Below are 120648 nucleotides of genomic sequence, written 5' to 3'. Positions count from 1 at the left end.
GGTCATTATGGCCAAACAGTTAAATTTTTGTTTCATTAGACCAGAGGACATTTCTCCATAAAGTAAGATCTTTGTCCCCATGTGCACTTGCAAACTGTAGTCTGGCTTTTTTATGGCAGTTTTAGAGCAGTGGCTTCTTCCTTGCTGAGCAGCCTTTCAGGTTGTCGATATAGGACTCATTTTTACTGTGGATATAGATACTTGTTTACCTGTTTCCCCCAGCATCTTCACAAGGTCCTTTGCTGTTGTTCTGGGATTGATTTGCACTTTTCGCACCAAACTACGTTCATCTCTAGGAGACAGATTGCATCTCCTTCTTGAGCGGTATGATGGCTGCGTGGTCCCATGGTGTTTATACTTGCGTACTGTTGTTTGTACAGATGAACATGGTATCTTCAGGCGTTTAGAAATTGCTCCCAAGAATGAACCAGACTTGTGGAGGTCCACAATTTTTTTGAGGTTTTGGCTGATTTCTTTTGATTTTCCCATGATGTCAAGCAAAGAGGCAATGAGTTTGAATGTAGGCCTTAAAATACATCCACAGGTACACCTCTAATTCAGTACACCTCCTATCAGAAGCTAATTGGCTAATTGTCTAAAGGCTAGACATCATTTTCTGGAATTTTCCAAGATGCTTAAAGGCACAGTTCATTTAGTTTATGTAAACATTTGACCCACTGGAATTGTAATATAGTCAATTAAAAGTAAAACAATCTGTAAACAATTGTTGGAAAAATTACTCGTGTCATGCACAAAGTAGATGTCCTAAATGACTTACTATAAAGTCTTAAACTATAGTTTGCTAATATGAAATCTGTGGAGTTGTTAATAAATTAATTTTAATGACTTCAACATAAGTGTATGTAAACTTCTGACTTCAACTGTAAATATATAAAGCACAAAGCATACAAAAAAATAATACAGAATACACAATACAGAATGACAAATAATAAAAGTTGTGTAATTGAGTTGTGTAATTATTTAACATACAAGGTCTTCTGGGGGGGCCTGGGTAGTTCAGCGAGTATTGACGCTGACTACCATCCCTGGAGTTACGAGTTTGAATCCAGGTCGTGCTGAGTGACTCCAGCCAGGTGTCCTAAGCAGCCAAATTGGCCCAGTTGCTAGGGAGGGTAGAGTCACATGGGGTAACCTCCTCGTGGTCGCTATAATGTGTGGTTCTCGCTCTCGGTGGGGCATGTGGTGAGTTGTGCGTGGATGCCGCGGAGAATAGCGTGGGCCTCCACGTGCTACATCGCCGCGGTAACGCGCTTAACAAGCCATGTGATAAGATGCGTGGATTGACGGACTCGGACACGGAGGCAACTGAGATTCCTCCTCCACCACCCGGATTGAGGCGAGTCACTACGCCACCACGAGGACGAGCATTGGGAATTGGGCATTCCAAATTGGGGAGAAAAATAAATAAATAAAAAACATACAACATCTTCTAATATACAACATAACATACGATTAATTAATATACAAGGTCTTTAGCAACACCAATAGCAGCTGTCTAGTTATGGAATGTACATGATGCAGCATTATGAAATCTCGCTCCAAAATGAGTACATATAAAAAAATTAAAACCATAATGATCACTCTTTATCATAAGTGTTATGAGTGTTTGTGCACTTTATTGGTTGTTATTTTTATTTAGAAACATAAAAACGACAGAACTGTTGATGTCTTGAGGGTGAAATGCAAAAAAACAAAGATATAAACACTGCATTAAACAAAAGTATGGTTCTTTACAGTCTGGGTAACCACATTCATGTCTGCAGTATTTTCAAATGTCAAGTACAGTTGTGCTCAAAAGTTTGCATACCCTGGCAGAAATTGTGAAATTTTGGCATTGATTTTGAAAATATGACTGATCATGTCTTTTATTTAAGGATAGTGATCATATGAAGCGATTTATCATCACATAGTTGTTTGGCTCCTTTTTAAATCATAATGATAACAGAAATCACCCAAATGGCCCTGATCAAAAGTTTACTTACCCTTGAATATTTGGCCTTGTTACAGACACACAAGTTGACACACACAGGTTGAAATGGCAATTAAAGGTTAATTTCCCACACCTGTGGCTTTTTAAATTGCAGTTAGTGTCTGTGTATAAATAGTCAATGAGTTTGTTAGCTCTCACGTGGATGCACTGAGCAGGCTAGATACTGAGCTATGGGGAGCAGAAAAGAACTGTCAAAAAACCTGCGTAACAAGGTAATGAAACTTTATAAAAATGGAAAAGGATATAAAAAGATATCCAAAGCCGTGAAAATGCCAGTCAGTACTGTTCAATCACTTATTAAGAAGTGGAAAATTCAGGGATCTCTTGATACCAAGCCAAGGTCAGTTAGACCAAGAAAGATTTCAGCCACAACTGCCAGAAGAATTGTTCGGGATACAAAGAAAAACCCACAGGTAACCTCAGGAGAAATACAGGCTGCTCTGGAAAAAGACGGTGTGGTTGTTTTAAGGAGCACAATACTTGTTGACCCCTCTCCAAACATAGCGCTTATGTTTGTGACCATAAAGCTCTATTTTGGTCTTGTCACTCCAAATACAGTGTGCCAGAAGTTGTGAGGCATGTCAAGGTGTTGTCGGGTATGCTGTAACCGGGCTTTTTTGTGGAATTGGCTTCTTTCTGGCAACTTGACCACGCAGCTCTTTTTTGTTCAGGTGTTGTTGTATTGTGCTCCTTGAAACAACCACACCGTCTTTTTCCAGAGCAGCCTGTATTTCTCCTGAGGTTGCCTGTGGGCTTTTCTTTGTATCCCGAACAATTCTTCTGGCAGTTGTGGCTGAAATCTTTCTTGGTCTACCTGACCTTGGCTTGGTATCAAGAGATCCCTGAATTTTCCACTTCTTAATAAGTGATTGAACAGTACTGACTGGCATTTTCAAGGCTTTGGATATCTTTTTATATCCTTTTCCATCTTTATAAAGTGCCATTACCTTGTTACACAGGTCATTTGACAGTTCTTTTCTGCTCCCAATGGCTCAGTATCTAGACTGCTCAGTGCATCCACGTGAGAGCTAACAAACTCATTGACTATTTATACACAGACACTAATTGCAATTTAAAAAGCCACAGGTGTGGGAAATTAACCTTTAATTGCCATTTAAACCTGTGTGTGTCACCTTGTGTGTCTGTAACAAGGCCAAACATTCAAGGTTATGTAAACTTTTGATCAGAGCCATTTGGGTGATTTCTGTTATCATTATGATTTAAAAAGGAGCCAAACAACTATGTGATAATAAATGGCTTCATATGATCACTATCCTTAAATAAAAGACATGATCAGTCATATCTTCAAAATCAATGCCAAAATTTCACAATTTCTGCCAGGGTATGCAAACTTTTGAGCACAACTGTATATTGCAGCCAAAATGTGTGAGCTGTGTTCTGTAGCAAGCCAGTATTGCAATTTTAGTTGTCCTGTTGCCACAACAGTATCATATATACAGAACATTTTGTAGTTCATTGGATCAACCAAATGCCTCCTGTGTCACATTGTGTGAACCAAATGCCTCCTGTGTCATCAGGGATGGCATGAGGGTGAGTAAATGATGAGAGAATTTTCATTTTTGGGTGAACTATTCCTTTAATACTGCAGGCATTTGGTTCTGCTGCTGCTTTATGTTTAATCAAGTTATTTTTTATTTGTATAGCATTTTCACAATACACATTGTTTCAAAGATTTAGGTTTAGAGAAAATCGCACTGTGCTGTGTTGATAGTAGTCAGTGAAGTGTCTAGCTCATACAGGCTTTAGTTGGCATTCATTTATTGTCTATGTATTCTATTATGAGACTTCAGAGATGCAGGCAGTGTTCAGTGAAGTGTCCCTTGCTGTCTGGCTGGTATTTGACAGCGGTTCATTGTCTGTGAAGTCCATCCTAAGAAACAGAAGTGATGCAAGCAATGGCCATCAAAGTGCCCCTCACTGTCTGGTTGGCACAAGCTGCAGTTAGTAGTCATCGCTCAGTAACACATATGCAATGGGAGAGGGACATTGGGTTGGACTGATGCTGGAGATGACCGGTTCTGGTAACCTCAGGATCCCAAGGTAGAGAAAGGGAAGCAACTTAAATAATATTAGTGCAGATCAGGGATAGCCAACACTGTACCTGGAGAGCTAGATCCCTGAAATGTTTATATCCAACCCTAATCAAACACACCTGAACCTGAGTACTCTAAATTTTCAGGCAGGTGCTGGAGCTCAACTCCGTAAGAAGGTAGTTCTCCAGATGTAGGTAGATGTTATTCACATCATTGTAAAGGAGAGTTATGAAATATAAGAAGTGTTTTCGGTTCTGGCAGACCTGACTACTATAGTGTAATTATGGGTTGAGGGATAAATTAGGTGTATACCTGGATAAAGAGAAGTCTTTTCAGACCTGTAGCTCATTTAATTTGTTTTGAAATGGGATAAAATTGTTACAATGTTACATTTTCTTTTTGGTTCAGTTCGCTTTCACAAGGCATCATTTCAAAACGGACCAAAACTGTGTTAATAAAAGTCACATGTGAGCCAACTGCCCCCTCCTTGGTCAGAATGTTTGTGTACTGTTCCAGGATTTAACTCATACATAAATATACCGGTTACAATGATATACCTGCAAAAATTTGCCAATCATTACAAATTTTCAAGTATTGTTTATGTCAGCTTATGCAAAGCATCGCCGCATGGTACAGAATGTGTGTTCCAGTCAGAGGTTGCGCTGCAAATTAACATCATCCATCACTTGGAAGAATATGAGCTGTAAAATTTATGGCATGGTTATTTTATCCATCATTAGTTGCTTTTGTATTATGTCTGCATTGAAAAGTACCTATTCTCGCGGTCACAGAGCTCTCCCTCGCACGCACGCGCACACTCAGCAGAAAGAGTAAAGCCATGTAGTTATATAGTTAATAGTTTTTATCTGTTAAGAAGTTACTTATGGTATCCTACCAATGTTTTGCTGCCTGATATCCACAAGAGAGAAGCAATCATACTAAAATTACCTCAGGAATTTAAAACAACTCCTATTTTAAAAGTATAACTCATATAGTATATATATATATGTTCTCCAAAGATCCATCAGGTAAGTTCATGGTTTTTATAGGGATATTGTTTGGTTTGTTGGTCTGTTGGGTCAGACTGCATTCTCACCACAAGTGAACCACTCCAGAGTTTGTTTGCAATTGGACCGAGACCACCGATTGTTTTGATACTGATCCAATTGCGATTGCCGTGTTCATATATGCCTAAACAAACCAAACTAAGGGAGAAAACGCAGCAGGTTCTTTTCTAAGTGTTAAAAACGAGTCAGGTGTGAAAATGCCCTCAAAGTGTGAGTCAGAACAATGCTATTCCTGAGTTTGGGAGCCAAGTAGAGGGTTTTGTGACACCCAGGTTCTTAACCCTCTTATTGTCTTCATAAATTAGCCTCTTTGGTCCTCCTGGTCATTTTTGACCAGAAAGAACAAAGATGTTATATATTTTTTTAAATTGATCATAATGATACCATTTCTTCTTCCCTGAAGTAATAACAATAACATGATGCACTTCTTTTGAGATTTTGTACTACACTTCTTTAAGTTAAAACATGAAGAAAATATGAGAATGTGACATATATTGGAGGCAGATTGATGCCATCTGGTGAACAAAATATAAACAACATAACTTGAAAATCATGTTGTGACAATAATGGCCAATAGATGGCGGCAGTGTTCTATTCAGCCACCTACTGTGTAGTCTGATTGCTTGTTGTAACCTAATTTTATATTTTATCACAAGTTATGTATTTGGATATATATTTGACAAGTTACCATAAATTAATGCAATATGAGCCAACATGAACAAACAATGAATAATTGTATTTTTATAAATTAACATTAACCAAGATTAACAAATGCTGTATTGTTCGTTGTGTTTATGATACCTTAACAAACAGAACCTTATTGTAAAGAATAACAATAACCCTGTTAGTATTATACTTGCAGTTTCCATGACCTGTTGAATGGTGAAAAACTTGAAATAGTGAAGAATCTCTGACTTGTCACAGCACCTAAAATACACACTTTCCACATTAATGTACATTTTAACCTAACATCTTCATATTGGGAAATAAAAGTTTTTGGACATGTTATTTGTAGGGATGGGATGATATATCAAATTTTGGCTGCCACATGAGGTTAATATGATGTATGAATTAATATCTGTAAAGTGCTTATAAGGGTTGCATAAGGCATACAGCTGTAATTTACAGCTATCTTGCAAATTATAAATGATACAGCTGTGACACCATTAAAATAACGCATCATAATTCTGAATCATCTTGTGTTTGAGGATACTGATGCCTTACTGACAGCAAGATGTGTTTCATAGGTTTATTATTTTATGAAGATTTTATAACAGTATGAAGGTCTAAATACAAATTCCCATAGATTTGAGGCCCCACATGCCTTGATTTCAACCATTAACCCATTTCAAGAGATAAAACTCTATCCAGAGAAACACATTCACTCCAACCACAATACTTCAGTCTTTAACACCCCGTCTACACTGGACGAGCGTTGTATCAGAATTAAACAGAACCCATTACACTCAAAACAATATTTCAGCCTATTTTTAAGATTTATGCATTTCAATTTCAGAATTTCATAAGATTGAATTGAGTAATTGTTAACTCAATTAATTTAATAAAACTATTTTATTTTAATAAAGATTACGCAATTCAATTTGATGACATTGTGAAATAATCTTAGTTAATGTTCCTGCTGTGATTGATTTTTTGTGTGTGTCTGGTTTGTGTACAGCATTCTGCTGTAGAAAGTGAGCAAGCTTTTCTAATGATCGTGCCAAGGACACTGCAGAAGTCAAGATTTTTGTGAATAAGGACTTAAATTTTTATCTGTTTCTCACCTATCATATCGCTTCTGAAGACATGGATTTAACCACCGGAGTCTTATAGATTAGCTTTATGCTGCATTTGTGTGCTTTTTGGAGCTTGAAAGTGTTAGACCCCATTGACTTGCATTGTATGGATATATTCACATCATATTTCCATCAAAATATCTTTGTTTGTGTTCCGCAGAAGAAAGTCATACATGTGTAAGACCGCATAAGAGACAGCTGGCTCCCTCTGAAGAACTCTTTAAAAAAGTGTCAACTCATTTGTGATAGTTATTAGTTTATTGCTGTGTATGTGAACACGCTTGATATCAACGGGTTACTGTGAGGGTTCAGTTTAAGAGTATAGTCAATGTTATCTATAGTATAAAAATCATTGTGTCTATGAGACTAATATAATCTAGCTTCACTATACTGTAGCTTCAGTGTGTGTGTGTGTGTGTGTGTGTGTGTGTGTGTGTGTGTGTGTGTGTGAGAGAGAGAGAGAGAGAGAGAGAGAGAGAGACAGAATGATAGAGATCAAAAAGCTCAAACATATAAAGTTCTCTGCCATGACAAACTCAAACATCAACATACTCCAACAGGAGGAAATACAAACACTCAGAACACTGTACAAATAGTATAACATAAAAAAACAAAAACAACAACAACAACAAAAAAACATTCTTGCTGATTTATTACATTGTTATTTTTAAATGCATGCATACACTGTAAAAAGTGGAAATGAGCAGTTAAGGATCTACAGTGTATTTCTTCTTGATCTAAGCCTTCAAAATGACTCTTTGGTGTAACCCAATGCATTCATGTTAATTCAGTCTTGTTAAATAATATTATTGACTTGAATAAAACCACTTAAAGGTGCTGTAAGCGATTGTTTCATAGAAAGGTTTGCAAGATATACATAGTGTGCCAAGCAGCGGCCAACAGACTTACAGCTTCAGCTGGGTTTTCTCTCCCTCACTTTGAGGTCTGGCCCCTTTTATTTCCCCCATCTCTCACTGTGAACAAAGAATCAGCAATTACCAGCAATTCATCTCAGGTGAAAACCCTTCCTGCTTCTCTCCCCAGGCGAATGCTCGACCCCACCCTCGCCTCCACAGGTACTATTTTAGGAGACCACGTTTTACAGTGTAGTTAATCTGCATTATATCTTTTAAATATGCATTATATCTGTTATCCCCATGCTATTTTTCAGTGTGCTGTAAGAACAAACTGTGTTTGCACTGGAGGCTGTAGTGCTAATGCTGATCTGTGATGGTCTGAACTGATGTACTGATCAGAGCTGCTGAGAAGTGTGAAGGTCACAACCCAAATCTACAGATAATCACAGTAGCAGCACATCCTGTCACTGATCCTGCAGAAGCACACGCACATACACACACACACACGCACACAATTAAAGGATTAGTTCACCCAAATGAAAATTCGGTCATAATTTACTCACCCTTGTACCAAACCCATGTAACTTTCTTTCTTATACGGAACACGAAAGGAAAAATTTTAATGAGTAGTCCAGTCCGTCTTTTTAGCAGTTTCATGAGCACTTTATGAGAAGCTCATTCACAGGGGCACAGTGGGTTTTAATGAATAACAACACAATTACAGTTCTTGTATAAACATGTGAGTCACTGTAGACAAGATTCACAACGCTCATGAACATGCAATGGACGTCAAGTTTTTCACTGAAAAATTACTTCTCACCAAAACCCATTGAATGACTCCAGAAGACCTGGATTATGATGCATAAAGCATATGGACCCCTTTAAGAAAAGTTTTGGTCCTTTTTTTTTAAAGAACTCACAGCAAAGTGCTTCTTCGCTCAGAACCAAAGTAGTTCCAAACAGCTGAGCAACGACATACTGTTTGCGAACATTTAGACACCCACCACACCACCACTGTGGGAGGCATTTTAGAGGAGCATTTAAATATGAGGACGCTCAAGACTATATGTAAAACATTAACTAATATGATATTAATATGTGTTATCAATGACTTCATGCATCATCCTATGAGAAGAATTCACACAAGATCAGTGTTTTAACTACTTGATGATGATTTAAAGTAATATATATGCAGTAGATAATGTGTAAATTGTCTTGTTTACATTCTGAAAACATAGTGCTAATCTGTTAACACATTATACACGGCTATAATATGCACCAATTACACTCTGTCAATGTATTTTATGATGACACTGATACAACTGCAAAGATGGGTGTATAAAAGAGTGTTAATGGGTGGAATACAAACAAAAAAATGATGATGATTATAGGCATATCTTACTTTGGATGTTCCTCCTGACCAGAAGCATGTTTTAGAGTTAAAAATAAGAACTTAAATATTGATCTTTTTCACAGCAAAAGCAATCATGTCACTTTAGAAGACATTCATTTAACCACTGGAGTCGTACGGATGACGTTTATGCTGACTGTCTGTGATTTTTGGAGCTTCAAAAGAGAAATCTCCATTCACTTGCATTTTAAGGACCTACTGATCTGAGATATTTATCTATTTTTCTTCAGATGTGTTCTGGTGTAGAAAGAAAGTCATTCACACCTGGGAAATCATGAGGGTGAGTAAAAGAGAATTTTCAGTTTTGGGTGAACTATCCCTTTAACTGACTGAACAGGGATTAGTTGTCGCCTCAAAATAGGTGGACCTCCAGGTCACACCTACCAATGACGTGGACCAATGGCAGTTAGAAGGTGTTAAGCAGCCGGTAAGAAGTTTTCCTGAAAATTCGCCCAGGCGAGCTATAACAAACCACAGAAAAAGACTCAAAAACACCTTTTTGGCCAGATTTTGTTCCAAATGACATCAAACCCATTCATTCTTCAATTTCGTAGGAAGTGTGCAAGCACCTTAAAAGTGATGTAAGCCATTTTTTTATGGAATGTTATGCAGAAAGAGTTCCTACTCCCTGAAAGATATTAATGAAATGAGTGTCCTGAGATTTCTCACCAGTCTCTGTGACAGCTCTTTACTCTTTAAACAGCAAACAAAAATGTATCTAACGCTTTCTACCTGTCAGTCATTTTGCATGTTCTCATTCTGTTGTAGTTGAAGTGGATCATTGAGGCTTAATGCCAAATTCAGATTCTGAATAGTTGTCAGTTAAGGGTGCTTTTTGCTACTGTTAAGCTGCTTTTCTGCTCTGTGTTGGTCTCAACGGTATCTTTGATGTGCAGAGTTTTGGAAAGAGAGGGCATGGCTAAAGCAACAGCACAGTCTCGTGGAAGTTGGAATGGCTAAAATCGCTAAAAACAATCAAAACTGACAGTAGTACAAACTCACAGGGATCTGTAAGGATTTGAGCAAAAAAACACTACAGTTCAATATTCAGTACAGATCACTAGAAGAATATTCCCTCTATGAATCAGATACCGATGAAGCATAAACAAGTCTGATTCTGCATATTGTTGACAGCATGTGTGAATTTTTCAGAAATTCATTAATATGTGGAAAGTTAACTCATGAATGAATTAATGAATGTTACATTTAAATAGCACTTTTCTGACACTACACTCAAAGCACTTTACACAGTGAACAGGGGACTCTCCTCAACCACCACCAGTGTGCAGCATCCACCTGGATGATGTGACAGCAGCCATAGGGCACCATTATGCTCACCACACACCAGTTGTTGGTGGAGAGGAGAAAGTAGAGTGATACAGACAATTCATGGATGGGGATTGTTAGGAGGCCGTGATTGATAACAGCCAATGGCAGGAATTTGGGATTTTTAATGGCCACAGAGAATCAGGACCTCCATTTAACATTTCATCTGAGGGACAGTGCCTTTTAACAGTATAGTGTCCCCATCACTATACTGGGGCATTAGGACCCACACAGACTGCAGGGTGAGCATCCCCTGCTGGCCTCCCTAATGACTCTTCCAACAGTAATCTTAGTTTTCCCCAGAAGGTCTCCCATCCAGGTACTGACCAGCCTCAACCCTGCCTAGCTTCAGTAGGCAACCAGTCTAGAGCTACAGGGCAATATGTAGGAACACCAGCTGCCAACATGTTAGCAAGACACCTCCTGTTAACAGACACTTAACAATGTGGCATCATGGAGAAACTTCACATATTGTTCTGCGACAGGCATTGTAATGTTTTTTTCCAGTCAGTTCACATCTCCTTCTGATACTCAAAGCCAGTGTGCCTCTGGCTGGAAATGTAATTACTGTCTGTCTGTCTGCATGCATGTCTCACACCTGCTGCCTATAACAGCACAGACAGCCTTGAGCTGTGCAGATGAGCAGAAGAATCTCCACCTGACAACCAGAGCTGAACATAAACAAGACATGAGCCTGATTGCTCATCATCTGCAACTGAGAGCTGATGCTACAGCTCCTGTTACACTCATTAAAACATTACATAGATTCACATAACCTACACTTGAGAAAATGAAATGATAAAATAAGATGGTAAAGATCATTATGAAGGTTGTTGATAGATTACAGAGTAGAAGCTTTCCTGAGATCTATGCTGAAATACTTTACACACAAGAGAGACTTCCCTTGACTTCATTGCTCAATTCTCCCTGCACAACATAACAAATAGGAATCACCAGTTTCTAAAGATTAAAGTCCCAAATGTTTCAGAATACTTGGAGATATAGTCAGCTCTGTATGGGTGGCAAAAAGGAGGTGATTCAGTCACACAAAGTAACGGTGCTTTTCAGTCGGAAGGCTGCAGCTTAGATAGGCTGGATATCTCATCTGCCACGTCATCAAGCGCCATCGAAGGCCATCTCAGTTGTGAGGACCTTTGGATGACAGCCTCTTTCGCAGACTTCATTCGCCATATTTTGGAGGATGCATCAGATGCATCCTTTGTGACCTTCAATCACCCACAATCCCTTGCACATGTCCCAATTGCTATTTTTTATTTTTTTTTGCAAAAAATGAGTCATTCTGCGTGCTATTGCACGACTGTGCACTGTCCTGGTTTCTTCTACACAGAACTTGTAGAGAAGGGGTCTTCAACGGGGGTGGTATGGCCCCCCAGGGGGCGTTCAAAGGATGCCAGGGGGCACTGGGAGCAAATTAGTAGAGAGGAGGGTGTTAGGTTACAAATGGGGAGTGATTGTCAGTCATAATAATCAAATCTATCGTCAAGTTCCTCTTTGCATTAAAACGTTTATCTAGACTTGGAGTATATCAGTTGGTTCTCAATTATACGGTTTAGTACGCATTTGTACCACGGCTCATCTGATTTTGAAGTCTAGCGACGCATCTGAAGTATCTGGTTTAGTAGCGTCAAATACACAGGCGGAGGCACAACCTCGACTAATGCACCTGTTTGGCTCTGTAGGTGGATACGGCTCAATGGACAGAGCAGCACGAGCGCAAAGCTCTTAAACCTCGAGCTCTTAAACTCGCAGCTTTGCGAGAATCAGTGAGAAGCAATTGAATTTACTATAGTAGCACTAACTGTACTTTACACGGAAATAGACTGATAATAAATATTATCATATCACTACTTCAGCTCTAATAAATTTGTCATTGGCTACATTAGGGGAGTGAGAGAATATAATTATTTTTGTTACAACTAATAAATATTTATATTTTGTATTTATTGTTTTTACATGTGTTTAGAGTAGGTCTACTGTTTATGATTACAAAAATCCCATAGTTTGTTTTATAGAAATCATGTTACATCTAACCATGGTAGTGAAGAAGATCCATGCTTCCATGTGTTTACTATGGTCTTGTTACAAATACCACTGTTAAAACTATATAAAAAAAATTGAATACATTAAAAGATTCAAAAAGGCAAATGTAAAATATATGAACAATTGCACTTTTATTATTAGTTTCTGTCTTTGCATTTTCATTTTATAGGCCCCAGATATAGCACTCCATCTGCTTGAATTCAAGAAATGCAAGGTATGGTCTCACATTCATGACACATAAGCCTGCTGAATTTATTAACAAAACTTTCAAATTATGCAATGCATTGAGCAAATTAAGCAAATAACACAAATATTGAGTTTTGTGTTTTATGTTTTTTTTTTAATCTTTTATTATTTGGTACAACAAAGTCTTGGCTTTCATCAGAAAAAAAAGGTTGAGAACCACTGTTGTAGAGGATCAGCACAATTGACCCTTCACTAAGCCCCACCTTAAAAGCGCTTCAGACCAATCCTGTCTTAGCAACTGTTGCCCTGCCGCCATTACTCTGACATGCGTTTGCTATTTTCCAATGACAGCCTATGAAAGTAATGAGTGTTTTAGTACTTTTAAGCGGGATTTTATCAAAATAATCCAAAAATTTTTAAACACGTTGTTTCTGGGTCATTTGTAATATTGACACGAGTTACCCTGAGAGGATACAAGCAGTGTTTTTCATTCTTTTTAAAAATAATCTTTAAATAAATCTGAAGAAGGGCATGTTATTAATTAAACTGTGTCAGCTCTCATTCCCAAATGAACAGTGCCGTTCTTACCCCATTTGGCACCCTAGGCGAGACACTACTGTTTGATATTTTTAAGTGCTTTCATGTAATGTAAGAGTTTTGATAAAATTTTTGTTTGAAAATGTCTTTACCTGCAGTAGACACTCATTCACAGGCTGTACTCGCACTCTCACGTGACCTTTTTCATCACTGGCAAACGATTGAATGCAGCTTCAGGATTTCTTTCAATTAATTGTAAGTAAATATCCACTTCATTCAGCATTGTTTTTGTTCTCTGTCTTCTAAAGCATCCCTTTACTGTTTTACTGCACGGCAAAGAGCTTCAAACGATTCAGCCCGCACATCAGACAAATTCATTGAGAAGAACTGACTCAAAAGACTGATTAATTCACGCATCGGGCATCGCTCTGATTTACGAGCCCTGTATGCTTTGGCCGGGTTCACAATGGCATACTATCTATACTTCTCTCACTGTTTTTGCCAAACATAGGTATATCAGAAACAGTAAGAGTAGTATGGTAGTAAGGCATTTAGTAAATGGTCTATGTTCCATGCGGGGGCGCCACAACACGTTATCGGAACGCACAGAGCGCATTTTGTCCGACACAGGACACATGCTAAAATTGGCTCAGTAGATCAGCGGCCCTGAAGCGATGCTGCCCTAGACACTTGCCTATGTCGCCTAATGGGTTGACCGGCCCTACATATAACATCTGCAATGACACCTATATTTGCTCCAAGGTAAATTAAAGCGAATAACTGAACGTTAATGTCTTGATTCAAGTCACAGTAAAAGCGATTGTTAATAAACAGTTCATAGCATCAAAATGAGTGTGTTATGAGATGTTATAAACAGCTCTATTCACTAACACAAGTGACTGTAATAATCGTTTCCCTTGATTCTGATTCACAGTCTCCACAGTTTTTAATCAAATTACTGTGTAATGTAACAATTATTTTACCAAAAAACTTCAGATAAATATGCATTACAATGTCACTCTTCATACCAGCCCGCGTAAAAATATTATCCATTCCGTTTATGAGAATATTTGCCAAAAACCGCGTCATTCACAGCAATCTTCCATTCATTCCAATGGAGAGTTCTGCAGAGTTGTCAGAGCGAGCAACCGTAACCAAGGGGGACGGATCTTAGCGAAGGGTCAATTTCCACATCTGTCATCTTCGATGCCGCTTGTTCTATCTTCAAAGTTTTTGTGACGTATGGAACCCTTTATGACGTAGCCATGCACTCTTACTAGACCATCTCATTCTAGCGCTGAATGCTGAGGTGGAGCCTATAGCCTCAGAAGGACTGGTATAGGAAGGGTACTAAAGGCCCGGGTATACTTTGTGCGCTCCAGATCAGCTCGCGCCCGATCGACTGTGTTGCCTTTCAAAGTATACTCTTCTGATCGCGAGCGAATACAAACACATACAATGATGAAATTCACATACTGTACATGGAGCAATCAGTAACACAGACAACCGAAGTATACACAGGCCTTTAGACTAGCTCTGAGAAGGCTACCTAAATTTAGTGTATCAATTGGCAAGTTGCACAAAATGGCACCTGTGAGCTTTCACCACACGAGTGTGTGCATGTTTACGTCCGGTCGTATGAGCGCTCATTGAAACTGAGTAAGAACACATGGCGTGATTGCAGTGTAAGCAGGGCTTTATTGCTTTGAGAAGAAACTTCCAAGGAAGACTTGATTGAGACCAGCATGAGCGTGTTTACAAGTAAAGAAAGAAAGAACAGTGGTGTATCAATGACAGGAGATAACATTCACTTTACATTGTTGTGAGCCTCAACCAGCAGCAGCAAGCTGACCAATGGTATGTAGTAAATAGTGTTAAAATGATGGGTAACACTTTACAGTAATGTTCTGTACATCAACATGCAATAGCTAACGTGAAATAAAAACTAACAATACTTTTATAGCATTTATTAACCTTGATTAATGTTCATTTCTATCTATACATTAACATGGGGCATATGAATAAATGGTAATTAACAATGAACAATAGTACCCTTACATAAAATAACTGCAGTTTTAAATAAGTAACACTGCAGTTTCTATTACATGTAGTTAAATGCAGTGTTTTGGACATGAAAAAAACTGCAATATTGCTGTAATGATACAGTTTAGGCAAAGTACTACTAACTACTAACATAGTACTAACATAGTACAAATGCAGTAAAACAGCAATACAACTGAAGTGCAACTGCAAAATTACCAAAATGCAATATAATAAATACCACTGAAGTACAACTGCATTATTCAAAATCAGTTTTATTTTCAAACATTTGCAATACTGTACATACAAATCTGCAAAATATGAATGTCTACATACTACAAACAATATGAAGAGTGAATTTCTTCAACTGCAATGCAAGAATATTTCTGTGCAGCTTACCTTTATTCATTAAGGTAAAATTCCATTCACAAGCTGAGAGAACAGTGTTATAGCAATTAGATATTATTAATTAAATGTAATATAATCTTTTAATAAATATTTAAATTTATCCCAATTTCTTTCCCATTATTCAGAGAGATTTCACTTCTTGAAGGGCTTGTCCTCACTGTTCAACTTCGTTATTTTAACTGCCTTTATCTGAGATGTGGAAACATTGAATTTCTTTTGGATGTAGTCTGGAACAGAAAGAATTAGAGAAATGCTCATAAGTTTCAGTTACTACCCCCCCCCCCCCCCCCCCACCACAGGCATACAGTATGCTTAAGCTTTTGGTGGCATCACAGTACTAAGAAAAGTATTCACCCCCTTCCTATTTCCATACTTAAAATATTGGTCACAATTAATGCCTTTGAATATTTCAGAAATTAAAGGCATAGTTCACCCAAAAATGAAAATTCTCTCATCATTTACTCACCCTCATGCCATCCCAGATGTGTATGACTTTCTCTCTTCTGCAGAACACAAATGAACATTTTTAGAAGAATATTTCAGCTCTGTAGGTCCATACAATGCAAGTGAATGGTGACCACAACTCAGACGGTCCAAAAATGACATAAAGGAAACATAAAAGTAATTCATAAGACTCCAGTGGTTTAATCCATGACTTCTGAAGCAATCCACCCTATTTTTCAATGTGGAAGTAAGCAGGTGGCGGCATTTCTGGCAAGTGTGACAGAGTTCTGCTGTCATTGACCGCACTGTAAATAACTAGAAGGATGATAATACTAGAAATTAGTAATATAGGTTTATAAACTATCACACAACCACAGGATGTGGAGCGGAATAATAAAACTATGTGCACACCAAACCAATGTATTTATGAAAATAATGATTAATGATAATAACATGATGACATACTGTATGTTGCCAACCTGTAAAATAAAGCAGCATAATGTGGAGTTTTGTATCGCTAAAATATCTGGAAGTGGCTTATACCGGAACAGAGTATGTGAGCGGAGTGGAAGCGGAGCAAGGAGTGGAGTGTCGTTGTTTTCTTCCACTCCAAGAGTGCTCCACTTACACTCCATCACAAGCAAAACACATGCCACTAAATATCAGCAAGAATTCACGTGTTAAGTACAGAGTTAAACACCATTAAACTGACACGAGCCTGACGGGATCCGTCAAACCATCGGGTTTCAGGCTGTGTTTGCATCAGATTTTTAAGTATGAGGCGAGTCAGGAGCTGTTCACACATGTTTTGCGTGCATCTGTGCTGTTTTTCTATACTGTAAATGCGCTGGACAGTCATCTTTCATCTTTGTGCTGCACCTTGCTGTTTTTTTTCCTTCAGCGTCTCACGCAGGACCACTGCATGACACAACAGTGTCAAGTTAAAAAGAACTTAAGTATTTATAAACACATCTCGAGACACCTGTGTGCTGTTTCATTAATTCTGCTGCATTCTGAAGAAGTAGGCCTACATGTTGGAGAGCAGATTTCATGTGACTGTTACACCATTAAACAGGATTCCAGGTTGTTTTTCAAAGTTTCAGCGCTTGATAAATGATAAGACGGGACGGTGTCTTTCCCATTTTGCTCTGGTATGCATACTTACATACACTATTAAACCACAGCAGTGTAACTCCACGCACATGGCAATACTGGAGTTCGCTGCCTTGCGGACGTGAACCTCACTGGGCAGATACAGGCAGTGACCATTTGATAATTTTTGTTTGACTTTAATATGAGTGATTTTATCATTTGAAGATCCATGTATTGTGCTATATAGGCTGATTGCACTGTGCACTTTATTTGCTGCTATTATGAGTTGTCTTTGACAAATATCCATTGCAATAAATGTTCTTTATTACCATTTCCCAGTGACCCGACCCCTGTCTAAAAACCAAATAACCTCGCGGTTAACCTAATATTAAAAACGGTAACCAAGCACATCCCTATTTAAAACACACTGAAATAATTTTACAGTGGAGCGGTAATTAGGTGCAAATTTGCCATGGAGCGAACACGGAGCGGGGTTTCTTCTATCAGGGAGCGTGGAGCGAGCGAGGAGCGGGAAACAGACAGCCCGGAGTGGAGCTAGAGTGGAGCAACTATACAGTGCTTTGAGCACGGAGGGGAAATTGTTGCCACTCCACTCACATACTCTGATCTGTTCAGGGAGGAGAGCATCTGCCAATGATTCTCCACACACAATGTGCTGTTTTCACTTGCGATAATGCAGAGCTGACCCAAACAGACACAGGGAATGAAATTACAGCAAATTCATGTTGTCTAGGATTAGTACCAGCCTGAATTTCTCACTGATTATGCTGGATTCAGTCACTTTATGTCTTCCTCAAAGTTGTCAGAGTGTTCTTTTACCTTAATCAAGATCCTAATTAGACAACAAAGAAAAAAGTTGCATCAAATATTTACACGCTATTTAATTTGTGTGAAGACTTTGATTTCAGCAGACCTTGCTCACGTTTCAATGGCCGTTGTTGATACCGGAGGTAAGTTTACTGATACTAACGGTCGGCCCGCAATCTCTGTCTATTTGTACATGACTAACCTGCAGGATGGATACAAAATACGCATTGGTTGATTTCTTCACTGACAAAACCATTCATATATGTGAAGTATCAGAATTAAAGCACAAAGATATGTCAAAATTGAACCCGAAAGCCATTCACAAGTGGGACAAATGAGAAGAGGAGTATGTTCTCTGGAGGAAAAGTCCCTCAGGAGAGAAGGAGCATTGGCCTTGTCGAGTCATTCAATTAGGGGTGTTCAATTTCAAGTTTTTTGGAGTCGACTCCAATTCCCAACTCCAGACGTTTATTTTCAATCAAGATAGTTTCGAAATTCAGGGCCGTCACCAGGGGTGGCCATTAGTGGGCATATATATATATATATATATATATATATATATATATATATATATATATATATATATATATATATTACTTGTACCAACTGCAGATCTCTTAAATGTAATTTTGTAATGTGAAAAATAAAATGTCTGTTTGAATTCAACTATGTGTATTTTAACTCAAGATGTTAATGTCATGGTTTTCCATAATAGCATGATTAACTATTATTTCTATAACAATATAGCCTACTGAGGCATGAAAGCATTGCCATTTTTAGCTTAGTACTCAGTAAACACAGGGACTTAATTCAAAATTGCATACTGCCATCCTACTCTTCGCCTGCTATTTCTGCCATATCTTTAAATGGATTAGTATGGTAGTATGCGATTCCTAATTCAATCTTTGAAATATAATTTGCCTACATTTAATACAACTTCCCACATTTACTACAACTTACTGCAATATTTAAGCTATAATTGCTTTTTAGTCTGATGTTCCACATCTGGGACTGACTAGTTATTGTCTTGAGAGTAACCAGCAATATTACTCTCAAATCTAATTTGTTCATTTTGCAAAACGTGTGTGAGATGTATAAACTCCCTTAAACTATGTGCTTTTTCTTACTGCACTGTTACTACATTATTCTGCAGTAAAACTTCAATACCTTACCAGACTCTGCTGTTTACTTGTTCATAGAACTGTAACTGCAAGATATATGTTGCACAATACAGCATAAATGCAGTACAATGTGATAAAAATGCAGTATATATGCAGTTCAGTGTATCAACACTAAACTGCAGTTCTATTGCATTCATACTTCATTATAATGTAAATCTACAGTAATATTTCACTGTACTGTAGTGATACTGCAATTGTACTTTATTGTAATGCAGATATTTTTTGTAAGGGTATATTTAAATGAAACATTAACCTAGATTAATGTTCTAAAATAGTTATCATTGTAAGTTCATTATACCAAATGCATTAACCAGTGTTTAAGAATGGAACCTTATTGTTACCAAAAAGCTGCATGTGTAATCAGACGTGAGATGCAAACAGAAATCACAACTTTATAAATGTGTTGGTAGTTGTCCAACAGTTGTATATCCAACTTCAAATTGTATATCTTAACAAATCTGATCCAAGCCTAGCATTTATTTATTTATTTATTTTTATTTTTCCCCTTTTTCTCCCAATTTGGAATGCCCACTTCCCAATGCGCTCTAAGTCCTCATGGTGGCGTAGTGATTCGCTTCAGTCCGGGTGGCAGAGGACGAATCCCAGTTTCCTTCGCATCTGAGATCGTCAACCTGCGCATCTATCTTATCACGTGGCTTGTTGAGCGCTTTGCCACAGAGACATAGCGCATGTAGAGGCTTCACGCCATCCACTGTGGCAACAATGCCCAACTCACCACACACCCCACCGAGAACGGACCACATTATAGCGATCACGAGGAGGTTACTCCATGTGACTCTACCCTCCCTAGCAACCGGGCCAATTTGGGAGACCTGGCTGGAGTCACTCAGCATGCCCTGGGATTCAAACTAGCGAACTCCAGGGGTGGTAGCCAGGGTCTTTACCACTGAGCTACCCTCCCAAGCCTAGCATTATTAATTCATGTTCACAGAAACTTAGATGGGCTATTGTTGTTTCTGATGTTTATTATAGTTTCTGACCTTCATATTCATCGATGTAACTGCATACATGATGTAATGTGCTGACATGTTGTTTATGGTCTTATTCTAACTGATAAGAGGAATATGTGTTATGCAATATGTGTTGTAATGTCTTGCATTGATAGCTGTTCCTGAATGTTTTGTATATGTCTGTGTGCACGGGGGAGACTGTGGGCAGACAGTAAAGTGTGTTTCTTTAAACACTTACAGAGTGAACGGCATAGCTGTGGCCGACAACAGCCTTAAATAAGCACACTGTTTATGAGATAGGCCTTGTGTATCTTTATTGCGACGCTACAATACATTTTAAATCTCTTTTCTGTAAACACCTTATATAAAATGCAATTTTTGCAATTTTTTCTGGACCGGCGGCCGCCAAAACCGGAAGTGGTTATGCCCACACTTTGTACACCAGAAATCAAATATGGCGTCTTATGCAACTAGTAAATTCTTTCTAATTGTTTGATTAATCTTTCCACACACACTCACACACAAAACGTGATTTGTGATTCAGTGATTCATTTCAAACGTCATTCAAATGTGTTGGTAGTTTTTAGGATGGGTTATGTAAATAAGTGTATAAAATAATAAAGAAGATTTGTTTGGAGTTTAATTTGATTCAATCGATCACGAGTTCGGTTCAGAGTGATTCAGTCCAGGCGATTCAAAGCCACACACACACACACACACACGCCGCTGAGGCGCAGCGTTCGCGCTACTCCACTAATCCGGATATTCCTGTCATCATTTTCAGCTGCAAAAGAGAATCTTTCGGTGTCGGTTTGCAGGTGTCTGTGGATGTGACGGTAGAATGGGCGAATCCCGCTGGATTTGACTGGAACTGTGGAAATGGATCCCACATTCTCACAAGGAGACAAAGGTACGAGTGACAAAATCCTGAAATATAATTCCCGTATCGATCATGTGCGCATTTCATTGACATTTCTTCTGTTCAGTCGGTGTGTGTCGTCTCACTTGTTGAGTGATCATGAGGAGATGCCGCAGTGACAGACAGCGCTCATGTGATGGATTATTATCAATCAATAATCCTCATATTCCCTCAGAATAATGCAGCTGCTGATGGAGATGAGACCGAAGACAGATGAGACTGTTTTACACTATCGGAATGCAGTAAAAGGGTGTCGGCTCATACACAAACACAATTAAGTTCATGTCACACATGAACATTGTGCTTTATTAATCAGTCTGGATTTATATTCTATATTCTCATTCAGCTGAACAAGTGATCTCTGTTCATTCGATCTGTTCATGTTTTATCTGTAAAATGTCCTTATCTGTAACACATCACACACACACACACACACACACACACAGCCTATATATATATATATATATATATATATATATATATATATATATATATATATATATAACAGCAGATATTGGTTACACGTTAAAATTCAGGGTGATGGACATTTGATCGATTTGTTTTATTTATTTCATGCACGTTTGAGGTCGATCTTTAGCGTTAATGTGTCTGAACATGTCCATTATAAAACATGCTGCAGTAACTTTCACGAACTGCAGAGCATCTCATCAGGTCATCCTCATATCCCTAAATTGTGTATATGAACCAGTGTATTTAAAAAGTATATACACAAGAAGAAAAAAAGAAATATATATATATATATATATATATATATATATATATATATATATATAATATATATAAACCCAAAATATTTAGAAATATAACATGCTGAAAATGTTTTAGCATTTAACAGGTAAGTTTGATGTAATTTAATTAACCTATCATGAGGTGGTGTGTATATACAGTAGGTGATGATATTTTAGGCATCATATTAAAGTGTTGCCTGTACACTTGCACCACCATAGTCACCTTTGACGACTTTGACGACCGCACACACACTCAGAAGGTGTCCATGATGGATGACTTCAGGTGTTAAAGGAATATTCCGGGTTCAATACAAATTAAGTTCAATCAACAGCATTTGTGGAATAATATTGATTACAACAAAAATTTATTTCGACTTGTCCCTCCTTAAAAAAAAAAAAACAAATCAAGGTGACACTTACAAATGAAAGTGAATGTGGCCAAGTTTTGGAGGGTTTAAAGGCAGAAATGTGAAGCTTTTAATTTGATAAAAGCACTTGCATAAAGTGTTCTGTTGAAACGTATTATGTGAGCTGTAAAGTCATTTAAATCGTCATTTTTAAGGTCATTTTAGGGTTTGTTGACATTACATCATCATGCAACCAACCAAGTTGTAAAATTGGCTATAACTTTACACAGATGCAGTTAGTAAATGATTTTATCACACAAATCATGTTAACACATATATTGTTTATGTCTTTTGGCTATAATTATGAAACGGTGAGTATTTTAACGTTTAAGGATTGAACCCACTGACTTGCACAGAACGGGGGCAGCAGGGGTGTCCAGAAAAAGGGGAGAAATAATTAAGATAGTTAAATACAACAAAATTAAAATTTCGTCATAATCTCACAATAACAGTAATTATGTGTTAATATGAGATTTCTTTGTAAATCACGGGCGTATTTAAACAAAATGAAGTGTAGGTGCCTTTAAGAGCATGTGCTACAGCAGATGGGGGGCAGATTCCAATCACAAGTGATCCTCCATATGCCCTATACTCACTCTGAAGTGCAGAGCCCTTGAAGTGGGTACTCTGAAGAAAATACGGCATTACTGTATGAATGTACCCTTTGCTAACAGTCTTGTGGAATGGCCCTCTGAGAAAAGATTCATTTTCTCACTTTTGTTTATTACGAGCTTTCGAGTGGCATCCCCTCCCACAGCAGTGCCCTTCAAGAAAGCAAAAAATGCAGTTTTGAATTCGCCCTTGAACACTGAAGTGCCGTAACCTCAGACAAGTAACAGGTCAGATAAGAAGTCCACTCCATGATCTCACTGGAAGTCGGCATGCTGTTTCTGAAAGTTCCGGAACCCTAGGATCGGCAACAGTATGCCGACTCACTGACATGCCCTATCTCCCATCGGACATATTTGGAATGGCTCATCAACAATTACTTTCCCTCGTGGCACGACTGGTTGTGCATGGGAGACCACCGCTCAATCCCCATTCAAACGAGGAATTAATCACGTTTGTATAAACAATCACAAGCGTGATAAGGAAGTTACATTTTTATCCCTAACATTGCATTTTGCCTCTACTAATGTTTAGGGTTAGATTTGGGTTTTGGTTGAGGGGTAGATTAAATAAATAAGTGTTTCTCTTCACTGTTTTACACCCTGTTCAGCTGAAAACAACTGGCTTCTGGCGACCTCTCCTGGATATAAATGGATGTCACACTTGGTTATACTCTATGCTCCGAGACACTTACCGCTTTAGCCTCAGTGTTTTCAAATTCGGCCAACGTATACCGATTTCGGCTAAAGAAAAATTGGCACACACTTGCCGATTTTTATGTGAGATCAGGCTGTATCGTGTTGAAAGTTCATCAATATAGAAAGAATAATATTCGATTGCTACTGCATTTCCGACATCACGTACCACAAGTGTTGACAGATTAATCTATTATAATGGGAGTGATCATGCCGCTTTCAGTGATATAAGTTAAATTCGTCTTTTATAGAATATTAACATAAATTGAAGGAGCTGTCCAAAGGTTTAGCCAAAGCCAGTTTGGTTTTGTTGAAACTAATAAGCCATTAGACTAATCACTTTCAGAATAATACCAGTAGGCTTCCACAGTACCGCAGCTCCATTTACACATATTACGCAGTCTGCGTAAGGCATCAAATTCCTTGGGGGGCACCATCATACCCTAAGGGAGCACCAGAAACTCCACCGGCTGCCCTTACTCACATGCTATACGTTATTAAAGATCGCAGTTGCATTTGCGGAACACAGTCTTTCTCATCGCGCCTTTGCACCATGCACCACGTTACCAGGGTAATGCCATGGTACTGAACGATTGATCATGTTCATCTTTCATGATACTGACATTGTATGCCAAGGTACTTTAAAAAATACCATGGTTTTACTATGACACATGTCAAAAACTTTGGGTTATAACAGACCATGTCTAAAAACAAATAATTATACAAGTGTATTACCATGGTGCTTTTTGTGAGACATATCAGAATAGGCAATTTTTTGTGATAAAGGAAAATGGAATTTAACAATGAAAAAAATTATGTACAGTATATATATATATATATATATATATATATATATATATATATATATATATATATATGCAAGAAAATGGTTAAATACTCAAAAAGCAAAGAAATTAGTTTAGTATTTATTATTACAACTCTATCATTACAAAAAAAATAATAATAATAAAAAAAAAAAATATCTTTCTTTTTTATCTTTCCGCCCCTGTCCATGGTAAGGTCTGTGCACGTCACTGATTGAACCCATTGACTTCCATTGTAAGTGTCTCACTCTAACCTCTATTTTTGCTTTTTTTTTTTTTTTTTTTTTTTTTTAAGAAAAGGAGGGACGAGTCTAAATAAATATTTTGGTAATCAACATTACACTTAGCAGTAGTTTGTTTATTGTGTTATGTTTACTTGTCTGTCTAAATGTACTCGGATTTGACTCACGGAAGGTCTAATAACGATTGGAATTACTATCCATCAAAGAATTATGTTTGGATTATGTAGCTAACAAACCAAACTCCGCTACCACCGGAGATATCAGTACCATCGTTCAGCGGGACACGCATTCCCCCAGCGGGGCAGTCCAGGCCACACCAAGAGAGGATACAGAAGTGGGGCAAGAGAGCCAGTATGTGAGCTAAGCTTAAAGCTAATCCTCACAGACCCGCAGTGCCGAGTCTCTTCCATGCAAATTCCTGGTCAGTATCTAACAAGATGGATGAAATAAGACTGAGGATTTCAACGCAGAACGCACAGCTGTGTGATGATTTTTACAGAGACTTGGCTGGATGAAAGCATCCCAGATGGTACTATAGCTTTAGCAGGCCACTCTGTTTACCAAGGAGACAGAACATCAGACTCCGGGAAAACAAAGGTGGGGGAATTTGCATTTACATTAATAACAACTGGTGTACAGATTCAGTAGTAATTGGGAAACACTGCTCTCAGGATGTTGAGGTTTTAATGCTAAAATGCAGACCGTTCTTCCTGCCAAGGGAATTTACTTATGTTATTATTACTGCTGCATATGTGCCCCCACAAGCTAAGACCAAGCTAGCTCTGGAGAAGCTGCATGATGTCATAAATCAGCAATTAACTGCATACCCTGACAGCATTATCATAGCTGCTGGGGACTTCAACCATGCAAACCTGAGGACAGTTTTACCTGATTTCTGTCATAATGTGAATTTTGCTACAAGATGGGAAAACATCTTGGATCAAGTATATACCAAATGCTTACAAAGTTTCACCATCTCCAAATCTTGGACTGACAGACCATATATCACTGTTTCTTATACCAACCTACAAACCATTGATCAGCAGAGCTAAGCCAGATATAAGGACAAGTATGGAATGAGGGAAGCATTTCAGCTTTACAAGACTGCTTTGAAAATACAAAATGGGAAATTTTTGCACAAAGAGTGGACATAGAAGAATAGGCCTCGTCAGTTCTGGCATATATAAACTTTTGTACCGTATAGTGACAACAAAAAAGACAGTAAAAGCATTCTCCAATCAGAAACCTTAGTTTAACAACGAGGTCAGAACCCTCCTCAAGGCCCGGTTGCCCTTGCCCGTATAGTTATGAAGTCAAGTCATTTTTATTTGTATAGCGTTTTTCACAAAACACATAGTTTCAAAACAGCTTTACAGAAAATCATGCATTAACAGAAAATGAAACTGTAATATCTATAAAGTCTTAGAGTCATTATTGTGTAATTGTAAATTTTATATAAAAATAAATAATTAAATATTAATTGTATTTAGAACCCCAGTGAGCAAGCCGAAGGCGACTGTGGCAAAGAACACAAAACTCCATAAGATGTCGGTTAATGGAGAAAAAACCTTTCAAAAACAAAGATTTTGTATGAACTGTAAGATTAATGACTAATGCCTTTGAAGTCCATTCTGCATTATCTGCAGAAGTTCACATAGATGCATTGTCCTTTGTTAGTTGGCTGGTGAAGGCTTTTGTTGGCAATTAATTGATAGACTGTGTATTCCATTTCAGGAGTGTAGTCCATCATTAGACCATGTGATGCAGGCAGAGATCAGTGAGGTGCATTGCAGTTCAACCGGCCGGTCATTTCAATTAGGTCTATCCTAAGTCCAAGGTTCAGGCAGTGGCATATGAAGTATCCCATGTCTTATGGTTGGAGTTGGCATTAGTTCATCCTCTGAAGTCCAGTGTAAATGGACTGAAGTGATGTCTGGCTGGCACTGCCTGCATTTAGTCATCATCACTCACAGACACGTAGCAGTGGAGTCCGACACCAAGCAGAAACGGAGCTGGATCTGGCCGGTTCTGGTAAAATTGGGATAGGAATACCAAGGTTGCAACAGGGATACAAATAGAATAATATTAGTGTAGATGCCATTACATTTTTTGAGGAGTCATAGATCATGATAAATGTTTCTAGTTCCGGCAGACCTAATTAGAACAGCCTAATTATGAGTTGATGGATAAATTAGGTGTATGCCTGGCTAAATAGATGAGTCTTTAGTCTAGACTTAAACTGAGTGAGTGTGTCTGCATCTCAAACAGTATTAGGGAGACTATTCCATAGTTTAGGAGCCAAATAGGAAAAGGATCTACCTCCTTTTGTGGATTTTTATATTCTAGGAACTATTAACAGGCCAGATTTTTGCAGTCTTAATGAACGTGGTGGAATATAGCATGGTAGAAGGTCACTTAAGTATTGCAAGCCTAGACCATTCAAAGCTTTGTATGTTGTTAACAAAATTTTTAAATTAATACAAAATTTAAAAGATAGCCAATGTAACAACAAAAAAATGGGGCTAATATGATCATATTTCTTGGTTCTAGACAGCACTATGGCTGCTGCATTTTGAACCAATTGAAGTTTATTTGTTGAACTTGCTGGACATCCTCCCGGTAATGCATTACAATAATCTAGTCTTGAGGTCATGAACGCAGTAATTAGTTTTTCGGCATCAGAAACAGAGAGCATGTGTCGTAACTTAGCAATATTTCTGAAGTGCAAGAATGCTGTTCTACAAACATTGGAAATTTGATTTTCAAAGTATAGATTGGTATCAAATATAACACCTAAGTTCTTTGATTTCATTGATACAATGCTAATTTGGAGAATTGTGAAATTTCGTCGAGTTTCTAAGAAATATAAAGTGGAAACTTATTCCACGATTCCTGATAATATCTCCCAGGGGAAGCATATACAAGAAGAAAAGCAGAGGCCCTAAAACTGATCCCTGTGGCACTCCTTACTTAACTCCTGACTGAATTTTTTTCATATATACTATTTCTCTGTAGAAATAAACATAGTTGGGAGGACACTACCTTTTCCAGTATTTCTGACATAAATGGGAGATTTGAAATCGGTCTATAATTAGCCAATTCTCCAGGATCAAGCCATTTTAAAGTTTCTTGGGACATTTCGTAAGGATAGCGAGGAGTTAATAATATTATGAAGAGGTTCTGAGATTACAGGGAATATCTCTTTTAAGAGCTTAGTTGATATTGGATCCAGGGTTCCAGACAAAAAAAAAAAAAAAAAAGACTTAGGAGCCATTGGCTCCTAAACTGAAACATTAAGGAGCCAAATAGCTGTTTTTATTCACCAAATCACAGAATTGCTCGATTTAGATTGCTGTTCAGTAACAAGATGGAAAGGGGGCCTGGGTAGCTCAGCAAGTAAAGACACTGACTACCACACCTGGAGTCGCAAGTTCGAATCCAGGGCGTGCTGAGTAACTCCATTTAGGCTTCCTAAGCAACCAGTTGGCCTGGTTGCTAGGATGAGTAGAGTCACGTTGGGTTAACCTCCTTGTGGTCGCTATAATGTGGTACTCGCTGTTGGTGGGGTGCGTGGCGAGTTGTGCGTGGATGCCGTGGAGAATAGCCTCCACGGTAACTCGCTCAACAAGCCATGTGATAAGATGCGCAGATTGACTGTCTCAGATGCGGAGGCAACTGATATTCATCCTCCGCCACCTGGATTGAGGCGAGTCACTATGCCACCACGAGGGCTTAGAGTGCCTTGGGAACTGGGCATTCCAAATTGGGGAGAAAAAAAAAAGAAAAAGGTAGAAAGCAGAAGAAAAGGAAGACAGCTCATAACCCATTAATCTGATGATTAATAAACAGTATATATAGTTGAGAAGATAAGTTTGCCATGGAGTCACGTGATGCCATGTGAGGGTCGGACGTGTAAATGACGAGCTCTGTGCAATTTGCTGGTTTTTGATTATTTTTGTGTCATAAACCGGTGAGATTCGACACATCCTACTACATATCTGTTCTTTGAAGTCAACATGGCAAAGAAGTCAAAATTCTCGGGCTCTGGAGATATTAAAAGACACTTACGTGCTCAAGCTGAAACCTCTGATGGGCCTGCGGACCAGGGACTCGGTTTGGATGGTGCGGCAGGAGAAATCCAGCGTCAGCTATCCAACATGTCTGTGATGCTGACGAAGGTGGTTGCCGACTTAGAGGATCTGACAGTAATACGTCGATCGATGACGGCGATGGAAACGAAATTCTCTGGGTTAGTTACAAGATTGTTGGACGTCGAGAGTCAACGGAGAGGGAATTATCAACGGAATTATAATCCGTTGGCGACCAAAGTTGATTTGGAACGCGTTTTTGAAAAAATGGAAGATCTTGAGAATAGGAGCCACCGTAATAACGTCTGAATTGTTGGAATTCCTGATCATGAAGAAGGCAGAGATATTCCTAGACGAGCTCTTCCCGAGTTTGCTTGACATAACAGGCCATAAGCTGGAAATCGAGCGAGCTCACAGGGTCCTGGCTCGCAGATCCGCTGAGGGAGACAGGCCCAGATCAATTCTGGCCAAATTTCTGAGATCATCCGATAAGGATCGCGAGGCAAGGAGCAAAGGAAAGCTTTCTTGGAAGAATCACAACATTTTCTTGTTCCCAGACTTTGCGAATTCAACAAGAAAGAAATGTGATTGATTCAAGGAATGCAAGAAATTCTTACATCAACGGAAGATCGCTTTTGCTCTGATGTTCCTGGCCAAATTGAGAATAGATACTAAGGATGGCCGCAAAGTATTTACTTGCCCACAACAAGTGATGTCCTTCATAAAGTCGGTGGGGTGAGTAAGCCATTTGGTGTTTCTCATATGGCCCCCGAGTGGATTGACTCAGCTGTCTGAGGAGGCTGGGCACCATTTTGTTTCTTTTTGTGTTGGTTCCGCCTAGCGGCTGGAGTATGTTTTGTTGAATAACACTCCTTCAAGAAATTTTGCATCGACGAAGGGTCGCTTTTACACTGAAGTTCCTGGCTAAATTGAGAATAGATACTAAGGATGGCTGCAAAATATTTCTATGCCCACAACTAGTGATGTCTTTCATAAAATCAATGGATGGATGAAGTCATGGTGTGTTTTTCACGTGTCTCAAGTGGGCTGTCTCACTGAACATACCTTTGGCCGTCCAGGGAAGCTGGGAGCCTTTATTGTTTCTTTTTGTTCTGGAATTTGTTTTGTGAAATAACACTCCTTCGGGTCAGTTGTGGATGAATCTGCTCGTTCTCTGTGCTTAAGCCTCCTATTGGCTGGAGTTTGTTTTATGGAGTATTTTTGCAGGAATGATTACATCATCTGCTGAACTCATGGAACAGCCAGCTCACTTATCATTCATTTGACTGTACGAGGAAACTGAACAGCTTTATTATAAATTTTTTTTTTTTTTTTTTTGTGCTGGTTCTGCTAGCAGATGGAATTTGTTTTATGGATGAACACACCTTTGAGACAGTTTTGTGAATGAATCTACACATTCTTTGTGCCTAATTTGCCTATTGGCTGGAGTTTGTTTTATAGTTTATTTTCTGTTATGTATTTCTGTCTTACAAAATTTATACAGAAACACTGGACTTGAGCAATCTGATGGCAAAGTTGTCACAGGGACTCTCGTAGGTTTACATGGACTCTTTGAGTTTAGAGGGATGGACGCAGGTTGGCGCTGTTGTGCACGGGGTTAATGTGCACGTTTTTATTTTTTCTGTTTTTTGTTTTTTTTTTTTTTGTTCTGGGGGAAGTCTGGGGTTTGTTTGTTGCACTAATTTTGGAATGTGGTCTTTATAATTTTAGTTTTGACACACAATCTATTTTTTCTAATGTTTCAAAATGTCAAATGTTAATATGAGTGGATTGTCTCTCTCCACATAGAATGTGAATGGGTTGGGGCACCCCATAAAAAGAAGGAAGGTTATTTCTTTTCTTAAACGTAAAGAAATATGATAAAGTGTTTCTTCAAGAAACGCATCTTTCCCCGCAGGAAGCTGAAAAATTTGGGAAGATATGGGGTGGACATGTTTTCTTTAGTGATGGCTCAAGTAAGAGCAGGGAAGTCATGACACTGATAAGCAAACATCTACAATTCAAATTTCTCAAACAGATTAAAGATAAATTAGGTCATTATTGTTGTAGCTGTTGTAGGCTAATATTTACTCACCTAACGCTGATGATCAGGGTTTTTTTATAGATCTTGAAGGGATGTTGCAAGCTGCTTGCACCCCTCATGATATAATATTGGGCGGAGACTTTAATCTTTTGATGGACTCAATCCTTGATCATAGTGAAGCAAAAGTGTGTAAGCCCCCTAGATCAACATTGATGCTTCACAGGATGTGTAATATCTTGGTCTTACAGATATTTGGAGACTTTTGAACCCATCTGGTAGGGACTATACATTTTTTTCAATCAGTCCATAAGATTTATTCTAGAATAGATTTTTTTTTTTTTTTTTATATATATCAAAGTCCCTCATTTCATCTGTTGTGGATTGCTCAATTGGATACATTTTAGTCTCAGATCATGCCCTGGTGAGTTTAGAGGTGTTGCCATAGACGGAGAAAAAGAAATCATAGTTGGCACTTTAATGTATCCCTTTTGCAAAATCCTGAATTCCAACAAATGTTAAAGGCTGAAATCAATGTGTGTTTAGAGACCAACTGGTCCTCAGTATCCTCTGTGGGCATGGCTTGGGAGGCACTTAAGGCGGTTCTTAGGGGCTGGATAATACAGTATGCCTCATTCACCAAAAAATCCAAAGCACGAGAACTCATGGAGTTGGAAGGAAATATTAAAAGTACCGAGGCAGAGCTGAAGCACCGAATGTCATCTGAAGGCCTCAGAGAATTGACCCAATTGAAATACAGATATAATACTATTTTGTTGCAGAAGGTGGAGTTTTGGCTATTCAGGGCAAGACAGTCATACATTGAGTCGGGGAACAAAGCAGGGAAGCTTTTGGCTAGATGTATAAAACAGAGAGTCTTTTTCTACCATTCCCTCAGTGAAATCTGCTGGTGGTAAGATATTTACCTCAGCCATTGATATTAATAGTGGTTTTAAAGAATTCTATCTTGATCAATATAGTTTCATGTCTTCGTCTACTGATGAAGATATTAGAAACTTTATGGAACCATTTGAACTTTGCCTCCACAGAATTATTCATTCCTTTTCTAAGTTCTCGGGATACAGAGTTAATTGGTCTAAATCCGAAGCTTTGGCTCTGACAGCATACAGCGTAATGGCTTTTCAGCTGGGTGCCTTCCAGTGGCCCAAACTGTGCATTAAGTATTTGGGCATTTTATTCCCAGTAAATTTGTCTGATTTAGTCAGAGTTAATTTTGATCCCTTAATAAAAAGGTTTGAGCGATGTGGGCAGGTGGGCTTCATTACATTTATCTATGATTGGGAAGGTTAATGTTATTTAAATGAATTGTATTCCAAAATTTAACTACCTGTTACAATCTCTCCCTGTAGATGTCCCCCTCTCTTATTTCAAGCAATTTGATAACATAGCGTGGTCCTTCATTTGGAATGGTAAGTGTCCCATGTTACATTTCATTAAGTTACATAGGCCGATTGACAAAGGTGGGTTAGGCCTACCCAAGATTATGTTTTATTATTATGCATTCAGTCTCAGACATTTGGCTCATTGGTCACTTCCAACTGAGAGAGCCCCTGCCTGGTTTTGTATTGAAAAGGAAGTTCTTGCCCCTATCTTGCCACTGCAAAGCCCTTCTATCAAACTAATTGGAGAAGTTATGTTACACCCCGTTATCTCGCATTTGCACTCGATATGGACAAAAGTGTCCAAAGTGTTTAATTCGGACATTTATTTAAACGTTGCCTCAAGCATGTGGCTGAACCCTAAACTATGTATTAATAAGTCCCCTTTCTGTTGGTCAGATTGGATTGTGAGGGGAGTTAATACACTCGGTGACCTATATGAGAGTGGAGTATTGAGATCTTTTGAAAACTTTATTAAACTTTTTTGGATTCCCAGATCTCAATTCTGTAGGTATTTACAGCTGTGCCACCTGCCCAGAAGGGTGAGGGTGAAGTGTGTGCATGGGGATATTCACAACTATCTGGTAGTGACCCTTGTTATCAAATTTCGGGGAACAAAACAGAGTGGAGGCCGGATAGTTCCCGCCTCACCCATCCGCTAATTCTGGGAACCAACTGGCCTGAATTTGGAAATGTGTTAAAGGAAATCTGTGCAGATGGGTCCTGCACGAGAACTGCGAGATGTGAAATGTGCGATGCTTTGGCAGGGGAAGCCGGGGCTGTCTCCATCAGCTCCACATCAGGGTGTCGTGAGGAGGGGAGAGGCTGTGGCCCCTCCCATCCTCAGGGGATTTCCCAAAGGGGATTTCCCACTAGAGCAGTCGAGAGATGAAACCCTCAGGCACGCCTTCGACCAAGTGAGTTATTGATGGTCAACAACTCCAGCCGAACATCTGGAGTATTGAGATCTTTTGATAATGTTATTCAACTTTTTTGGATTCCCAGATCTCAATTCTGTAGGTATTTACAGCTGTGCCACCTGCTCTGCACTATTTTTGGGAGTAGCACACACCCCCCTAAAGCGGCAGATACTCTGGGAGAGGTGATTTCTGCTTTTGAAAAAGGTCATGAGGCTTCAGTATATTACTCTCTGCTAATTCTGAGTCTAGGGGACGGAGCTTTAAATTCTCTCAAAAGATTATGGGAGGAAGATTTAAACTTGTTATTGGAGGAGGGAATTTTGGCTAGGATTCTAAAAAACGTCAAGTCTGCATCTAGATTTTACATATATTTTATTGGACTGTGGCAGTGGGGGCATGGTCGATCGTCCGTCTGGAGAGAGAGAAAGTGGTATGGGTGCATACACCTGAGCTAGATGATGGTTAACACCTGTTTCTAATTGCAGTGAGCTTGGGGAGAATGACATAAAAGAGACCACACCAGTGCCAGTGGGGAGAGAGAGTCTGGGTCCAGACATTGTGGAGTTATAATTACGTCTTTGAAGCTGAAAAGCTACTAGTTAGTGTGAAGCTGAAAAGCTACTAGTTTTTGTGAAACTGTAGGCGCTAGTGTGCTGTGAAATAAAAGTCTTACATTTGAGTTCAAGTCCCAAGTTTCCTGTGTCCTCCCCTCCCTGTGTGAAGTTTGTTACACTGGTGCCAAAACTCGGGATTGAGATCAGGCGTAGTGCCTGGGCCAGCCTGCTGGAGTTGCGGGGATCTGGGACACTTCCGGGATCAATGCCCCGCAATGGACCTGAGAACCGTGGTCCGGATCCCTGACACTCCACAGGCTGCCCCCGATCAGGCCGGAGCGTACAGGATACTGGTAAATGTCAAGGGGAGTACTCACCAAGCCTTGGTGGACACGGATTGTAACTTGACAGCTATCCACAAATGCTTGGTTCCACACGAGGTGTTGGGCACAGCCAGAAGGGTGAGGGTGAAGTGTGTGCATGGGGATATTCACAACTATCTGGTAGTGACCCTTGTTATCAAATTTCGGGGAACAAAACAGAGTGGAGGCCGGATAGTTCCCACCTCACCCATCCGCTAATTCTGGGAACCAATTGGCCTGAATTTGGAAATGTGTTAAAGGGAATCTGTGCTGATGTGTCCTGCACGAGAACTGTGAGATGTGAAATGTGCGATGCTTTGGCAGGGGAAGCCGGGGCCATCTCCATTAGCTCCACATCAGGGTGTCGTGAGGAGGGGAGAGGCTGCGGTCCCACCCATCCTCAGGGGATTTCCCGAAGGGGAGTTCCCACTAGAGCAGTCGAGAGATGAAACCCTCAGGCACGCCTTCGACCAAGTGAGTTATTGATGGTCAACAACTCCAGCCGAACATCGCGCTTTTATATCCGTATTTCACAATAAGAGAGCGGTTGTATCGAGTGATGCAGGATGCTCAAACAAAGGAAGATACAACCCAGCTATTAATACCACGGAGCCACCGGGAAATGGTGTTCCAGGTGGCTCATTATAATCCAAAGGCGGGACACTTGGAGAGAGTCTAATGGCTTGTTTCTATTGGCCAGGCATTCGCGGCGATGTCCGCAGATGGTGTGCGGCATGCCGTGAATGTCAGCTGGTGAATCCACCGGCCACACCAAGAGCGCCATTGCGCCCCTTCCGCTGATCGAGGTCCCCTTCGAAAGAATTGCCATGGACCTCGTCGGGCTATTAGAGCGGTCAGCATGTGGACATCACTTTGTATTAGTCCTGGTGCACTATGCAACGCGATATCCGGAAGCGTCCATCTGGAGAGAGAGAAAGCGGTAAGGGTGCATACACCTGAGCTAGATGATGGTTAACACCTGTTTCTAACTGCAGTGATCTTGGGGAGGGCGGCATAAAAGAGACCACGCCAGCACCAGTGGGGAGAGAGAGTCTGGGTCCAGACATTGTAGAGCTATAATTACGTCTGTGAAGCTGAAAAGCTACTAGTTATTGTGAAGCTGAAAAGCTACTAGTTATTGTGAAGCTGTAAGCGCTAATGTGCTGCGAAGTAAAAGTCTTACCCTTGAGTTCAAGTCCCAAGTTTCCTGTGTCCTCCTTCCCTCCCTGTGTGAAGTTCGTTACATGGACCCTTTCTAATTTGTATAGACTTGGTCTTAAAGACACACCCACCTGCTGGCGATGCCATTCATGTTTTTAGGGGGTGTCGTAAGATCCAAAAATTTTGGTTGAAGGTGTAAAGTTTTGTATGTGATGTGTTGAGCACTCAGATTTTGTTCTGCCCCAGACTCTGTATTTTGGGAGATGGGGAGGTCATAAATTTGGAGGATAAATACATAAAGAATTGGGTTTTGACCAGTGTGATGTAGGCAGGTTATTTTAAGGGGATGGAAGTCAGATGGAGCACCATCGTTCCAAGAGAGGTGTGCAGAGATGGCTGCTTTCGAGGAGGGGTCGAGCAGGAGGATGGGTGTTGGGAATTTTTTCAATAGGAAATGGGGCAACTATTTAGTGTTTTTGGGGTACTCTCGAGGAGGGGCGGTGGAGAGAGTAATGTAGTTTTTAATTATACTTGATTATTGTATTTTCTTCTTTGTTGTTTTAGTTTTGTATTTTGTGTGTGTGTGTGTGTGTGTGTCTATATTTTATTGACCACAGGGGTGTTCGTGGGTGGTCAGGGTGGGAGATAGGTAGGGGGAGGGGTTATAGTGGGGGTTTAATGTTAAAAGTGATTGATTCATTATATATATATATATGTTGTTTTTTTTCTTTGTGTTAACTTATGAATCAATACAAATTTTAATTACAAAGAGAAGATAAGTTTGCATCCCATTTTGTCTCATAAATGTTCACACCCCTTTTATAATTTATACAAATATAAGAGATAAAAGATTTTGTTATTTAGTACTGCTCTTCAGAATCTACATTACAGAAATGTACAGAAATTATAGTATGCATATATTAGTGTGTTGTCTTCTTGATATCAGTGAATGCTTGCACCTTGTGTAATAGTTGTGAACAAGTTCCTTAATTGTCCTAAATGTCAAAAGATTGATCACTCATATATATTGATTTACAGTATTGCCAGGGTTGGGAGGGTTACTTTTTAAATATATTCCACTACAGATTACAGAATACATGCTGTAAAATGTAATTTGTAATGTATTTCGTTAGATTGCTCAAATTCAGTAACATATTTTAAATACTTTGGATTACTTCTTCAGCACTGATAGATTTTTTTCACTTGTTTTGACTATAAAAACTCAGTAACACAAGCTTACCAGTACAGTGCAGTAACACAAAATACAAAATATGTTAAAAATACATTCTCTGAAAACTCTAAATATCTTACGCAGTGTTATTTCTAAAACAAGATCAATCAAATTGATCTTTTTACAGGAAAACAATAAAAAAATTATTATCGAGAATACGATTTTTGCCCTAATATCAAAGGTCTTACTAGAAAAAAAGAAATTATGATCCAGCGTGAATTTTCTTGATACAAAAATATGACTGTGCCTGGTAACGTGCATGTAAAATGGCTAGAAATAGCATTTTAACTTAGCATAAAGCTGACAATTTACACAAAGTTTATTTCTATTTCTTCTGCTCCAAACTTACTTCAAACGTACTTCTCTGTCTGCTCGTATGAATGTAACACATCATAAGAAAGTGTTTCACCGCTGTTCAAATGCTCTTTGGATCGCATCATTTATATGTATAAATGTTTTCCATCTGAAAGGACTAAATATTAAATGAAACAAATGACAATAAAATGCAAAGTAATCTCTTCAGTAATCAAAATACTTTTTGAATGTAACTGTATTACATATGGTACACCAATGTAATACACCAATGTATTACATTGGTGTCTTAAGACACCAATTATTTAAATTGTAACTGTAGCGGAATGCAGTTACTTATATTTTGTATTTTAAATACATAATCCCGTTACATGTATTCCGTTACTCCCCAACCCTGAGTATTGCCTCGGTCTTTCATTACTGTGACTAGATGGCCCAGACACAGTGACTATAAAAGTGCAAATTGAATGAAATCCCAGATGCAGTTTATTGTGCTACTCCAATCCCAATCAATAAAGAAAAAAAACTGGTATACAATGACTATGACAATGACTGGTATACGTGACTTTTAATTATAAAGAAGCCCGAAATACACATGGGACTCTTATTTTGAAATGTCTGCACTCTCAGTTGTGAGTTCACTGATGGCTGATTCGCTGAGAAAGTGAATCTGATTCAAACTGCTAACCTGAGCTCCTGAGTTCAAACCCTCAATTCCTTTCGGGTGATTCATGATAAAGACCCGGTTCAAATGAGTCAATTGTTCGACTCTCCCGCACTGGGTCTTTTGTTGCATGTGGTGCAGCGAGCTCTTCAGAAACAAAATGGGTGAAAAGTGGCGCGAGACACACTGGTTGTGCGCATTCTAAAAATGTATTCAATAACTCACAAGATGATATCTGACGAATCCGCTTATGAATGCGCACAACCCGACTGTTGCCAATGGCGACTAGATTTTATATTATTGTCGCAGTCAATTATTTTTGGTCGACCATTTCAGTCGCAGTCTGGAGCCCTGGGATCTAACACATATGTTCTGGCTTTTGATGTTTCGATAAGTTTTGTTAGCTCTTCATGACCTATGACAGCGAAGGATTGAAGCTGCTCGTGAGGAAAATTATGAGACACTGCATGAGTACTGTGACAGATGATTGCATAATTCCAATTTTACTGATTATTTAAATTTTATCAGTAAAGAAATGTATGAAGTCATTACTGTTGTGCTGCGATGGAATATCTGGTTCAGTTGAGGCGTTATTCCAAACCAATTTACCACAGTACTGAATAAACACCTAGGACTGTTGTGGTTATTTTCTTTTGAGTTTGCTCAAATATGCTGACCTGGCAGCTTTTAGTGCCTGTCTGTAGCTACAGACACTATCCTTCCATGCACTGCAAAATACCTCTAATTTTGTATCTTGTAATCTTGTACTCCATTTTCCGAGCTGCTCTCTTGAGAGTATGAGTGTGATTATTGTACCATGGTGCGGGGCTTTTTTCTTTAATTTTCTTTAATCGAAGGGGGGCGACACTATCAAGAGTGTTAGAGAAGACTGTATTTACATTTTCTGTTATCACATCAAGTTCTTCTAGAATTTACTGAGTATATGAGATAGATCTGGAAGATTATTAGTGAAGCTATCTTTAGTGGTTGAAAGAATAGTTCTACCTGAACAATAGCGTGGTGTAGATTGAGTAACATTAGCTGATCACAGCATACAAGAGACGAGGTAATGATCCGAGAGGTCATCGCTCTGCGGCAGAATTTCTATAGTATCAACATCAACTCCATATGACAGAATTAAATCTAGCGTATGATTATGGCGATGACTTGGTCCTGTTACATTTTGTCTGACTCCAAGAGAGTTGAGAATATCAATAAATACTAATCCCAATGTGTCATTTTCATTATCTATATGAATGTTGAAGTCACCAACAATTAAAGCTCTAACCACAGTAACTACTAGATCTGATCAAAAATTTGCAAATTCACCAAGGAAATCAGAATACAGCCCTGGTGATCTATATACTGTAGCAATTGTTTTTGTAAGTTCACACACCTCTGTAACATTATCTCTAGTGATCTCTGACTGGTGAAGCAGGACATCGTTAGTGCCAACATGAATAACAATTTTAGAAAATCTACATTTAGCATTAGCCAGTACTTGTAAATTTGATCTGATGTCAGACACCCTAGCCCCCGAAATGCATTTAACAATAGTGGCTGGAGTCTCTATTTCCTTGTTCCTTACAATAGAAACTCCTATAGCCAAGGCTCTTTCAACATGATTCTCAGTGGGTGTGTCACTGAGTGGGGAGAATCGATTGGAAACCCTATCAGGAACGGGAGGGTGGTGTCACTCAGCTTATGGAGTATGCAGCCGAGACGTCACAAAAACGCTCTGCTGCGGGGCTCTACAGCCGGAACCAAAGTGTGTGTGTTGCTTGCTGTTCTACCCGCATCCGAAACAGTATCTACAGTTGAAGTCAGAAGTTTACATACACCTTAGCCAAATACATTTAAACTCAGTTTTATGTATACTCAAGTCCTGACATTTTTTATTCATTTTTTCCCCCTTTTTCACCCAATTTGGAATGCCCAATTCCCAGTGCGCTTTTTAAGTCCTCGTGGTGGCGTAGTGATTCGCCTCAATCTTGGGTGTGGAGGATGAATCCCAGTTGCCTCCGCGTCTGAGACCATCAACCCACGCATCTTATCACATGGCTTGTTGAGCATGTTGCCACGGAGACATAGCGCGTGTGGAGGCTTCACGCTACCCACCGCGGCATCCGCGCTCAACTCACCACGCGCCCCACTGAGAATGAACCACATTATAGCGACCACGAGGAGGTTACCCCATGTGACTCTACCCACCCTAGCAACCAGGCCAATTTGGTTGCTTAGGAGACATGGCTGGAGTCACTCAGCACACCCTGGGATTCGAACTAGCGAACTCCAGGGGTGGTAGCCAGCGTCATTTACCACCGAGCTACCCAGGCCCCCCCCAAGTCCTAACATTTAATCATAGAAAACATTGTCTGTCTTAGGTCAGTTAGGATCACTACTTCATTTTAAGAATGTGAAATGTCAGGATAAAAGTAGAGAGAATGATTTATTTCAGCTTTTATTTCTTTCATCACATTCCCAGTGGGTAAGATGTTTACATACACTTTGTTGGTATATGGTAGCATTGTCTTTAAATTGTTTAACTTGGGTCAGACATTTTGGGTAGCCTTTCTAATTTCTTACATTTATTACATGTAAATCCCTCACTGCTGATGGAAGAAGCTATAGTGAACATGTGGCATGTAATGCAGGAAGCAATAACATGAGTGTATGCCATGACTTACCGCAATTGTTTGTTGATGATGGTTGTTCACGAGCAGCGAGGGACTGAGATCGATGTGAATCCCACACGCAATTTTTTGTTGTTATGGTTGTTCTTGATAAGCGGTGCTTTAAGATCAATGCAATAATCCATGTAACATAGAGGAGAAAACAGGTATGCACGATAAGTGCATGCAGTTTAATCGCGATAAAAACAGAAAGCAGATGCACGCGGAAAAATGCACGCAGTTAACCCTTTAAAGCCTGAGCTCAAAATTCTGAAAATTCCATTCTGTGCCAGAATATGATATTCATATCCATTTTCATATTACATTCATAGAACATCACATACCTGAACTGTATATGCCATATTGAAGAGAAGAACTAGGGCTTTCAAATTATATAATTATATTTATGATTATTTAAGGCTAATCATCCATTATCAATAAGATTTTACAATTTTTACAAAAATCTTCTCTGGCCACCATACTTCATCAGACAACTGCATTTTCAACCATTTTAATTACAAGCTAGAGGGAAACTTAGAGTGTATGAAATATACATAATTTTGTGGGCAATGTAGAATAGCAGAAAGATTAGGAATATAATCTATTGTTTAAAAGTTATGACCATTCTAGTGATTAGTGGGAAAAAGGAATAAAACAAACATTTAGAATGTTAAGATACATTTCACATGACCACTCCTTTAATACTCCTTTTGAGCACCTGTAATAATAAATTGAGATTGCATCTGAAATTGAAGGACACAAACACTGAAATATACATTTTATGTGTTCAATAAAACACACACTTTATTTAATTTGAACATTAGAATTACACACGAATTACACAGCAAAACATACAAAATCAAACTTTCGAACTATCTACAGTAAATACATTTTTAATAAAGAGTGCAGAAACAGAATATATATAAATTCATAAATACTCAACAACTGCAATACCTGTGGAGAGAAGAGAGGGAGAAAAGAGGGGAAGGGGAGGACAACACCAGTAAACACAGCCCAACCTAGGCCTCTTCGCAAAACTGGTCACACTCAGCTAAGTGCCAAGACTGAAAACAGTTCCTGTCGCGAACCAAGCAAAGTCTTTTGCCGTTACATTCCGGTGTGCAGCAAGCTACTTTAGTTTTATTTTCAGTCCTACTTTTCCGATAGCATAGCCAACGTCTCTTAGAGGACTCTTCAAATTTAGGGACATGAGCTGTGTGGAATGATGACGAAGGAGGGACTATAGGCTTTAGTGTATGCAAAGGGAAACTTGCGTGAATATCGATACCTCCCAGCTGACGAGCCAGGTTTTCTCTGAAATCTATCTGGGTTAAGTTCAGCAGTCTACTCTCATCCCCTGGTGCCACATGAATGTGTTGCCATTCCTTAAACAATATGAAACTATTGATGATGGCAATGTCTATGAAGTGGAAAAAAATGAGTCTTCCACCACTTCTGAGTTTTTTGTAGGACGCTGTAAGATTTTATCATTTGGTCTGACCTATCAACATCGCCCATGTTTTTGTTATAATTACTGATGACAGTGGGCTGGAGGGCTACTTCTTTTGTCCAGTCAGCATCATTTTTTACAAACCTAGTAATTTCATTTGAGCCATTCGCATTGTGGAAATTGGAGAGGCATATAACTCCACATGTGTCCTTCCACTGAATTACAAGTATATTCCCCTCAATCCTACACCAGCTCATATCCCCACGAGCTGTCTTGCGTTCCCATCTTTTGATGTCTTTAAATTCTTCAGGAAACAGTTTACGATTCACCCTGCATGTCCCATCATTTAAAACCCCACCGAGTAGGCTTGCCCTTCATGTATTGCAGAGCTGCTAAAAGAGCCTTGTAGCGGTCACGCGACATAAATCCCCTCACCCACAATCCCTGAAGTGACTTGGTTCCCCAATGCCGATGGGAATCAGGGAGAATTGAAAACCCCATGTAAATGAGCAACCCAAGAAATTTGTAAAATTAATTGGGGGTCATCTCCATCCAAGCTCCTTGGTAGCTGGAATATGATGGACAGTTTAGGATGAGCTCCCACCCCTGACGGTTTGTAAAGCTGCATATCTCAGCAACTACAGCCGGAGTAAAAAACAGCATAAAAAAGTCAATTTCTCGCAACATCATACTGGAGGATGACTGCACAGCCTGACACGCTATCGAAGTCAATACTGAATGGATGGCTAGGCTTAAATGGGAGAGGTTTTGGTCCCTGTGAATCGATGTCAGAGTACGAGGGATAAGAAACAGAGTCAGGGAAGTGTTTACGCTTTCTAGCTGACTTGGGACCTGTGCGAGAATGGCTAGCCATTCCCAGAATAATAAGAGTAACAGTGTTAGTGTTACTGTGAGTATCAGTCATGAGAAATGGAAACAAACAATACATACACATTCATATATACCCAGTTGATGGTCTTGGCTGGGGATCAGGTTCCATCTCATCCTCCATCTCCTTGTGGTCCGGGTCTTCCTGCAGTAGTTCCTGGTCCAGCAGATCTTCCTCCTGTGTGCTCATGCCCTCAAAAGCAGGGAGCCATAGTGTCTATCCATCTCTACAACAGAAAAAAAGTACACAATTGGTAGCCAGCAGTGTGTTCTTCACAAATTCATACACTAAATAGTCACCAAAGGCTTGCAGACTAACCAGAATGTCCAACTGCAGACAGCCCTCTCTCACTTTCCTTGTGAACAGGAAGCTACACACAATCTAAAATCATGTCTGTGTGATGGATTGGTAAGGCTATCTGCTAAATTATTTAAAGATATCTACCATTTTTTTTTATTACATGGGAAAATGAACAAGCTAGATAACTTATCTAACTAGCAGACCAGTTTCCAGGCAGGTCTGAACAGCATCAACAAAGAAAAAAAGGTCTGAACAGCATCTGCTCTTTGCCTTTACATTACTTCAGGCTGATTTTTCACAAGCGACAACATTGGCAAAAAAAGTTATTGATATTTAGTTAAAAATGTACATAGTATTGCTAGTTAATGTTTATTTAGCAAGTTTCACAGAAACTGCCAAAAAAACATTTATATAAAAAGAAGAGGCTCGCCGATGACGGTCATGTTTTTTTCCAGAAAAAAAAAACTAGCTAGCGCAAATAAATGCTTCGTAACTAAAAAAGTTTGACTATCTTCCACAAGCAACAAAATTGGACAAAAAAGTTATTGATATTTAGCTAAAAATATACATAGTAGTGCTAGCTAATGTTTATGTAGCAAGTTTCACAGAAATTTGCTTAAAAATAGAGGCTAGCTGCCTGTCCGATGAACGCTGACGGTCATGTCATTTTTTCCAGAAATAACTAGCGTTACTCCTACAAATAAATGCTTCGTTACTAAAAATGTTTTGACTTTCAATAGACAATATTGACAACACATGTTAAATAACTTGTCTTACTTCGAAAGGTCACCTCAGATTTCAATTTGAATCAGTAAATCCAACACTGGAGGTAATCTCCCGGGATGTCCTCTCTGGCTCCGCCCAGGCAAATGGAGGATGACGATGATGACGATACATTTATTATCCTCGCCCAGTAACCCCTTAACCAATCATATGTGCTTTTAGCATAAATTGTCATGAGTATCTGGCAGTTTTCAGAAATAAAATCGGTGATTGGACGCTGAAGATATTGAGACAGGAACCATGGGAATAATTGTTCCCAAATTTGAACGCTCCAGCTGGAAAGGGTTAAATCATGATAAGAGAATAATGCGGAAAAAACCCCAGATGCGCACTGAAAAACGACAGGTATTAAAGATTAAAAGCTGAAAACAGATAGATAAGCGATGCTAAAAAAGCTAGCAGGCTACAAACACAGACCTGAGCTAGGCGCCAACAGCAACAGGGAAGTGCTTTGAAAGACCGATACTAGCACGCAAAGCAGTCATCCCCACTGACTTTGACCAACATCAGTTTGCTTATCAAGCCAATAGGTCTACAGAAGACGTGGTGTCAACTGCTATGCACACAGCTCTGACTCACCTGGAACATCAGAACACATATGTAAGGATATTCTTTATAGATTTTAGCTCTGCCTTCAACACCATAATACTCAATAAACTGGTTGGAAAGCTCAGCAATCTCGGCTTGGTCTCATCACTCTGTGCTTGTATAATGGACTTTTTAACAAATAGACCCCAGAATGTTAAGATTGGAGATCAGATTTCCTCCACCTTACCTCTGAATACAGGAGTCCCACAAGGCTGCATCCTAGGTCCAGCCCTTTACTCCCTCTTCACATATGATTGCACACCCATCCAATCATCTAATGCCATAGTCAAATTTGCAGGCGACACCACCCTTGTGGGGTTAATAACAGACAAAGACGAGGCAGCCTATAGGGAGGAGGTGTGTCGACTGGCTGAGTGGTGTCTGGACAACAACTTGGCCCTCAATATCTCAAAAACCATAGAGATCATTGTGGACTTCAGGAAGACTAAGAAAGCAGAACGCTCTGCCCTCTACATACACGGAGAGGAGGTGGTAAGGGCAGAGAATATCAAGTTCCTGGGAGTTTACATTACATGCGATCTCACTTGGTCCGTGCACACATCCCATTTGGTGAAGCACAATAGAGACTGTTCATCTTACGGAAACTGAAAAAAGCACAACTACCTCAACAACTAGTCATCAACTTTTACCACTGTACTATGGAAAGTATACTCTCCTACTGTGCCACAGTGTGGTATGCCAGCTGCACGGCTGCTGACCAGAGAGATCTTCAGCATGTGGTGAATGTGGCGCAGCAGCTGATCGGATCTAAGCTCCCTAACCTGGGCGAGGTCAATGTTAACAGGCTGCAGAACAAAGCCAGAAGCATTCCCAGGGACCCAACTCACCCTGGACACTACCTGTTTGAGCTTCTACCGTCTGGAAGATGTTATAGGACACTACACGCACAAACAAACAGATTGAGGAATATTTTTTTTCCAAGAGCTATAGCCTACCTCAACTCAATTACATAAAGAAACTTTACATGTATACATGAGTGAAAGTATGTATGTGGGTGAATGTATATATGTGAGGGTATGTCTGTATAATGGATGTATGTGTGTATATACAGTATACACTACCGGTCAAACGTTTTGAAACACTTACTCATTCTTTATTTTATATATATATATATATATATATATATATATATATATATATATTTTACATTTTAGAATAATAGTAAAGTCATCAAAACTATGGAATAACATAAATGGAACAATGGGTTATGTTGTGACTAAATAAAATCCGAAATAAGTTAAAAACAGTGTTATATTTTAGCATCTTCAAAGTAGTCCCCCTTTGCCTAGAATTTGCAGACATGTACTCTTGACATTTTCTCAACTAACTTCTTGAGGTATCACCCTGGGATGCTTTGTAAACAGTATATGTATGTACATGAATATATATGTGTACATAGGTGCATGCGTATATATATATATATATATATATATATATATATATTGTGTATTTATTATACTTACATGTATTTATAGTGCTTGAACGGCACATTTTCTTTGAATATTTTGTTCTTTAACTACTGTTTGGATTGAGCCACACAAAATTTCATTGTACATGTTACAATGACAATAAAGGAATCTAATCTAATTATGTCACAAATGGTGTCGTTTGAGCTTCACTTGTATTGAACCTGGAATATTCCTTTAATGTCGGGCTGTCTGATGTACTGTAGAAAATCTTCTCTTATGCTGTTTATTGTTTGACCTTGGCCTTCAGCTTCAAAGCTTTGACTTCCAGAGACATATGAGGATCTGAAATTCCCATTGAGGGTTGATTTTAAATAGCATTCATGTTTGATTCATCACAGTCATGGTCCCATAGCAATTCATTTCACAAGAGATGATTGTTTACTTTTTGTTCCCCTCATTTTATTGCTTTTCAAATTGGCCACTTGAAAGAATGACAGTTCATTAACTGTCTCTTATCAGTGTTTTTTCTGGAATTCAGAAATATTGGAATTAGGCATAGCTGGAATCAGCTTTGAGTCCTTAATAAGGTTAATTAATGCAGTTATTAATAACGTCAGTGTCTCTGTCAGGAATTATTAACAGGAGAGTAGGATGCAAGTGCAGTAGGGCAGTTTTAATGAAGATTAGGCAACAGTACAATTCAGACGTCAGGCAAAATCCAATAGAGAAAACAGGCAGAAGGTCAGGTGATCGTCGAATAGAGGTAAACTGGTTTCAACCGGGAAATATGGAAGGATGGTGCAAGGTGAGAATGTGGAGGTAGGTCGAGTCTGTAGGTTACATTGTTGATTTGTTTCAGGATTTTATAGGGACCGATGTATCTGTGACAGAGTTTCTTACAGGCATGGGGTTGTCGAAGGTCACGGGTGGCCAACCACACTCGGTCTCCTAGCTGATATTGAGGGATCTGACTACGGTGCTGGTCAGCGAAAGACTTATTTACTTGGGTGACTTGTTCTAGGCTTTGATGAGTGGTCTCCCATACCTGTTCGCTATGTTGGAACCAATGATCCACTGCAGGAGAGTCAGATGGGTCATCGTTCCAGGGCAGTAGGTGAGGTTAGGGTCCTAGGACACATTGGAAAGGGGTGAGTTGTGTGGCTGAGTGGCGAAGGAATGGTTAGAACTTTGCCCAATCTCCTGGACTTGTGGAGAAAAAGGAATGGAGAAATTATCCAATCTGTTGGTTGGCACGTTCTACCTGGCCATTAGCTTGAGGATGATAACCGGAAATGAGACTTTATGGTGACCCCCATCCTCTTCATGAAGCTAGTCCAGACATGAGAGGTGAACTGTGGACCTCGATCACTGTCTTCAAGTATTCCGAAGTAGCAGAACACATGCTCGAAAAGGAGCTCTGCTGTCTCAAATGCAGATGGCAGGTTAGGGACTGTAATAATGCGAAGGGACTTTGAAAAACGGTCTATGACAACTAGGATCGTGGTTTTTTCCTTGAGATTCAGGTAGGACTGTGAGAATGTCAATGGATATATGAGACCAAGAATGTTGAGGTGCAGGCAATGGTAGGAGTTTACCTACAGGCAGGATTCTGGGAACTTTGGTTTGGGCACAAGTGGAGCAGGAAGAAACAACTTGGATGTCAGCTACCATATTGGGCCACCAATACTTTCCTCACAGTAGATGGTAAGTTTGCTGCACTCCTGGGTGGCCAGTGGCAATTGAGGTATGTGCCCATTGATGACCTTGACCCTCAGTCTTGGTGGAACAAAGAACTTATTGGATGGACATGAGGTAGGTATCTGATTACGGGGTACTCTAGATATTTCTTGATCCAACTCCCAATCGATGGTGCCCACTACACAGGAGGGAGGTAAGATAAATCCCTCACTTGTGGCTTGGGGTTCAGAGGCATGCATGCGAGACAAGGCATCCACCTTATCATTCTTGGAGCCTGGGTGATAGGACAGTGCAAACAGGAACCGTGCAAAGAAAAGACACCATCTAGCTTGATATGGGTTCATACGCTTGGCAGTTCAGAGGTATTCAAGGTTCTTGTGGTCAGTGTACAGAGAAAGGATGCTCAGCTCCTTCTAGCCAATGTTGTCACTCCTCTAGAGCTAGTTTCACAGTCAGTAGTTCTTGATTACCGATGTCATAGTCCCGTTGTGCTGAAGATAGTTTCCTGGAGAAGAAAGCAACTGGGTGAAGTTTGGGTTTGTCTCCGAATCGCTGAGAAAGCACAGCACCTACTCCATTTTCAGAAGCATCAGCTTCTACGATGAAGGGTTTAGATGGGTCAGGATACTTGAGGATGGGTGCGGTGGTGAATGCAGCTTTTGGTAGACTTAAAGCTTGATCAGCAGCAGGGTTCCAAGTTAAGCGCTTAGATTTCCCTTGAAGTAGAGACGTGAGGGGATTGGCGATGGAGCTAAAACCAGGAATGAAGCGTCGATAAAAATTAGCAAAGCCTAGGAATCTTTGAAGGTCTTTGACTGTTCAAGGAGTAGGCCGTTCGGTTACTGCCATGATCTTGGATGGATCCATGGAGATCCCACTGGGACTAATGACATAGCCCAAGAAGGACACAGTTTGTTTGTGGAATTTACATTTTTCTCCTTTGATGTAGAGTTGGTGCTTCAAGAGGCATTGAAGGACTTGGTGGACATGGTGAACGTGAGGCTCACGAGATGGTGAATATATAAAAATATCATCGATGTAGGCTATAACAAATTTTCCCAGCATGTCCCTTAGTAAATCATTGATGAGACACTGGAAGACAGAGGGGGCGTTAGCGATTCCATAAGGTATCACACAGTACTCATAGTGACCTGTGGTGGTGCTAAAAGCGGTCTTCCACTTGTCGCCTTGTCGAATGTAGACCAGGTTATTAGCACTGCGGAGATCTAGCTTGGTGAACCATTGGGCAGAACACAGTTCCTCTAAGGCAAAAGGTACTAGGGGCAGAGGATAATGGTATTTCACTGTGCATTGGTTGAGGCCCCTGTAGTCGATACATGGTCTGAGTCCACCTCCCTTCTTTTCCACAAAGAAGCCAGCGGAAACAGGAGACATGGATGGCCAAATATATCCCTGTTGGAGGGCTTCTCATATATATTCTTCCACGGCTCTCTGTTCAGACATTGCAAGAGGGTAAACTCGACCACGAGGGGAGTCATTCCAGGAAGAAGTTCTATGGCACAGTCATAGGAACGATACGGAGGTAGACCCGAGGCCTTAGTCTTGGAAAAAACCTCACACAGATCTTGATATTCGGCGGGGATTTGAAACATGGTGTGAGGCTCTGGACTTTCTATGGTCGTGGTTCCAATAGTGAACTTGGATAGTTGAAGGCAATGGACATGACAGTATGAGGACCAATGGGTGAGTTGTCGATCTGACCAAGAGAGCTGCGGATTATGTAGTTCCAACCAAGGATAACCCAGAATAACAAGATGGTTCGGAGAGGCGGTGACTAATAAGGAGATGTGTTCATAATGAAGAGTGCTGACCTGAAGCTTGAGGGGCTTAGTGCGAAGAGTTATGATGCCATCTCCATTCAATGGCCTGAATACTTATGGGTTGTAACAATGGCTCCATAGGTATGTTTAATTTCTCATGATCGATGAAGTTGTCCACAGCTCGATCATCACTGTTAACACAGAATTCCCTTCAGAGTATCGTAGAGTAACAAGTAACGTAAAATTTCTGTTGAAAGTAACATGGAAAAGACTGACCAGCTTTAAGCGGGCATTGGGAATGCTGTCCATGGTTTTGCCAGAGGAAGCGTGAAGAGCACACTTATCAATGAGATGATCTGGTTTACCACAGTAAAAACAGTGTTCCCTGCATCTTCTTTCTTTTTCTGCTTCATTTAGTCTTGCATGTCCGATTTGCATGTGTTCCATGGTTTCATTAGGAGGTTGCAGTGTCTTCTTGACAATAGGCAAATGACGATTTAAAAGCAGAAGATCAAGACGAATGGATAGATAAATGAGTGAGTCAGTGGAAAGTTTCTCCCCATTTCTCTGCCATCAAGTGAATGATCATACACACGTCTAAATAGTTCAGTGAAGTGCTAATACGAGAAAACAGATTCTCCTCCTCTTTCCCATACGGCAGATGCTCACAATAAGTCTTTTCGAGTGGGTAGATTCATAAAACGTGCAATCTTGTTAGGCTCGGACATTCCTTCTTGACTGGAGAAATACAAGGAGCATTGTAGTAAAAAGCCTTTGCACTGAGAAACATCACCTGAGAATTTTTCAGGCATGGGCATCAGTGGGTTAATAGCGATGGTCCGTGTGGGTGGAGCTAATGCAGAGATAGCTTGTGTGATGAGATCAACCTTGGCATTGAGATCAGTGAGGTATTGCTGTTGTTGTTCCATTAACTGTCCATGATGAGTGAAAGCTTGTTTCCACTCCATGTTGCCTGCTGCATCCATGAGAATCGGTGAAGTGTTCTGTCAAGGAATTATCAACAGGAGAGTAAGATGCAACTGAAGATTAGGCAAAAGTACAATTCAGACGTCAGGCAAAATCCAATAGAGAGTACAGGCAGAAGGTCAGGTGATCGTCGAACAGAGGTAAACAGGCTTGAGACGATCTCATAGTCAATAAACAGGCAAAGGATAATGTCAGAGAATCAGTCAGAATATAATAAGCTTGGTAACGTCAAACACAAGGGAAATGAGCGTATACTTCCCAGTGACTGAATGTGACAAAGTCTCTTATAAAGCGCGCGGTGATAGCTGTGGTGATGATTTGCAGGTGAGGCTGATCAGAACTCAGGTGATTGGGATCGAGGTGGTGCATGGGAATTTGAGTCCAGGGTGTTTGGTTGCTGCTGTGACTGCTGGGAAACTGAGTTCATCACAGTCTCAAATGTAACTTTCTTCATGTTAATATTAGGGCTGTCAATCGTTTAACATTTTTTATTGCACGATGTGCAGATTAATCAAATTAATCACAATTAATTGTATATATTAATATTTGCAGAAAAAGTTATTTAAAATAAATAAATAAATAATGATTAAATAATTATATATAACTTATTTACAATATAATATGTAATAAATATGATGATTCAGATAATTAAAATGCATTACATTATTGTGGTAGATGAGTAAAGCATTGATAAGACAAATCAAAAAGTGGCTTTAGAAGGCAATATATTGCCTAGTCCAAAGAAATCCATTTTGCAATTTAATTCTTCAATCTGATAGATAAGAGATACATTTATAGTTATGGCTTTTTTGAGTACACATGTGTCAGACAGATGCTTCTGGAGTGTCTCACTTTGGATGCGTCGCATCATAAACGCAGCAGGGTTTTATTCTAAAGTTTGAAACTTCAGAAAAAGTGAGAAAAACACGTGTCGAGAACCTTGCATTCGAAGTTGTGCTCTGTTCAGCTGTGTTTGAACACAAGAATGCACTTTCATCTGATGCTGACTGCTGGTCTATTGTCTGTGCAGCTGGAGTTAAACTTACTGCCTCCTGCTGACTGGGACTTATAAAAACATGAATGTGAACATGCCTTATTATAAAGATGAAAAAATTAAAAGTTTGTAAAATGATTAAATATACAGCAGCACAGTTCTATTGGATACAATCATACCATCGTATCTCTAGGTGGTGACATTGAGGACAAATGTGATGAAAATGAAGAGGAGAAGAAGCTAGCGTGTGCTAAGCCACAATAGGAGGAAGGTGCCATCCATTGTTCCTGGCAGGCTACTCTGCCTTACAGGCTCCATATGGTTAGGATTAGGGTGGGGGCGGGGTTAGGGCATTTGCTGCCTATCAGGAACAAAACGTGGTGTTCAGTGGGCGTGCTATGCGAATAGGCTAACCAGTTAGCTTGTGAGCTAAATGGAGAACACAGAAAAAAGTTTAATTTTTATTATTTATATCTTTGGTTTAATATTATATGTGAATTTAAAAGTTATCCTTTGTCATAGTTACATAGTTGAGACAACATGAATCATACAGAGTTTATGATTTTAATAGTCCTTTTAGCTGGGGACCTGGGTAGCTCAGCAAGTATTGACGCTGACTACCACCCCTGGATTCGTGAGTTTAAATCCAGGGCATGCTGAGTGACTCCAGCCAGGTCTCCTAAGCAACCAAATTGGCCCGGTTGCTAGGGAGTGTAGAGTCACATGGGGTAACATCCTCGTGGTCGCGTTTAGGGGTTCTCACTTTCAATGGGGCATGTGGTAAGTTGTGCATGGATCGCAGAGAGTAGCATGAGTCTCCACATGCTGTGAGTCTCCATAGTGTCATGCAGAGCGAGCCACGTGATAAGATGCGCGGACTGTCTCAGAAGCGGAGGCAACTGAGACTTGTACTACGCCACCCAGATTGAGGTGAGTAACCGCGCAACCACGAGGACCTACTAAGTATTGGGAATTGGGCATTCCAAATTGGGAGAAACGGGGATAAATATAATAAAAATACATTAAAAAAAACATAATTTTAGCCAAAAGAATTGGTTTGTAATCCAAGGAGGTGTTCCTTGTCGCAGAGAGATACACCTGCTTATTATTTCCATGGTTGTAACGACCTGGCCTAACAGTGTTTGGATCCATGTGCAGGAAGTTTATTAAAAGAGACACAAGCAAAGAATTCAAAACAGCAGGCAGATAAATCCAATAAACCAAATAGACAGTCCAACCAGGCAAACAAAACAAAGGGTAATCCAAAAAGCAGTAAATCCAGAAAAACAGGCAATGGTTATAACATGAATCAAGAAACAATGGCAATGGAAAACCGCTTGGTAAGGCAGAGAAAACTGGCAATACTTCACAACATGTTCAGTGACGCACATGGCTTATAAAGCTACAAACAGGAAGTGAGAATACAAACAAGAAGTGCCACTAAAACTCAGGTGATGGCTCCCTCTGGTGGAGGGATGAACTGTTCATGGGCTGAGGTATTACAATGGTACATTTTTTTAGATAATTAATTGCACTGAATTAAAGTGTTAAATTGACAGCCCTAGTTAATTTCAGATCTCTGGACAGACGACACAAACAGTAATATACTGCTCATCTCTGCTGTTACACACTACATCAGGAACCTGTTATACACAGCACTGAATTACTCTCTCTCTCTCTCTCTTTCTCTCTCTCTCTCTCTCTCTCTCTCTCTCTCTCTTTCAGCAGTATTTGCATTCATTTACCATTTCTGAAAAGAAAAGTTTATCCAACATGCATTCTTCTCTAAATCTGTTGAATATCACATATTTCTGCATGTGAGAAACAATGTATTAATATTTGTTATCCACAGTTTTCCTGAGCAACCACTGGGTGGCACCATGATGATTCTAATTGTCTGTTTTCTATTTCTGGTCTCAAGATGCAATGAAAAACTACCAAAACAATCCAGAGGAGAACAACAACCATTTAAGTGTTACTTGGTGTAAAAATTAATTTCAGGCTTGTGCCATTGTTGGCTGTCATAACAACTCTTCACACTCAGGTGAGGCATCATCTATAAAAACGGTCATCTGTACTATGTGAAGTATCAGCATTTTTTTTTTTTACTATTTTTACAAACATAATACCTTAAACAACATTACCCGCAAAGACTATACACCGATGTGAGTGAAAACCCTGGAGACCGGAAACTGAAAACAGCCGAATCGTGGAACACTTCCGCATTCAGGAAGAAGGTGGATACAAATTATTATTTAATTAAAGGAATATTTCGGGTTCAATACAAGTGAAGCTCAATCGACAGCATTTGTAGCATTATATTGATTACCACAAAAAATTATTTAGACTTGTCCCTCCTTTTTTTAAGGCTAAGTTCGCAATGGCATTTTACTTATCCTACTCTAACTGCTTCTGGCATACCTATCTATAGTAGAACTAGTAAGAGTAGTATGGTAGCATGCCATTTCAAACTCAGCCTTTAAAAAGCATAAAGTGAGGCATTTACAATGGAAGTGAATGGGGCCAATTTTTAGAGTGTTCAAAGACAGAAATGTGAAGCTTATTTTTATAAAAGCACTTACATTCGTTTTTCTATTAAAACTCATGTATTATTTGAGCTGTTTAAAGTTGCTTACTGTATGGTGTTAGGTCATCATAGCAACAAAATTATAAAATTGGCTATAACTTAGAACAGTTTAGTAAGTGATCACACTATACATATTACATCTTTTGAAACAGTGAATATTTGGACATTTACGGATTGGTCCATTGACTTCCATTGTAAGTGTCTCACTAGAACAGAGATGTTTGCTTTTTAAAGGAGTCATGACATGAGGAATCACATTTCCCTTGATCTTTTAACATATCAGAGGTCATTGTGCTATAAAAACATACTGTAAGTTTCAGAACTCAAAACTTCCCCCTTCACTGCAAAAAGGGCATTTGTTGAAACCAAGCTGCCAAAACGACTCTTTCTCTACTTCCTCCACATTTTGATGTCACTGTGGTAGACATTTGCATCTTACCTCCTCCAACAACACGTCAAAACCTTCTTTACCTTATTACTAACGTAGCCCCGCCCTGTAGCAGTGAGCAGTGAGATGTGGAGAGAGCAGGTCAGTCAAGAGCAGAAAGCCAATCAGAACAATGGGCATTTACTGTCAAGTCTTAAAGGAGAAACAGCACCAAAACAGAGCATACTAATATAATATAAGTGAACCTCAAGGAATATATTAAAATAATAAAAAGGCATGTCATGACCCCTTTAAAGAAAAAGACAGATAAGTCAAAATAAAGTTTTATAGTAATATACCTGAACCTTGAATATTCCTTTAATATTATATTTAAATATTTATTTATTGTCTGAACTGCAAATTGTTTATAAATGACTTTAACATTTATTAACAAGAATATTTTAATTATATTTTAACTTTAAGTTTAAATTAACTTATAACAAACATCACACAGACCAGTTAATATCTGTGACATCAATGTTACTTTGTGTAATAGAACTCCAGAAGCTGTTTTAAACGAGTACTGCCTGTGATTGCTGGGAGAAGTAGTTCCTATCTTACGCAACTGTTTGCTAAGATAATTTTTTTACCCTGAGCAATATTATACACATGCATTTTCATGGTGATTTAATAATAAAACCCCTAGTTTAATATAGGATCTATATTTTTATGTGAGGATTGATACTTTTTATCAGTGTTGGTAAGTTACAACAAGAAAGTAATCCACTACAAATTACAGGTTACTTGTTTAAAAATGTAATCTTGATTGCTTACTATAAAAGTTATTATTACATTACTAATTACTTTAAAGTTACTTTCTAAAACACTTTTCACAGAACATTTGTAGTTTTTCTTCGGAATGTATTGAAAATAATGTCTATATTTCCTCTTTATTCATTGTTGCACACAAGTCATACACTGGATATTCGATATTCACTGGTCTGTCGCTGCTGTTCTACTGGAGGTGTTGAGTGTGCGTGTCTCTGCACAGATGCGGTCTCTGTGGAGGATGCGGGGCCCGTGCGCGTGAGGATGCGCGAGCGTATGCTGTGGGACGAGCCGCTGCAGTTCTCCTGGCTGATGGAGGCCGAGTCATTCACCTCCTCCCTCCAGACGGGGGGTCCCGTGGCAGCTGGCATGACCCTCGAGCAGAAGACCACCTTTGCCTTTGTCATCTTCCTCTTTGTCTTCCTCTGTATGCTGATCGTGCGCTGCTTCCGCATCCTGCTGGACCCCTACCGCAGCATGCCCACCTCCACTTGGGCTGACGGCCTGGACGGCCTCGAGAAGGGCCAGTTTGACTACACACTGGCATAGATCACACACACAATACACACTCACACACAAACCTCTTATAACGGTGGGTCTCATTCGCTAATAAAAGCGAAGAAAAGTTCTCACTAAATTTGTGCTGAATTCACAACTTTGTTCTAACCCTTTTGCTGCTTTTAGTCCATATATATTAGCTTCAAGGACATCTGTAAGATAGTGTACTTCTAAACCAAATTAGTTTTTTAGAATCATGACGTCTCATTGAGGTTGATACCTTTGCAGGGCACATTGAAGGCAGCACAATCCATGCTGTAATTCCAAACAGAATTTCCAATAGGAATGACTTAAAAAGTGAGTTATCCCCCTTCAGCGTTCTGAAGCTCTCATAGTGGAGGGTGATTGTCTTCGAAGGGAATAGGGCATAGGAATGATCACTTCTGAATGGGACATGGGAGCTGGATGTGAGGTAACTTGCTGGAATTTATTCATATGTTTAATGCAGGCAGTATTTAGAGGTTTCTTGGGATGCACAGCATGAGTAAGTGTTCTTTATTCTTAAACTGTGATCTTTCATTGTCTAGTTCCTCATTCATCTGTATTGATGTGCACAGTTGACTTGTTGGCTGGTTATGTAGTAATATGAAAAAGTGGTCGGACTATATTGAGAATGCTTTTCAGTTTCTCCGTGTGAACACCGGCTCTGGCATAAGAAACAGCACGGATTGATGTGCACTGTAGGCCAGTAAAAGAGCTCTATCTTCTTCTAAAAATCTTCATTTGTGTTCTGCTGAAGAAAGACAGTCATACACATCTGGCATGACATCAGGGTAAGTAAATAAGCGAAAAAAAAGAGAACTATTCTTTTAACACACTCCATGAGAGTAATTCTTACGTATGTGTGGTTCTAAATTTGGTTTTAAATTTGATTTAAGTGTGAATTTATTGATGGTGTGAAAATGTTTGCACACGGGTTTTACGCACTGTTAGTGAATGAGACCCAGTGTAACACACAGTATAAAATCTTTTAGAACAAACAGTAACACACATGCAGCTCATACATATACAATAAACAGACTTTAGCAAAACAGTGTCATCTTTGTAATCGAGTACCAAACATCATCCTGAAGTCATGCACAAACACATGACACTGTGTAGAGTACAATTAAATATGACATATGATAATCGTGCATATGAGCAGCTTAACCACAAGCTTGTAGAGGTGAATAACATACATGTGTATTAACACACACACACACACACACACTGCCATCTACATATATGAGGCGTTGTGTCAATGAAATGGTGTGGAATGTTTTATGACAAGAATAGATGGAATGAAAGCTCTTTATTAGTATAGGAATGTGAGTGCATCTCTACAGGGTAGAACTCTTTTATATCTGTGCTGTTGATAACTGCCAAGTACAAATCTCTAAGAGAGTCTCTTTCTAAGACCGTTTATAAGCACTTCATAAACACTTGTTATGCTTCTGTCATAAAAGTATTAAATAGCCTTAAAACGTGCACTGTAATCGGCCACTGTCAGAGTTTACATGCTTCATGACTGCAGTGCTTCTGCTCACATGAGCCTTTTTAGAGCTCTTTAGATGATATGAAATCACAATTAGATCTATTAGATGAGCGTGTGATAATGCTGTCATTCAGCGTTCGGCTTTAAGTGCATCACACGCACACATTTATGTACATTTGTTGGTGTGTTCAGCCTTAGCATAAGAAACAATCTTATCTGTCTTTATATTAATGGGCTGTAGTTTTATAAGCCTTAACGTGTGAAGCAGCTGTCAGGGGAAGTGTAATCTTGAAGAAAATCCACTTTTAAAAGGTGATTATGACAATAATATGAATTCCTCTCATGTTCCCGCTGTGATTAATTTTAATTGTGCTTCATATTGATTGTGTATTTTTGTTGCACTAATGTATTTTACCAGCTGTGACTGTGAACGTGCCAATGAGAGCTGTAGAGTACTTAGTAAAGAACATTAGTTTGTATGTATCATGATAATGATCAACAATCACTCAAACTTTTATGATGATAGCTGCTCATTTTTATATGTTGTCTACACCGGATGTGTCGCAGCGGCTTGAGGCTGTCTACACTGAAAGCATCCAAGTGAACATTTAAAATGACGTGCAGAAAGCATGGACCAATCAGCTGTGAGCTCGAGAAGACTTCAGCAGTGGTTAAATGGGAAAATAACCTGTATCCTACTTTTTGGTATAAACGTTTAACCTATTATATAATTAGTGGTGCTTGCGAAGCACCAAACTTGTCCTGCACCGTTTGTTGTACAACCTTGAATGAGGTGTCAAATCAACCGGCTTATTGAGGAGAAGTGTGCTATGACTTTCCTTAGCAATCGGGTACAATGTACCCCTGGGGGGGCAAAAAACTGCCCTAAAAATCCCATTGACTTAACATTGGCAAGAAATTTGTTTGATCATATCTCCGGGTCAGAAAGTCATAGAGACTTCAGGGTTGGCTTATTTTACTCGGGCTCACAAGCAGTCTTTGAATATCACATTGGAAACTAGCAACCATTTACAGCAACCAAAACCCATAGACTTCCATTCCAAATTTAACAAATGGATATTTCTGGATCAAATTGTTGTAGAGACATTATTGTTGGCTTGTATGACTCAGACCAGCAAGCAGCCTTTTGAGTATCACCCTGGTAATTACCTAGCAACCAAATTGGGTCACCCTAGCAACCGAGGAGCAAAACACACATCTCTGCACCAGAATATCGTAGAGACTTCCGGGTTGGCTCATTTGACTCAGGCTAGAAAGAAGCTTTGTTAGTATCACCCTGGCAACTGCCTAGCAACCAGATGGGGTCACCCTAGCAACCACAAAACACAAATCTCTGCACCAGAACATCATAGAGACTTTCGGCTGACTCATTTGACTCAAGATAGAAAGCAGCCTTTTTATTATTACCCTGGCAACTGCCTAGAAACCAGATGGAACACCCTAGCAACCTAGAACAACACCAATATCTCTGCACCAAAATATCTTACTGACGTGTGGGTGGCCTCTTTCAAATTTGGGCACTTGGTGGGACATTGTGGTGATGAATCTTGCCATGGCAAGCACCGCTCACATTTTCTTCAGGAAATGAAGAAAATAGTAGTTATTATTGTAATGTTATTGTTAACTTTAAAACTACGTATACATGTGGTTAGAAACTTGATTTGTTTAAATTAGTAGACCACAGACAAAACATCATGAGCAGGCTTTGATGTAACAGTCACAAATTATTTAATATATAAAGAATATAATTCATGGTAAAGAAATTCACACATGATCTTTGGTAAATAAAGCCATTTTGTTAAAGATGGACAAGCCAAAATAGTGTCTGGAGCAGCTCAGCAGCGTGTCAGAAATAGAATGGGCATCGGTCTATTGTCGGCTCTATGCAATTTGCATGGTTAATGCACGGGCTTTCATGGGCTGAAGCCCAGGGGCCCAGAACTCCCAGGGGGCCCCTGTCATGGCATCTGCCACCCCATTCTCCTCCGTCGATGTTCACGGGAGAAACGCAACTAAATGCTTTCAGCGGGAGACGTTGTTGTAAACACGGAGACAGTGTGCAACCACGAAAGCCATCAGTGTAGCACAAGTTCATACAATATATATATATATATATATATATATATTTTTTTTTTTTTTTTTATTAAATTAATTTTGTTACACAATTAAATTTTATGGAGTATTATGGGTTCTGTTTGCTTCTGATGCAACGCTCGTCCGGTGTAGACAGGGTGTTAAAGACTGAAGTATTGTGGTTGGAGTGAATGTGTTTCTCTGGATAGAGTTTTATCTCTTGAAATGGGTTAATGGTTGGAATCAAAGCATGTGGGGCCTCAAATCTATGGGAATTTGTATTTAGACCTTCATACTGTTATAAAATCTTCATAAAATAATAAACCTATGAAACGCGTCTTGCTGACAGTAAGGCATCAGTATCCTCAAACACAAGATGATTCAGAATTATGACACGCCATTTTAATGGTGTCAAAACAGCATTTGTGTTTTAGAGAAATGAATAATAAAACATCTCCAAATCAGCACAAAATGTCATGCTTCTTCTATCTATGTCAGTCTATATGGTGTCAATATATTCTTTTCACCAATGCTGTTTATTAAAAATATATATAGGTAATTGACATTTCTCTCAGAAAGACTCATATCAATGAGAATTGATCACTAAGTAGTAATAGAATAATTTCCCTTGGTGCAAGCCCCGTCCCACAGTTCAGCGCTCAGATTTATCACTCGAACAGTCAGATCCTGCCAGAAAGCGATGGGGCAGGGGAGAGGAGCTTACCCCCTGGCAGGACGGGACCCAAACTGGTGGTGATAGGGTGGAGGGGGGTGAAAACAAACAGCGACATAACGAGAGATGAACAACAGCTGGAGCTTATGAAGCAGAGGCTGGATTTTGATTGGATGTGATACCTGAATTGATTGAAAGGCATTGAGCTTCTTGGAGTCTCCCTTCGAGAACTACCGCTTACACTTCCATGTCCTGCAGTGTGACATGTTAAAACTTTTTTTTTTTCCATTTAAACAAAGCACAACCATAATAAAGCATAGTCAAGCAGTGCAACAACAAAATCAGAATAAGCAAATGAACAATCAAAAGAAATTAAAAGGGGAAACAATGTGGGATATAACTCAGCAGCAATAATAAAATCAATTTATATACAATTATCCACAAAATGATTAAATGTCATTTAATGCATTGGGGTAGAAACAGATTTCAGCTGTAGCCAGAATAAGTAAAACCTTGAGTGATATGAATGACAGATTGGGTTCCAGAGTATTGTAAAATTGGTCTAGCTTTCCCTGTAGCATGATCCTTCAAAATTTTGTGCCACCCATTTATGGTTGGAGTCTTATCTCTGATCCACTGCATAAAGATATTTTTCCTAACTGCAAAATTAGGAATATTATAGTCTTTTTTCCCTTGAAGTGATTTAAGCTCTATTGGGAATACCTAAAATAGGCAGCTCCTTTGCTAAAATTTTATTTAATTTGATTAATTTCTTGAATTATCTTGGTCAAAATTATTTGCAATTTACGCTATGAGCAAAAGCAGTGGGTGAGAGTATCTATCTGTGTTTTACACTCAGATCACAGAGGTTGAAGAAGACTTATTGAAAGCATGTATACTTTTTGGAGAAATATGCATCCTTCGTATAATTGTAAACTGTATAGCATTTTTATAGCACTATAAAATAAACATATTGACAGTTTCCCTGGTGTATAATTTTTTTCTCTTGAAGATATGAGTCATTGATAAGCATGGTCTGTTACGTAATATAATTCCTAATTTGTAGAAATTGAAAAAATTGATATCTGCTTGTTTAGGGTGACAATACGTCCTTACCCCAAAAGGGACTATAAAAAAGTCAGAATCACCTTAAATGCCCGGGATTTGCTTGTTTTCATGTTGAAGTGCTCTCTGTAGTCAGTTTAATTCATTGTCCTCCAGTCGAACCCGTATCAGTTTCATTTTAACCAGCTTTGCTTTGCATGTCTCCCTCAATCTCAGCGCCTGCTGCGTGTGTGATTGAGGGAGAGAGAGCACACGCTCTTATTCAAGTGACCGTGAGAACAAGGCACTTTTTGATGAAAACATAAAGCAAGTAACTCTGAACAAACACTTCGATTATCACAATAAATAAATTTGAAAATGTCTGTTTGTATCTTACCACAGTTTCAGTGAACTTGTTTACATTCAGCTGATCTTTTCGCTGATGAAGTTTGTTAGTGGTGGATACTGTTTGATAAAGATATACATAACTTAAAAAAAAAAAATAATAATTACATGTGTAGGATATATGCGTTGTAGGGATGTACATGCAAGTTTCAGATATAAAATCTTTGATTGAATGACTAATGTTTACTCGCTGAAATGAGATGATTTCCTATTAAGTCAATATTGACATTGGAATGTTTGGGCATAGCAATATGGCAGTGCAGTGGCTTCACTGTTATGACATGAGCAATCCAGTTCTATATATATATATATATATATATATCAGTGGAATTGACTCTTTGCTAAGCCCCGCCTTAAAAGCGCTTCTGACAATCCTGTTTTAGCATTACTCTGACACGTGTTTGCTATTTTCCAATGACAGCCTATGGAATTAATGTGTGTTTGAGTATTTTAAAGCGGGATTTTATCCAAATAATCCAAAAAATTTAAAACACGTTGTTGCCGGGTCATTTTTAATAGTGACACGAGTTACCCAGAGAGGATGCACACAGTGTTTTTCTTTCTTTAAAATCATTTTTCAATACACCTGGAGAAGAACATCTTATGGATTAAAGTGTGTCTCCCAGATAAACATATAACATCTGCAATGACACCTACATTTGCTCCAAGGTAAATTAAAGCGAATAACTGAACGTTAATGTCTTGATTCAAGTCACAGTAAAAGTGATAGTTAATAAACAGTTCACAGCATCAAAATGAGTGTGTTATGAGACGTAATAAACAGCTCTGTTCACTAACGCGAATGTTAATAGATGTGTAATTGCTATTAAATTACGTTTTTCTCTTTTCAAGTGACTAATAATCGTTTGCCTTGATTCTGATTCACAGTCTGCACAGTTTTTAATCAAATTACTGTGTAATTTAACAATTCTTTTACCAAAACACTTCAGATAAATATGCATTACAATGTCACTCTTCATACCAGCCCACATAAAAATATTATCCATTCCGTTTATGGGAATATTTTGCCAAAAACCGCGTCATTCACGGCAATCTTCCATTCATTCAATGGAGAGTTCTGCAGAACTTGTGAGAATGAGCAACTGTAACCAAGAGGGGCGGAGCTTATTGAAGGGTCAATTACAAAAAATACTCCTGTTTATATCCTCCCTGTTGTAATTTTAAATGTTCATGTTTCTTGCAATAGAGCTGTATCAACATTTTAGTTTTTTGATGTAAGGTAGGCTTTTCTTTCTTTTTACACCTCTTTCACACTGGACTCGGAATCAGAGCGTAAGCAGCGCATATTTTTTTCGAGTAGCCCCAGATTGCAGTCTGGATGACGGGGCAGAGCAACACGTTGGGGCGGAGCAACATGTCGCCCCGCCCCTAAATACCAAAAACCAACACAAGGGGCAGTTCAAACTTAAAACAGTGGAACGATTTAGGAGGAGGGGGAACATGAGGACGTTGTCGTTGCGCGAGGTGAGAGAAACTGGTTGGTGTAAAGTAAATTAATATATTTTAAAAAATGAATGCGATGTACGAGAATCAAATGTAGCTTAATAGCTTAAGCATAGCTCAGTGTCATTCACAGCAAATATGAAGCACCATACTGTCTTATCAGAGACATAACGTAAGCAGCAGGAGGCATTTCCCAGCTAACAATTTTTGGTTCCCAGAATGCTCTGGGAACGTTAGGTTTTGGTTTCCAGAATGTTCCCAGAACATACATTTTTAAGGTTTGTTTTTGGTTAGGCAGGAAAATTTTCTTTACGGAAATTTACTGTTAACATTGCCCTAACATTCACTTAACATTCCATTAACGTTCTATCAACCTCAATTTTTATCATTTATTTTATATATTCATACATTCATGCATCATTAATCATAAATAAAACAATCAGTCTATATTAGTAAATAATTAGCCCATAATCCATGTTTTTGTTGAACCATTGTTTAATTGTTTACATAAAATGACCTCAAATCGCATACATTGTACTGTTCATGCTGAATTCCTGTATGAAAAACTCCCTAATGGTTATAAAAATAAACCCTAAAAATAACCACTAGAGAATGTTCTGTATAGGTTCTCTTTAGGTTGTTACAAAAAACCCTCCCTGCAACATTCTGGGAAGGTTAGTTTTTGGTTACAAAAAAAAAGAACCTACACAGAACATTCCTAGAGCATTATTATTTGGTTCCCAAAAAAATAACCAAACGGGAATCATATGCTAACGTTAGGGGAACGTTCTGTGTTTGCTGGGTTGTAAGATGTTTTTCAATACATTGGCAGCTATATAAAATTGATAAAACTCGCTCACAGGGGCAGAAGGAGAAAGACCGATACTTTTTTCTTTCTCCGGCAGCAGTAAGAGGCATATTAGAAAATGTCCACTACAATGCAAGCCAAATAAAATAATAAAGTTCATTTGCATTGCAGAATAAGTGCTAATAAAAATTTATGGCAAACTCAACACATGTGTCCCTCATTTACCTTTGAGTAAAATATGTATGTATGTGGGCTAGTATGTTGGTTCTTTAAATTTTTTAAAGCTGAAATTTCATTCTTAAGCTTTTGATGTTTAATAACCTCATGACACTTATATGCTATGCATATCTGTGACCTTTAGAATTAAAAATCCAATTAGTTAAAGTATTTTGGCTGCATAATAATAGTCAACTGAAGCTGTGACAATTCTGTGCTGTCCACTTCAAACACATTCAGACATTGAGCTCGTTGTGCCACAGCAGTGGAGCGCTTCATAATAATACAATAGTTTACAATTTGACGTAACATGAGGATTTAAAAGGGAAACATCCCCACGATCGGAAAATGTTAAAAAGCAAATGCATGAACATGCACAAGAACTTCACGAAATGATTCAGATATGAGAGGCATGCACGCACATTAGAATCTCAGTTACAGATACTGCACTAAAATAACTCAGAATTCTGCTCTGAATGTCACGTTTGCTTATAATGAATAGAAACTGTGCGCTGGTTTTTAGCACTTTCTTTCAAACAGTTTGAGTGAAAAATTTGTGCAAAACCCGATGATTATGATGTAATCATGATCCTTCATGTGAATTTTTACAGAGCATCATGTGAAAGTTCTTTAATGAAAGAAAACCTGTCCTTTTGTACAAAATGAGTTAACACAGTTAATGTCACAGATTTGATTACTGATCACAAAACTGTGTGGAATCTTAAATATTCCTTATGTTATGTCTGCATTTTACTAATCCACACAGAGGGGTAATCACTAGTAGGGCCTACGCAAGCAACAGCGAGAGAGGAGCAGGCTATTTTATTTATATGATATTTCGCACCTGCATTCCAATCTACGTATTGATGTAATCCTTCCTCATGATCACACAGCGTGTTTTCATCAGCTGAATGGGAGGCTAAACACTATTAAAGTGTGACGAGACTCGCGCTGAGCATGCAAGCCATTCGTGCATCACAAGCCGATCAACTTTTCAGCCCATTTCAGCCCATGAATCGCACCTGCAAAATCCTAAAACTTTATTTCCAGGTTTAATTTAGATTTTGAATAGACCTGAAAAGATTTTTGAACCCAACAATGTGGGTTTATGTTTTCTCTTTTAATCTTTTTAATGTAATTTTGAGTGTGACCATGGTTTAAGGAGGGTGTACCTGTATGCTGGGTTGGAAATCTCAAGGATTAATAGTTGTGTATTCCTTATTACATCATGTGTTGTTCTGAAAGCAGAAAGAAACAAATGAAACAGAATTTAGGCTATCATCCGCGCAGCCTGACTGGAGCAAAGCGGGTGCATTTACTCGCGTGATTAACCAAACGTGAAGCGCTGCCGGTTTGTGATGCGCGAATGGCTTGCACGCGCTGCACGAGTCTGTTGGGTATACTGCTGTCTCATCACATTTTAACTTTTTGTTTGGCCTCCCATTCAGCTCATGAAAACACGCTGCATGATCATGAGGAAGGATTACATCAAGATGTAGATTGGAATGCAGGTGTGGAATTTATACTGTATAAATAAAATAGTCTACTCCTCTCTAGCACTTGCTGGCGTTCCACTGATTACCCCTCTGTGTGACAATGCTGACACACGTGCCAGTGCTGGCATGTGTGCCATAGGTTGCCGACCCCTGGGTTAGAGCATTCACATAGGAAGCATTAGCAGCACGATGGAGCGGTGCGTAACCTCAGGGCAGCGGGAGTTTCTGCGTAGAGTCTATTTTAATGCACTCCTCTCCCAATTAAAGTGCCAGTGCACTGCTGATGGACATCATGAAGATGAGCTGACACGAAAAAATAGATATTGCACAGAATAAGCATGAATTTGTAGTCTAGTGTGTTTCTGTATTAATTAAAGCTCATAGGAAAACATAATAAAATAATAAAAAAACATTTAAAATGACAAAAACTCAATAATTATTTTAAATTTTAGCTTAAGCAGACATAGGGTTTTATCATTTAAAACTACAGTATACTACAAGTCGTAGCCTAAAACAAAATAAAAATACCCTATATACTATTAAATAGAGAGCAGGTCTAAAGGGATAACAGCAGCACACATACACAGCCGAGTGCTAACTGCTGAGGTAAACAAATGCACGCGACAGCACGTCTGTGGCCTATGTCACAAAGCAGGATTAAGCAGCTAGCTAGATAAGTTTAAACTTAGTTAAAGCAATAAAATAATTATATAATTTCAAGTAAGCTATTAATACAATATCAATAAAGATCGAATGACTTTAAAATATCAAAATGTAATCACTCCACTATATGCTGTAGATATATCAGAAAAATGTGAATGCCACACAAACCCCTTCTTATTAGGATTTGCTGGCAGAGATGACATGAACATACAGTATTTCACTTGAAGTTCAATAAAAGCACACTAGCACACCAAATATGTCTTTATTGTGTCTTATGCTGCTAGAAAGAAAGAGCAAATAAGTCTTTATAAGTGCATACCATCTACTCATTTTCCAATTGCTCACATTTTTATTATTACTAATAAAATGTTATTATTATTATACTTTAATATTATTTAAAGTATATTAATGTCTAATAGTATTAAATTATATTAAGTTAGTAATTTAAATTAATACTAAAGCTTTTAATTTCATTTTTTTACATTTCAAATCAAGATATTAAATTTTTTAAATTACAAGCCTGAATGTTCTTGTTGTGGAACTATATAAAGTTACTTTCACATCGATATATTATCTATTTTAATAGTTTCATCACATTCAGATTTTTTTTCATGCTCTAACATCAGCAGCAGCAGCAGCAGCAATGTTTCTTCTTGCTCTGTAAATGCCTTTAAATTCATCATTTACTAGTGATCCTCTGTGCTGTGTGAATGTATTATAATTATTCATGTTTTCATAGTCACCATTCGTGTTGTGTAAATGTGATTTGATTGATCATATTTTTAATGTCCTCTTGTGCTGTGTTATTGTAACGATGTGCTGGTGTTGGCAATGACAAAGACGATGAAGTGAAGAACCCAAGTGCAATTTTATTAACAAAAGTGAAATACAAAAACTCTAACTACAAACATGAAACATAAACATAAACATGAACTTGACTAGACTTGACTTAAACTTGACTTGACATAAACCTAACTTGACATAAACTTGACTTGACATAACAACATTACTAAACACATCAAACATTACATATCCCCCCCACTAGGGGCGGCTACCGACGGAACATGGACAAACACATTAAACATGAAATCATTTCCAAAGTTCTGTAGGGAGCTGGGGGGGGGGGGGAGTCTTGAGATGTGGCTTGGAATGGCATGGCGTGGGGCATGGCCTGGTGAGACAGGGCGTGGGGCATGGGACCAGGGCAGAGTCAATGGAAGGTGGGGCCCTGAGAGACTTGAAGGACGACACCAGAGAACTTGGTACCCAGAGAGTAGCCGAAGACTTGAAGGGCCAGGGTGGAGCCGGAGGCAGGGAGGACCAAGGCGGCGCTGGAGGCTCAGAGGAGCAAGGCGGAGCTGGGGGATCAGAAGACTGAGGTGGGGCTGGTGGGGCTGAGGACCAAGGCGGAGCCATAGGGATGGAGGTGACGGATCGGAGGGACGAGGTGAAGCCAGAGGATCGGAGAGCCAAGGCGGAGCCAGGTGACCGACAGACCAAGGAGGAGCTGGAGGGACGAGGGACCCCGGTAAAGCTGACCGGCTGAAGGACCGCAGTGGAGCTGAGGGAACGTAGAGCCGAGGTGATGTCGAGGAATCGACAGGCCAAGGCGGAGTCCAGGGCTCGGAGGGTCTAGGTGGGGTCGGAGGGTCAAAAGTTCCCCTTGCATGATCATGAGGAAGCGTCCATAGGGTGGGTACAAGGGCGGGAACCATCTCCAGGTCCAATAGTTCAGATGTGGCTTTGACATGGCATGGAGCATGCTCAGGCATGGCTGTGACATGACGTGGAGCATGCTCAGGCATGGCTGTGACATGGCATGGAGCAGGCTGAGGTGTAGCTGTGACATGGCATGGAGCAGGCTGAGGCGTTGCTGTGACATGACATGGAGCAGGCTGAGGCGTTGCTGTGACATGCATGGAGCAGGCTGAGGCGTTGCTGTGACATGGCATGGAGCAGGCTGAGGTGTGGCTATGACATGGCATGGAGCAGGTTGATTCATAGCTAAAGATGCCGCTAGCTTAGCGACCATGACGAGGAACTCTGGCTTGGCAGCCATGAAGTGGAACTCTGGCTCAGCGGCCATGACGTGGAACTCTAGCTCGGCGGCCATGACGTGAAACTCTGGCTCGGCGGCCATGACGTGGAACTCTGGCTCGGCGGCCATGATGTGGAACTCTGGCTCGGCAAACATGTCGTGGGACGCTGGCCCGGCAACCATGTCGTGGGACGCTGGCCCGGCGACCGTGACGTGGGACACCGGCTCGGCATCCACCTCCCCCACAGTGAACGTAGAACCAGTAATCTGCAGGGCAAGGTCGACATATTGAACCAGATTGAGGGAACTGCGACCGCCAGGCATCAAAGAGGAAATTGGCTCACTTAATCCAAAACGGAAACAGTCTTTGAGGGAGACCTCATTAAAGTCCACCCGGCAGGCCAGATCGCAGAAGTCCTCCACATAATCTTTCAGGGAACGATTCACCTGACGTAGGCGTAGGAGTTGAATTGCTGGGTTCATGGTTAGGTCAGTATTCTGTAATGATGCGCTGGTACTGGCAATGACAAAAACGATGATGATGAAGTGAAGAACCCAAGTGCAATTTTATTAACAAAAGTGAAATCCAAAAACCTTAACTACAAATGTGAAACATAAACATAAACATGAACTTGACTAAACTTGACTTGACATAACAACGTTACCAAACACATCAAACATTACAGTTATAACTGTGTTTAAATTCTTATAAGTTATCATCATTTTCATAAACAGCGGAGAAGTAAATCTTGCTGACTCTCTCACGAGATGTGACGTGCGCTGTCTCGCACGCGATTGGCTGTTCTCTTCATTCATGTGAACTTGCACGTGAATTAATCATAAACTTGGGATCAAACTCTGAATTGATAGAGAAAGTTGGTAACTAGTTTCTTGATACCACTTAACCCTAATGAAGCCTGACTGGATTTGGTGAGTTTTGTCAAACTAAAACCAATCCTGGAATCCAGAATTTGTTCAGCTTTTTTTGTGATACATGGCACTGGTCAGTAAATTCAAAACTTACCTCAGTCTTGTATTGAAAGATACTTGTACTGAAGTGCTCAATTACTCTCAACTTTTTAAAATATGTGGATTAATTAACAAAGGAAAGAGGCTGTAGTGAAGGTGGTGAGTTAACATATTGGAAGTGCGTCTTTTTGTGAGGAAAGTACTCAACACTCAAAAGTTTTGGATGTTGTTTGAACAAAGAGATATCGCTATTCAATGGTTGTGCATAATGACTTATATCTGGCTATATTTTATTATTAAATTATATTATTAAGTGTGACTGTGCCAAACCGAGTGATCAAACCGTCTTCTCTTGTGCAAAACAACGTTATCATCTTCCCCCTTCCACTAAATAATGATGTTTAAAAATGAGCAGAGCTTATTGTGTTGGCTGGCACTACATGAAATAATTCTACAAGACTACATTAGTGTTACAAATGCTGGTGTTATCATGATGTCAATGCGATTTCATGACGATCACATTTGTAACACTTAATATCTCACTCCTGATAACCATTTTATAACTTTATTTTCAGTGTAGAGCACAGCAGTTTCTGCAGCAGAAACACTGCTGGTGTAAAAGCACACGTGTTGTTTGCAAAGACATTGTCGCGATGCACTGTTTCGGCGTGCAATGTGAAAGAGAATTCTGGAGTGCCCTAACATACTATGTGCACAAATGCAGCGTATTAACCATTATCACACACCGTTATTCCATGTCCAGTTGCATCTAAACAGCATTGACAGAGTTTGCTAACCAGAAAAGGAAACTTTTCAGAAGTATTTAACAAATGTAACCAAAGCAATAAGAACTAAGAATGACTAAGTAGAGCATGATCTTGCCTTAAAGACAGAAAATAAATGTATAAACAAACATATTACTTACAAGACCTGATTTAATGAAAATAGACTGTGTCTGTAAACTGTCTCAATTATGACATTGTGTCAAATATACCTAAAGTCCAGGCAATGTAAGACACATATCAGATAGCACTACTACAAGCTGACCATTCGCAGAGAATCAATGAAGGCAGCCGCTTCCTCCAGACAGTTGAACTTCTTACGAGACCTGTCAACTTTCAGACTGAGTGTGGCATGGTAAAGAAGGGCAGATTCCATCTTCAGATCTCGAAGGCACATTTTCACATCATCAAAAGCTCAGTCTCTTCTGAACAACAGCTGCTGAGTAATTGTTAAAGAATGAGATTCTTCAATCATCAAACTCTAAAGGTGACTGTGTTTGAATGAAGCGTTTGCTTGCACAGTCATCACCCTCCGTTTGTCTTTAACCTCGTACAACCCCGCGTCAACAGGTGTGGACATTGTATTTTGGCTTCGCTATATGCAATGCATAATTTCAATGATTTAAAACCCACTGATTACTGTTCACAACACTTTACACTGTCATTTAAGGGTTAAACTTCTGGCGCACCGCATCATGTGACACAACAGCGTGACTTTCAGAGGCTTTTTACGGAGTTAGGATGAAAATAAGGTGCATTTCTAACTGTTCTGAGACCAGTGCAGACAGACAGCACACTGGAGGTTAAGTCATTCACTAAATAGGGAGCAAGGGAGCAGAAAATTTTATTTTCTGTGCAGCTAAGTGCATTCACTCCTAAAATATGACCAAAAGTTCAGTTTCAGGCTGCAGATGATGTTTGAGCTACTCAACATGTTTGGCAGACATGTGACAATGATAATCAGTACATAGATTCAGAATTTATAATGCAAAATGTTATTTTAACATGGTTGGCAGTGATTGGATGATGCTGGACATCATATTCAGAATTATTTATTCAGCTTTTATAAAAAATGATCTGTAATGTCTATAACGTCTCAAAAAAAGAATAACCAACACTCCTGGACACATAATAAACTTTTTGATGAAAAAGCTGACTTTCTATAGCTTGGAATTACTTAAAATTTCACAACTTAGTCCCACTGTCCACATATGTGGACATACATTTTTCGGAAAACTATTTGCTCTAGATTTATTTTGTTTTTTGATTGTTTATTAGGTGCTGCTAGTTACCAATCATAAAAGGAAATGGAAAATGCACACGGCAGTTGCGCGGGGGTCTCAAATTGTGAAAACTTTAACATGATCAAACGTGAAGTCGGCATGATGTTTCTGATAGTTTCGGTACCCTATTATTGCCGACGGTATGCCGACGCGCTGACATGCAGCATTCTTATCAGACATGTTTGCAGTGGTTTCAATGTGTTTACCTTTCCACCCGGCGCGATTGGTAGCATGTTGTATCAACTGTGTGAGAGACCCGGGTTCAAAGCTAGGCAGTAACCATGTTTGAATAATCAATGACAAGTATGATTCAGAGGTTTTGTTTTTCCCTCTAACATCACTTTTTTACTCCACTAATGGTTAAGGTAAGGTTTGGGTTTGGGTTGGGGATAGAATCTATAAATATATGCTTTGCTCTCCATTGTATAACTTCCTGTAAAGCTGAAAACAACTTGCTTCACTACTAGCTTTTTACGACCTCTCCTGGACATAAATGGAGCTCACACGTGCCCATATGCCCTACAAGACTTACCGCTTTGGCCACTGGAGGCAGTGTTTCGAAATTTCAGTCAACGTATACCATATACGTATACATAAGGAGGGAGAGAAGAGATGGCTGCGGTGATGTAGATTTCCAGCAGTTTATTTAGAGCAAATAAGTGTACCATTCTTGGGAGTTGTGTCAGTAAAGCGTGAGGGCATAGAAATTTCCACTCAGAGCTCCTATGACTTTGCAATCTCAAAGTGATGCAAAGAGACTGCTGATTTCACTGTTGTGTTAAACGCCAGTGTACTAAGCCTTAATGTGTTATATTAATGATATTTACATCACAAGACAGTTGAGGATAATCCAAATAGCACCATGAGCTACCGGAAATGTTCAGTGGTTCCTCTGGCACCATTGGATTCATCTGCTTAGCCGATGTCATCTCAGAGCAGATTGAGGGCTCTTGCCCGTGGGTGGTGCAGAGAGATTTTCTACAGAGAGTTAGACATTTTGTTTATTGAGCTCAGTGAGTGAAGCAGCAATTGTTAATGCCTCAACGCACCCAAGCAGCAATTCAGGCCTGCAGTGGTTTTATTTTATTTAAAAAAGGGGGTGTTGTTCATGTTTACTGTTACCTGTGATATTTATGTGAACGGCAATAAGTGAGTTTAATCAAAAGGTGCCTTGTATCCATATCAGAGTGCACTACTAAGAGTTTAACAAGGATTTTGTTCTTGTTTGAGGGAATTTGCATATCTGTATGTGATCTTTTCAAACTTTTTATTTGTATTGTTAATTGTATTTGAGGACTGTTAAGAGTATTTGTGTGCCTTGAAAAAAAAGGGGTTCAAGACCAGTGTTCAATTTTTATCATTTAAAGAGATTTTATCATTTTATTGATATTATTTTATTTCTTTTTGCAAATTAAATAATACTATATATTTCTACTAAATATTGTTGTGTTTATTTTTAGAGAAATCTAAAAACTGTTAATAGCACACGAAAATAAAGAAAACAGAACTTTATTCTGAGAGATCCAACTTTAAAAGAGCCCAGGGCCCATTCCGCTTAATTGTAGGGAATAGGGCGCTACACACACATTGCACCTTCTAAAGATTTCTATTACTTCAAGTCTGTCCTCCGCTTCCTGATCACGCAGCATAATTCTTTGTATCTTCGCAGAGTAGTTGTCAATTGCTTCCATGACACTTGAAATCTTGGTGGCAATCACTTTCACGATGTCATCCGTCATGTTTTTCATAGCTTGAAGCAGGTTTAAGTCTGTGATGGCTCCATTAGCAGAGTCTCTGCTAGGTACACTAGCGGTGTTTTCTCCACGATCTTGTGTGGCATCATCTTGAGGGATCTCGGAGGTCTTGGCTGCAGCTCTCGCTGTATTTTTGGATGTGTTTCTTTTACTGTCTCTCGACAAAGTACTGGATAGCTTGGAGAAATAATTGTTTCGACTAATTGTACTAATAAGAAGCCCTGTACTGATGCAGTCTTTTGAGTAACTACACAAGAAATGCACGCAGCTCTCAAGACTGTGTTCACTCTATAGCGCCATCTTATTACCCGCTAAAACTCATTTCAAATGCATTTTGCTAACTCTTTTTTTTTTGTATGCATGATGTTTTTATTTCCTCATGTTAATGGAGAGACTATTTGTACTTATAACACACAACAGGACCATTTAAAATGAACTAGTGGCAAAAAAAATAAATAAATAAATAAATAAAATAAAAAAAAAAGTGGTGTTTTCCCTTATGCATTCATATAGCCACATTTTAATGTTGATAAAAATCAAAAGAAAGAAGAAAAAAAAAGAAAGAAAAAAAAACTTGGCCATGTTATACTATGCACTAAATTCCTATTTATCAACCGTATGAACAGACTCACATGTGCTTTATTTTTTCCAATGACATGTGATACGTTTAAGGATTGCAAAACTTTTGACCAATGCGTTTCCATGATTTTTCCATTCACGGTTACTGCATAAAGATCATTAAAAATCATTTGTGGTGCATTCCCAAAGAGCAATTTGTAGCCAATAACATATTTTAGATCTGATCATAACTAGAAAAAACGAATAATATTCACTATAATACCAAACACAAACCCCTCACTAAATCGTTTAGAAAAATTTGTGTTAAGGTAAAACTTGAAAATAAAAAAATGGAAGATAAACATCATATAAATGTAGGGCTACTAAACATTAGATCTCTTTCAACCAAATCACTAATTGTAAATTAAATTATTACAGATCATTTTTAGGATGAATATATTAGTTTAAATGAATCTACTCCCCCAGGTTATTAAGTTTTTGGTGTTCCTCAGAGGACAGGATATAAATTTAAGTCTTTTGAACTAATAATGCTTAATGTGATACGGTCAAATACAAATAAAAAAATCTCTGTCATCTTTTGCCCTTGCTACAGTATATAGATCACCAGGGCTGTATTCTGATTTCCTTGGTGAATTTGCAAAGTTACTGTGGATAGAGCTTTAATTGTTGGTGACTTCAACATTCACATAGATAATGAAAATGGCACATTGGGATTAGCATTTATCGATATTCTCAACTCTCTTGGACATACAAAATGTGACGGGACTAACTCATTGCCATAATCATACGCTAGATTTAATTCTTGTCATATGGAGTTGATGTTGATACTATAGAAATTCTGCCGCAGAGCGATGACATCTCAGATCATTACCTCATCTCTTGTTTGCTGTGATCAGCTAATGTTACTCAATCTACACCACACTATCATTCAGGTAGAACTATTCTTTCGACCACTAAAGATAGCTTCGCTAATAATCTTCCAGATTTATGTTATTATGCGATGGAAATGTTATTCATGTTCTCAAGTGAGCAGCTTGGAAAATGGAGCGCAAGTGGAAGAATACAAAATTAGAGGTATTTTGCAGTGCATGGAAGGATAGTGTCTGTAGCTACAGACAGGCACTAAAAGCTGCCAGGTCAGCATATTTTAGCAAACTCATAGAAAATAACCACAACAATCCTAGGTGTTTATTCAGTACTGTGGCTAAATTAGTTAGGAATAAAGCCTCAACAGAACCAGATATTCCATCTCAGCACAATAGTAATGACTTCATGAATTAAGCAATCATCTGTCACAGTACCTCAGAAAACAGTGTCTCATAATTTTCCTCACAAGCAACTTCAATCCTTCGCTGTCATAGGTCATGAAGAGCTAACAAAACTTATCGAAACATCAAAAGCCACAACATGTATGTTAGACCCAATACAAACTAAGATCTTAAAAGAGGTATTCCCTGTACTATCAGAGCCTCTTCTTAATATTAACTCCTCGCCAGTGTTTCCTACAGAATTCAGCTTTTGCAGCTTTTATAGTGAATTGGGAATTATATTATATTAATTTGTATAGTTTATTATTTATTATATTTATATATATAAATTAGTAACATTACAATTCTTTAATAAAAAAATTATTGAGAAAGTTTATCTGTAGCTAGCTATAGTTGTCAAATGAACATTGAACAACATTTCATTCAATGAAGGATTCATCAGACTGTGCAATTTGTAATGGGCCCACTTTTACCTCATTACTTTTTGGTTATTACTCATCTGATATTTTACAGCAATCTCACCTAAATATCACAGGAGGCTACTTTTTTCAATGCTTACCTATAGTTTTATTCATATAGAATGATTATTTTAAGTATACAGTCTACGTTATGGCCCTTTTCTTCAGTCACTTGTTTCCAAGCAAGAAGTAATGCAGTCATGTGCTGACTTACATTTATGTTGTTGTTCTTGACAGATACCTTAAACAAATACTTTAACAGGTAGTAAGAGGGCAGTTTACCCAAAAATGAAATTTCTGTCATTATTAACCCTCAAGTCTCCATGAATTTGCCTCTTCTGTAGAACACAAAATGAGATGTTAGGCAGTATGTCTCAGTCACCATTCACTGTACCTGCATCTTACTTTCCATACAATAAAAGTGAATGGTGACTGAAACTAACATTATCTCTAATATTTCCTCTTAAGTTACACAGAAGAAAGAGAGCCATACAGGTTTGCAACTACACAAAGGTGAGTAAGTAATTACAGAAATTTCATTTTTGAGTGAACTATAACTTTAAAAGTACAAGTTAATACTCAACAGTTACATAAAAAAAAAAAAAAAAAATACAGTTTGGTACAAAGACAATATTATTGATTTTATTTGTTCACCTGTATGGATTGGTTTACCAGTACTCAGCTACAATACCGGTCAAACGTTTTGAAACACTTGACTGAAATGTTTCTTATGATCTTAAAAATCTTTTGATCTGAAGGTGTATGCTTAAATGTTTGAAATTAGTTTTGTAGACAAAAATATAATTGTGCCACCATATTAATTTATTTCATTATAAAACTAAAATTTAATTTCAAGTTTTTGAAATTGATGATTTGGACCAAATAATAAAGAAAAGCAGCCAATAAGTGCCCAACATAGATGGGAACTCCTTCAATACTGTTTAAAAATCATCCCAGGGTGATACCTCAAGAAGTTGGTTGAGAAAATGTTAAGAGTACATGTCTGCAAATTCTAGGCAAAGGGTGACTACTTTGAAGATGCTAAAATATAACACAGTTTTGATTTATTTTGGATTTTGTTTAGTCACAACATAATTCCCATAGTTCCATTTATGTTATTCCAGAGTTTGTGGTTATTAGCATTTTTATTGATTCATAAATTAACACAAAAAATACAACAACATATATATATTGAATCAATCACCTTAAACATTAAACCCCCACTATATCCCCTCCCCCTACCAAACTCCCACCCCACCTGACCCCCCCACGAACATCCCTGTGGTCAATAGAATATAGACACACACACAGAAAAAAACACAAAACTAAAACAACAACAAAAAATAAAATAAAATACAATAATCAAGTATAATAATAAAAAAAAAAAAACTAAACTCTAAATGACTCCCTCCACTGCCCCTCCTTGCGATTCCCCCAAAAATGCTAAGTAATTGCCTCATTTCTTATTGTAAGAATACCTAACTCCCATCCTTATGCTCGACCCCTCCTCGAAGGCAGCCACCCTCCCCATCTCCACGCACCACTCCGCGGAACAAGGGTGCTCCATCCGACTTCCAACTCCTCAAAATAACCTGCCTACTAATCATCACACTGGTCAAAACCCAGTCCTTCATGTACTTATCCTCCAAATACATGACCTCCCTATCTCCCAAAATACAGAGTCTGGGGCAGAACAAGACCTGAGTGCCCAACACATCACACACAAAACTTTGCACCTTCAGCCAAAATTCTTGGATCTTACGACACCCCCAAAAACATGGGTGGTGTCTCCATCTTCAGAATGGCATTGCCAGCAGATGGGTGTGTCCTTAAGACCAAGCCTATACAATCTAGAGGGGGTCCTATAAAATCTATGTAAAAAATTAAATTGCATAAGGCAAACCCTTGCATTTCTAGATGCAGACTTGATGTTTTTTAGAATCCTAGCCCACACTCCCTCCTCCAATAACAAATTTAAATCTTCCTCCCATAATCTTCTGAGATAATTTAAAGCTCCGTCCCCCAGACTCTGAATTAGCAGGGAGTAATACACTTATGCCTCATGACTCTTCCCAAAAGCAGCAATCACCACTCCCAGAGTATCTGCCGCTCTAGGGGGGGGTGTGCTACTCCCAAAAACAGTGCAGAGCAGGTGACGCAGCTGTAAATACTTATAAAATTGAGATCTGGGAATCCCAAAATGTTGAATCAAATTTTCAAAAGATCTCAATAACCCACTCTCATATAGGTCACCGAGTGTATTATCCCCCCTCACAATCCAATCTGACCAACAGAAAGGGGACTTATTAATACATAGTTTATGGTTCAGCCATATGCTCGAGGCTACGTTTAAATAAATATCAGAATTAAACACTCTAGAAACTTTTGTCCATATCGAGTGCAAATGCAAAATAACGGGGTGCGACTTAACCTCTCTGGCTAGTTTAATCGAAAGGCTTTGCAGTGGCGAGATAGAGGCAAGAACTTCCTTTTAATACAAAACCAGGGAGGGGTTCTCTCAGGTGGAAGCGACCAATGAGCCAAATGCCTGAGACCAAATGCATAATAATAAAACAAAATCTTGGGTAGGCCTAACCCACCTTTGTCAATCGGCTTATGTAACTTATTGAAATTTAACCTGGGACGCTTACCATTCCAAATGAAGGACTTCGCTATGCTATCAAATTGCTTGAAATAAGAGAGGGGGACATCTACAGGGAGAGACTGTAGCAGGTAGTTGAATTTTGGAATACAATTCATTTTAATAACATTAACCTTCCCAATCATCGATAAGTGTAATGAAGCCCACCTGTCCACATCATTCGAAAACCTTTTTATTAAGGGATCAAAATTAACTCTGACTAAATCAGACAGATTTGCTGGGAATAAAATTCCCAAATACTTAATTCCCTGTTTGGGCCAATGGAAGGCACCCGGCTGGAAGGCCGTTACTGGACAATACGCTGTCAAAGCCAAAGCTTCGGATTTAGACCAGTTGACTTTGTATCCTGAGAATTTGGAAAAGGAGTTAATATTTCTGTGGAGGCAAGGCATAGATCTAGTATGGTCGGAGACGAATAATAAAATATCATCTGCGTAATGCAGAAGCTTATGCACCACACCTCCCGCAATCACCCCTGGAAAATCCTCCTCCTTTCTTATCGCGGCTGCTAATGGTTCCAGGGCAAGTCATAACAATAATGGGGAAAGAGGGCAAACCTGCCGGGTGCCCCTATCCAGAGTAAAATAATCTGAAATTAACCCGTTTGTTTGTACCACTGCTACAGGGTGTCTATAAAGTAACTTAATCCATCCAATAAATGTACTCCCGAACCCATACATTTCCAAAATCTTAAAAAGATAATCCCATTCTACCATATCAAACGCCTTTTCGGCATCAAGTGAGATGGCAGCGACCGGAGATTGATCATTCACTACTGACCACATGATATTGATGAGATGCCTAATATTATCAGAAGAGCTGCGGCCCCGAATAAACCCCACCTGATCTATATGTATAAGTGATGTCATAACTTTACTTAATCGATTAGCCAGAATTTGGGACAACATTTTTACATCTAACTGGATCAGGGAAACGTTTACACTCGCTTGGATCTTTGTCCTTTTTAAGAATCAGACTGATCCGGGCTTGCGTCATGGTTGGAGGTGCTTTCCGTTCTTTAATGATTCCATATAAACTTCTAACAAAAGTGGAGCCAGTTCTGTAGCATAAGATTTGAAAAACTCAGAGGAAAAGCCGTCAGGCCCCGGAGCCTTGCCTATAGGCAAGGCCTTAATTATCTCATCAAGCTCTTCCAAGGTTATCTCAGAATCAAGAGAATTTTTTTGCTCAGTCGTCAGTTTAGGAAGATCTAATGGTTCCACAAAGTTTCTAATATCTTCATCAGTAGAACCGTCTTAATTGCCTCCCAAGCCACACCCACAGAGGATACTGAGGACCAGTTCCAGGTCTCCATATAAACACTGATTTCAGTCTTTAACATTTGTTGGAAATCAGGATTTTGCAAAAGGGACACATTAAGGCACCAACTATATGATTTCTTTTTCTCTGTATTTGGCAACACCTCTAAACTCACCAGGGCATGATCTGAGACTAAGATATTTCCAACTGAGCAATCAACAACAGATGAAATGAGCAATTTGGATATAAAAAAAAATCTATTCTAGAATAAATCTTATGGACTGATGAAAAAAATGTATAGTCCCTACCAGATGGGTTCAAATGTCTCCAGATATCTGTAAGACCAAGATTTTTACACATCCTGTGAAGCGTCAATTCCCTCAGTGAAATCTGCTGGTGGTGAAATATTTACCTCGGCCATTGATATTAATAATGGTTTTAAAGAATTCTATCTTGATCTCTACAGTTCCATGTCTTCCGTCTATTGATGAAGATATTAGAAACTTTGTGGAACCATTAGAACTACCTAAACTGACGACTGAGCAAAACAGTTCTCTTGATTCTCAGATAACCTTGGAGGAAATTGACGAGGTAATTAAGGCCTTACCTACAGGCAAGGCTCTGGGGCCAGATGGCTTTGCCGCTGAATTTTTTAGATCTTACGCTACAGAACTGGCTACACTTTTGTTAGAACTTTTGCTTTCATTTGGAATGGTATGCGTCCCAAATTACATTTCAATAAGTTACACAGGCCGATTGACAAAGGTGGGCTAGGCCTAAACAAGATTTTATTTTATTATTATGCATTTGGTCTCAGACATTTGGCTCATTGGTCACTTCCACCTGAGAAGCTGGTGAAAAGTTGCATTTCACCACCTGATTCTGTATAGAACAGGAAGTTATTGCCCCTATTTCGCCACTGCAGAGCCTTTCTATCAAATTAATCGGAGAAGCTAAGTTACATCCCGTTATCTCGCACTTAAACTCAGTATGGACTAAAGTGTCCAGACTGTTTAATTCTGACATTTTTTTAAATGTTGCCTCGAGCATATGGCTGAACCCCAAACTATGCATCAACAAGTCCCCTTTTTGCTGGTCAGAGTAGATTGGGAGGGGGGTTACTACACTCGGTGACCTGTATGAGAATGGAGTGTTGAGATCCTTTCAAAATTTGGTTAAACTTTTTGGGATTCCTAGATCTCAGTTCTATAAGTATTTCCAGCTGCGCCACCTGCTCTGTACTGTTTTTGGGAGTGGTTTACACCCTCCTAAAGCGGCAGATACTCTGGGAGAGATGATTACTGCTTTTGGAAAAGGTCATGAGGCATCAGTGTATTACTCCCTACTAATTCAGACTCTGGGAGACGGAACTTTAACTTCTCTTAAGAGATTATGGGAGAAAGATCTAAATTTGGTTTTGGAGGAGGGAGAGTGGGCTGGGATTCTAAAAAATGTCAAATCTGCATCCAGAGATGCAAGGGTTGCCTCATGCAATTTAAGATTTTACATAGAGTCTATTTGACCCCCTCTAGATTGCATAGGCTTGGTCTTAAAGACACACCCACCTGCTGGCAATGTCATTTAGAAGATGGAGACACAACCCATGTCTTCTGGGGATGTGTTAAGATGCAGGAATTTTGGATGAGGATTCAGAGTTTTATGTGCGAGGTTTTGGCCTCTCAAATTTTATTTTGCCCCAGACTCTGTATCTTGAGAGATGGGGCAGTCATTAATTTGGAGAATAAGCACATGAAAAACTGGGTCCTGTCTAGTGTTATGATCGCCAGACACATCACTTTGAGGAGTTGGAAGTCGGCTGGAGCGCCCCCTTTTCAGAAGTGGTGTATATGTGTGTTCTGCTATGTATATATTTAATGGTTGAATCAATACAAAATGTTAATCAAAAAAAAAAAAAAGAAAAGAAGCAAAAGCTAAAGCATCTCTTTGATAAATGTTAGTTGAGTAAAAAGTAAAAATAATCCACACAACACCAGTGCTTAAATCAATGTCTTCTGAAAAGATCTAATCAGTTTTGGATGAGGACAGACCAAAATATAACTCCTTTTTCACTGTACATCTTGCCATTGCAGTCTCTAGGCACGATCACGATTTCAAGCTCAATTACACTTCCTGTAGTGCCATCTAGCTCTCTGTGGCTGTGTCCGAAATTGTTCACTCATTCACTTTTTCTTATATAGTGAATGGCAGTGAGTGCAGTATATCTCAGCAGTGAGTGAATGAAATGAGTGAGTGAATTCGGACGATGACGTATACACCGAGCGTCAGAGCTCTGGGGCTGTCGCAGAAGCGATGTCAGAGCTGAACTTTTAAAATACTTAGGCCTTATTTTTTATTCTTATTGAATAATATATTAATACAATAAATCTTCATTCTGTTTGTCATTTTTAATATATACTGTATGTTAATATAAAGTGTCTGTCTCTTTCTTCTCTGCTAGCATCTTTACTACTAAAGCCTATACTGCAGATGTTGTTAAATTTTTTATGACAAATGTCTTGCTATGTGTCTCATTTGTAAGTTGCCTTGGATAAAAGCGTCTGCTAAATGACTAAATTTAATTGTAAATGTAAAGAGAAAAAGGAGTTATATTTTGGTCTGTTCTCGTCCAAAACTGATTGGATTGCTTTAGAAGACATGGATTAAACCACTCTAGTCTTATGGATTACTTGTATGATGACTTTATGTGCTTTTTGGACCTTCTGAGTTCTGGTCACCATTCACTTGTATTGTATGGATCTACAGAGCTGAAATATTCTTCTAAAAATCTTAATTTGTGTTCTGCAGAAGAAAGAAAGTCATACACATCTGGGATGGCATGAGGGTGAGTAAATGACGAGAGAATTTAAGTAATTTGGCTTGACCAATATGATGTATGAAATCATTAATGATTAAATATTAAGACATTTAAAAACGTATGAGGGCTGTCAATCCATTCAAATTTGTAATTAAATTAATTACATCATATGCCAATTAATTAATAGAATTAATAGCATATGTCAATATTTGCAGAGAAAGGCCCCAAAATAAAACAACTGAATTTCAAAAAATGATCATAAATAATGATATATAAATCAATATAAATACAATATATTGACATATGAAGTCAACAAAACCAATCCAATCCCATGTGTTTATCGCTGGAGCCATGTGTGGACAGACCAATGATTGTGCTTCAGGATTCAACCAGTGTAGTATATGTGTGTACATATACTGTAGAAATGACATAGGTGTTTATTGATGCTATTACATCACCGTCCCATTAGAGGGCAGTGTTATAAGCCTCATGAGAGGAAGTGTTGTGCACTAGAGTGAATAGTGTTGTTCCGAATAAAGAGATGACTAAAATGTCAAACTGATGTCCTCTTTGTGGTTTATACTCATGTATAGAAGAACATGACAACCAGCACCAATAAAAACCCATCAAACATCTCAAGCCTGTAAGCTGGTGGACATGGTCCCTCATTACACCTCGTGACAATACCTCAGCTTTTCACTAATGCCTTTGACATAACCACCCACCTCTCCAGTCCTCTCTCCACATCTTCAAACATGAATGGTGGCTCAGAAAAGCTCATGAAATCAAAAAATATTTAGACACTAACAATTTGCAGGCCTTTTATGTGGCAACTAAACACTTTATGGACCACAAACATTCAGCAGCATCACTACTGTTAATTCCTCTGACAGGACAGTGGTGCTGCACGAGGACAAGGAACCAGAAAGGAGTAGATCAGCCAGAAATGATCATTCTCTTATCAATTACTCACCCTTATGCCATGCCACTTTCTTCTGTGGAACACAAATAAAGATATTTTGATGGAGATCTGACGTTTATAGAAGCCAAGAAGAAGCCTTTATTTTGGTCACACATTATACATAAATTTTTTTGCATATACACAGTGAAATTTTTTTTTTTCACATATCCCAGCTAAGCTGGGGTCAGAGTGCAGGGTCAGCCATGATACCGTGCCCCTGGAGCAGATAGGGTCAAGGGCCTTGCTCAAGGGCCCAACAGTGGCATCTTGGTGGTGATGTACATACAATGCAAGTCAATGGGGTCCAACACTTTCAAGCTCCAAAAAGGACATAAAGACAGCATAAAGGTCATTCATACGACTCTTTGTTTGTGTTCCGCAGAAAAAAGAAAGTCACACGGGTTTGGAGCGACACTAGGACAAGTAAATAATAACAGAATTTTCATTTTTTGGATGAACTATCCCTTTAAAAAACACCATATCATTCTTACAGATGAGTTTACAGTGTCACATCTAATTTTTTGGATTTTGGCTATTATGTAAACAAAGTAACATCTGTTAAATCTTATATAAACACTAACATAATTTTATTATAATATATAATTTTATTATATGTTTAAAATAAAATGAAGGAAAAACCCCTACAGCATGTGGCACAGTTTTGGACTTCAGCTTTGCAGTACAGAACAACACTTTGTAACAAGCGTAACATTTCCCTAATCACTTCAGTCCACGAGTTTTATTGATTAGATTGAAACCCCTGCCAGCATTTGCACTGAATGGGAACTTTAACAGCAGGCTGTGAACCAAACGAGGGCTTGTAAATTCCACATCAGTGCTGTCACCCCTCAGAGAGTACTGTAGTTCAAAGTGTGCATCCCTCGACCATGCTCAGCTACCGTACACTGCCTAAAGTAAGAATCTGGAATGGAGGAGGACACTAGTTACTTGCTGAGTTACACAGTTACTCACAGTTGTCACAGCATATTAAGCTGTGATAGAAGAAAGTATTTTAACATAGAAAAAGTTACATACTTTAGCTTTACCTCAACATGATTTGTTTAGAATCATCATTTAAGAGAGTAAAGTCCTGCAATTAACATACAACCTACAAGGGGGCCTAGGTAGCTCAGCGAGTAAAGATGCTGACTACCACCCCTGGAGTCACAAGCTCGAATCCAGGGCATGCTGAGTGACTCCAGCCAGATCTCCTAAGCAACCAAATTGGCCTGGTTGCTAGGGAGGTTAGAGTCACAAGGGGTAACCTCCTCGTGGTCGCTATAATGTGGTTCACTCTCAGTGGGGCGCGTGGTAAGTTGTGTGTGGATGCCGCGGAGAATAGTGTGAAGCCTCCACACGCGCTGTCTTCGTGGTAAATGCGCTCAACAAGCCACGTGATAAGATGCGTGGATTGACAGTCTCAGACGCGGAGGCAACTGAGGTTCGTCCTCTGCCACCCGGATCATGGCGAGTCACTACGCCACCACGAGGACTTAGAGCGCATTGGGAATTCCAAACTAGGGAGAAAAAGGGAAGAAAAAAACAAGAAAAAACAAAAACAAAAGCATACAACCTACAAAGACAAAAAATAAATAAATAAATAAAAATAAAAAAAAATCTCTCTTTAGAATAAAAAAATAACAATCAAAACGCAGCTCATTACAATGACACTGTGGAGCGGGACGTGGTCATGTGTCTGTCAGTGGGGAGAGAGGAAGCGGTAAGGGTCATCACCTGGTGATTGCTGATATTAAATACCTGTGCCTCATCTCATTTCTCTCTGACCAGAGAGTCAGAGAGAGTCCGAACCTGACAAACACCCTGAAGCAATTAAGTTTGTTCTGACTGTTATCAGTGAAGCTGTGTCTGCAAAGTGAAAACACTTGCTGAAAAGCATCTTGTTAAGTTAAACTAGGAAAATAAAACACACTTACATGGACTGCATGTAAGGACCACCCAAAAGGTCCTCACAATCAGAAAGGTCCTCACAGAACAGGTTGATTCTCAATACTCAGTCCTCACAAGTATAGCAAAACCTGTACACACAAACACACACACACACACAAACAAACATACAAACACACAAACAAACACACAACACACAAACACCTTCTTACTGAAACCTGCTACAATGGTTCTGAAACCCAGGAATTTGGAAGAAGACTGGCTGCCATGGACACCTCACCACTAGGCGAAGTCATCTGTCACTGGCTAGCATCCAGGAGATGCACCACCAAACCCTCCTCGCCCAGGAGCGGCGTTTCCAGGAGCTCCTCCAAGTGCAGGCCGAGGATCGGCAGGTCTTACGGAGCTGGTTAGCAGCTTCGGAAGCAGTGATGAAGCCACACCTGCTGCTCTTGAAGATGGGGCCCCAGGACAATCCGGAGCCGTTTGTGAGCCTGTTTGAGCAGTCGGCCACCGCCTCCAGCTGGCTGCAAACCCAATGGGCCCTCCACCTGCTGCCGCTGCATTCCAGGGAGGCCCAGCTCGTGGTGCAGCAACTACCAGCTGAGGACCGCCTAGACTACATGAAGCTGAAGACCGCTGTCCTGGAACGGGTTGGCCGCGCCCCAGAACAACACCGCCAGTGGTGGGAGACAGTACGGTATCTGGGCTTCCACTTGGGTCATAGGCAGGTACGGACCCAAATTGATATGACCGTGGCAATAGCGGCCTGCCCACAACCCAAGACCAAAAAGGAGATGAGACAGTTTATGGGGCTGGCTGGCTACTACCGAAGGTTTGTGCCTAGTTTCTCTGATGTCACCAGCCCCTTGACTGATCTCACAAAAAAGGGGGTGCCAGATCTGCTCCAGTGGACAGAGGCATGCCAACAGGCTTTCACTAGAGTGAAATCTGCACTCTGTGGCGGGCTGCTTTTACATGCTCCAAACTTCACTCTCCCCTTCATGATTTTTATACTGTACGAACTATAGATTCTATTCCCTAACCCTAACCCTAAACCTAACCCTCACAGAAAACTTTCTGCATTTTTACATTTTCAATAAAACATCGTTTAGTATGTTTTTTAAGCGATTTGAATTATGGGGACACTAGAAATGTCCTCATAAACCACATTTATAGCATAATACCCTTGTAATTACCAGTTTGTAACCTAAAAATAAAGTCCTCGCAACCACCCAAACCCGCCCCACACACACACACACACACACACACACACACACACACAAACATACACGCACACACAAACACATACATACACAAACACACACAATCATAAACACAAATGCACACAAACAAACACAAACACACACACATAAACACAAACACCTACAAACACTAACACTCACACACACTCACAAAAACACACACAAACACACACACAGAGATGAGTATGTGCTGTTGGAACATGAGCTAGGGGTCGGCAGAGCTTTACAGGAGATTTCAGCGAGCACAGACACAGACTCAAACAGGAAGTGCTAAAGGCCTGATGGGTTTTTTTCTCACAACAACTCTGAAAAAGAGGATATGAATTCCTCACATTAGCATGATAAACAGACAACAAGACGACAACATTTGATGTGTTACACTAACTAAAGAAGAAGCTCAGGTGTGATCCCTTTGAATGAAATTCACATTTGATCGTAAAATTCAGATTTTATGAACTTACTCTCTGTGGATCTTTCTGTAATAACAACACAGTTGGCCGGATGAAATAAACACAAACACATTTTAACTGTTGCAGTTACATTACTATATTAGACAGATGGAGGAAGAATGTTTGCTAATTATCATTGTCAACCAGCAACAGGCTTGAGCTTGTTATTATATCTATAAATATTAACATATTAATAAAAAACATGCATTTATTGGAGAATGGGGCTAGTTGTCAGAAGGGTCATATCTTAGTAACTAAGATTTAGAGTCAAAGGTTGAATTGCACAATTTTGTGTTTTCACTTGCAGTGGATTTTAATATTGGTAAATTGAAACAACTAGTTCAGAACAGTCTTAAATTAGGATGTTTGTGAAAAATATGTAATAGCTGCTGGGTGAAGGTAGGTTTGAACTTAAAGGCTGAATGGTTTTCTTAGGACAAGTGTAGTTTTCGTAAGTGTCAGGTTGGGGTAATTTGTCACGTGTTTTATATGTTGCAATTTTACACAATTTGACACATTTCAATAATGACAATATCTATTGGTCAAAACAATGATTTGATGTTTTTGTTTGTTAAGTTTTACATTTTCACTCATGCATTGTCTTGTGTTTCATAATTGTTTTGCTGTTTAAATGTTGCTGAAAAGCCTTTAAAATTCTATTATATGGCAGGTTGCATTGTGACAACTTACCCCACATAATGTGACAACATGCCTTGATATAGGGTGTTCTAGAGGGTGTTAAATATGTTAAAAGGATATTTCATCCAAAAATGTAAATTCTCTCATCATTTGCTCAACCTCATGCCATCCCAGATGTGTATGACTTTCTTTCATCTGCTGAACACAAATGAAGATTTTTAGAAGAATATTTCAGCTCTGTATGTCCATACAATATAAGTGAATGGTGACCAGAACTTTGAAGCTCTAAAAGCACATAAAGGAAACATAAAAGTAATCAATTAGACTCCAATGTTTTAATCCACATCTTTAGAAGTGATATTATAGGTTTGGGTGAGAAACAGATCAATATTTAAGTCCTTTTTTGCTTGAAATTCTCCCTGCCCAGTAGGGGGCGATATGCACAAAGAATATGAATCACCAAAAGCACAAGAAGAAAAATGTGAAAGTGAAAGTGGAGATTTACAGTAAAAAAAAGGACTTAAATATTGATCTATTTCTCAACCACATCTATCATATCACTTCTGAAGACATGGATTAAACCACTAGAGTCTTATGGATTGATTTTATGTCTCCTTTATGTCATTTTTGGACCTTCAAATTTCTGGTCACCATTCACTTGCATTGTATGGATCTACAGAGCAGAAATATTCTTCTAAAATTCTTAATTTGTGTTCTGCAGATGAAAGAAAGTCATACACATCTGGGATGGCATGAGGGTGAGTAAATGATGAGAGAATTTTCATTTTTGGGTGAACTATCCCTTTAAAGTTTGTGTCTATACAGAAACTGACTTTCAAAAATAAACCTACCCTGAGAAACATTCAATGAAGTAAAGGTGTGAAAAAACGAATTACAATTTGAACAACTAAAAAAACTATGTACATGTGTCCATAATATATTTTTTTCTAACAAAGAAAAAAAAAGGTTTAGTATTGTGCCAGCATACAAGGATGAGAATCATTTAACAGTAAGAATCATCCTAATTTGGATGTGACTCAAATTCTCATTTGCCTGTGCGTGTGTGTGTGTGTGTCTCCACCCCTGATCTCTAGAGAGATGGAGCGTGAATCTCGCCTCCTCTCGCGATGTCGCCCCGCATCGCTGTCCTTCTGCAGTGCGCGTATAAAGCAGCGAGCCTCGCGGGAACGAGAGGAGGCGTTGCGGCAAGGTCGCGGCAGCATCACTGCTCAAATCATTCCAGGAAACCGCCATTTACGGAGATAATCCGGATCTTTAGAGTTCCTGTGAGTTAAACGAGCCGAGAGCGCGTCAGATCTCACGCTTGTGAGGAGTTGCGGTCCGGACGTGCGGCTGTTCTCCATTTGCCTCCGCATGTGCGCGTCGCGCTGCGGCTTCGGAGAGAAGCGCGACGCGTTATTTCGGTCTCCCTGCAGCATCAGTGTCCAGGCGATTCCAGTCTGACCCATCCGCAGTATCCATTTCAGAAGGTCTCTTCGCTTGTCATGTCGGCGTCACCTCCGCCCGATGCCGCCACCACCCAGAGCGAGCTGCTCCCTCCAGCCGAACCTGATGCGCTCAAAGCCGCCGGTCCCACGCCGAGTCAGAGCCGCTTTCAGGTGGATCTGGTGTCCGAGTCCGCCGGGGACGGGCACGACCCCGGCGCCGGTGGAGAGGAAGCCAAAGGCCGGTTTCGGGTGGTGAACTTCGCGGCCTCTAGTCCGGACGCGGCGCCGGCGGAGAGCGCGCAGAACGGGGACACGGTGATGAGCGAGGGAAGCCTGCACTCGTCCACCGGCGGCCAGCAGCATCATCACTACGACACCCACACCAACACGTACTACCTCCGCACCTTTGGTCACAACACCATCGACGCGGTGCCCAACATCGACTTCTACCGGCAGACCGCCGCACCGCTGGGCGAGAAACTCATCAGACCCACCCTGTCCGAACTGCACGACGAGCTCGACAAGGTACGAGCACACGACACACACGTTGCGCTCTGCTACTGCCCACAGTAACAGTTACAAAGTACCACACAAGTACCATCTGATGCCACCTGCAGCAGGTTTATGACGAGTTACGTCATCTCTCACCACACGTGTTTACGACAGTGAGTCAAAACACTTTACATGAACAGATTATTGAACTTTGGAGACATATTTAACATCTATGCTTGATAACACTTAACAGAGTCCGTACAGACGGTCATGATGACCTCTGACCTGTACGCTGATGTTTGTGTTATGTATCTGATATGAGTAAAAGCCGTCACATACTTCACTGTATCATTGTACATGTAGTTCAGTGTTGTGAAAACACACAGGCCTGTTTGCATTCTTACACAAGACCCAAATCTGCCGCGTGTGTGTGTGTGTGTGTTTTGTTGGCTTTCTCTCATGCATTGAAGACACTTGTTGAGACAGATACACTTGATATTTTACCTGCACCAACAGTTCATTTTGAAGTTGCTATAACATTACATCACTGTAAAGGCCGTTATGAGCTGGCGGTTCACATAGTTGAATTGGTTTCGAACAATCTTTTATGGCATGTTTAAGAAAAGCCTCTTTGAGTTATGAAGCACAAACAGTAATTTCCACTAATTTAAGCCAAGTTCCAGAGCTTCTGAATTCACAACACCTGTAGTTGAATGATTTCTGGATTGCATATTTTATGTATGAAAATGTACAATGAACTGTTGTGTGTTAAAGACTGGACTTGATTTGCTCTGCAGCATAGGCATTACTAGACCCTATTTAGGAGGGCTTCAGCCCCCCTGAAAATCTGTGACTTTGCAATCCGCACATAAATGTTTTAAACGGCTGCAGCCGCAACGCTGCACTTGTCTGAAGCGCGAGACGCTTTGGTGGCTTTTCTCACCTTTAAAGACTGACTGTAGCGCGGGCCAGTAGCATTGGAGTGTGGGCTGTGAAGGCACATATCATTGGTTTGACCCACTGAATGAATACGCCTCATTTCCTCATTGAATTCATGAACGAGGATCAGCGTCTTATTATGAACAACTCAAAGAGAGGAGGCATGTTGCTTGTAGAGCCTGACCGATATATTGAAAAGGGAAAATGATGGGGTCATTGTTTATTAACCTTCCAGTATGTATTTCACAAACTAGTTAGCAACTTACAGAGGAGACACCACTTAACTCCGCACCATCAGCAGAACCACCGTCAGCTCAGCTCTGTAAATAATGGAGTCGGAGAGTGCTCTCTGAGCTGGGCAGTGAATCTTCATATAATGACAAAATATGAAGCATTATATTTTGATTATGCAATCTATTGTACATTTTGTAACATTTTATTTTATAACAGCCTATAATGATGAATAGACAATACACTGGAACAACAAGACACAATGCAGCACCTACAGACGTTTGTCAGACGTGTTATTATATATACAATTATGTACATGTCATTGCCCCTCGAGTAATTAGTCCGAGTACTCGAGTACACAAAATGACCAAAATGCCCATCCCTACGCACAACCAGTGTGTCTCGCGCCACTTTTCACCCGTTCTGTTTTGGTGAGCTCGCTGCACCGCACGCAACAGCAAACCCAGGGAGAGTCGTGAACAAATGACTCTTTTGAACCGGATCTTTTTCATGAATCACCCGAAAAGAACTGAGAGTTTGAACAAAGTAGCTCAGGTTAGCAGTTTGAATCAGAGTCACTTTCTCAGCAAATGAGCCGTCAGTGAGCTCACAACTGGGAACGCAGACATTTCAAAATAAGAGTCCCATGAGTAGCTTGGGCTTCTTTATAATTAAAAGTCTCGTATTGTGTACCACTTTTTTTCTTCTGGTAATTATTGATTGGGATTGGAGTAGCACAATAAACTGCATATGGGATTTCATTCAGTTTGCACTCTTGTAGTATCTGTGTCTGGGCCATCTGGTATCCATAAAGAAAGACTAAGGCAGTAATTTAAAACATTGTAATTCTAATCTATATGCTTGCCTATTATTATGGTATAATCTATTTCAGATAAACCTGCCCCTAAATGGCACATATAAACAATACAAACTGTAGTTGGTCTCTTTACATGTCAGTCAGACTGCCTCTTCCTGTCTCAACTGTTGACCAGAATAAAATATTAAGATATATATATAATATTAGAGCCTGACCGATAATGATTTTAGAGGGGGGAAATTTACCAATTACCAATATGGTGACTGATATAGTTCATTTTTGAGCTGGAATGAAAACAGACCTTTTCTATGTGGATTTTGCACTGATATGACTATGCAAAGGTACTCAGAAGGCTGCTTTCTTAAACAAATATTTTTATCAAAGAATATTTGACATTATTATTATATATTGTCGACAGATTCTAGAAATGAACACTGAGAAAATAAAGAATAAATAAAAATACAATAAATAGCTTAATAAACATCAGTATTGCTGTTTAGTATCAGTCAAATGCTGACCATTAAAATAAAGAATAAATAAAATAGCTAAATAAACATCAGTACTGTTTAGTATCAGTCAAATGCTGACTATATTAATACTGCCTAGTCAAGATAAATAGCGGCAGCGGTGTTGCACCATATTCTGCTGTACAAGTTCAGGGGAAACTTTCAATAGTGGAAAACCAGACTTTTAAATATTATATTTTATAAATGACACGACTGGAATTGTTTGGTTGAAGGGGGTACCAAACTGTGAATCCTAAACAAAACAGTTTGGTGAATACATGTTTACACATTAACTTCCACTCAGCTGACAAGGTATGAAAGTAGCTATGTGATTAGCTAGTTAGCTATATGAGCTCTTTGTCACGGAGAGTAAAAGACGGATGTTGTTTATTTGACTTTCCAGCATTGTGTCTCACCAACTAGGTAATAACATAGTGTGAAATCAACACTCAATCAACCACTGCACCGTTGTCTGCTGAGCTACAAAAAGATGCTCTGATGTTTACCTTTCAATCTGTTACATTACTTACTGCACTGACAAACTATAGCTGGCTAACAGCACACAGACATGAGTGACATGGTTGTCAGGGACAGGGTTAACGTTATATTAGTTATATTGAAAAGGGAAAATGATGGGGTCATTGTTTATTAACTTTCCAGTATGTATTTCACAAACTAGTTAGCAACTTACTGTGAAGACACCACTTAACACCGCACCGCTTAACTCCGCCCTGTCTGCAGAGCCACCGTCAGCTCAGCTCTGTAAACAATGGAGTCGGAGCGCACTCTGCTGGACAAACTACGTAATAACACCAATTCTAAAGCATTGTTTTCTGCATTATATGTTCTGAAAAACAGTTTTCATATCTGCGCATATCGGTAAATATATACGCCGATACCGATATATCGGTGAAAGGCTAATATCGGCCGACCGACATATCTATCTATCTATCTATCTATCTATCTATCTATCTATTTTATATAATAAATATATATATATATATATATATAAAATCAAGCTTTTGACACTTAGGACAATTGAGGGACTTGTACACAACTATTACACAAGGTGCAAACATTCATTGATGCTCAAGAAGATTATATGCATACTTTATGTAAATATCTTTAATGTAGATTCTGAAGGGCAGAACTAAATAAAAAAATCTTATCTCTTATATTTGTATAAATTATGAAAGTAGTGTGAACATTTGAGACAAAAGGGGAATCCAAACTTATCTTCTGAACTATACATACTGTATATTAAACCTCAGATTAATTTGTTATTATCAGCAGTTTTTCTTTTCTTTGGCTGTCTATCTTGTTTCTGAACAGCAATCTAAATCGAGCATATCTGTGATTTGGTGACTAAAAACAGCCATTTGGCTCCTTAATGTTTCAGTTTAGGAGCCAATGGCTCCTACATTTTTTTTATTTTTTTAGGCTGGAGCCCTGACACGTACTATTTACACCTGAAAGCGTCCCATAGACTTGCATTGAAGGAGGGACTGGAGTCAGATCTCGAGAGCAGAAGATCAGTACACGTTCACCCACAACATATTAACAACCACCTAGAACACCGTATCAAAACTGAGGAAGTCGTTGGGCCAGCGCCAACATTGGCGAGCAGAACATATCAGAATCTAGTGTTTTTATCATGGCCTTGTGTCCGGATACTTGATATCCTGACACAAGGCCATGTCTGTAGTTTTGCTTTTGGAAGTGAAATGCACTTTACTGTTCTTAAAGGGAAATTTGTCTTGGACTCATAGTGTGCACACATTCAAAGACATGTTCTCATTGAAAGAGGAGAAAACAAATAATAGAACACTCCTTGAACCGTCTCTTAAAGCATAAAATTAGAACTGAAAATGCATTAAAAGACATCATAGAACAATAATAAAACAACGTATTTATTTAGGCTTAGTGTGTGTGTGTGTGTGTATATATATATATAATTTTTTATTTATTTACTTATTCATGTTTTTGGACCCCCATTTGCATTGTAGGGTTAACTGAAGTAGGTATAAAACATTGTTGAAGTGTGTGTTTGTGGTGATCACAGATGTTGTGCTGTTAGTTTCCTGCATGCTCTGTATTACTATCACACATGATTGTAACAGATCATATGCAGACATTTGTGTGAATTTTATTTATTTATTTTTTTTTTTTGGAGTGCATGTAGCAACTGTCAGTAACTCAAAGTGTTCTGTGCTTCTATAAATACATCTGTGCAGCTGTCTGTATTGTTACACTTGTGGGAATTGAGTGTAAAATTGCCGTCATCAAGTTATTTACTTTCTGTTTGTCCATTTAATGATTGTCAATTAATCTACTGGAATTGCATCCAGATAATCTGACCACCTGTCTCAAAAATCAAGATTCATTTCATGAAAAGTGGTGTTCTGTCTTGTGTTCTGAAAGGCAGTTTTGTTGCGTAAGCTGACGCAAATCAAGTCGTCAGGCATTCAGATCGAAACTTTTTCCTATTAAAGTTATGGAGAGGAAGCTACTGTACAACAGAATCCTGAGTGAATGGAAAGTGTTTTATTGGCTGCTGGAGTGAAACAGATGCTGATGTTTGAGCCAATCAAACGGACACATAAGGTTGAACAGATGCAGTCCTGTGTTTGTGTCACTCTCACTGAATTCTTCTTCTGTTTTGTCTCTCTTGAGGAACACTGACCATGTCCAGCGCTGCACGTGTGCTTTGTGTGACCATGGCTCCATGAGCACTGCATGTGGCCACGTGACATTGACCAGCAATGAGGAAACACTGACCGAGCTCATTTATTTACTGTGGTGTGATGGAGCGGAAATACTGATGCACACACAGATAGACAAACAGAAAGACAGACAGAGCACAACAGAAAATGACAGCAGACTTTCAGAATAGTGTCATCTCTGTGTAGTTTAAACCTTGTTTGTGTCATTGGTGTATCACACACCATCTATCCAGCCTGACCCTACAGTAAAGAGCGTTCACTGTACAGATGGGTCATGATAGTATCAAATACAGAAGTACCAGTACTTTTGACATCCTTAGACAGGTCGTCCTTAAAGGAGCAGTCATGCTAGACTTTGAGGATGCAAACCGTCCGCAGGAGACAGCATGTGATTTTACTCGCTCGCACTCTGAAGGCAGCATGGCATCACTGTATAAATGTACCCTTCGCTAAAGACCATGTGAAAGGGCCCTTTGTGAAAGGTTTCAGATGATTGCCTTCCTTTGGAACGACCCTTCGAGTGGCGTCCACTTCCCGCTGTGCCCTTCAAGGGCGCAAGAATGCAGCACAGAATATATTTCACATCGAGACCTGTCCAGAGCAGAGTGTGTATCAACATTTGTGACTATGGTTTCACTCTCAGCGAGGTGTTTCATTGTGAGTTTGTCTCGGTGTGTCCGTTGTTTAGTGCACTGGATGAACTGTGCGTTTGTAAGTGTTAAGGAGCGGGAAACACAACACAACTCAACAGAAGAAAGCTAGCTCTTCCCCGGACAGCACCTGCTGTGTCTCGTCGCCATGGTGACACCCGTCCCCTGAGTACATGGTGAATGTTCAGCAGTCATCTAGACATGTAATGAAGAGAAGATTCCCACTGGACATAGACTTACAGTCAGTGTTTATATGAACGACTGTGTGGTGCCGCTCTGTTTCATGTTTTACACAGACTTTTTGTGGGAAAACCTCTCTTTGGAGACATCCTCAAAGATTAAAATGATTCCTAAAGGAAATCATGTTGAAGTAGGGTCTGGTATCATATAAAACAAACCACAGATGTCTTGGTATGTCCTGAGAAGTAAACGTGTATGTGGCTGTGAAAGTGGCAAACACACTCTCTGTCTCTCTGTATGGTGTCTGTCATATGTGGTGATGCGGTCTATTTGATGGCTGTCACTGCAGGCGACCATCATCAGTGATGTCACACCTCTGGCTTCATCAACACAAGCACAAGCAGGTGCCGCCAATCCACATGAACCGCACAGACACTGGCTTTCCTCTACAGACACACTGGAGAAAGCATCACCATTGACTTGTACATTTTAGTTTTTACTTGCCAGACATTTGACGTGACGTCCTGATCCTGAAAGGTATCGTTCACCTAAAAATAATGAGAAATTCTCATCATTTACTCACCCTTATGTCATCTCAATCACGTAACTTACTATCAATGAAAGTCAACACTTTTTTCGAGGGGTTTTGGTCTGATTCTCAACTAAAACTATTCCTATCTCTTCAGAAGACATGGATTAATCCACTCGAGTTGTATGGATTTCCTATATGCTGCCTTTGTCATTTTTGGAGCTTGAAAGTGTTGTACCCCATTGAATTGTATGGATATAAACACATCAGATCTCCATCAAAGTATCTTTGTGTTCCACAGAAGAAAGAAAGTCATATGAGTTTGAAACTATATGAGGGTGAGTAAATGATGAGACAATTAACATTTTTGGGTGGGCTATCCCTTAAAGTCATGGATTTAAACACCTGAATAGGACTGGGAAAAACTAGATTTTATTTCGATGCATCGCAATCTTCATTTGAACGATTTCGATCTCAATTCTTAAAGTCACGAGATTGATCTTTTATTCTTAAGTGCAACCCTCTACAACAATGGGAGAAAATCACTTGCATATGAGACCACATTTTGCGCTATGCAACTAAAAATGTCTGTGATTCTCCGCTGTCTGTTAAATGTTCATATTTCTCTCAGCAGTGATTGAGTAGTATAGTGGTGAAGAAGTTCAGCAGTGAGATCCTTTCACTGTATGTTGAGAGAAGTTTGATTTTATTTGAGTTAACTGATTAAAAACAACAAAAAAAGAAACATTTAGTTCTAACTACACATAGCACAGATGAGATATAACCATTAGTGTCTCTCCTGTACATTCTTTCACACAGGCTTTTAAGAGCTCTCTAGCAGAAATGTAATACTTCATGTGCTTTCTCTTGTGAATGAGTTCTGGTGTGGTGAATGAGCTGAGATGGGCCGCTCTGGTCTGCTGGGGGCTTTTCAATCCTTCTCAGTTTCAGGTGTGATCGGACATCAGCAACAATGTGCTGTTTGTTATGAGATGATCTCACACACTCGTTCATTCACATTTACACACTCAACCACCAGCAGCATCATTCTGCCTGTCTTTACACATTATTCTGAAGATTTTTTATATTTACAGTCATAATCTGACGGAAACTAGTTTATTCCACTCTATGCTTTGAATAGTGAGTTGTGTCTAAGGTTTTGTGTATGTGTGATTTCTTATGTAAAGCTTGTGTAAATCATTGTTAATGACCATTGACGCACTAGAATCATCAGGTTTATATATTTTTTTTAGAACGTATTATTGTTCAAGTGAACTAGTGGACTATCATACAGCTGTATAAATAATACCCTAACCTTTTAGGACACAAATAGTTTAAAATGGACTATTAGATTTATGTAAAGTTGTTTTGCAGTCTAAATGTACAGTATATGTACAATATGTATAGTGTTACTCATTAAGTATTCATAGGCTAATGCTAATATGTTTTAATTGTTGTAGTCTAATGATTATTTGGTGAATATTGTACAAAAAGGCATAAATAAAATTGTAAACTGCTGAGTACTGTTGTGAAGTGTTGTCACGGTACCAACATTTCTGTAGTCGGTACTGATACCAGTGAAATTTCACGGTTCTCAATACCAATTTCGATACCACAGAAAAAAATGTGCTAATATGATAATGTGCTTTTGAACATACTCCTTTAGCCTATTTAAAGTAAAATTTTTATGTAAATTAAAAGATATGCATGTTTCCTTGTTTTAGAAAGTTTTTTTTTTTCTCCCCAATTTGGAATGCCCAATTCCCAATGCGCTCTAAGTCCTCGTGGTGGAGTAGTGACTCGCCTCAATCTGGGTGGCGGAGGACGAATCTCAGATGCCTCCGCGTCTGAGACTGTCAGTCTGCGCATCTTATCACGTGGCTTGCTGAGCGCGTTACCGCGGAGACGTAGCGTGTGTGTGGAGGCTTCACGCTATTCTCCGCGGCATCTACGCACAATTCACCACGCGCCCCACCGAGGGTGAACCACATTATAGCGACCACGAGGAGGTTACGCCATGTGACTCTACCCTCCCTAGCAACCGGGCCAATTTGGTTGCTTAGGAGACTTTGCTGGAGTCATTCGGCACGCCCTGGATTCGATCTCATGAGTCAAGAGGTGGTAGTCAATGTCAATACTTGCTGAGCTACCCAGGCCCCTAACACTTGTTTGTTTTTAAGCAGGGCCCTATTGAAATCTGTTTTATTTTTCCCCAAATCCTTTTTTCCTTTTTTTAAATAATTTTCCAGAATTCCATGTTTTAAAGTTTAATTTCATTTCATCATCAAAATGGTGTCTAATCAAATACATTTTTAAAAACATTTAACAAGTAAAAACCTAGAACAATTTCTTTTCAACATACCATTTCAGTTTTATTCAGTACAACAGCACTCTTGCTTGTGATATATAGCTTCATTTTTATTATTATTACTATCAGTATTCATTAATCATTATTTATTATTATTATTAAAACTAATAATATTACTACAGTGAGGGTTACATTTTACCATACAGTTGTAATATATTTCTGTTGCAATTTCTTCAATTTCAGGCATCTAACTTTTATTGTGAATCATGCTTTTATTTTGCCATGTGTTTCAGATGGAAGTTTAACTTCTCCGGATAAACAGTTCGCTACATGACCCAATGAGATCGATAAAAGGGCAAATGCTGTGATTGAATTATATAAATACACTATATTGCCAAAAGTATTCGCTCACCCATCCAAATAATTGAATTCAGGTGTTCCAATCACTTCCATGGCCACAGGTGTATAAAATGAAGCACCTAGACATACAGACTGATTCTACAAACATTTGTGAAAGAATGGGCCGCTCTCAGGAGCTCAGTGAATTCCAGCGTGGTACTGTGATAGGATGCCACCTGTGCAACAAGTCCAGTCGTGAAATTTCCTCGCTACTAAATATTCCACAGTCAACTGTCAGTGGTATTATAACAAGGTGGAAGCGATTGGGAATGACAGCAACTCAGCCACGAAGTGGTAGGCCACGTAAAATGGTCAGCGGATGCTGAGGCGCATAGTGCGCAGAGGTCGCCAACTTTCTGCAGAGTCAATCGCTACAGACCTCCAAAGTTCATGTAGCCTTCAGATTAGCTCAAGAACAGTGTGTAGAGAGCTTCATGGAATGAGTTTCCATGGCCGAGCAGCTGCATCCAAGCCATACATCACCAAGTGCAATGCAAAGCGTCGGATGCAGTGGTGTAAAGCACGCCGCCACTGGACTCTAGAGCAGTGGAGACGCGTTCTCTGGAGTGACGAATCACGCTTCTCCATCTGGCAATCTGATGGACGAGTCTGGGTTTGGTGGTTGCCAGGAGAACGGTACTTGTCTGACTGCATTGTGCCAACTGTGAAGTTTGGTGGAGGGGGGATTATGGTGTGGGGTTGTTTTTCAGGAGCTGGGCTTGGCCCCTTAGTTCCAGTGAAAGGAACTCTGCATGCTTCAGCATACCAAGAGATTTTGGACAATTCCATGCTCCCAACTTTGTGGGAACAGTTTGGGGATGGCCCCTTCCTGTTCCAACATGACTGCGCACCAGTGCACAAAGCAAGGTCCATAAAGACATGGATGAGCGAGTTTGGTGTGGAAGAACTTGACTGGCCTGTACAGAGTCCTGACCTCAACCCGATAGAGCACCTTTGGGATGAATTAGAGCGAAGACTGCGAGCCAGGCCTTCTTGTCCAACATCAGTGTCTGACCTCACAAATGCGCTTCTGGAAGAATGGTAAAAAATTCCCATAAACACACTCCTAAACCTTGTGGAAAGCCTTCCCAGAAGAGTTGAAGCTGTTATAGCTGCAAAGGGTGGGCCTACATCATATTAAACCCTATGGATTTAGAATGGGATGTCACTTAAGTTCATATGCGTCTAAAGGCAGATGAGCGAATTCTTTTGGCAATATAGTGTATATAGTTTACATGTGCTGCATGGTTTACAGTGGATTAGTGCTCTACTTTGTCATCTCATACAGCGCAAATGATTCTCAGTGTCTGTGGCGGAACACTGGTATCGTTACATCTTTTTTTATTTTAGTACTGACTTGTTACTGAAGTACAGGTACTTTTGACAACACTACTCTTTGTTTCATCTTTTTGATTTAATTAATGATTTGACATTGAACTGTTGATTTATAGTAGTTGGGTGCATTATGTTTGAATAAATGAGCACATTTCCTAGTCTTTCATGTGTCAGTCTGTTGTTCTGGTCTGTCTTGTTTGCTAATCTGGAGTTGTTGAGAAATGGGTACAGTTGTCTCTACTCATTCTCAGGGGGTTGATGAAAACTAACCTGTTTGCACATTTTTCAGATTGTAACCACTGTCAACACTTAAATGTGTCCAACCATCCGTTCTTCAAGCTGCACAAAACACTCTCTCTGTCTTCAAGACAGTTTCTCTTTACACTAGTGTACAGAAGTTTGGAATGTGTTTGAAAGCAAATTATATGTCACCAAAAGTGTTTTAAATATGTCAAGAATTACAGTAAAGACATTTATAATTTTACAAATGACTATTTCTGTTTCAATAAATTCATCAAACTTTCTGTTCACTCATGAATCCTCCACATAAGGGGCCTGGGTAGCTCAGCAAGTAAAGACGCTGACTACCACACCTGGAGTAGCAAGTTCGAATCCAGGACATGCTGAGTGACTCCAGCCAGGCTTCCTAAGCAACCAGTTGGCCCGGTTGCTAGGGTGGGTAGAGTCACGTTGGGTTAACCTCCTCGTGGTTGTTATAATGTGGTTCTCGCTTTCGGTGGGGCACGTGGTGAGTTGTGCGTGGATGCCGCAGAGAATAGCGTGAAGCCTCCACATGCTACGTCTCCGTGGTAAATGCGCTCAACAAACCACGTGATAAGATGTGCGGATTGACAGTCTCAGACTCGGAGGCAACTGAGATTCCTCCTCCGCCACCCGGATTGAGGCGAGTCACTACGCCACCATGTGGATGCATTGGGAATTGGGCATTCCAAATTGGGGGAGAAAAGGGGAGAAATAAAAATATGAATCCTCCACATGTAGCAATGACACCAAGTTTCATCCCACGCTTTCTGCAGCACTTGTCAAAAGATGTCACTGATTTTTAGGACACATATTTTTTCAAACAAACTTTAATTCATCTATAATACTAATTTCTGATCGTTTAGCACTCAAGTTCTTTTGCACGTTCTTTTCTATTTGTTTTATTTGCCAGTGTCGGATATGAAAGTCAAAGTTTTACGAAAGTAAAATGCCAACATCTCAGAGTCTTCTCTTCACTGTTGCAGGTGAAACTGCTGTTTGGCATGTTCTGCTCATTGAATTTGTCAGTTTAGGACCTGTGAGAGAGGTCTGTTTCTCAAACTAGAGACTCCAGTTTGATTTCTTCTGTCAAGATGGCAGTGCTGGAATAGCCTTCACCTCTCAAAACAACAACAGACTGCTACGTTTCTGGAGAGATTGGTTTCTTTTGCAAGTGTACTCAATATTTCAGCAACTAAAAAAAGATTGACTGTATTGTGATGTTCACACTTCATGAAGTAGTGTTTCAACTGTTCTAACAAGAAGAAATGTTTCTCAAGTAGCAAATTAGCACATCAGAATATATTTCTTAAGGATTACGTGACACATTATTTTCTTAGACTGTCGTAATGACTGCTGAAAACAGGGCTTTGACATGACAGGGGAAATTAAATGTTATAATAATAATTTTTTTTTTGGGTTAGGCTACCCAAACCCTAACCCTTAACCTAACCCTAGCATAACAGTTATTTCAAACCGTAATGATTTTTGCTATATTTAATGCATCCGAGGTGAAGCATCAATTTCTTTCAAAAACAACAGCGTGTTGTTTGAAAAGTTTTGAGCGTTACTGTACACTGTGCTCTTTTGCTGCATGTGGAGTATGTGGATGATGTGCAGTGATCTACTGTCGTGTCATACAAATGAATAAACCACATGTGTCTTGCCCCCTCAACTCGCTCATGAAACACGGCTGTTTTTCCCCCAGAATGTGTGTTCTAGTAGCTTGATAAATAAACAAGGACAGGAAGTACACTCATTTCCCACAACACATGTGGCCAGATCTCAAGTGCATATAAGACCTAACTGCTTTGTACTGTGATGTACAGTGACTCAAAAAGTACTTGGTCATCTCAGCCACATTAAAAATGTCACCGCATTAGATCACAGAATGTCAAAGCAAGTGGCATTAATTTAAAAGATAGGACAGTGCAAGAAAACTCAAGATTCACTCTTTACCTCTCCTGAAGGTGAACTATTCTGAGAGACTCTTTACCAAATCCTGGCTCGAAACTGTAAGGAGGGGGGTTGAAGTGCTCACTTCCTGTTTAAAGCATGCTCTGGCTCGTTCCCATGTCAGGCACAGAGGAGATGTGCCATTTAAACTGTAATGAAACGGCAACAAAGCGCCCATTCACCAGAGCTTCGTTGGAAATGATTTTTTTTTTCCATGATGCATTTTTAGAGTCGCATGGGTAAAATGTGGCATCTGTTTACCAGTGTTAATGATGTTATTTACGTTTAGACTGGTCCATCAGCACCCCTCCCTTAAAACGGCACTGCTGATATCTCGGAAACATTTGGAACGTATTTCAGAATCAGATCACCAAGTCCATGAAGTGTTTGTCACAGATAACTTTGGAAACATGTAGCAATCCTTTAAGAATGTCTCATGTTGAAAGCAGTCATACACATACCTGAAGCTGTTGTGTACTCATGTCAAAGGTCAGAGTAAAGTGAAAAACTGTGCTGACTGATCACGAGGTGTGGATGTTTGCTTGGCCAGTTGACGTTCATGTCCCCAGCTGTCTTTAAGATGCAGAAGAGATGAGCAGTGTAATGTGATTTTATTTAACCTAGTGAAACTTGTCGTTTAACTCAAGCTCACAAATTGTGTTGTTCTACTTTAAAGCACAGTTTTTTTTAAGAGTGAAGAAAACTGCAGAGCAACTATCGAGTCACTTAAAGCAACATAATCTTATGACCATTTTAAAGTGTGAATTTTATGACCCCTTGTGTAAATATAATTTCAGCTCAATTTCAGAGGTCTTTTTTATTTTTTTTTTTTTTTTTTTTGTGTGTGTGAAAAATGTCAGTGATGGTAATGCATACAATTATACAAAATGCAATTTATAGAGTAGTATATGGATAAATATATATTTTATATATATATATTTTTATTTTATTTTTTATTTTTTTTGAACAATGAAACTCTTCTAGTTAGGGCTGGGTAAAACAAATTTCCCATTAATTTCAGTCTTTATTTGAAGGATCCTGATATCGGATATCTTTTATAAGGGTGGGTAAAAATATTGTTTTTCCAGTGCATTGTGATCTTCATTTGAGCTATCTTGATATCGATTCTTAAATCCCAAGATTGATCTTTCACTCAATGCGCAACCCTCCACTACATTGAGAGGAAATCACTCGCATTTGCAACCAAATTTTAGCTGTGAAGTGTTCAGCAGCGAGATCCTTTCACAGTGTGTTGAGAGTAAAAGGTGTTCCTTGTAATGTGTGTTCAAGGACTAGATCCACGCAACCCATTTGTCATTGAATAATGTTTAGTTTTTTTTTCTCCCCTTTTCTCCCCAATTTGTAAAATTAATATTTTCTTAATGTAGCAAGTAAGAAGGCCCTCTGTATAATTAACACCATTAGCTGAGAGAGAATTTCTATAATATGTTAGCAAACTGGACATTTTAACTGAAATAAAATGTAGTAAAGAGAACATGGCCCTTTAAGTCAATTCTCAATCTCTCTCCCATTGTCTGTTTAGTTGCGCTGCCCTTCGAGGGGAGAGTATGATATAAAGTGTGAGTTCCTGAATGTACTGTTGGTGAGTGTGCTGTGAACGGTGTCTTACATCTGTGCCAGAAGAATTGAAAACAATCCTCCTGTCGTGGCTCATTCCACCCATATTTCCACATGCATTTAATATACTCCAATCAACTGCATGACAATACCCAAATGATGAACGGGCCATTAATACCAAAGGCTAATCTGACAAAGAATCCTTATTCTTGAATGAAGGCAACTGTGAAGTAGTTTCTGCCAACAGTGGGTGTACACTTGAAATCCAGTTATGTAATCTCAACTTCATGTTGTCATACTCCAGCATAACTTTATAAAATGAGTCTGTTGAATGATCTCTGCGGACAGTATTTCCAGTAACAAGAAACTGGCAGTCAACTCTGGCAATGTGCCACAAATTATCTAGTTTAATTAAGGGGATCCCTCAATCCTGGAAGACTTCCTACATTGTCCTGCTGCAGACCAGTTGCTCTCACTTCCCACATCATGATGATCTGATCTCGTGTCACGCACCATGTAGAAGCAGGACACAGGGTTGTGTCTGCTTCACAGGGCCTCCACCGTCTGCTCAAGACTGAAGCAGCTGTAAGGGTTCTGTTGTGTGACTGCTTCAGTGCCGAAACACCGGTCTGACTAGAGCTTTAGCTCAGGGTTATGCACGTACATGCATGCGTCTGTGAGACCAACCCTTCTGTTCTGAGCCAAGCACTTAAACTTAAACAATTGTCTGGGCACTTCATACTGCATGAAGGTGTGTTGTTTAGCCCAAAGTATACTTTGATCAGACAAGAACACTAGGTGTCTGCATACATGACGAGTGGCGCAAATTTCATTATCAGCAAAGTGCTAGAGCACTGAACGCTTACGGCCCCCTTTTTTGTCTAAACGCGTTCTCTGAACGTGCAGTATGCGCGTGCAAATAGAATTCTTTGCACTAATTAGTGGGTCCACAAGGTGGCAACACTCACAGTTAAGCCTTTGCTGTCATAAAGAAGTGCTAGAAGATTTAATCACCGGTAAATAACAACAGTGGATGTGCACGTCAAGAGCTTGTGTGTGAGGAGGCCAGGAGATACCTGTGGTTGTGTGTCATCGAGGTGTTGAATGAGAGATGATGGCATCTGCGCTTTGGGCAAAGTGGCAATAATTGCAATATTTTGATTCTTATTGGGTTCTACTTATTGGGTTAGTCATGCTAACCGTTTTTATGGTGGAAAGAAAATGTGAAGTGGTACGAGAAACTCGGAAGCTGATCAGACCAGTATGTGTGTATGTGTCTTAAATCTCTGAACACTGGCAGAGCCCATTTTATAAAACGCAGACTTCATCACTGGGTCAAAAATGGTCATCTTCGGCGATGGCTGACGTACACGTTCATCACGATGCCGTTTTTTTTTTTTTTTTTTTTCATAATTGCAATTAATATTTAAGAAGTTGTTGCATTTAATGTTTGTAATGAATGTTATTTATTTTTGATTATCTGAGCATCTAGAAACTCTTTTGTACTTCAAGGTGCGGTGGGGAAATTAAACTAACTTATTAACCTTATTTCTATAAGGCTAGCTATAATGTTCATGAGTAAATCACTTTACTGATTTGGGACTGTTCTTCTATAGTCAATATGTTTGTTTCCTACTTTATAACAGATATTTGTTTTTCTTTTATCGGACTCCTAATAATTTAGGAATCTAAACGAGGCCAGTTTATTTCCTAATATCAAACATCATTAGAACAGGAAATATATTACAATATTAAACATGACTTCCTTATTTGTCATGGAAAAAATAATAGCCTAAACACATTTACAAACTCTATTTAAGTTTACTGTGATAAATGTTAGTAAGGGTGTTTATGTGTAGATATGAAAAGTCTTGTAATTGGTGTTGGTGCAGGTGTTTCTATTTCCCTCGTCAGTGCTGTTCAGAATGTGCTGTAGCTGTTTGAAATGGTTGAGTTGCTCTGTAGCGCTTTAAAATAGACAATTCTCATGTAGAATTCCAATGGGTCGCGTTTGGTTTGTTATGCACCATGATATCGAGGGAAACCCAGTTTAATCGCGCATGTGATCCGCTCTGTGCTATCCTGTTACCGGAGCTCGCATATCGATGGAAGCCTGGTTGACGGGCGCGCACGTGCTACAGGATACAGCGATGCCAGTCTTCAGTCACCCTGCGCACATCCACTTACCACATGAGAAGCATATTTAGTGCTTATTCATCTTGCTTTCAGCGCTTTGTCATAAAATTTGCTTTGCAGGAAAAACCATGTTATGTAGACGGTCATCACCGCCCCCCCCCCCCCATATTAATGCATATGGTTCATTTATTTTTTTTATTTAAAAAGCATAGTTTGCTGAAGTTCACTTATTTTGAAACTGTTCTTGGTAACATTTGTGAATGAAACAAAATACAAGATTCATGTATGTGTCATACTTTTAACTTACATTTTTATTTACTTGTAATCGATTTCTTTTTTTTTTTTTTTTTTAGCTTGACTACAAAATTACTTGATAACCATACCTAGTGTACATCCCCTCTTCTGGTGGTGGAACTCCAACGTTCAATGTTGTCCAGTGGCATTCCATAACAAACTGAAAGAATTCATGAAGCATCATATTACGTAGGGCTGGGTAAAAAAACAAAACAATCCAATTAATCACAATATTCTTTGATCGCATTAAATTGATCGCAATATCAATTCTTAAAATCCCAAGATTGATGTTTATCTTTATGTGAGGGGTGTACAAGACAACCACTGCTTGATCTTGTTAACAGGCCAAAAGGAAAAGAGAGAGAGAGAAACTGCACAAATATGGACAAAGATCCCTTTATTTCCTCATTTCTGTACCCTTACACTGTTTGACTGTCAGACGGCTTGTATGTGCTCGTGCGCGTGTCTTACTGAGGTATTAATGTAAAGACAGTCATTTTATGTCTAAAGTAAACGTATACAGTTGGACAAAGTATGACAATAGACCTGTTGTTAATATTAATCAAACAATAAGAAAACTACTTGCTGCTCTTGGCTGGATTTATTATAATACATTAGCAGTATTAATGTATTCTAATCATACAGTGAAGGATCTGTAATTTAAATTTGTCGTTTTTCGGTTTACGTCATCTTGGTCTCACACTGACAGGTGTGAAAGGCAATAGTTTTCTGTTTCAGATGTCACTGTAGTAATTCACTATTCACAGTCAGTCATGATTCATTTAATCCAAGAGTGAAAGTGTCCAATAGCAAGACAGTTACTGAGATTAAGCGAGTAGGATTCAGCTGGTTATGTGATCATAACATGGCAGCCCCCATGAAGGGACCCTCTCCATGTAAAATAAACAACTTTTATAAGGTTACTGATATGACTGGGGTCGTCATCTCATGTGAGTGCTCATGATTTTATACATGCGTTTCAAAATTACCATTCTTTTCTTTAAGAAACTTTTTTTTTTTAATGAGAAACAAATTACTGAATGCACCTTTTAAAGGGATAGTTCACACAAAGATAAAAATTCTCATTATTTACTCACCCTCATGATATCCAGGCGTATATGACTTTCTTTCTTCACCAGAACACATTTGAAGAAAAATAGTAAAATATCTCAGCTCAGTAGGTCCTTAAAATGCAAGTGAATGTATATTTCTCTTTTGAAGCTCCAAAAATCACACAGTCAGCATAAACATCATCCATACAACTCCAGCGGTTAAATTAATGTCTTCTAAAGTGACTCTCACTTTTGGTGTGAAAAAAATAAATAAAAATAATAATATTTAACTACTTTTTAACTATAATCCAACGTTAGGGTAAGCTTCATGAGGAGGTGGAGATCACGCGGTCTCTCATGTGACGTGTTCTTGTCTCCATGATACGGACATAATCTCACATTCTCCTCTCGGTTGAGACATCCAGGATAAGCATACAAACTCACCACTGTGAGTAAAGACTACGAAGCTACTGTACAGCGTTCCTCTTTCTCACTTGTAAACAGCGCTGCTCGTCCGGCTGTGACTCGCGTGCCTCAGTTCTCACATGTTTCAAATGCCAATGCGATTACGTTACATGCACATACCGCTACTGACCGGAAGCATGATTTAGAGTTAAAAAAAAGTACTTTAAATATTTATCTTTTTCACACCAAAAGTGATTGTAACAAGTCAGTGGATCTGTCGGAAGAAGGAAGTGGGACTCGGCTTATTCTTTTCTCAATGAAGACGTTTATTTGCAATGAATAACGTGGCTTTTCAGCACACACTTAAATGCGCACACACACACACTCAGGTGTTTGAAGCGTAGCTCTCTCTCCCCTCCGGCAATCTGGACTGCCACTTTTATCCCTCACAGCTCTCACTGCCAACACAAACAGCTGTTAGAGATAATTTCCCACAGGTGTCAATCCTTACCGTTCCCACTCTCCCAGACTCATCTACAGATGTTTGCTCGGCCACGCCCCCATCATCACAGACTCCCTCGTCTTGCGTCTGCTCCAGAGAGAAATCCCCTGCAGGGGATCCTCCCTTGCGTCATCCTGACATGAAGCTGATGTAGATGGCCCCAGCACCGCCTCTCCAGCCAGCTAATTGCACCCCACACCGATACACTTTATTACAGGACCCATCCACACAAATTCCCCTCAACAAAGTTGTAAATTCTGGCCAATTCATACCCAAAATTAGTGGATGGGTGAAGCGGGGAGTAACCGCTGCCTCTATTCTATGCCTTTGAATTGAGTAGTGACGGGCACTAAAGGGTAATTGTGAATATCCCCGTTTCCGGGGAACCGGAACAGGACGGGGGGAAGGAGAGGGGGATGGAGGAGAGAAAAAGGGGGAGAGAGAAAGAGTGAGAGAAGAGGAAGAAGGCTTGCTGGCTCCCGAATACACCGCCATATGGTCCTCAGTGATCGTATTGCTTTAGAAGATATTAATTTAACCGCTGGAGTTGTATGGATGACGTTTATGCTGACTGTCTGTGATTTTTGGTGCTTCAAAAGAGAAATCTCCATCACTTGCATTATAAGGACCTACTGAGCTGAGATATTTTTCTTAAAATGTGTTCTGGTGAAGAAAAAGACATACACACCTGGGATATAATGAGGGTGAGTAAATAATGAGAGAATTTTCATGTTTGGGTGAACTATCCCTTTAAGTAGTTTTGTTACACTTCATGACTTTTTTTCAATTTCTGAGTATTGAATACTTGGTACTGCTGCTAAAAACTTTTCTTCATTTTTCTTATACATTTTTATAGCAAATTTTCCTAATTTGTATGTTTGTTCTGTTTATTCTATTGCTTGTAATTTGTTTTCTTCTTCTTACCAAGTGTTTACTTGTCTTGAATAATTATTTGAACTTGAAACACAATGTTTACTCAAATTATTTAGTGTTTTGTTGTGGTATTGAAATTGGTGTTAAGATTCATCAAACTGCTTCCATATGGAAGCAAAATGGATATTGTAACTTAAATATACACAAATTATTCTAAATCTGAATCGAATTGTTCAGTTGGAATTGAACAATCTGTATTGATATTCAATGCTATTATTACACACATTGAAAGGCCTTTTCAGGAAGTGGGAGAGCTTCCTTCGTCCTCGGGGTGTTGAGTTGTCAGTTTGAAAAAAAAAAATTCTGTTTCTTCAAGTTGTCGTCCCAATGCCCTGAGTTTGCTCCGCGACTGTATGATTTAGCTCAGAATGGTCATGTGATTTAATGTGGCTGCTCCACCAGCAGTTCTGGGTTTGGCTAGATTTAAAAATTCAGGTCAAATTGATCTTAACACAGTCATTACCGAAATACAGGAAATGCATGACTAAGGGCATCCTAAAGGAAACGGTTTCCCATATCCTCCCAATCATGGCCATCATTATGTAGCTGTGTGTGTGAACATGCAGCACTGCTGTTGTGCCCTGGGTTGTTAAATTTAATTTACTCAGTCATGGCATCATGGAGTGAACATTGGCTGCCAGGAATGCAGTTGGCATTATAATGTTCTTAAGTGGCTCTGTATGAAGTGTGAGTGTCTGCACAGTGTTTGCATTGTTCATGATGACTGTACCACTCTGATGTTGGCAAACAGATGGAAATCAGTACAAGTTCAGGATAAGCTCACCATAATCTCTCTTTCCATTTCAAGAACCAGCAGAATAGTCCAAACACATGACCTTGCTGAAGTACACTTATAGAGGAGACCTTTAGATTGATGTTTTAAAGAATCGTGTTTCTTCAGCTTCAGGCACTTTCAACACTGTGGACTTCTAGACGGCAAAGGATCGTTAAAACATTTTTCACACCCTCACTAGTTTTATTTCATTTGTCTGCAGTGTCTGTACATTCATCACAGGAGATCTGTCATTTCAAAATGACGATGATTGAAATGACATTTTTAATAGCTCATTTCATAACATTTGATGTATCCTAAATACAATTAAATCATATTTTCACACTTTTTTTTTATTTTTATAATTTGACAAAATTACAGCTTGATTGATAAAAATAATCTGCTCACAAGTGATATTTGCCTTGATTTTTGTTTTGTCTCATATTTCACCTCAAGCACACACTTTTGAACAACTTTATTACGGGTGAAATTGTTTGGTGTGGAAATGACACCACAACTGCGAGACAGTCGTAATTTTTGACATTGTTAGACAGCATTTTCAAACAAATATTGATATGGTTCATGTTAAACTCTGTTTAGATGATCATAGTTTTTAAACATGTGATAAATCATATTTTTATAATGTATTTTCATAATTTAATATTGAATGTCTGTGTCTGGGACAAGACTAAAACAGTCAATTCTAAACATAAAAGACATTTGAAAAGCACCAAAAATACATGAAGACCGGGTAAAAGTTTCTGAGCCAGTTTTAATGTGACTTTTATGAACAAAAAGAAGAAAAAAGAGTGGAATCTGTTCATTTGAATGAAAATCAACAGCTGCAGTATTAAAGTGCCCGAAGTGAAAGAAACGCATCATGGAGTCAACGTGAAATCAAAGTGGATTTTCTTAATACACTTTTCTGGTCTTACTGTAAACAATTCATTATTTAAAAGAAAAACATGTTTCTTTTCTGCTATCATCATTAAGCCATTTTATTTCAAAACCCCTAGTCATTTAGATACACTTCACAAGTGTTTTTTTTTTTTTTTTTTTTTTCTTTTTTGGTCAAGCCCCCCTTTAAAACTAGAAAAACGTTTGTGCTCTCCACCCCATAATCTGATTTAAATATGAAATAAAAAATAACAATAAAAAACAGTCAACGTAAACTTTAATGACATAAACTCAACTTAAAACAACATAAAACACACATAGATGCACGCACGCGTGTGCACACACACACAGCGGCCGCATGTGTCTCTCTCCCAGACTGGCGTCTTCGGCTCCCCTTTATCGCTCTCTCCCACTGATTAGTTGACTCCACGCTGGCCGTGCACCCTAACGGCCTGGCCACGCCCTCCTCCTCGTCACAATCTGGTTGTGTTACTCTTGTAGTAAATGTAAGTTACAGATTGTGCAGGTTTGTAGAAGAGAACATTGTTTTCTGCAGTGTAGTGTTTCACGTGTCTCTTTGATGGCAAGTTGTTGAAAAGCTCTTGCACACAAAGTGGCATGTTCATCTGCCGCTCGTCACCATCTGAACCCCGCGCGCTCGCTGCTGATCTTCTGTAGTGCAGGTACACTCACGCTCACGCTGACTGACGGGTCATGTGTCACTTCGACCCTTTGCCCTTACCACATGCCAACGGTCCATGCTCATTTCTAATTTATGAGTCTCCTCTGTCCACATCAACTTGCGTGTCCTGAGATCCTGTTATCACCTGCTCTTATATTGTCAACACACACCGGCGTTTGAAGAAAAAAAATGAATTAATTGAACAGAAATGTGAAAACTTAACATCATGGCTCTCATTACAATGAACGTTTGGCTAAACACAGGTGGACTCTGATGAGGGGATTTTTCTCCTTTTTCACCCAATTTGGAATGCCCAATTCCCAGTGCGTTTTTAAGTCCTTGTGGTCGTGTAGTGATTCGCCTCAGTCCGGGTGGCGGAGGACGAATCCCAGCTGCCTCCACGTCTGAGACCGTCAACCCACACATCTTATCGTGGCTTGTTGAGCACGTTGCCACGGAGACATAGCGTGTGTGGAGGCTTCACGCCACCCTCACCACGCACCCCTCCGAGAACGAACCACATTATAGTGACCATGAGGAGGTTACCCCACGTGACTCTACCCTCCCTAGCAACCGGGCCAATTTTGGTTGCTTAGGAGACCTGGCTGGAGTCACTCAGCACACCCTGGGATTCAAACTAGCGAACTCCAGGGGTGGTAGCCAGCGTCTTTTTCCACTGAGCTACCAAGGCCCCTGTGTTTAGTGTTTGTTAAAGCAGCTTTTATCACACAAAACAGAGAAAATCAGAACGGGAAGAAATTTGTTTGTTAGTAGAATGATGAAAGAGTTAAAGAGCAGAGCGGCTCTTTGTGTTTTTGTCTTTGTTATTTCACGGCGTCCAGTCTTTATCTCACATCACATTTCCAGTGTTGGGTTTAACTGAATTACAAATGTATTATGTTAACTGAATTACCTTTTTAGTTCAAAAAGTTGTGTACAGCATTGGTAATAAGGTCAGTGACTTACATATTTAATTACATATTTCCAAAATAGTATTATATGTATAATACATTAAAAACATGAATAATATTCATATGTACATCAGTTTGTTTCTGTGTCTGAGCTGAAGGGTGTGCACCCCCTGATGAGAAATAGACATTATTTTGAGGTCGTTTAGCAGAAAGAAACTTTTTTTTGTTTTTGTTAAAGATTGTTAAACCTTTTAGAAAGGTTTACGTTTATAAGACGTTTCCTCTCGAAAGAAGGGATGTGCTGAACGACTAATTTCACTGACGTTTAAATGGAAATTTTTAAGTCGACTAGTCCAAAAAGAAATCAACCTTCAGAAAACGGTAAAAAAAACAAAAACATTTTAAATACTTCATCTATTCCAAATCCGAAGCTAAATTCCACTGAAGGGTCATTCATCTGCGACGTGCTCGCCTTGAATTATGATCATTGTACATTTAAATATAGAACATGACACGCATTCACTGAATCAACATTAGCAAATATTTAACAGACATATTTATTGAAAACAATTAAATGAAAAGTGCAGGATCAGAGGAACAACCATTAAAAGCCTGTTCTAAATGGAAATCACCAAGTAAAAGTTACTTAACATATTAAAACAGTCAGGGCAATGTTGAAAATAATGAACAGTTAGGCTAAGATGAAAAGTTGCACGTATTTCAAGAGATGTGGTCATGCATTAACCATTGATCTAATATGACAGCTGTTCTGTAAAGAACATTAATCAAGAACAGTTAAGATGTAAAAAACAAAATAGCTATAGGATAGAAAAAATAGGCCTGTGATGTAGCCTACAATAAACCTAATGTATTCTAAACATGACGTGCACACAGAATAAAAGATAGTTTAACACGTTAAGTAGTCGGCACCTCATTTTTGGATGAGCAAAATGAACACGTCGACATGGTCTGGTGATTGACGGGACTTGACTCACCTCAGGCGACTATCCTGCACTTGAAAAAGCCCACTTGGCGGGAAAATAACGTACAAGCATGCACAGATTTAAAGAAGACTCAAATGTGAAAACATCCATAGGGACTTTCAAACGTTTGGAAATCCAATTCCCGCACCACCACCGAAGTGATTTCATAACTACTTTGTTGAATTTGCTTGTCTAGCGAGAGGACATTTTCCTGCGCACGCCACGAGTGAGAGAACATGCACAGGACGCGTGGTGAGTTGTGTGTGGATGCCGTGGAGAATACACGCTCTACGTCTCCACAGTAACACGCTTAACAAGCCATGTGATAAGATGTACGGATTGATGGTCTCAGACGTGGAGGCAACTGAGATTCGTCCTCCGCCACCCAGATTGAGGCGAGTCACTATGCCACCATGAGGACTTGGAGCGCATTGGGAATTGGGCATTCCAAATTGGGGAGAAAAGGGGAGAAAATAAAAATGAATGACTCAAACGCTCTGACGGACTTCCTGTTTGCTAGTGTTCAGTGGCAGATACTAATGATGTTCTCTGATCGAATTATGTATTCACATGACTTTTGATGCACATCTGTTTCAAGATAAATTCTATGTTTTTCCATTGTAGTTTATGCACATTTTATCAATATAAAAAATCTACCTCAAGGAAATGTGTAAAAAAAAAAAAAATAAAGATGATTTTGGAGTTTTTTTTTTTTTTTTTTTTTTTAATACAATCTCCCAAAAAAGTAAACCCAGCTAGTGTGAGTGTTTTAGAACGTGTTCCGTTCACATCGGTGGAAAAATGCATCTTCATTCAAGAACTGTTAATGGAAGTGAACGTTGAGAGTCATTTTGAAACATTCAAGTTGCATCTTTCAACGCTATTCATTGCAGATTAAAAGTCATGGTGATTTTGTAATTTGGTGGGAAAAATAAAGTGGTTTGAAGTCATGCAGTAATACAGTATGTCCTTAAGCCATCGGTCATCAATAAACTCCACTCATTGTGATCTATATGAATCCATCAACACTCTCTCATTAGCTGAAGGACACGTAAGAGGATGCGAGCTTCACGTGAACTTCAGCTGGAGAGAATATCCTGAAGAAATGAGCAGGTGAGGACAGGAGACCTCCAAACACTTCATCTGATCATCTGACGTGATTTCATCATCGCTGGAGATAATGAGGTTTTCATTCTGTGCGTTTGTCCTCTACGCTGTATGCTGACATTGAGCCGCGGCTAACAAAAGTCAATATCGGCCCGCGGCACTTATACATTTCTATTGAGCGCCTCTTTGCTTTTTCCATACCAACAACTGCACATTTATTGGATTCCTGGCCATAGTGGTCTTTTTGGCAATGGACAAGCAGATATTGCTGCTGAAGAGGCCCTAACAACAAAAATAAGGTGTCAGATTCCACCTTCAGACCTCAAGGCCTTGTTGAACTCTTACATATTAAACAAATGGCAAGCGGAATGGGAAGAATGTGACGATAACAAATTATTTGAAAGTAATCCTGTGGTTGGCAAAAGAGTCATTCATTCTTTGAAATCTAGACATGATCAAGTGGTGCACACAAGGTGTCGCTTAGGACATACTAGACTGACACATTGGTTTTTATTGAAGTGTCAGCATTGGAATATTACTTTGACTGTGAAACATATTCTTTTATTCTGTTCTGCTTTTAATGTAATTAGGCAATGTTTCTTTTCAGATAATATTTTGAAGGACGTGTTGAGTACAGGGTCACCTGGAAAACATTTAGAATTTTTAACACAAATACAGTTAAAGAATCTTGTATAGAATTATTTATTTTTTTTATTTTATGTTTTAATGTATTTTTATCTTTTTGCTGTATTTATTGATTATTTGCACATTTACATGTGTGTGAACTGTGTGTGTCTTACAGGATGTAGTAAACTTCACACACTGTCATTGTAAAGTGTGTGTATGGCCAGGCTGGGTCATTTGCACCCCGCAGCTGTAATGGGGAGTTTTTTGGGCGGGGGGATCTGTGTTCGTCATGTCATTGTTTCTGCAGAGGAGGGACACTTCCTGTGTTTGACCTTTAACAAATACAAGGACAAATAACTGTGCCATTTAAAGATGAAGGGATGGTTTAACAAATTTGCTCTAAAGTCTAGGGAATGCCACATGTGAGTTTATGCAACAGCACTGAGGCGAAAAAGGTCATATCACAATTTAACGTGTTAGTGGACTTCACAATTTAAGTAAAATATTGTGGTTTTGCTTTACAATAAAGACAATTGGGATGAAATGTGCTTAATTGTCATGAAAATGTCACAAATCAACAAAAATGTTATTTGATGTGTTTTTGACCAGTTTTAGCCCACAACTATTTCGTTTCCAGTTAATTTAGTTTTTATGTATTAATGTGTATATTTGATGTGTGATTGTAGGAGCCGTTTGAAGATGGTTTTGCTAACGGTGAGGAGTTGACACCTGCTGAGGAGGCCGCAGCCAAAGAGGCATCTGAATCGAAAGGAGTCGTGAAGTTCGGCTGGATTAAAGGAGTGCTGGTGAGACATTCAACACAGAAAATATCAGCAGCAGCACAATAGTGAGGTTACTACACAATCATGGGAACAGGTTTAACATTTAAAGATGATCCTACTGACAAACATAAAACGTAACATACTGAAAAAAGGAGACATTTACTCATTTTATGCACAATACTGTGGAAATCTGCAGCTAATTTACTTCAGTGTTCTTTTAAAGTGGCAGAATCACAGATGGAATGAATGGAATGTTGACAGTGAATGTGAATTCTCTGTTGTCAGTGATAATTGCTCTTTTATTAGTTTGTCATGTTCTCCTGCTCGTAGCTCCTATTAGAGGCTGAATGTGAAATTATCACGCGGTTGTAATGTTTAATATGCTGAAACTCTCGACAAGACGTGGCTCTGCTCAAACGCACTAACTGTTCCGACACACACACAAGAGCAGGTTCATTTCCATGGAATTAAAGCTTTATGGTTCACAGTCGAGCTCTGCTTATTGTGTCCTGCTCAATATTTTGACAAGTCTTCCTCTTCTTAAGTTGTCCTCACGTTCACCTTCCCAGTCTATTGAATGTTTGACACCAAGCAGCTTCTCATACGGTGTACAAGACGGAATGTTCTGAAAGAGATGAAAGTTGATTCATTCAGTCCTTCATTCCATGTTCATCCAAAGTGTCTTTCAAACCACGGCAGGAATTCAATCAATGTTTGAAACCATTCCATCCGAACAGCATTGTGTTCAGGGATGTGTTTAAAGGGATGTTCCGGGTTCAGTATGAGTTCAGCTTCATCAAATGCATTTGTTTATATATATATATTTTTTTTTTCTCCCAATTTGGAATGCCCAATTCCCAATGTGCTTTTAAGTCCTCGTGGTCGTGTAGTGATTCGCCGCAATCCGGGTGGCGGAGGACGGATCCCAGCTGCCTCCATGTCTGAGACCGCCAACCCACGCATCTTATCACGTGGCTTGTTGAGCGTGTTGCCATGGAGACATGGCGCGGGCGGAGGCTTCACACCATCCACTGCAGCATCTACGCTCAACTCGCCACGCACCCCACCGAGAACGAACCATATTATAGTGACCATGAGGAGTTTACCCCATGTGACTCTACCCTCCCTAGCAACCGGGCCAATTTGGTTGCTTAGGAGACCTGGCTGGAGTCACTCAGCATACCCTGGGATTCGAACTAGCGAACTTCAGGGGTGGTAGCCAGCGTCTTTTACCACTGAGCTACCCAGGCCCCCAATCGAATGCATTTGTGTCAATGTTGAACACCGCAGAAAATAATTAAACATCATGGTACCAGTAATACACTTGTTATGGAAATCTATCGGGAAAGGCAATAATCATTAATCTCCTGAGACCCAAGTGTGACTGCTGTGTGCATTTTGCATTTCACTTTTGGATTTGTAACTAGTAGCACCTAATAAACAAGCGAGATTCTAGAGCCTTTTTTTCCTTAATGTATATCCACATATTTGTACAGTGGGACCAAGCTATAGAAAGTCTGTTTTTTTTTTTCCATAAAATAGTTTGATGTTTCCAGGAGTGTTGGTTATTCATGTTTTTGAGACATTACAGACATATAAAGCTGAATTAATAATTTTTATTCAAAATAATAGCCAGCATCTTCTATTCACTGCCAACCATGTTCAAATAAAGTAGTAAAGTATTATATATTCTGAATCTATGTACTGATTATTATCATTGCCCCATGTCTGTCAAACATGTGGAGCGGTCCAAACATCATCTGCAGCCTGAAACTGAACTTTTGATCGGACTGAATGCACTTAGCTGCACAGAAAGATATAGGATGCACCCTTGCTCCCTATTTAGTGAATGACTTAACCTCCAGTGTGCTGTCTGTCTGCACTGGTCTCAGAACAGTTAGAAATGCACCTTATTTTCATCCTAACTCCATATGAAAGCTCTGAAAGCAACATTATTCAGCTTTTGCATGAATTCATTTATTCTCAGTGTGAAAATGCACAGTAAATATACAGGAATGCATTTACTAATGTTAATGAATAGAACCGTATTGTACAGCGATAACAAAATAAAATATAACAATTTATATTAAAATTAAGCTAAATGACCCACAGATGTTTTAATGTTCAAAGTTATTCAATATAACTAACATGTTTTTTCGACTTTTGAGGGAATAAGGTCCCGACAGCATGCTGTTGTTTCAAGTGACGCGGTGCACCAGACGTTTAACCCTTAAATGACAGTGTAGAATGTTGTGAACAGTATTCAGTGGGTTTTAATTCATTTAAATTATGCGTTGTGTACAGCAAAGCCAACATACAATATCCACACGTGGACGTGGGGTTGCACGAGGTTGAAGTACACACTTTTAAAATTAAAGCATAAGACTTCAACATTACACAAGTTAAATTTAGACTAGTGTGACGAATAGCTGACTGACCTTTTCTGTGTAAATTATATACAATATTTCAACGTTGGTGTCATGATGACATATCTGCAATAAAGCCGGTAAACCCTGTGACTTTCGCATGGCACGTGCTAGTAGAGCTGCATAATTATGCAGAAAATCACATTGTTGGTTTATTTTCCTTGAGACTGTAATCACAGTTTATTAATGTTGTTTAATAGAAGATAAATTAAATATTACCTTCTAACCCTATTTAGTCAACTTCATGCTATATTCTTTATGTAGGCTACACCTCCAAAATCAACTTTACATGGGCCTACTTAGTTGTATGACAGAACTAACCTGTAATTTAATTATTAAATGAATTTACACACAAATTGATCAACAGGTTATAATGGGAGCGCTCTAGTTTTTTCATGCCTCCAATGCTGTCAATAAATACAGGCTTGTTTGGAGTGTATTTACTGTCTACATTGCACGACACGTAACATCCGAAATAATTCCAAATTAAGACTATGTTTTTTGCTTTTGTTCATAAGCTTCTTTTATTAAATGTCAGGTGATGTTTCTTCAGCACTGATATTTATGTGCCACTGCGAACAGATGTGAAATGTAAAGCATCTAATGCATAGGAATATTCTGGGTTTAATACAAGTTAAGCTCAGTCGGCAGCATTTGTAGCATAATGTTGATTACCAAAACAATTAATTTTGACTCGTCCCTCCTTTTCTTTAAAAATAGCAAAAAGACAGTGGAAGTGAATGGGGGCCAATCCGTAAATGTTAAAATGCTCACTGTTTCAAAAGTATAGACACAAGATGTAAACATGATTTTAGTGTGATAAAACTGCTTACTAACCTTTTTTCCTGTTTTTGTAATTTTACAACTACATGACCATGACAGTGTTCCGTAACATCTGTAAAATGAGTGTAAAAACGATGATTTAAACCACTTTACAGCTTAAATAATACACAGTTTTAACAGAAGAATTCATGTAAGTGCTTTTATAAAATGATATGCTTCAAATTTCTGCCTTCAAAAATTGACCCCATTCACTTCCATTGTAAGTGACTCACCGGAACACAGATTTTTGCTTTTCTTAAAAAAAAAAAAAAAAAAAAAAAAAAAGGAGGGACGAGTCAAAATACATTTTTGTAATAATCAACATTATGCCACAAATGCTGTCGATTCAGCTCAACTTGTATTGAACCCAGAATATTTCTCAAGAAACCCTTTGTGTCAGTTGGTTTTTCTTAAATAAGGGGTTTCTTACAACCGGGCCCTGGGCATCAAACTGTTTAAATATATGCAGCAGGATTGGTTGTCATTACTGATAGACTAATTTAAGCATCTCTGATTGGCCTTTGCTATTTTATAGAATTCTGAACAGCTGCAAAAACGCGTTGTAAATGGAAACCTCTGACGCAACAGGAGTAAACTTTAATGTAATGATATAATCGTCAGTTTTCACAGTTAGTTAATTGCGGCAGCTATAAACGTAATCTCTTTCTCGTAATTCTTTTTCAATTAATTGAGCAGCCCTACATGATACAATGCCAGACAGTTCACATGAAACTAACTCCACCCACAGGAATTACATCCGTAACATGTAACCAGAAATTCATCCGCCTAGAAAAGTAGTTACTCTGTGGTAATGGCATCATGCCACCAATGCTGTGGATAGAGCGAAGAAACCTGGAACATTCCTTTAAATGTGGATGGGTTCCTGTCCTGTGCTCATGTCCAGTGAATGTGGTTTGACAAATGGCTTTGGTTTTCAATGTTTCTGTCATGTTCCTCTGTGCAGGTGCGCTGCATGTTAAACATATGGGGTGTGATGCTCTTCATACGCATGACATGGATCGTGGGACAGGCAGGAATCGGTAGGTTTGATTTGGTGGCCGTGTGAATGAGCTCTTACGGTTTCCATCGAGCCACAGTCATGTATCAGGCACACGCTGAATGTGACGCTCAACTCTCAAACACGAGCTCATTTAGCAACAGCACTGCGAGAACTCTGAATATACTGCATATGATACCAGACTCAATGTTTTTCTTGATTAAGATGAGCCAGTGATGATGCTCATGTTTTATGTCCACAGCGTATTCCTGTTTAATCGTTTTAATGGCAACTGTTGTGACCTCCATCACGGGCTGCTCGACCTCTGCCATCGCAACCAACGGCTTTGTACGAGGAGGTAAAAATTATGCCACTGTATGCATGCTGTTTTTTTTTTTTTTTTTTTTTTTCTTTTTTTGGGTACTATTTTGAGCAGGGTCCAAACTTCAGGGGGGCTTGAGACAAAAACACTACCAAAAAGGACAAATATGCCACCGAATTTCAAAATGTGGGGGTAAAAAAATGCCCTTGTAATAAATTCTTCAGTTTGTTATTTGTAACATCTGATATAGTTCATAATATTCTATTATAGTCCTATTCATACAAATAATGGCATAAATATGAGTTGATGATGGTTTATTTCATAGGGTAAATAATAAATTCTGAGTTTTGAGAATTGACGTATTTCACAATAACTGATGAGACACTGTTTATATTTTAAATGGTTAGAAGAGAAATATGCCCTCATAAAGGTAAAAAAAAAATGCTCCTGAAAATCAAATCTAGGGGACAAATATTGCCCCTTAAAGTAAAACTGTATTTGATGAACCCAACAGAATTACAAAAGTAATTACTCGTTTTTAAACGAGTCCTCCATTGGTCAGTAAAACTGAAAGCCCCGCCCCAAACTCAAGCTGTTGGTTGAGCCACCCAGTCGGGCCTCATATAAGTGGTGCCGTTAGTGATGACACTCTTCACTCAAGTTCATATTTACACCGATCAGCACAACATTAAAAGCACCTGCCTAATATTGCATAGGTCCCCTTCGTGCCACCAAAACAGCACCAACCCGCATCTCAGAATAGCATTCTGAGTAAAAAACATCCAGAATAGCTCACTGGATGTTTTTTTGTTTTTGGCACCATTCTGAGTAAATTCTAGAGACTGTTGTGCGCGCCCATCTG

At 39.2% G+C, this 120648-nt stretch overlaps 2 protein-coding genes across 4 annotated transcripts in view; both read left to right on the top strand.

The window, feature by feature from the left end:
- The first annotated feature begins 9444 nt into the window (after positions 1–9444).
- On the top strand, positions 9445–59388 carry LOC127432471 (cortexin-3). Its single transcript, XM_051683588.1, has 5 exons — positions 9445–9476; positions 12753–12797; positions 13465–13561; positions 21055–21180; positions 55026–59388. The coding sequence occupies exons 4-5, from the start codon at positions 21150–21152 to the stop codon at positions 55349–55351; spliced, it is 357 nt and encodes a 118-aa protein (XP_051539548.1). The 5' UTR covers positions 9445–9476; positions 12753–12797; positions 13465–13561; positions 21055–21149; the 3' UTR covers positions 55352–59388.
- Positions 59389–87646: 28258 nt separating this feature from the next.
- slc12a2 (solute carrier family 12 member 2) overlaps positions 87647–120648 on the top strand; it is an 81502-nt gene continuing 48500 nt past the window's right edge. The window contains exons 1-4 of one of the 3 annotated variants that reach the window (XM_051683526.1): positions 87647–88757; positions 115124–115243; positions 119432–119507; positions 119727–119822. In XM_051683526.1, coding sequence (XP_051539486.1) covers positions 88290–88757; positions 115124–115243; positions 119432–119507; positions 119727–119822 — 760 coding nt within the window. In that variant the 5' untranslated portion in view covers positions 87647–88289. Of the gene's footprint in view, positions 88758–115123; positions 115244–119431; positions 119508–119726; positions 119823–120648 lie in introns of those variants that run through there. The other 2 variants (XM_051683525.1, XM_051683527.1) reach the window with 2 other exon arrangements.

This window comes from Myxocyprinus asiaticus, chromosome 42 (genome assembly GCF_019703515.2).
Source record: "Myxocyprinus asiaticus isolate MX2 ecotype Aquarium Trade chromosome 42, UBuf_Myxa_2, whole genome shotgun sequence".
In the NCBI taxonomy this organism is placed as follows: domain Eukaryota; kingdom Metazoa; phylum Chordata; class Actinopteri; order Cypriniformes; family Catostomidae; genus Myxocyprinus; species Myxocyprinus asiaticus.
This window is presented reverse-complemented; position numbering and strand designations above follow the sequence as displayed.

Coding starts and splice junctions, on each gene's coding strand:
- LOC127432471 (XM_051683588.1), top strand. CDS start 21,150: ATGGATCCCACATTCTCACAAGGAGACAAAG. Junction 21,181..55,025: donor ATTCTCACAAGGAGACAAAG/GTACGAGTGACA, acceptor GTCTCTGCACAG/ATGCGGTCTCTGTGGAGGAT.